This window comes from Delphinapterus leucas, chromosome 2, assembly GCF_059928025.1.
Source record: "Delphinapterus leucas isolate spDelLeu-1000000601 "Yukka" chromosome 2, BTC_Dleu_Yukka2, whole genome shotgun sequence".
Taxonomy (NCBI): Eukaryota; Metazoa; Chordata; class Mammalia; order Artiodactyla; family Monodontidae; genus Delphinapterus; species Delphinapterus leucas.
Window position 1 is genome coordinate 133,966,660 of NC_143130.1, and position 123,176 is coordinate 134,089,835.

At 37.3% G+C, this 123,176-nt stretch overlaps 3 protein-coding genes across 12 annotated transcripts; 2 read left to right on the top strand and 1 right to left on the bottom strand.

The window, feature by feature from the left end:
- The first annotated feature begins 286 nt into the window (after nt 1-286).
- Nucleotides 287-21,717, top strand: PSMC6 (proteasome 26S subunit, ATPase 6). Of its 2 annotated transcripts, XR_016392174.1 has the most exons (16): nt 287-928; nt 2,916-3,296; nt 4,306-4,385; nt 4,479-4,518; nt 4,764-4,816; nt 7,591-7,658; nt 8,264-8,378; nt 10,184-10,271; nt 11,954-12,015; nt 12,103-12,226; nt 12,594-12,655; nt 14,212-14,332; nt 14,476-14,556; nt 18,304-18,375; nt 19,260-19,425; nt 21,210-21,318. XR_016392174.1 is itself a non-coding variant. In XM_022570556.3 (14 exons), exons 1-14 carry the CDS (start codon nt 3,170-3,172, stop codon nt 21,326-21,328), a joined length of 1,212 nt encoding a protein of 403 aa, XP_022426264.1. In that variant the 5' UTR covers nt 2,916-3,169; the 3' UTR covers nt 21,329-21,717. The 2 variants fall into 2 exon arrangements, 1 of the variants encoding a protein (XP_022426264.1); XM_022570556.3 differs by lacking the exons at nt 287-928; nt 19,260-19,425 and having other exon boundaries at nt 21,210-21,717.
- A 1,890-nt stretch (nt 21,718-23,607) lies between these two features.
- Nucleotides 23,608-65,867, top strand: STYX (serine/threonine/tyrosine interacting protein). Of its 6 annotated transcripts, none has more exons than XR_016392175.1 (13): nt 23,610-23,999; nt 29,399-29,431; nt 31,030-31,083; nt 34,390-34,487; nt 37,527-37,587; nt 37,993-38,029; nt 38,459-38,498; nt 38,591-38,641; nt 40,983-41,055; nt 49,018-49,111; nt 51,592-51,743; nt 62,179-62,341; nt 63,294-65,867. XR_016392175.1 is itself a non-coding variant. In XM_022570550.3 (11 exons), exons 1-11 carry the CDS (start codon nt 23,943-23,945, stop codon nt 51,663-51,665), a joined length of 672 nt encoding a protein of 223 aa, XP_022426258.1. In that variant the 5' UTR covers nt 23,611-23,942; the 3' UTR covers nt 51,666-57,611. The 6 variants fall into 6 exon arrangements, 3 of the variants coding, with proteins under 3 accessions (XP_022426259.1, XP_089763842.1, XP_022426258.1); XR_002644121.3 differs by having other exon boundaries at nt 63,584-65,864; XR_002644120.3 differs by lacking the exons at nt 62,179-62,341; nt 63,294-65,867 and adding an exon at nt 59,064-62,168.
- Nucleotides 56,576-71,261, bottom strand: GNPNAT1 (glucosamine-phosphate N-acetyltransferase 1). Of its 4 annotated transcripts, none has more exons than XM_022570554.3 (6): nt 71,076-71,261; nt 63,279-63,446; nt 62,202-62,264; nt 60,564-60,691; nt 59,576-59,637; nt 56,576-58,085 (listed from the first exon to the last, which is right to left on the bottom strand). In XM_022570554.3, the coding sequence occupies exons 2-6, from the start codon at nt 63,430-63,432 to the stop codon at nt 57,938-57,940; spliced, it is 555 nt and encodes a 184-aa protein (XP_022426262.1). In that variant the 5' UTR covers nt 63,433-63,446; nt 71,076-71,261; the 3' UTR covers nt 56,576-57,937. The 4 variants fall into 4 exon arrangements, with proteins under 4 accessions (XP_022426262.1, XP_022426261.1, XP_089763843.1 ...); XM_022570553.3 differs by having other exon boundaries at nt 71,066-71,261; XM_089907717.1 differs by lacking the exon at nt 71,076-71,261 and adding an exon at nt 63,554-70,992.
- Nucleotides 71,262-123,176: the final 51,915 nt, after the last annotated feature.

The window sequence follows — 123,176 nt, forward strand, 5'->3', positions numbered from 1 at the left end:
CTACTGAGCCTGCGCTCTAGAGCCCGCGAGCCACAACTACTGAGCCTGTGTGCCGCAATTACTGAAGCCCACATGCCTAGAGCCCGTGCACCGCAACAAGAGAAGCCACTGCAGTGAGAAGCCCGCGCACCGCAATGAAGAGTAGCCCCTGCTCACCACAACTAGAGAGAGCACGCACACAGCAACAAAGACCCAACGCAGCCAAAAATAAAAATTAAAAAAAAATTAATAAAAAAAATAATTGGATAGTGGGGCTCAGGGATAGAATAGGGTGGGGCAGTAGACTCCTCTTTTTCAATCTAAGACTTGTAGTACTAAAAAACAAATTTATGTATTACTTTGATTAAAGAAGAGTATTTCCCAGAAGCTAGGAATTCTAACTTCTATTCCTACATCAACATTTTGCTTCTCGGCCATAGACACATTCAATTAAGTGCATTCTGGTAAGTATTTGGGGGTAGATATTTGGACTGACAAATTTCTAAAAACTCGAGTGTTATAGCTGATGTGTGAGCAAAAGTAGTTGCTACTTGCCTATCTGGTACTGTTTCTCAATTCTCTCTAGAAAAATATCAGTTCCTGTTGTATTAGTTATCCGTCATCATGTAACAAATGACCACAAACTTAGTGGCTTAAAACAACAAACATTTATTATCTCAAGTTTTTGTGGGCCAGCAGTTCAGGAACAGCTGAACTGGGTTGCGTGACTCAGTCTCTCATGATGTTGCAATTAAGACTAGAGCTTCTGTCATCTGAAGGCTTGCCTAGGGTTGGAGGCTCTGCTTCGAAAATGGCTCACTCACATGGCTGTTGGCAGGAGGCCTCAGTTCCTTGCTGGCTGTTCCTTTCCGTGTGGGTCTCTCCACAGACCTGCTGATGTGTCCTCTTGGCATGACAGCTGGCTTCCCCCAGAGGGAGTGATCCAAGGGTGAGTAAGGAGGAAACCCCAACGCCTTTCATGACCTAGGCTCAATGGTTGTCTATTGTCACTTCCACTTTATTCTATTTGTCCAGAACAAGTCACTAGATCCAGGGGAGGGAAATTAGGCTCCACTTCTTGAAATGGGAAGTATCAAAGAATTTGTGTACATATTTTAAAACCACAACACCCATCAATGCTACATTATACGTTAGTAGGTTAGGAGACTATCCTTAAAAATGATTTTTTGAAGATCTAAAAAAATTTCATCACTGTTTGTTATGACATCACTTTTAATGACCCCTCCTTCCAAAACTAATATATACCCTAGCTTGTCACCTCACTTCTTCTCTATTCTACAATATTTTAAGTTCCTTGAGAACTGATGACATTTCTTAGTCTTTTTGTATCTCTGCTTACCTATCATAGTGTCTAACATATTCACAAATTCATTCAATAGTATATATATATATCTTCTGGGGATACAGTAATGAGCAAGAAATAGTCATAGTCCTTGTTTTCCTGGAGCTTATAGTCTACTGGGGGAAAATACACATTTAATTGCATCTTTAAGAACACTTATGAATGTATAATTACAAATTAAGCTATATTTTCTGATGGACAGGGATACAGTCTTAGAGGTGCATATAAAAAGGAACAGGCCTGTTCTGTTGCAGGCATACCGAAGACAGACAGGAGGTTCAACTGAAGTTGGGATTTTGCCAGATGGGTGAGAGAAAAAGAATAAGAGTCAAGGGAGTTTAAAATATTGGTGTGTTATGTTGAAATAACACACTAGTATGTGCTTATAAATATTTATTGAATTGAATCAAACTGAGCTATATATATATTTTTTTTCTTTGCCCCATCCTCTCTTCTTGATGTCAGAGGTGATATACTTTTGGTATAGTTTGACCAGAATAGTTGCAGCTGAGTGGGAGAAGGGACTAACCCTGCTCAATCCACCTTCCTTGTTTATTGTCTAACTGCAATTACCAGTTATATTTAGAATAAACAGAATAGAATATTCACACAATATCCATAAGATTTTTTCCTAATAAATTTGAAGGCATCTTTTAATTTCCTAATAATTTGTTTGTAATTTAATTCACTTAAATTTGCAATTTATATGTATATATAAGATATACCTATTTAAACTCAAACATCCAGGGCCACTGGATAAGATGAGATCAAATGGAGTCTGGGGAATGTGACTGATTCTTTTGGAACAGCAATAAATTCTCCCTAGGAGTAATGCTGGGAAGAGGTACAGCAATGTGGACCTGTCCCGCAAAAACTGAGGTCATTACTACCCTTAAAATAAACAATTTAAAATAACACTACTGAATACTTACTATGTGCCAGATGTTGTGTTGATAGCTTACAGGCACACTATGTTGTTTAATACTCATGACATCCCTATGAGATAGGTACAAATATTATGCTCATTCTACAGAGATTTTGAGAGATTAATTTGTCCAAAAGCACAGAAAGAAGGCATCTTTATCTTGTGCCCCTCATCTCTACAACCTGCCCCCTTCCAGGCTCATTGGCCTTCTTTCTGTTCCAAGAAATGAGCCAACCCCCTTTTCACCTTAAGATCTTTGCATTTGCTGTTTCCTCTGTTTGGAAGGTTTTTCCCCAGTTTGTTGCACATCTAGCTCGTTATCTCAGATATCTGTCCTAAATTAGTTCTCCTCACCTTACTCTATAACACCACCATGTTTTATTTTCATTATAGTATAGTATTTATTACACTTTGAAGATTATTTTTTTATCTTCCCACCAGATCGAACCCTTAGTACCTCACTCACTGAGTGAATAAATGAATAAATAGCCTACTCCTTCTGTACCTGGAGATCCTGGATAGTATTGGGTTATACCAGTAGGCTATCTGTGTTATACCGATAAGCCATCAGAGCTCTTTAGAGAGATATGTATATATTCCCTATTTCATTCTCATCTTGCTTTATTACAAAGTCTTTTGTGGTTCCAGACCAGCAGTGACTTAAAAATACCAAGGCCTCTCAGGGGACAGCGCCCTTGCTCTACCCAGGCTGACCTGCAGGGGATGGTATATCTGGAGGTCTCCTTCGGTGCACGCCGGCACCCTAGTGCATAGAGACGCGGACGTTGGAGAAGTGGCGTGCAGAGGCGGGGCAAACCGGAAGGGGCAGTGTCTTCCGCGAAACCCGCCCCTCCAGGGAGGCTCTCCTGTCTCGCCCCGCCCCTTCCCCCGCCCGGGCGGCCATGGCCATTCCCGGCATCCCCTATGAGCGGCGGCTTCTCATCATGGCGGACCCTAGAGATAAGGCGCTTCAGGACTACCGCAAGAAGCTGCTGGAGCACAAGGAGATCGACGGCCGTCTCAAGGAGTGTGAGTGCACCTTTCTTTCCACATAATCTCGTGCCCGGACCCGCTCCCGTCTCTGACAAAGCGGAGGCCTTTGGCCGAGCTCGGCAACCGAGCCCCGAGGAGAGAAGGCCTCAGTCTGGAGACAAGGCGCTTTGTCATCCCCGCCTATAGCTTCGGAAGCCGAGCCTCTTCGGGCGTGAAAATGGCCCAGTCTGGTCCAGGTGACAGAGAGAACATCCCCAGTTCTGAGATGGAATTGGAAGATGACCAGAGGGGAGTGGGGAAGAAGTGGGTCACAGGGATGTTTCCAGGTTAAGGTGCAAGGAGTGCGGCGTTGGTGGAGTCCCGGGACCCGGAGGCGGAAAGAGACTTGAGTCAAAGAAGCTCAAGCAAGAGACGAGACTCGGGTAGTTGGCTTGTTAGTGGAATGGAAAGCCGAACGCGGAGTTTAAGAGAGAAGGGGTCCATCGGTCAATCATAGTCCTCTTCTTTTTTCCTCGTGTTTTGAATTGTACTCTGTCAGGCACACAATTTTCCCTTACTCCTGAACCAAAAGAGTACTTCTAATTTTTCTTAGTGCACCGTCACTGACAAACCTGAATGGTTTAAATAATGAAGGAAGACCTTAACTGTATAATTCTGTGGCGCTTTATTTAGGTTAGAAAGCCAAAGAGTAACAGTTCATGTGGGTAGATGAAGTGAGGAAGGGTCTAACTCTTTTATCATTCGGGTTTGTAATCTCAAATCCGGAAGTGTCAGAATGTCAATATCTGTTATGAATGTAACCTAATATGTGCTCAAACAAGTAAGTATTCCTGATAAAGAAAATAAAAACATGGTGCTTTCTCTGTAACATTTCGTTTTGAAACATGTCATCTACAAATGGCATGATGTTTTTTGTGGTTTGATATAGTGGATATAAAATACACGTAAAGTGAAATAGACTTAAATAAACTTAAATAAAGTGAGACTTAGTGACTTAAACTCGCTAAGATTATTTAATTTAAAATGTTCAAATTATATTTTTCAGTAAGGGAACAATTAAAAGAGCTTACCAAGCAGTATGAAAAGTCTGAAAATGATCTGAAGGCCCTACAAAGTGTTGGGCAGGTAGGTAATGGAGTTTGGGGTGTAGAGGGTGATGGTGATTTGTTTTTTTAGCTCTTGGCAAAAAGTAATGCTTTTTTTTTCTTTCTTTCTTAGATTGTTGGTGAAGTACTTAAGCAATTAACTGAAGAAAAATGTAAGTGTATTAGATTGTTAGTAAAGAAAAAAAGAGCAGACTCCCCTCCCTCCCACCACCAACTTTTGAAATGCTTATTTTTTTAATGACTGTAATGAAGGTAGATGATATTCTTGCATAGACTAAGTTGTCTTTCAATTCTTGTCTTTTGGAGAACAGAAATAAAACTCAATCTGCCATCAATGTGGATATATTTATTTTCTACTTTCTATTTTTCAATTTGTTTTTTCATTTTCTTCCTCTAGTCATTGTTAAAGCTACAAATGGGCCAAGATATGTTGTGGGTTGTCGTCGACAGGTAACATTTTACATTTCTATAGTGCTTTATAATTGACAAAAGCGCTTTCATGTAAGGTATTTAATTCTCAAGGTAAGCAGGTCAGGCATTATGCCCATAACTCCCAAAGGTGACTTGTTCAGATATAGCTAATTATTAGCAAAGCCTGAACTCAGACCATGGGTTTGACTCCCAGTAGTCTCTACTTTTCTGCTCTGTTGCATTGCCTCAGTCAGCTCTACACACTGAGAAATCAAAGAATTTTAGAAGTGAAAGAATCTCAGATTATTTTATTTTAGTGTCTTTTTTTGAAGAGGTCTTAAAAGTATTAGACCTTATAAATTACATTTTATATTTAAACATTCAAAAATATTACTTATAGTCTTTACTAGAGGCTAAATTGATTTTGTATGAGTTCATTTAAATTAGAATCGGCAAATTGAAATAACTCCAGATTTTATCTTGCAGTCATCAAAAATCACCAACAAATGGCTTTGGATCATTTAGTAGCCTCTGAAGCCAATTTATGTACTACCCTATTCTTTAGAAAGCGTCTTTAGCGAATTCTTATAAACTCATTGGAAGAGCTTTCTAAACTGAGTATTTGTTATGTCAGGTTCAGGTTTTAAAACATTGATATGACATGGCTACAGAATTGAATTTTTCCTAGGGACTAAATTCAGTCTTAAGATTTTGCCTAGCATGTAAGTGGGATGACATTTTCTAAATCAAAATTTCAGTTGCCTAATCTGACAGAGGATATTTATGTCCCTTTCAGGGCCCTCTGGATGCCAAAAGTTGGCATTTCTAAGATATTTTGTGGTTGTATGAGGGGCAAGAGAGTATTTGAAAACTGGAAAATATTAGAAAAGCCAGAGTATATATTCCCTATAGATGTAAATGTTGAAATAGCTTCATATTCATCTCTATTTAAGCTCATTTTCAAGTACAGTGGTCCCTTGTTATCCGTGGGGTGTATGTTCCAAGACCCCCAATGGATGCCTGAAACCTGGGCATATACCAAACCTTATATATGCTATGTTTTTTCCTCTACATACATACCTATGATAAAGTTTAATTTAAAAATTATGCACAGAAAGAGATTAACAAAAATAATAATAAAATGGAGCAATTATTAAAAAAATATGCTGTTACAAAAGTCATGTGAATGTGGTCTCTCTCAAAATATCTTGTACAAATTTAATGCCTTTTCCATCTTAACTCAGCACTTGTCATGCCCTGTCGCCATAACTTTTGCAGTTTGAGGCGTGACAGCAAAACTAGCACAGGTTTCTTTTTTCTTCTTCACAATTGCATGGATAGAAGATTTGTTCTTACTCTAGATTATAGCAACCTCAGCATATGATTTTTATTTCCTTATTAAGTCGAGAACTTTCCCCGTTTCATTAGGAAGCGGTCTGTGGCTTCTCTTTGCCATATCTGAATGGCCAGCATCACTACCATTGTGCTTTGGGGCCATTATTAAGTAAAATAAGGATTATTTGACCACAAGTACTTCAATCAGCAGGACAGTGGATCTGATAACCGAGAGGGCTACTACGAGGGCTACTACGCTGGACAAAGGGATGATTCATGTCCCAAGGACAGAGCTTTCATCACGCTACTCAGAACAGCATGAAATTTAAAACTTAGGATTAGTTTATTTCTGGAATTTTTCATTTAATATTTTCAGGTAACTGAAAATGTGGATAAGGGGAAGACTACTGTACCTGACAATTATTCTTAGTTTAATCCATTATATTAAACCTAGTATTTAGCATATCTTCACTTCATTTTAATTGGCACTAAATCCTAAACTGAGCGCTGTTTGCAAAATCCTGTGAAAAGTGGTCAGTAATTTGTATGATTCTGAAGTTGTATTGGCAAGCAGTTTATTATTTTTTTTGTTGCACTTTTCGAAAAAACTAAAAAATTATAGTTTTTTCGAAAAATAACTTTATTTTTGACAAGTAACAGCCTGAGTGTGATTTGAATCTATTTGGATAGATTCTCTCCACTTCTATCCAAATAAATTAAATATGCCAATAAATTGTTTAGTATGATTCAACTTAATATGTACAGTAATATATTTACCATAGTGTCTGGCATGTAGCAAAAGCATGAATGAAGGTTGCTGGGGTTTTTTTGTTTGTTCTTTAGAATTTTAATAAAAAATCTCTTAAGGGGAAATAGAGTGCATATCCCCCTTATCTCCTATGATCACATAACACATACTTCGCAAAACTATAGTTTTTAAAATAAATCTAATGGACATACCTTTAAGATGCTTTCCTTTCCTTCCCCTCCAAATGTTCATTAAGGGATTTCTGTATAAATGCTTTGGTACCAATTGCCAAAGTCACTGTACTACAGTGCCTAAGTCAAAATAATGAGCAAAACTATATTAAATAGTGAGCCTTTGAAAGTAAAATACTGCAGTCAGTTCCTTCTTCAAAAACAAGGTTGTTGCCACCTCAGACTTTATATATTACTGATTTCTCATTTCACACTGAGATTGCACAAAAGGGCACTCTTTTAAGGAGCAGAAGGAAATAACTTTGAATTACTACTTTTTATAAACCCTTTTATAAACCCTTCCCTTATAAAGTTACTACTATAAAAGTAGTAACTTTGAATTACTACTTTTTATAAACCCTTGGGCATGGTGTTTATAATCTAATCTTAGTGTTCTCTCCGGAGGGTAAAAATGGTTATTTGGCTTCTAACTATGCTCTTGTTAGAGTGTTATTCCCCTTTTCAAGTGTTTGTGTAACCCTTTTGTTTTACACAATTAGCTTGACAAAAGTAAGCTGAAGCCAGGAACAAGAGTTGCTTTGGATATGACTACACTAACTATAATGAGGTAGGTTTCTTGTACTATTTAGTTTACGTCTCATTTTCACGGAGGGAAGATTTTATCCAAAATATATGCTTCTTGAGATCACTGAATATTTTGCCACTTTTCCGCTTTTCCTAATTTCAAATTAATTTAAACATTTTTTTAAAAAAAAATAATAAATTTATTTATTTGGCTGCATTGGGTCTTCATTGCTATGCATGGGCTTTGTCTAGTTGCAGCGAGCGGGGGCTACTCTTTGTTGCGGTGCATGAGCTTCTCACTGCGGTGGCTTCTCTTGTTGTGGAGCACAGGCTCTAGGCACATGGGCTTCAGTAGTTGTGGCACGCGGGCTCCGTAGTTGTGGCTTGCAGTCTCTAGAGCGCAGGCTCAGTAGTTGTGGTGCACGGGCTTAGCTGCTCCATGGCATGTGGGATCTTCCGGACCAGGGCTTGAACCCGTGTCCCCTGCATTGGCAGGCGGATTCTTAACCACTGCGCCACCAGGGAAGTCCCAGCATGATTTTCCAAGATCACCTACAGGTGCTTGCATAAGCAAGTCATTTATACTCTATTTGTAGGCTGAGAGAAAATACATCTTTTAAAAGAAAAATACACACCTTATCATTACAGGTATTTGCCAAGAGAGGTGGACCCACTGGTTTACAACATGTCACATGAGGACCCCGGGAATGTTTCTTATTCTGAGATCGGAGGTTTGTCAGAACAGATTCGGGAGTTACGAGAGGTTGGTAGTGTGTGCTTTATTCTCTGAACTTACTAAGAAGTAGTACGGGTTTTAAAATGCCTGAAGGGAGAAAGAGGATGTAAAATCACTTTGTCCAAATAGTGTTTACTGAATATTATATATATAATATTTTTGCCAAGTGAAGAAAAGCACTGAATCTCTAGCTATGAAAATTATGGGTTTTTGTTAAATTTGGAGATAATTTGGTGTTTGAAAAATCCTGCTCTTTTTATGACCAAGAAGGAAAAAAAGCTAAGAATAATGGATGTAATCCACTGCCCATACCATCTGGTATTTTGTTTATCTTAGTAGTTTAGTTGGGTCAGAGCACATTTGGATAGTGTGTGTAATGTAGTTTTTCCCATAACCTCATTGATTTCCTATTGCCCTTAAATAGAGTAAGTTATCTGTGCCTTAAATATTTTATTTTGATAAAGCTGTTTGCTGTCATTTAAGAAAAATATTGGCTTTAGCGTGGCTTAAACTTTAAGTTCTTACATGAAGAATCAAATCAGGGTTGCCTTGCTTTACAACACAGATAGCTTCTTAACAATTCTCTTTTAAGCAAATTACATTGTTGTATTGATTTCATCTTAATTTAGGATGGAAATACTCAGGAATGAATTTGATTAATTAGAATGGCTTACATTATCTGATTTAAGCCCTAAACCAGTAGTTTTCAAACTCCAGCACTTTAAATTTTCTGGAACTCTTATTAAAGATACAGATTCCTAGGCCCTCTGCATGGTTTTGATGCAGTGGCTTGGGGGTGGGGCACAGGAATTAGCGTTTAAACAAGCATTCCAGGTGATTATGAAACCAAGTTGTTTTTTTTTTTCAACCATACTTGCGGAAGCATTGGCCTAAGCATAAATAAAAGCCTATTCTTTTCACATTATAGTTAATGAAAAGAGGAAGAACAAGTGCTTCATGAAACAGTGAAATATTTTACAGTGATTTGCTGCATCAGCCATAGGAGCAGAATGAATCTCTCTCACACACACACAGACACACGCACACACACCAAGGACATGCAGTATACATCTGCAGACAATTGCTAATATTAATTTCTCACAATTTTGGCGTGTCTTAATCATACCTTATGGACAGAGTTATTCAGTTGAGGTTTATCTCTCAAGTAAAGAGTTTAAACTGGGCAGTCAAATCCTCACTTTTGCTGTTCTCCACTTTTCTTTCTTTGAATCAGTCTTAGAACATTGAGAGCAGAATTTATGTTTTTTTTTAAGACTACTATGACAAAATGCCAACATAAGAACATTTTATGTACCATTTCTCTTAGTGGCAGTTATATCTTACCAAAGTTCCCCATTTTATAATTATTTTTTGTTGTATTCAGATGCACACCAGTGCAATCTTTTTGGTTTTTTGCTTAATTGATTTTTTGTAGTGTTGTTTCATTGAGGCATAATTTACCTTCAGTAAAATTCACGTTTTTTAAGTGTACAGTTCAAATGTGTTTGACAGATTATATGCCCGTGCAAACATCACTCTAGTCAAGTGTGTGGTTATTTTAGCAAGTGTGTTAAATAATAAATAAATAGTTCAAATTACCACATGCTTTTTAATTAATTTAAAAAATATTTTAAGATTTTTAGATTTAAGAGATATCTTACATCTATCTGAAGAAAAACCTCTAATATAAATGGTTTTACATAGCACTGAATTCTAGATCTATTACGAATTATGATGTATGTACGTAAATCTGCTGATAGCTTACTTAAAATATTTGAAAGTACATCAAAATCTTTACTAACATTTTAAGAAACATGCAACTTCTTTTCTAGGTAATAGAATTACCTCTTACAAACCCAGAATTATTCCAACGTGTAGGAATAATACCTCCAAAAGGCTGTTTGTTATATGGACCACCAGGTTGGTATTAAATCATGTCTGCCCCACTATGAGCGAATGAATGAATGAAGGAGTAAAAAAATGAGATGGAGATAATTAATGTGACAATTCCAGCCTCCATTCTGTTCAGAGTAAGGAAGGGATTGGGGATGTGTGTCTACTGTTTTCTTAGTCTTGCTTAGTCCTCTTGTGCTTCATAGGGTGTATATATCTAAACATGCCATGTGATTCTAAGCAATGGTCTTGTGTGGTTCACAGACCTCTGGGTGTCCCAGAGACACTTTCAGGGATTCTGCAAGGTCAGAATTACTCTTGTAATACTAAGATGTCAACACAGTGAAAAAGAAAAAAGCAACTAACATCTTTGCTGATGGTGCAAAGCAATGAGGGTAAAGCTACTCATGCCATAGTATGAATCAATTAAGTCAGTGGCACAAAATGGTATAGTAGTCACTGTGTTCGGGGCCACTCACATTTGCAGTATTTTTTAAAAAAGATGTCAGTTTCACTTTAAAATGTCCTTGCTAAAGCATTAAAAATATTAACTTTTGATCCTTGAATATGTGTTGTATTCTGTGATGAAATGGAAAATACATATAAAGTACTTCTGTTGCATACTGAATAAGATATCTCCAGGAAAAGCATTTGTGTGATTATTTGAGTTGCCTGCTGTATTAGCTGCTTTTCACGGAATGCCATTTTTACTTGAAAGGATAATTTACAGTTATCAGACTGGTTATTGGTTACCTTGCACACATTTTTTTTTTTAATTTATTATTTATTTATTTATTTATGGCTGTGTTGGATCTTCATTGCTGTGCGTGGGCGTTCTCTAGTTGCGGCGAGCAGGGGCTACACTTCGTTGCTGTGTGCGGGCTTCTCATTGCGGTGGCTTCTCTTTTTGCAGAGCAGGGGCTCTGGAGCCCAGGCTCAGTAGTTGTGGCGCACGGTTTAGTTGCTCCATGGCATGTGGGATCTTCCTGGACCAGGGATCAAACCCATGTCCCCTGCATTGGCAGGCGAATTCTTAAGCACTGTGCCACCAGGGAAGTCCCTGCACACATTTTTTTAAAAAAATGAATGATGTTAGCCAATCATGTTGAAGTAAACAACTGACACCATCTGTAGCCAGTGATGAAATTTGAGCTTTTAAACGAAAATTGAGTTTTTGAAAACTTTACCTCTGGTACTATGAGCTTGACAACTTTCCAATGTGTTTGTTAATATAAGACAGGATGAGATCGGAGATGGTATTAACAAATGTGACTTTTTAATATTATATAATGGAAAATGCCAGTATTTGGAAGATTTTCATAACCCACTGAATCAGTAGTTTCCAAATAACAAATACTTGACATTACAATATCATATGTAGGCAAAGGTCCACTCAGTGTTCAGTATAGCGCAATGTATTTGAATGTACAAGTTTCCATCACAGTCTCTTTGTAAGTTGGCTTTGATATATTTCTAAAGTTATGTATTCAGTTTGCTTAAAATAAAATTAGAAGGGATATTTTGAATAAAATTTTAAATTTTAATATTGAGAGTGGAAATGCTTTGGGATTTCAAATGATTTTAAATGCTTTTATTTAAGACTTAGCTTCCATTTTGCAAAATTTACTATTCAAAGGATTACATTCTTAAAGGCTTTTGAAAATTTGTTTTACTTTCCATTTAATTAGGACTTCATTTATCATTCCTAGGTACAGGAAAAACACTCTTGGCACGAGCTGTTGCTAGCCAGTTGGATTGCAATTTCTTAAAGGTAAAGGGAATATTCTTTTTGTAGCTATTGAAAATAAATTTTATTTGAATTTTCCTATGTTTACCATAATGTTTTTCCTTTAATCAGGTTGTATCTAGTTCTATTGTAGACAAGTACATTGGTGAAAGTGCTCGTTTGATCCGAGAAATGTTTAATTATGCCAGGGACCATCAGCCATGCATCATTTTTATGGATGAAATAGATGCTATTGGTAAGAATAACGCTTCTTAAAATTTATTTTAAACTTTTCTTGAACTGTTAGGAATATTCTTTTAATCTAAAAGAACTTTTTCCCTCTCTTTTCACCTCTAACTGCAATTTGTGTGAAGTAGCAAAATGAATTGAATGTTATTTTAAAAAAATTGTTAAGAAAGTTTAACCACTCTCAATAAATAACCTTTAACATTGAGAAAATGATAAACATACCAAAATCAATTCTAATTTTGTCAGTGTAATTCTTGTTAATTTATTTTCATCTTAATGTTTTAAACCCCAGACACTATCATTTTCATATTTTCTTAAATGATGCTTAAAGAGGAAAGGAGTAATGCATATGAGTTTCCACATCATTATTTTAGGTGGTCGTCGGTTTTCTGAGGGTACTTCAGCTGATAGAGAGATTCAGAGAACTTTAATGGAGGTAATATTTGGTAAAGCCTGTTTGTAAAGAAATCAATGTTTATAAAGTGAAGAAGTGAACATTGGATATTTGAAGGTCAAAATATGGATAATGGTTTAAATGAAGAATGCACTTAAGTATGAAATTTGAAAGTACAGTATTGACAGGAATGAACACTTTTCTTTACCACAATCTCTAGTAAGAAAGTGAGTACTAGAAAATAATAGGGATATCTACAAAATTTCATGTGAGTTACAGCTGTACCGTTCTACATTTTTTGAGCAGACTGGCCATTTAAAAAATTATATATTGTACTTACATTGTGAATGTGATTTTGTGTTAGTTTTATTCAGATATTTTATGAGTGACAAATATATTTAAACTAGTGGCAATAAATGAATTGTAACTATGTATGAGGCTGCTCTAAAAATTACTAATACTTTCCTCTCTTTATTGCTGAGAATGAAAGGAAACTAAAATAGTTTTGATTATTGAAGATGGGTGATGGGATATTGAAATGTATATTAAAGTCTTTTCCCACTCCACATTCTGTGAAAGTGATGGCAAGATTCCAAACACATTTTCCAACTCCTATGAATAGATAGGTAGCATAGGCAATGCATTGTCAACTACTGTCTCAGTAGGGGTGTTTGAAAATTGTTTTTTATAAATTGTCTGCTCAGAAAAGACAGTATTTTAAAATTAGTTGTAGAGTCTATTACAAGCCTTAAATTGAGGTATTTTTTTAAAACGCAGATACTAGTTTTATTCATGTAGCTGATATGTTGTTAGCTAACACTTAGGGTATGTTAGACATATTGGCATGAAGAAATAGACATATTGTCAGGCTAGCTTTGTTTTAAAGTGTTTGTTGAATGCAGTTAGATTTTTCAACATTTATTCAAGAAAACTTTAGGAATTGAAGGAAAAGTGTTAGGTATCTCAGTATTTCTGTGTAAGTAGAATTATTTGAAAAGATATTTAATGGATTTATTATCAAGTTTGTAGAAAATCATTGTTTCCAGTTATCCTGATGTAAATTTTATGTCTGGCATGCCATAAGCTCTTGAAACATTATTTTAAAAGTAATTGTAACAAAAAAATTCGAACGTTGGAAATCAGATCCACATAACTTAGTTTCATAATTCGTGACTGGATGGATGCCTTCAGATTTATTAAAACTATCTGATAGCTATACAAAGGTACATAGTTGAATAATCTATCTTGGAGACTTCCCTGGCAGTCGATTGGTTAAGACTCTGTTCTTCCCCGGCAGGGGACATGGGTTCGATCCCTGGTCGTGGAACTAAGATCCTGCGTACTGCAAGGCACGGCCAAAAAAAAAACATTAAATAATCTATCTTGGAACTTTTAGAATGGAATATATATCCCTTTATGTAAGAGAGAGAAAAATATGATTCCATCAAACGATAATTCTGCACATCACATATGTATCTGTAAGCAATACATTTCATGGTCTTAGTCATTTTATAAAAGGTGTGTGCTATGTGTTTTTTTAATGGTTGGGATGCTTTATAAAATGTGCCTTTGATTTATATTCACAAATATATTCTTAGCTACTGAATCAAATGGATGGATTTGATACTCTACATAGAGTTAAAATGATCATGGCTACAAACAGACCAGATACACTGGATCCTGCTTTGCTTCGTCCAGGCAGATTAGATAGAAAAATACGTAAGTTAAGCTTTTGTGCCTGCTGTCCATTTCCCTTTGTCTATGTCCATTTCTCTTCCCATACCTCCTCCTCACCCCCTTCTTTATTTAAAAAACAAAAAACCTGACTGCAAAAGAATTTCTTATAATTTTCTTATTTTCAGATATTGATTTACCAAACGAACAAGCAAGGTTAGATATATTGAAAATCCATGCAGGTCCCATTACAAAGCATGGTGAAATAGGTAAGTAAATAACCTATTTTATATATATTTACATTTGGTAAATGAAGTAAAATGCTATTGGATATCACTGATAGTCTACCAAATCTAGTTTTAAATTCAGGAAACATGTGGTCTTGAATTTAGCTAATAGTTATTGAGCATGTGCTGTATGCTAAGAATTGTTCTAAGTGCTGAGGATATAGCAATGAACAAAACAGATAAATTCCTGCCTTTATATAACTTACATTTTTGTCAGGAAAGGCAGGTGAAGAAAGTAAAATATTCACTTGATCCTTGAGCAAAATGGGTTTGAACTGTGTGGGTCTACTTATACGTGGATTTTTTTTTTAACTAGTAAATGCTATAGTACTACCTGGTTGGGGTTGGTTGAATCCACAGATGCAGAACCATGAACATGGAGGGCCGCTATGAGTTATGTGCAGATTTTCGACTGTGCCACCAGGGAAGCCCGAATGTATACATTTTGAATAGAGGTGGGGAGGAGGAGGCACAGGGAACGCCTTACCAAGGTGATTTTTAAGCAGTGACCTAAAAGATGAAGGAGCTAAGTATGGATATTTGGGGGAAAATCATGCAGAGGGAACAGCAAGTAAGAAGGCCTTGAAGTAGGTGCGTGCATGGAACATTCCAGGAGCAGTATAGAGGTCAGGGTGTCTGTGGCAGAGTTATTGCGACGGTAGCAAGTGAAATAAATCATAGAAGTAATGGGAATCAGATTGTATAGAGCCTTACTGAGGCCGTTGTGTAGGAACTTTGGCTTTTGTTTTTAGTGAAATGGATTCCATTGGAGGATTGTGAGCAGAGGAATGATATGACCTTACTTTTTATTGTTTTTAACTTTGTATTACAGAAAATTAGAAATACATAAAAGTAGAGATGAGTATGATCTTATCAGGAATTCATCCCCCAGCTTCAGTAATTAACCCTTGGCCAATCTTGTTTCATCTGTAATCTCTCCCACCTCTTACCTTCCTTCTGGATTTTTAAAAAGCAAATTCCAGGGCTTCCCTGGTGGCGCAGTGGTTGGGAGTTCGCCTGCCGATGCAGGGGACACGGGTTCGTGCCCCGGCCTGGGAGGATCCCACGTGCCGCGGAGCGGCTGGGCCTGTGAGCAATGGCCGCTGAGCCTGTGCGTCCGGAGCCTGTGCTCCGCAACGGGAGGGGCCACAGCAGTGAGAGGCCCGCGTACCAAAAAAAAAAAAAAAGCAAATTCCAGTCATTATCATTTCATCTGTAAATATTTCAGAATTCACTTATGTTAAATAGATCATCTGGCTGCAGCTAGAGGGACAAGGATAGAGACAAGAGGATCTATTAGGAGGTTATTTCAGTAATGCAGGCAAAAGATGATGGTGGCTTGGTCCAAGGTGGTAGCAAAATCTTTTAAAATAATGAGATTCTGGACATATTTTGAAAATAGAGGTGACAGGGCTTGCTAATTAATCAGATGTAGGGTGTGAGCTAAAGAGAAGAACCGGGGAAGACTTAGGTTTTTTACTCATGCAACTGAACAAATGGAATTGCCATCAATTAAAGTGAGGGAAGACTGGAAAGATTCGGTTTTAAAGGGAGAATGAGGAATTTGATTCTGGCAATATTTAATTTGAGATGCCAATTAGATAGCCAAGTAAAGATGTTGATTAGTAATTCTGTGTACATCAATAGTTCGTTGGGGTGGTCTGTGCTAGAGTCATAAATGTGGCTAATAGCAGCATAAAAATGGTTCCAAGGAAGAGAACGTTGATAGAGAAGGGATTCAAAACTGAGCTAATTCCAGCATTAAGAAGTTGAGAGGAAATAAAAAAAGTTGAGAGGAAGAACCATCAAAGGAGACTGAGGAAGGTTAGTCACAGAGATAGGAGTTAACCAGGACCTGATGGTGTCCTGGAGAATAAATGAAGAAATACTATAGGGAGGGACTAATTTCCTGTCAAATGCTGACAATGGGTCTGATAAGAAGAGTTCTGAGATTGGATTTACTATGTGAAGATCATTGGTGACCTTATCAAAAGAAATTTCTTTGGAGTGGTAGGAGTGAGAGCCTTGTTCAAATGGATATCAGAGAGATGGGGACAAGAGGCATTGAGTTTAGACACCTCTTTCAAGGAGTTCTCTAGCGAAGGGGAGAAGAGAAGAAATGGAGCTGCAGCAGAAATGGAGATGAGGACTTGGGGTTTTCTTTAAGATGCATGTACTTACAACACTTTTTTTTTATGTTGATGGGAATGATCTAGGAGAGAGATACAAGTTGATAATGTGCTTTTTTTTGAAGAGAGGTTGGCTTTGTCTATGAGCATAGACTTCTCAGGAGAATAGGAGGAAAGGCAGCATATATTAGATGCTGATGATAACAGGTTCTTAAATATGGCAGGTACTTAGAGGATTTTTCTTCTGAATGCATTTATTCTCTCAGTGAAATAGAAAGCAAGTTAAGAGTGAAAATGGGAAAGTACTGTTAGAGATTTGAGGACAGAGGAAAAATTACAAAATAGTTATCTATAGAAGTGAGAGACCGGACTAGTGTAAAGGCCAGCAAGCCATGTATTCTATTGTGGGCTAAATTCTGTATGCTTTCTGTTTTTGTAAATAAAGTTTTGTTGTAGCACAACCACTCCCATTCATTTACATATTGTCTATGACTACTTTCCCACTACAGTGGCAGAAATGAGTAGTTTTGACAGAGACCATATGACCTACAAAGTCTGAAGTATTTACTGTCTTGCCCATTACAGAAAGTTTGCTGACCCCTGGACTAGAGGCATCTAGTATAATTGCCAAGCAACTTTAAAAACTTTTTACAAGTTAGTGGTCCAAAATAATTACAAATAGTTGACCATTGCCTTTCTCATTACTCATGTGAAAGTTTTGAGTTGGAAAGACTGAGCTGAATTTACCAACTTCTTCCAATACTGAGCTCTTGCTAGGTGCCAGATGCTGTGCTAACCTTAGGAATTTCTGCTCTCCAGAAGCTTACATGAACTTGAACCTGAATGAAGACTAATTAATGAATTATCTGTGTGATTTCAAATAGAGATTGACATACTCCAGATTGCCTGACAAGGGTGTCTTATCACAGTTTTTCACATTGTAGTAGCTTATGTGTCTCTTCTCGCTATTCTACATCAAGTCCGTAACTGCTACCTTAAACCAGCAGCAGCTCTTCATTTCGTCTGTCACGTGGATAGAAAGGTCACTTAACTATTACTGTTATCATAGATCTGATACCTCAACACTTGGAGCTTTCACAGAAACGAGAAAAGCTAGTCAGTGTTTACTCTAGCATTTAAAAATTCTGTATGATAAAATGATGTCTGAAGACTATTTTTGGTATATTTTATATTTGCCTTATGTGATTAAATTCCATTGTGGTTACAGTTGGTTTTGAATATTCTAGATTTATTCAAATTAGATACTTGGTTACAGTTTTAATAAGAGTCATAGCTTGACATATCTAAAGTTCACATGCGCTTAACAGTTTCTCTGTGTAGAAACAGGTTAAGATGCTTTCAGATCTTGCTATTTCTTGGTTTTAGAGTTTTAGAAGTATGTTTATTTCTGCTTGGTGCTGGCTTACTTAACAGAAGTATTGATTTTAGTTGTTAATGTTGTGTAATGTTAACAGAGATGATGCTTAGGTGACTAAATTCGAAGCAAGCTCTTAAGTTAAATTTTCTATATGGGAATAAATCCAAAAAAGGTCTCCTATTATTATTTTTTTAACTGATTTCCAGTATTTTTCCTAAACAGATTATGAAGCAATTGTGAAGCTTTCAGACGGCTTTAATGGAGCAGACCTGAGAAATGTTTGTACTGAAGCAGGTAAGGGTTTAAAGTACAGTTTTTACTATTGATTTTGATTTGTTTAATTTGCTAAAAATGTGTTTGGGTTTGTCCAAAAGCAGAGCCTGAGCTTTGCAAGGATTTGAGTGCTTGTTATTTTCTGGGAAATTGATTCCAAGAAGTAGAGAATAGGGCAAGTGAAATGGGAAGAGGGAAAGCTGTTATAAGGGTGCATCATTGAAATAACTGTTGTAAGCAAGAGGGGTTTGATTCTGATGAGACCTCAGAGAAACATACAGAATTCTTTCCAGGATTATCTGGCTGAAATATGGGAGACTAGACATTTATTTACCAGCTGTCATCCTCCATTCCTCCGTGGGATGAGATTTGCCCTTGGGGATGTTAACTTCTTTGCACTTATGGATGCCTTAGGGTAGAATGTGGAAAGACATGCATAGTGATAGCATGCTGTCCCCCTGGAGTAAGTCTGAGACTGTACAGAGCTATCTGCCACACCTGTGGCTGAAATCCGACTGGGCCAGCACTGGGGGTATCTGCTACAAAATGGATGACATGCCTTCTGATACTAGCCTGTCAGTAGTTACCTTTGAAAGATTGATTTATGAATTTTGTGTTCATTCAACTTGTGGAAATGTAGTAGTTTTTTAGTATAATTTTCTCTGTGGATTGTGTGATTTTATTTTTATTTCTGGTACCAAGTGGCTTTAAAACCATACATACGGTCATTTAGTTTTTGTCCTCCACACAGAATCTTAAAATTAAAAAAATATCTACAGTAGATTTTATAGTCACTGACTTTCATAGGTTGCATATGAACACTTTTTAAGTATTACAATATGTGATTTCTTCTTGTTTTCATATCACCATTAGCCTTATTTTAACATTTCTTGTAAATTCAACAGACAGTGTTTAAAGAGGCTGCTCAGACATGGCTTCTCCATAGGAGTATCTTCATGGGTATACTGTGACTCAGTATCTGGATCAAAGATCTGCAGGTCCAGAAACTCTCAGTACAAATCACATAAATCATGCTCACAAAGACTTACTAGTAAACAAAAATATTAAAAGGTAAGCAGTCAGTAGCCTGAACTACTAGGGGTAACTTATGACATTCTCCTTTCAAAATCTACACTAGACCAAATTATTATTAGAAGCTTGCTTTGGTGAAGATGGAATCCAAACAAAAGCAGTATCTAAATCTTAAAGGCTGATACCATTAAATTATATTCTCTCTTTTTCCACATATTTTTTAAAAGTTTATTTTTAGCTATTTCCAATAAAGAACTATAACTTCTGTGTGGATTAAAATTTAAGCTTTTTAAACTTCTCATCTAGAGACATACTGAAATTCTTGAGTTTTCTTTTTATTAGTCTTCAAACCTTTTTTGTTAACATATCTTTCTGTGAGTTAAAATATACTTGATTCAATTATAGTTGTCTTTTTCCATTCGAATCCTGAGATTGTCATCCTTTTTGGATTAGAATGTATCTCACATTCACTCATTCACTAAATAATGATTTGGAAACAGTAATATGCACAAGGTTTGGAAAAATAACTTGCCTAATTTAGTTACAGCCTTCTAAACAGGTTTTAAAACTTCACTATTAAAAAAACCAGTCATTTCCATTCACCTGATTTCTGAGGACAGCATAGAATGACTATTGCCAAGATTCCTTATGTAGAAATCTTGAAAGGAAAGGGAAGACAGGAAGTAACCCTTGCAATTTTCTATTGCAACCCACTCATTTTATGTTAGTGAAAATTCAGTATAAGCAGATCCTCAATGAAAATAGTAGTAGGATTCACTTAATTAGTAGATAGTGATAACTTACCAGCTTTAGCTTATCATGCAATTAGGATTGTCTCAAAATCTGGGACCCATATCTATGACACAACTAATGTTTAAAAAAACCCCACAAACCTTTTACCTCCTTGCCAAGTAGTATTTGACAAGTAACTTGTCAAAAACTTGAAAGCAAAAACTGAATGGTGATATTTGAATATGAAAGTCTTATAAAATACCAATTTGTACATAAAAAAGGTAAATTTTCTCACATGAATAATGACACTGATTTTTGTTGACTTTCTTTAATTCCTATTCTCTATGCTTTTGATTATTAACAGGGAAAAGCTATGAAAATTACTGAGGTGTTTTGTGTTTTCCCAAACCATACATGTGCCCCCTGCTTCCAGGGGATTGCTGCCTGTAGAGTTAGGAAACTTCTGCCTAAAATGTGTATGTGTTATTGATAGTTGGGTTTTGTTTTGTTTTTTTCAAAATGACATTGGATACAGGGACTGTGTGAGGTGGAATTTAAGTATACAGATAATTGTCTCACTGTTTTCTAGCTTTTGGTTTGGAAAATAGTGCTCACTATAGTTATGGAAATTAATTGAACAATAATAGTGGTTTTTAGGAAATTAGAACTGTTGGCTGAGAAGTAATACATCTAAGCTCCTTCACATTTATTCCATAGAATAATATTACATTATTTAGTTTTCTTTAAAGTTTTTTGAGATATAATTGACATATTAGTTTCATGTATACAACATAATGATTCAGTATTTGTATATATTATGAAATGATCACCATAATGAGTCTAGTTAACATTACATCATCACACATAGAAAAGTATTCTTTTCTTGTGATCTACTCAGCATCTTTCAAATACACAGTGCAGTATTAATAAGTATAGTCACCATGCTGTACATTACATCCCCAGGACTTATTTTCTTAAGTGGGAGTTTGTACCTTTTGACCACCTTTACCCATTTCACCTACCCTCTCCCTTAGTTTTCTTATAATAAATAATTCACAAATATAGCAGTCATGTTGTTTTATTCTTCACAGGTATGTTTGCAATTCGTGCTGATCATGATTTTGTAGTACAGGAAGACTTCATGAAAGCAGTCAGAAAAGTGGCTGATTCTAAGAAGCTAGAGTCTAAATTGGACTACAAACCTGTGTAATTTACTGTAAGATTTTTGATGGCTGCATGACAGATATTGGCTTAATGTAAAAATAAAGTTAAGGAAAATTATGTATTGGCAAAAATGATCTTATTAAAAGAGTATGAATAAAAATGTATATGAATAACATTGTAAAAATTAGTAATTCAGTAATTCTACTTTTAAGAAGTATGGAAGAAATTTGTATGTTTGTTAATGTTGCATTTATTGCAGCAGAAGTTATAAAAGAAGAGTATGTTGAAGCTTTTTGTATTTGCTGTGTATTTTGTAAAACCTTGAAAATGGTTTGAGACAGTAGTACCAGATAGCATTTCTTATGACTTATTTTATATCATTTGTTTTCCTCATCCTAAAAAGTTTAATAAAATCTGTTTGATTCAGTTCTCCTACATATATTCTTGTCTTTTATGAGACTACATTTACTATGGTCTAAACTATTTAATAACCAAGATGAAGTTGGGTTTAGATCGTAGACTTTTGAATTTTATTTTAAAACAGTACCTATACTCTGTGTTCATGAGAGCATCTTGTTATATGTAACATAGATGTGTGTCTGTATATATTCCTCCTTCAAGAAAGCCTTTATTTATTCTCCACCTACTATGATTAATCCGTGTGATAGTTAATTGAAATAGTACATGCACATCCATAACCATTTTTTAGATTATGATTAAAAGTAACATTTGCTATTTAAATGTGACTTGGTTTTCTTGATTTATGTGAAATGATAGTTCCCTTTTGAGGAGGTTTGTACACTCTTCTCAGAAAGATTCACACATACATACACACAATTTTGCATATATTAAAACTTAGATTTATTATTTCCCAAGCTCACCCATGGACACTAGGTATCTATGGCTAAGACACTAGATAGCAGGGACACTAGATACCAGGCTAAGGATCTGATGTAGGGGATGTTGATGTCAGAAATGTTCAGAACAAAAGTTCCATTACCTATACACGATTCTTTCTCATATTATGTGGTAATTAAAGCTTTAACAAATTACAATAGGAAATCATCATTGGGCATCAATTAAGATTATGTTATTATTAAAGGTGCTGTTAAACAAAAGAAACTTCAGTTTCATAAACACTGAAGAATGAATGATATATGACTCAGGTAATAATACAATCATTCTTCAAATTAAAAACTTGCTAGCAGAGTAATGTGTGCCTTTTTATAACTAAAAGGGAGAGAACTGTTTACATAGAGGTAGAGAAAATGGAGCCCTCAAACTAGCCATCTAATACTCAAATTATTGAACAGTTCTATTTCTATATATGTTTAGTAGTGTATTTCATAAATATGACTATAAAAAGTAATAGTATGTCAGGTCTAGGTCAGATATCCATGTGGTCCTTTTTATTTTATCCAATGTAATCTGCAATTCAGTTAATGAAAGACTATCTCACTTTTTTACTTTGGTGGTGGTGGTAGTGTTTTTTTTTAAAGAATCAGGTTGGTGTACAAATCTTGAGAGTTTATGTGTGGGTTCTTCCACTTCTAAGCTTGATTTTCCTCATCTGTTTAAAAACAAAAAAGATAACATTATCTCCCTAAACCCAGAGAAAGTATTATATACCTGAACTTTATTAACAATATAGTATTAACTGACGCAAACTCCTTTTAAAGATATTGAAAGCCATATAGTTTAATAATACGTTGAAATGTTAATAAGCTTAGAATTAAAGGAAGAGACCTTCGGTATTATGTACAAATTAGTGGGCTATCAATTGTTTCTATTAGGAATTTTTCTGTTTGCCATTTTTTCTTGATATTTTCTAGTTGTTATATTCCCAAGTATTCTTAAAAGTACACCGTTTCGATTTGCTTAAAAGTGATGGTGTTTCATTCTGTGGCATAACGTAATTTTCAGGTGAACTCTTCATTACTCTGGGTTATAACCTCACCAGATTGCGCAGGATTCTGAGAGGGGAGAAAACTATAGTTTCCTTTCGTATGCCAGTTTATGGTGGCTAGGATGTCTTCCCCGTTCTTACACCAAAGAAGGGATTTGCGTCCAATCCGGAAAGGGCAGAGCTGAGTCGTATTATCCCGCTCCTCTTCCCAGGACCGTCCTTCGTGCTTTCCCTCCTACCGCAGTCTCACCTCCTCCACACCCGGTGAGCTCCCGCCGCGGCGCCTCCAGGGCCCCGCCCCCCCGCGTCTGCGCTCTCGCGAAGGGGTGGGGCGGCGGCGCTCTGACACCTGGCGGCCGCGGGGGGCGGGCCGAAGGCGAGCGTGGGCTGGGATTGGCTGGGGTGGCGCGGGGAGGGCGGGGTGGAAAGAGGGGAGACGGTTGTAGGGCTCGTGTTGGTGCGGGAGCCTGGGCGGCCTGAGGGGCGCGGAGACTCGGCGGGGGAGGGAGGCGGCAGCAGCATGGCGGCCGGGCACGAGCCGCCCAGCCCTCCTCTTCCCGGCTGTCGTCGCCGCCACCGCCGCCGCCGGAGTCGCTGCGACCCTTTAGTCTGCGTGTGTTAGTTGTAAGCCCGCTGCCTCCCCGTCAGTCCTCCGGTCTACCCTCCCTCCCTTTCACCGCCACTGCCAGCCGGAGTGTCGGGCCGGCGGGCAACTCCCACTCCCACCCCACCCACAAGCCCGCGGGCCGGGACCATGGAGGACGTGAAGCTGGAGTTCCCCTCGCTCCCACAGTGCAAAGAAGACGCCGAGGTGAGTCTGTCAGTGACTGCCACGCACAGGCCTCCCCCTGTGGCTCCTCAGCCGAGGGGCGACCCCAGGCCCCAACCGTCGAAGCCTCCGGCTCCCCGGAGTCCTGTTGCCTCTTGAGGGCGTCCCGGGACCCAGGGGCGGAGCCTCGCACTCCGGGGCTGTCAGCCCAGACCCCGGTCACTGAGTTTCTCTTCTCCTGAGTCTCCGGCGCCGGAGCCGGGTCTGGTCAACTGAATTCAATGAGATGAGCAAAAACAGCCCTTTCCCCCCAGGTTTGGCGTCGAGGCCTTACTTGGAGTAAGGTTCCCCTTTTATTGCCAAAGCAATGCGAGGGTAATGTTTTTAATCTTTTGAGGGGTAATCTTTGGTGTCGTCGATTCACTTGTGGGACACACGGCCCCACGTGTGGAATAGACGTGGGCCCTGAACTTGCTAAGTGTGCCTTCAAAAAGTTTCCCCGAAGTAGTTGGTTTGTTTTGGTTTGGTTTGGTTTTTGGTATTTTTGAGGCAAGCCGTGACCAGCAGAATAAATGTCACAAAGCTAGCTCGTTCGAATCTGAAAACTTCAATCCAAAACCTTGCCCTTTGGAGGGAAGTTAATATGGGGCATAAAATTCTTTATAACTTGTTCTCCTGATTTCTAATTTGGGGTTCTTTTTACCCCACCTTACTTCTTCCTTCCCTAACGTTTGTACTGAGTTTTTTCCCATCTATTCCTAGTTTAGAATACTTTATGGTATTGCAGAATACTAAATTAGAATTTTTCTGAAGACTCAATTATAACAGAACAATGATATTCAGATATGCTTTAGTAGGATCGAGAAAGAAAGAAATCTAAAATCTCTATTTTTAAGAGATCATTCAGTTTATACCAAATATTCATTCTATTGAATGTCTTCATTTGTGGTTCACGTTTTTTATTGGGGGTGGATCTTTTGCTTGTGATAATAATCCTTGAGAATTTCATGTTTTAAGAGTAGACTCTTAAATAGGAAAAAAAAGTAGAATTTAGGTTAGGTTAAAAATGAATTTACACTTTTTTCTTTGTTTCATATGGAATAATGTGAATGAGGAGTATGCTTTTATATCCTCAAAATGATTCAGAAATTTCATCACTGGAAGCCACCTTAGAAATAATGTAGAGCATTCCTACTTTTAAAGTGAAGAAATTGTAGCTTACTAAGAATAAATGATATGCCTAGCATAAGACACAAGTGAGGACCTTGGTCTCCTCATTCTTAATTCATTGTCCTTTTTACTACACCTCAATCCTTCCCTGTTCTGATCTTAATAGTTCTAGTTTAAAATGTTTACAGACTTTGTATTTAATCTTTTATTGTGTAAATAATATATCTTATCTTTGCAAAGATTATAAAATCTTACGAGGAATATAGCTTCTTTTCTGTGTCGGACAGAAGTAATGCTTAAACCTAGTACATAATGATATTATCTACTGAAAGCCAGTTCATTCCTTATTTCATAGCACTGGATGTTTGTTATCTCTCGGTTACAAGTGACAAAAACCAGAGGAGCTTAAGCAAAAAAGAAAAGAAGTAACTAAATCCAGAAAGTTTGGAGTGCAGCTGGTCTCAGGGACTTGACTAGATGGTATTATAATGCATCAGAGCTGCCTCTGCCTTTCATTAGTGCTTGTCTCTACTTTCTGTCAGTGTCTGTTCTTTTTCTTGGGCTTCTGCACAGGTATGGAGTTTGGCCATCAGTTGCTCGGGGGTCATATGCTTACAGCATACACACTGAGGAACAAAAGTGCCTTTCTCTAAGCTTCAGTGTTTAAAATCTAGAAGACTGGCCCAATTTAGGTCATGTGCCCATCCTTTGGATCAGTCAAGAGAGCCAGGAAGGGGTGAATACAGTGAGGGGTCCAGTCTAGGTCAGTTACTCACTTTCTGCGCTAGGGGAGTGAAGCTTATCATTAGTAGCCCTCCCACCAAAACCATAGGAGCATTTCATGAAAGATGGAGGATGCTTTCTGGACAGACAAAACTGTAAATAACCATTAAATAGGGCATATAGTTACTCATGAAAAACTGACTAATAAAACAATGTAATTTTCTAATTTCCAGTGAGATACATAAAATGGCAAACAGTTTTTCATGGTTATGGTGACCAGCCAGCATAGTTCCTCCACATAGAAAGCACTACCAATCACAATCCAAATCTTGCTTAAGTAAAAAAAAATTCAAGTACAGAGATTTCAGTGAAGGCTCTTAATGATTGTTGTGATCAGGCTATGGTAGCTTGATGATCCTGTCACTTCTATAAAAATATTACTTCCAGGTTTCGTGAAATACTGGTTAGAGCACTCTTTACAGGATAGTTGTTAGCAGAAATTTAGCTGTGTTTAGATGGGTTTCCAAAAAGATCATCATTCTTTTAAAACTGTTGTGATTTCCCATTGTTTTTTTTTTTAAACATCTTTATTGGAGTATAATTGCTTTACAATGGTGTGTTAGTTTCTGCTTTATAACAAAGTGAATCAGCTATACATATACATATATCCGCATATCTCCTCCCTATCCCACTCCTCTAGGTGGTCACAAAGTACCGAGCTGATCTCCCTGTGCTGTGCAGCTGCTTCCCACTAGCTAGCTATTTTGTAATTAATATCTGCCATCTTTGTGGCTGTGATTCAGTTGTATCGCTTTTCATGGTTATTCATTTCCTCTTTTTTTTTTAAATGAATTTTATATTGCGAGTTCATTGGAACCTATCTGTTTGAATTATTTCTGATCTAGGTTTAAGGTATGTTCCTCCAGAGAGAAAATGCATTTGCTTCTCCCAGGAACCCATGGACACTTTTTACCCAAGACCACTTGACATTAAATTTTCACTTGCCCTCACAAAGATAATTGCATTCTAATGCCAAACCTTAGTGAAGACCAGATTGGTTAGGAAGACCCCACCCCACTACTACCACCACCACCACCTACTCAGAACCAAAGCTAGGAAAGGCAAGAGTACTCATTTTTATGGGGATGAAGTGAGGCCCCACTCCCACCACTTTTATCTTTCACTGAGGGTGTTGCCCTTTGGGGGTCCCAGCTTTTTGGTCATGATCTGACTTTGAGCAGGTCCTAGGCTTTGTCTCATGTGCCATGCCATTTAAAATTAAGTCCATCATGAGGATGTGGAACAACTAGAACTCCCATACATTCCTGGTGGGAGTGTAAATTGCTCTTCTAAAACTTTTGACAGTGTCTAGTAAAGCCAAATATAGGCCTACTCTGTGATTTAGTCATTCCATTGCCACTTATATATCCAAGAGCAATAAATGCATATGTTCACCAAAGAGCATATAAAAGAGTTTTCATTGCACCTTTATTCATAATTGCCAAAACCTGGAAGCTACTTAAATCTCCACCAACAGGAGAATGAGTAAATTGTGGAATATTTATACAGTAGTATACTGCACAGCAGTGAAAAGGAACAAACTACTGACATACACAACAACATGGATAAATCTCACGGACGTTAAGTTGAGTGAGATAAACCAGACATAAAATAGTACTGCTGTATGATTCCATTTACATGAAGTTCCAGACAGACAAAACTAAAATCTATAGTGATGGAAGTCAGTGGTCACCTCTGAAAACAGGAGATATTGACTGAGAAGAAGAATGAGGGAACTTTCTGGGATGATGGAAATCTTCATCTGAGTGGTGATCATATGGGTATGTATGTTTGTAAAAATTGATTGAGCTCTACATTCAGATTTGGGCATTTTAGCACCTCATTATAAGTTCTTTTATACCTACATTTTAAAAGAACAGAAAGAAATATAAGGCCATGAAAAGACTAGCAGATCTTCTCAGTATGCTCTGTTTCAGTGCTTACTACCCTTGCTGGTTTTGTGCTTTCTTGTGTTTATGAGTGTGTGTCTCTCTGGGGATTTCCCTCACTTCTTAGTTCAGCTATGCATTTAAAGATACCTTTAAAAATATATTTTAACAGGGCTTCCCTGGTGGCTCAGTGGTTGAGAGTCTGCCTGCCGATGCAGGGGACACGGGTTCGTGCCCTGGTCCAGGAGGATCCCACATGCCGCGGAGCGGCTGGGCCCGTGAGCCATGGCCACTGAGCCTGCGCGTCCGGAGCCTGTGCTCCGCAGCGGGAGAGGCTGCAACAGTGAGAGGCCCGCGTACCACAAAAAAAAAAAAAAAAATATATATATATATATACACACACATATATATATATATATATATACACACACACACACACATATATATATATATATTTTTAACAGTCATTTCATAGATGGTTTCTCAGGCTTTATAGTCTGCTTCTACTACATTGCTGAGACCAGTTTTCAAGATTAAAAATGAAAAATGTATTTTGTTTCTCTATTTTAAAAAAAATGCTTACTGTCTTTGTAGGAGTACTATTCTCTCTTTCCATTACAGAGATACATTTCTACCTTAGATGTTAAAGATACTTTTCTGACTTGGGGAATCTGGATGGAGGGTAAAGGGAATTCCTTGTACTATTTTTTCAACTTTTCTGTAATTCTAAAATTATTTCAAAATACAAAGTTTTTTTTTTTAACTTTTTGCAGTTTTAACTTTAGAAACCTAATTACTGTTTATAATTCTGAGTTTTAAGAAACCAAGCTAGAAACTTTTGGAATGTAGTCCATTTACAAATGAGGACTATCTGTACTATATTTGATTCTTCATTTCAATTCACTGTATTGCTTTTTTCTTTTTCTTTTAAAATATTTTCTGTCTTTTGCCATTTTGCATTATTTTCCAACTTCTTTATCTTGGTCTGCATTCCAAGAATGAACTCTGTACTTTGGTGAAGTGTATCTGTAAAGGAACTTGAACTAGACAGAATCTTAAGCCCAAGTGAGATATGGGAAAGGCTGTTTGATAAGCATCTGGCAGTTTAGATCAGGAATGGCAAATAAATACTTATCATATTCTGTTCTTCTTTCATCATTGCAGATGTTGCTCAATGACCACAGCACTCTTTCCTTCCTTGAGTCTTTCTCCACAGGGTTTTAGCTATCTACTGCCAGTTGATTAGAGTTGGCACGAATGACAAAAAGTGTATTTGACATCTCTGATTTAGAGGATCATTTTTGAGAGAAACTTCTGGAATACCTATCCTTATAATTATTGAACTATTCCATCCATTATAAAGTATCATAATTTTGGAAGCCCAGTTATTTAAAGAATTACCTTAATCGTTGTTTCTTGTCACTTAAATTTTTAGGTGTTTGTGAAGCCAATTGAATCAGCTGTTTTTATAGAACATTCTATAAGTATAATGTATTTTTTAAAAATCCATACACTTGTATATCACATCTTTAACCTTTAATTGGGTGACATTTTTCATAATGTTATTTACTTTTCTTATGTTTTCCTTCCATTTTTAAGGAGTGGACCTACCCTATGAGACGAGAGATGCAGGTATGACAACCTTCTCATTTATTCCAGCCAGTCCGTGTTACTGTTACTATCATTGTTAAATAATTTAACCTAATTTCACAAAGGATTTGAGTCCTGTTGACTCATGATCTGTAGGTTCATCACTGAGTATTTTAAATATTAACATATTTAAAGTTGATCGTGGCTCTTAAAAAGATGGGAGATGAAATTTCTTTCTTAGATTAGAACCATGGACATAGTAATATATGTTTGTGCTTAATGAGTCACTTTGTCTTTCTTCATCTGAAAAATTGGGTACAATATTTGTATCATTTCTGAAAGCAGTTTACTTTCTGTGTTTGTCTAGCTTAGATAAACTCAGGAGAGTTGACTGTAAAGCACATCCCCCTTTTAACTAATTGCTCATCTTTGTGTCTGATTCCCAGTCAACTTTCATAGTGAAGTTCTCCAGAAGATTGAGTTGAATACTCACAGTATGGAATGAATGAATTAGTGATAGCTAACCCACATAGCAGTACTTTTTTTGTTTTGCATTTCAACTTTGCTACTCCCAAGATCAAGCAATGTCTCCCCTTCTCAGGAATCCCTTGACTTCTAAAAATCTGTTTCCTTTCTCTTTTTGTGAAAATTCACTTTTTAAAAATATGTGATTACCCATGGGGCATTTTACTTGGTGCTATGGGGAATGCAAATATGAGTAAAATTTAGTTTCTGTCCACAAGAAGCTATTAGAAGAAATCACACCTATACACAAATAATTCTGATGTCCCATAGAACTGAACTACAAAATTATATTAGTATATAGAGTATGATATATACTCTATATACTAAAAACTTTCTATATTGAATTCACATAGAATTCACACTGAAAGCTTTCTATATTGAATTCACATAGAATAAATTTTAATTCACCATTCAGAAGTTACTTATTTAAATTGCTGAAACTCTGTCAATAGTCTTTTTTTTTAAGCTTTGCAAAAATACTTTACGTGGGTAAAAGTTGTAATTGTTTTATCTTGTACTACTTTTGATTTGACTGAATAATTTTGTGTAATTCCAAAGGGATGATTTTCTTTATACCTATTTTATTTCTAAACTATAATAGAGAATAGAAATAAAATTACGGGTGTTTTAGTAATCTAAAAGACAACAATACAATATAGTAATTCTACTCAAACTGCTTATAAAAAGCACAATGGAGGGCTTCCCTGGTGGCGCAGTGGTTGAGAGTCCGCCTGCTGATGCAAGGGACAGGGGTTCGTGCCCCGGTCCAGGAAGATCCCACATGCCATGGAGCGGCTGGGCCCGTGAGCCATGGCCGCTGAGCCTGCGCGTCCGGAGCCTGTGCTCCGCAACAAGAAAAGCTCTATGGAAGTTCAAATATCTGACTTTTCAGAACTACATTTCAACTTTAAATATGTCATTTGATTATATAAAGCACATCTGCATTTCTCTTCCCAGTCATTTGCTTAGTGTGGCTAGAAAATACTCCCTAAATAACAAGCTTTTTAGCAAATTATTATAACAGCTATGAAAACACTCAGCTAATCCACTTATATGGTACATATTTTGTATAGATTTAAATTGCTGATGGTAAATAGCTCAATTTTTTTTCCTAGGAAATTTTGCCTGGATTGTTTTTAGGCCCATATTCTTCTGCCATGAAAAGCAAGGTAAGAACTTTAGATTAGATTCATCAAGAGACCTTATTAACCAGCTATTTGGAGTAAAATTTTTTAGTAGAAAGAGTTTTAGAGGAAGGGTGCACCGATATTGCATATCAACAGTAGTTGTCACTCTGGAGCACCTAGTTCTTTCCAAATTTTACTGGACCAGTGATTCTCATGTTTAACCACAAATCACAAATGAGTTTTTGTATTTTTTTCCTCATGAAATCCATGTATTTAAAAGACTTACTGAAAACTGACCTTTAATAATTTATTTACCCTCTAAGATACTAGACATCTGTAATTGCTAATCATAGTTTCTGAAAAATATGAGATACAATTAAATCACAAAATAAGGTTATTTAACATTTTAGTTAAAGGGTAAGAGAGTGTGCGTGCACAAGTGTATACGAATGCACTCATACACACCCACACATTTTAATTGAAGTGACTCAAATCTTCTGTTCTTCCAGACTTTAGAGGTCTGGATGTTCCAGGTTGTAAAGTATTGTACTATATATCTAGATGTCCTATATAGTTAACCTGAAATGTATTTCTTCAGTTACACAGTTAAAAGGGTAGATCTCATTCAAATATATGTAACAGTGTTATTGTCACTTCTAGAGGATTCAGCCCTATGAATTATGACAGTGCTAATTCTCTTTGAATTATAATGTGAAACATTGTGTCACAAATGTTTTCCCTAATAACCTGCCTATTTAGAAGTCAGTGTTCTTGTGTATGATACTTACCTGCAGTAGGTTTTATAAAAACTGTAGAATTTAAAGCTTTTATGAAATAATTTGATGTATTTACGAATTTTAGGTGATTGGGAGTTTTTTAAAGTTAATGTCATTCCTTTTGGTACTGCAAGGCTTTTTGACTGTTGAGGACTATCTAAGAGTAACCCTAGTCATTTTGATGGCCTGCAGCTAAGTTGGAAAGGTGGGACGCTGACAAAAAATAAACTATGTAAATAAATACTAAGGAAAGAATATGGTAGATAACTATAGAATTAACTGTGACTTACTTTGTAAAAACAAAGTTATGCCCAAATAATGTAATATTCACAAATACTGGCCTTCAGGATGATTTTAGACTATTTGCTTTTTGTATTCTCACTGCACTTTATAAATATACCTGTTATACTCTTTCTCACATTAATTTATAAGTGTTTGTTTACAGATCTATCGTCTCAAAATCTCTCCCCCCTAATTTCACCATAAGTTGCATTGGACTGAAGAAAAGCTTCTATGGCAAAATTTGATTATTTCCCACTATGAGTCATTATAGTACAGCCCATATTTCTTTTCATTTCATCATCCAAAAAAGTAACAAAAGAATAACGGAGATAAAGAAACCTTAGGGAATAAACTCCTGTTCTAATAAACTCGCTTAGTTTAGCCTATCTTTTATTACATTCAAATACAGTTTTAATAAAAGGGACATATTTAGGCTCCTTGTAAGTAGTGAACCATTTCTTTTTCTAAAATTTTTCTGTTGTTTCTAGGTATGAGATAAGGTCATAATTTGCTTTGTATAAATGAAATTCTGTTGAAAAGTAAAAACTATTTTGTGTGCTATTACTTTTGGGTTCTATCTTAAGGTTTGTTTTTCACTTAGTAATCTAATGTGCCTTCCAGGCTTGTTAAAACATGTTTTTATCCCTAATTTTATATATGTCTTCTTGTAGTTTCCCACATTAATAGAGTAGATATGAAAACTTCACATATCATAGATCAATCATAAACAAAGGAATGAATATTGAATTTACTTTGGAGTTTCCGTAAATGTGAATACGGAACATTGATTTTTTTTTTTTAATGTGGGCCATTTTTTTTTTAAGTTTTTATTGAATTTGTTACAGTATTGCTTCTTTTTTAATGTTTTTTGGTTTTTTGGCCACGAGGCATGTGGGATCTTAGCTCCCCGACCAAGGATCGAACCTGCACCCCCTGCATCGGAAGGTGAAGTCTTAACCATTGGACCACCAGGGAAGTCACCATTGATTCATTGTTAATCCTACCAAATGCTTACCTCCTTTCCCCTGTCTCAGGATATACTCAGAAAATACAAAGATAATTTAACTCTAATCTATGCCAGACATAGGAAAGCTAGCTGCAAAAATTAACATTTAAAAACCACATTTTCAGGCTTCCCTGGTGGCGCAGTGGCTGAGAGTCCGCCTGCCGATACAGGGGACATGGGTTCATGCCCCGGTCCGGGAAGATCCCACATGCCGCGGAGCGGCTAGGCCCATGAGCCATGGCCGCTGAGCCTGCAAGTCCAGAGCCTTTGCTCCGCAACGGGAGAGGCCACAACAGTGAGAGGCCCGCATACAGAAAAAAAAAAAAAAAAAAAAAAAAGTCACCTGTAAATTTCACTGAAACCTATAGTCACTTGCAAATAAAAAGTATTTGATAGTTCTTAGAGTTGTCATGTTAAATTGTTTTAAATGTAGAGCCCAAAGGCACCACAGAATATAATATACTTTGGAGTTGCCAGTTTTAACTTTAGAAGAATTTTTAAACCCTAAAAGGTTAATTAGATTTTGTGAATTTTATAACTTAATTCTGGCTTATAGTAGAAAAAGTGTACTGGGAGAGGCAGGGAGTAGTCTAGAGATCAGTGATGTTGAACAACTACTTATGTCATAGTAGTCCTCTCTAAAAAATAAAAATTGTAGTCAATATATGTAACTGCCATTTACTGAAAACCCTTGCTGTGTGTCCCAGGCAGTATGCCAAACATATTTCCTTATATAATTCTCACAACCACTCAAGTGAATAGGTAGGGTTTTCCTTATTTTCGTGTGAGAAAATTGAGCCACAGTGCTCAGATCATTAGCAGAGCTAGGATCTAGAGCTTGGGCTCTCATGACTCCAAAGCCCATGCTTTTAACCACTATATAGTATTATAAATAAATAATAAAGAGTATATAAATGTAAATTATAAATAAGTAATAAAGTATATTACACATGATACAAAGGTCAAAGTGTACAATAAGGTATATAATGAAGGTATAGTATTGTTTCCCAAATAAATTATCTTTAAGGTCATATCAAGCTCTGAAATTATAGATATAAAATAATCCTGTTAGCCTTTTGAGGACATGTAGTCCTTGAATCATTGAAATATTTTGCTGATCACTTCAGGTATGTTATTATGAAATTAGCTTTGATCCCCTGTACTTAAAGCTCAGATGTGGCTACATTAGTTCTAAAGTTGAGTCCTGTGTATTTTCAAATATCTGTTTTACAATAAGATGATGTTTTGTATTTTAAACTATTTCTCTCCCTTTTTTTTTTATAGCTACCTATACTACAGAAACATGGAATAACTCATATAATATGTATAAGACAAAATATTGAAGCAAACTTTATTAAACCCAACTTTCAACAATTATTTAGGTAAGAATTGTTGCTATAATTTATAAAAATGTTAAGGGTAGCAAACATGTAATGTTTTTATTTCAAGTTGATTTTATTATATCGGATTTTTCTCCTGTATATATATGTTTTATAAAGATGGGTCATACAGTACATCATTTAAAGAATAAACTTCCTTTAAAATATTTTTAAAAAGTAATTCATGCACAGAATGTGGAATTCTAAATGTTCAAAAACATGTATACTGAAAAGTAGGTTTCCCTATTCCTGTCCCCTAGATACTCAATTCTCCTCCCTGCAGGTATCCGTTGTTTTTGAGTACGTTTCCAGAGGTATGTTACATATATAAACATATTCTTACAGATCAAGTTAGCCTTTTTTAAAAATTATGTATTTTGGAGATGGCTTCATATTATTTCTTAGCTGCATTCTTCTTTTTTTTTCCCCCCACACTGCACAGCTTGCGGGATCTCAGTTCCCCGACCAGTGAAAGCCCAGAATCCTAACCACAAGGCTACCAGGGAACTCCCGCATTATTCTTTTTAAGTTGCACAGTAATCCATTGTATTACTGTACTAAAATTTATTCAACCCATCTCCTCTTGTTGGACATTTAGATTGTTTCCAGACTTTTGCTAATGTAGTGAGTATCCCTGTATATATCATTTAATTCATATGTGAATACATCAATAGGATAAATTTGTAGAGGTGGAATTGCTGGATTAAAGAACGTGAGCATTTAAATTTTAATAGATGTTACAAATTGCCCTCCAGTGAGTTGTATCAGTTTACATTCCCACTGTGAAGTAAATGAGAGGTACTCTTTCCTTGGTATCTCTCTACAACAAAATTATAAAACATTTTAAATTTTTCCCAATCTCCTAGAGTAAAAAAGGTGTCTTGTTGTAGTTTTAATTTGCCTTTCTCATTTATCTTAAAATGATGAGGTTGAGCATCTGATGGTTTTTAATGTTCTTTGTTTTAGCTTCATTTAAAAAAATAAAGCATATATTACACATGATACAAAGGCCAAAGGGTCAAAAAGGTATATAAGGAAAATGTCTCTTTCCTCCCCTAAACCCAGCTACCTAGTCTATCTCTAGCTAGGAGGCAGCTACTATTAACTCTTTTTTTTTGATATCATTCTAGAAATATTTGTATAAAAGCGTATATGTTAAAACTGTTTTAATGTTCTGCTTTATTGTTTGTAAAAATGAAAGCAACCTGAATGTCCATCAGTATAAGAGACTATAAAATATACTGTGTGAATACACAGTAGAATACTGTAACCATGAAAAAGAGTGAAGTATTTCTATGTGTGCTGATATGGACTAATCTTCAAGATTTATTAAATGAAAACAGCAAGATGCAGAGCCATGTGTTTAAAAATATATGCAGTACATTAGGCATATATTCTTGTATATGCATAGAAAATTTCTGGACTGACAGACTAGAAACTTGATAGTAGTTACTTCTGAGAAGGGAAATTTAGGGTCTGGGATGGTAGAGAGACATTAGGTTTCATTGCAGATGTCTTTATACCGTTAGAATTTTTTATTGTGTGTACACATTTTTCAGTTAATAAAAACTAGTTTTAGGGACTTCCCTGGTGGCGCAGTGGTTGAGAGTCCACCTGCCGATGCAGGGGACATGGGTTCGTGCCCTGGTCCGGGAGGATCCCACATGCTGCGGAGCGGCTGGGCCCGTGAGCCATGGCTGCTGAGCCTGCACGTCCGGAGCCTGTGCTCCACAACGGGAGAGGCCACAACAGTGAGAGACCCGCGTACCGCAAAAAAAAAAACAAAAAACAAAAAACTAGTTTTAAAAAGGGAATATCTGTAATCTAAAATAAAATCTAACTTTTTCTAATTGCAGAAGAAATACTTGTTCTTTATAGATATGTTGGAAAATACAGAATGACACCAAGAAAAATATTTTAAAAGTTATCCATAAATACACAACCCAGAGGAGCATAACTTTAACATTTTGGTATATTTCCTTCTAAACTTTTTCTGCTGTATATGTGTATTATGTATACACACATACAGACTTGTGTATATTAAAGAAAATGAAAATGTTATATTTTAAAATGCCATACTACATAGCTTTCTAATTTGTATAGAATTTTTGTTTTTAGTGCCAAAATGTCCTGGATACAGCTTCTGTGTGATAAGCTCTGAATTTATTGAAGTTGCTGCCACCAAAATGATCATTAAAGCAATATTGACTTTAAATTTTATAACTTAATTACTTAACTAAGTTGTGTTAATAAACAGGTGGTGTTGGATAGGTTAGAAATGGAAGCTTTTATTTTTGGCCGTACCACGCGGCTTGCGGGATCTTAGTTTCCTAACCAGGGTTCGAACCCAGGGTCCCAGCAGTGAAAGCACCAAGTCCTAACCACTGAACCGCCAGGGAATTTCCAGAAATAGAAGGTTTTCACAAATTAAGGCTAGTATATTAAAATGACTTATTTTAAATGTTTTTGAAGGTGTAAAATTCCAGGACAGGTGGTCTTTTGTTGCTTGTTGCTCTACTGAAGGTTAGTTCAAACAATGAATGTTTGACCCACGGCTCTGTCAGACTGCTGCCTTCTGTTTTGGTTAGTTTCTTCTCTCTCAGACTTTGGGCTTCCTCTGAATTGTCCTCTCTAGGGTTGTGAGGAAAGGTGGCAGGGCCATCCAGAGAAAAGTCTTTCAGTCCTAGGGAAGTTGGTAGAAATAGAAGAATAACAATAAGGAAAACAGGCAATTCTTGTCTTTATTTTCCAGGTCCACTCTGATCTAGAGGAAGGTTTCTTCCTACTTGTGATTTTTCTATTTTAAGCAGATAGATTTTTTTAAATAATAAGATATCAGAGAAATGTTAACATGTTATTTAAGGCTTTAAATGCTATCTATGCCTTCAAGCAGTATAAAATCTATGGCTCGGTTCTTGGGAATATGATATTTTGAAAGTTGTTTTGCATTATTTTCATGGTTGCCAAGAAATTTTCATATTTTTTATATATGAAGAGAGTTTTATCTGAAAATGTGCTTATCACAAAATACTCTATTTTCAGATATTTAGTCTTGGATATTGCAGATAATCCAGTTGAAAATATAATACGTTTTTTCCCCATGGTAGGTATCAATATTTTAATATCATTTAAAATTTATGATTTGACCTGCTTAATTGTGGTTCTAAAACTTAATGAAACATGATTTTCTCCTATACTACTTTTACTCTGTTATGTTTGAAAATTGTGGGATTATATTTTTTAAAATATTATTTTTAAAACCTTTTTATGATCTCCAAATATTTGAGAAATCACACTTCAAATTTCTTAAATTCAAACTAATATTTAAACTTGTAATAGTTGTATTTGCAGCATTTTGGAGATTTTTGACATACAGTAATTTTTATTCATATAAATAATCAGGAAATTACTTTCAGTATATTTTGTTTCACTGTATGTATGTATGTATGTATTTTATGCTTATGTTACTCCACATGTTTTATTATAACACATTGTCTTTTGCCTTCAGACTAAAGAATTTATTGATGGGAGCTTACAGAGTGGAGGTAAATAATATTCCTTTACTTAGCTTACATTTATTTTTAGGAGATTATTTATGATAGTTAATTTTTTAGTTAGTATTTGTCTTAATTACAACTTTCATATTCTGCATTTATGTATAATAGACTTCCCAAATTTGTATTTTCCTAACTTCTTGTTTCATTTGGATAGGCTTTCTTAAATATCTCTATAGAACTATTTTTCATGTTCTGGGTCAGCTTTAAATCTCTTTAACCTAAAAGTCTACTGTAATCTCCACACAGTTAATATAAATAAATTCAAGGATTTGAAAATTAATAAGTATCCAAGTTGTATGTATAAAATACATAAAATGTTTAAGAAAAGATTTATTGTAGTATGATACATAGTTTCAATATATTTTAGCTGCTGAATCAGGTATCTTTCTATCAGAATAACTATTTCTTGTTTTTCAGGAAAAGTTCTTGTCCATGGGAATGCAGGGATCTCCAGGAGGTATGAAGTTAGAGATAATCTTTCTTTCTCTTGCATTTAATTAATGAGTTGTATTTTCTGTTTTTTTCTAAAAATTTTTTCCCCCTCTTCAGTGCTGCCTTTGTTATTGCATACATTATGGAAACATTTGGAATGAAGTACAGGTAAGAAAGTACTCTGAAACTCAGCCACAATTTAGATTCTCATTAAAATAAAGCTTAATGGAGACGGTTTGGGAGATTTAAGTTAATAATCTCCTGATTTTGTCATCTAGTCATGTTTGATTAGGCAGGCCCTTTTATCCCATGGTTAAGTCTCTTAATCCTTGTAGCTTGTCTACCTTGTATAGATCCACTTAGGCTAATGTTTGTTATTTTATGGAGCTAGTGCTAACTCTTGGTATTTTAACCAAAGATAATTATAGTTGGAATAACCCATGGAAAACTGCTTGCTTACTACTAGGGAATTGGTTAATCTGAGTTTAAAAACTCTTAGACAAAGATGTAATTGCTTCTTTGTTTAAGATTAATTTATTATGTTTTCCTTTAACAGTAGTTGGATGAAAAATTACCTAAGAATTGTTTTAGTGTCTGTTCACAACTCATTGTTTGTCTCATCCAAAATCATCTGTTCCAAGCATATTGCATAGACAAAAGAGAGAGAGAGAGAGAGAGAGAGACAGGCTGATGAACTTTTCACCCTAAAACAAACCAAGAAAACTGGCCAATGTACAGTATTTTCTTTCTTAGTGTGTCTTGTACAAGTTAGAAATCTGTTGTAATCATTGATACCTCCTTCTCTTTCACTCCCCATGTCCGAAACTGATCCTTTACCAAATCCTGTCTGTTTTTTGTCCTAAAATATTCCTTGAATCTGGCTCTTTCTCTTTATCATTATTTAATTTCCCTAATCCAAGCTCTAGTCATGTTTTCTTTGGACTCTTCCAGTAGTCACCTTCTTAGTGGTCTCATGTTTTCTTTCCTTCTCTAGTCTGTTCTGTTCTCCACACCACAGTGAGAATGATTTTCTCAAAAGATAAATCTGATCATATGTTACCTTACCCTAAAAAGCTTTCAAAGGTTTCTGATCCTTAATAATTCTTAACATGGCCAATGAAACTTCACATGACATGCCCCTATCAATCTCTCCATTCTAATGCTGTGTTCCCCATTAACCCTCTCCATTTGAGCTACGTTCACCATTGGATCCACATGTCTCACATACAGTAGACATTCAGATGCTTTAGTGGTTTTTTTTTTGCCAAGTTATCTTTAATTAATTAATTAATTTATTTATTTTTGGCTGCGTTGGGTCTTCTTTGCTGCACGTGGGCTTTCTCTAGTTGGGGCGAGCGGGGGCTACTCTTCGTTGCAGTGCGTGGGCTTCTCATTGCGGTGGCTTCTCTTGTTGCGGAGCACGGACTCTAGGTGCGTGGGCTTCAGTAGTTGTGGCTTGCGGGCTCTAGAGTGCAGGCTCAGTAGTTGTGGTGCATGAACTTAGTTGTTCCACAGCATGTGGGATCTTCCCGGACCAGGGATGGAACCCGTGTCCCCTGCATTGGCAGACAGATTTTTTTTTTTTTTTTTTTTTGCGGTACGCGGGCCTCTCACTGTTGTGGCCTCTCCCGTTGCGGAGCACAGGCTCCGGACGCGCAGACTCAGCGGCCATGGCTCACGGGCCTAGCCGCTCCGCGGCATGTGGGATCTTCCCAGACCGGGACACAAACCCGTGTCCCCTGCATCGGCAGGCGGACTCTCAACCACTGTGCCACCAGGGAAGCCCTACAGGCAGATTCTTAACCACTGTGCCACCAGGGAAGTCCCAAATGCTTTAGTTTATTTGGTATTTTTTATCTAAAAATAATAATGGAAAAGTTTGCTTAAAAGTGTTAATTCTTAAATATTATTTGAATACAAGTGCTTTTATTTAACTGAAAATGATTAATGCCTGGTAGATTTTGTTTTATATATTCTCTTTATTATTTGGTGATGTATCAGTAATAATATTAATAGTGAAAATAACTTCCATTTATTGGGTTTCTGCCATGTGCCAGATACTATTCTAGGCACTTTTATCTCAACAACACATGGAAGTCCCTATACTTCTCATTTATTAACCAGTAATAATATCTGAGCATGAACTGTGTGACAGATGCTGTACACGATGTGTTATACTTATTATCTTCCATCTTTACAGTAGTGCTCCAAGATAGGAATTATTATAATGCCTAATTTACAGTTGAGAAAAATAAAGCTTAGAGAAGCTGAGAAGTGTCCCCTTCTAGGACACACAGCTGGGAAGCAAACGAATTGTGATACGTAGTCTGACCATGCTTTTGGTTTTTCCACTACAATTCACTACTTCTCTGTAGTACAAGCTGTATGATTATGATTTTCTGTTTTAGGTAAATTGTTAGGTAAGTTCATATTTTAGATAAATTCTGGAAAAATTGAGATTAATTCATGAAATAATATTATCGCTTTAGTTTTCTTTTTTTGTTTTCAGAGATGCATTTGCTTACGTTCAAGAAAGAAGATTTTGTATTAATCCTAATGCTGGATTTGTCCATCAGCTTCAGGTAACGTCTCTCTTCTTCCTCTTTAAGGCAGTCAGAAAGTAGGATAATTAAAATCTTATGTTCATGTAATTTAGTTGTAGTATTTACTTTGTAAATACTTAAAAATTGCCATAACCTGATTAATTCGATTCTTTGTTCAAGTTTACATCTGTATTTAAAATTATCAATATTTTCTTAAAAGCTACCGTTAACAAGAAAAAAAGAGTTAAAGGCACATTTTTCAACCTAAAGTAAAATAATTGATGTTAGAAATGTCTTCAATTACTTCTTTATTTTAATCACACAGAGCATAAGAGTTTTGATTCTAAATGTATTATGTATAGCAGCTTTTTCTGTTTTATATGCTTTATCTTTTCCATATTTCACATCTTGATGATGCCTAGAAGATGCACTAAAAAGACAGTAAAGTAAACTTGTGAATTTATCTGATTAATTTATTTGATTTTTTTCCAAGAAGGAAAATCATAGGTTGAAGAATGTGCTCTGGCTGATTCTATCCAGTTATGCAGGAATAAATCTTACATTGAGACATCAAGAGCACTACAAAATGGGTTGTCTCAGTTACCAAACTTTAAATTTTACTTCCTTTTTATTTTTAATTCACTTTTAGTTTTTACTTCATTTAAAAGAGAAAAAAATACAGTTAAAAAAATAAAAATTCAATAATGCCTAAGAAGAATACTTGAAAAGTAAGTCTCCTTAATAGTATATCTTGAAGATCACATATAGCTCTACCTGCATAATATTTTTATGTGTATATGTACATAGATGTATGTATGTATTGCAGTTTTATATGATCAGTTGCTTATACATGGACCTTTAGATTGTTTCCAGCCTTTCATGATTTTAAACAACATTGGAAAGAATATCCTGGTAGGTACATCTTTGTTTACATGTGTGAATGCACCTGTATGATAACTGATCAGAGTAGAATTGCTGGGTCAGAGGGCATTTGAAATTTGATGTTGCCAAATTGCCTCTAAAAAGGCTTCAGGAAACAAGGGGTACCTGTTTACCCATACCTAATCAATACCAATAGTGAAAGTGTTTTATGAAACTTCTTGATCATTGTTATCATGGTGGTAAAAGTGGCAACTCCTTATGATTTGCCTATTTTTCTATCAGGTTGTTGGTCTTTTTCTCATTGGCTTGTAAGGACTCTGTATATTAAGAAAATCTGTCTTTATCAAACTGATTTGAAATGCCATTTTTATTATATACCAAATTCTGATCTATACTTGAGTCTGTTTCTGACCTTGTATTTTGTTCCATTGATCTGCTTATTGCCGCACTTGTATCAAACAATTTTAAATACTATAATATTATGTAAGTAATTTATATAACTTATATCAAGTAATTTAATCAAGATCCCCTCATTAATGTTTTTTCTGGAATTTTCCTGGTATGTTCTTAACACTTATTTTTTGGTGTGAACTTTACTGGAAAGAGTCCTGTAGTTGTTTTTAATAACATTATCTCTACATTCACAGTTCAGAAGGAATTGACACCTTTAAATTTTTCTCAGTATGTTCCTCTCTAAGAGTATGTTCCATTTATTCAAGTCAATTTCTATGTCTTTTAGTGTTTTAAAGTTTTCTTTATATAGAATATATGCATTTCTTATGAAATTTATTCCTATTTTCTTTTATTCCCATTATAAATAAAATGTTTTTTCCTTCAGTATGTTTTCTAATTACTTACTTATATATAGGAAAGCTGTTGATTTTTATTGTTTTCAGTTGGCATTAAACTCTAAACAATTCTGAAAAATTTTCTAATTGTCTTAGATTTTCATCTCCAAATCATAATAATTTTGCAACTTTTCTAATTTTTTTTTCTTTCTCATTGGATGGTCATTGTATCAGAACCATGATAAGTAATAGTGGTATAGTACTTGTACTTTATTCTTGATTTCAATGTCAGTGCTTCTAGTATTGCACTGTGTGTGTGAGTGTGTGTGTGTGTGTGTGTGTGTGTATGTATTCATCTGTGCCTATGTAAAGAGTTTTTACCAGGAATAGATGTTGAGTTTTAGCTTAAAAAAATTTTTTTTAATGGAATGACTGTAGTTTTACTCCTTTAAGCCATTAATATGGTGAGTTGAATTATTGGATCACATTATGCTAGATTTCTTAATTTTGAATCATCATTTTGGTTCACAAATGGATCTCACTTGGTTATGGTACACTATGTTCCATGAATGTGTTGCCAGATTCTATTTGTCAGTATTTTTTTTAAGATTTTGGAATTAGTTGAATAAGTGATATTGGTTTGTAATTTTCTTCTATACTACCCTCTTCTGGTTTGGGTGTTTATCACGTGATTCTCATTTTTAAAATGGAAACTTGCTTTCTCTTTATGTGCTCTAGAACAATGTAAATTAGATTGGAGTTATGGGCTTCTTGGTGTTCTGATATATGGTACTTGTGAAATCATTGGACCTTGATTTTTTAATTTAATTCAGTTATTCATTATTTCATTCATTTGTGTATTTTGAGGGTGGACCAATTCTTGGACAGCTTTTCTTCATTTGGTAGGTTAAGTCTGATTTTCATATACTCCTCAGGTCACTTTGGATGGTTTCATAATCTCCTATATAATCATTCATTTCATAGGATTTGAGATAAAATTGAGGAAAATATTTTTCCATTCTTTTTTCAATTTTGTGTATCTGTGCTTTCTTTTTTCCTTGATCTGGTTAGTTTATATAACTTCTTTGTATTTGAATTTCTCCTTGCTTTCTGCTTTCCTTAGGTTTTTGTTGTTCGTGCTGCTGCTGCTGTTATTCCTTAGTGAATTTCCTGAGTTGAAAGCTTAGTTTTTCATTCTTTCAAGAATTCAAGACTATGAATTATCTTCTTAGAATTGCTTTAGCCATATTCTACATATCGTACATAGATTCTGCTATGCAATATTTTTATTATTGTTTTAGCTTGATATTCTGTGATTTCACTTTTGATTTTATTTTTTACTTAACATTTGTTTGAGAGGTTTTTTTTAAAAAAAAACTATATAGGTGACAAGGTTTATTTTCTATTTTTGTTCATTTCTAATACTATTTACTTCTTGAATTTTTTAATGTTTTCTTCATGGCCTAATATACAGTTGTTATTACGACTGTCTCCTGGGCACTTGAAAAGAAGATGTATTCTCTGTTTTCAGGGCATAAAGCTCAATATACAGTCGTCCCTCAGTATCGTGGGAGATTGGTTTCAGGACACCCACCCCCCACCCCCACTGCCCCGTGAATTCCAAATCTTATATAAAATGGCACAGTACAGTCAGTCCTCTGTATCTGTGGGTTCTGCATCCGTGCATAGAGGGCTGATAGTATTTGTTTGATTCGTCTGTCTTGGGCTGAGAGGTGAATTGAAACTCCTTTACTTTATTATATTTCTGTTTATTTTTTCTTTAGTTCTTCTAGTGTCTTTGCCAATTTTGGTACTGTGTTATTTGGTAGATAAAATTCAAGTTAGATCTTCATTGTAGTTATATATTCATTATTCCTCCATTCAATTATTTTACTTTGAAATTAACCTTGTGTAATATTGTTTGCATTTGCCTTGTGAGTTTCTGCATTACTTTTCTTTCCACCTTTCTAAATCACTTTGTTTTAGATGCATTTCCTATATATGGTCTATGGCTGGATTTTGCTATTTGATTTGTTATCAGTATTTTTCTTTAATAGGTGAATTTATCCCACTTTCTTGCACTAAAAATGATATATACTTTTGTCTGTCATTTTATTTCATGTCACGCTTTCTCTTTTAAATGCATCTTTTTAAAACTTTTCACTATAGTTTATGAATTTTTTGTATGTTTGTATTCTTTTGATAATTTTTAAGTTTATTGTTTTTAGTTCTAATGGGCACAATTGTAACTGTATAGTATATACATATGTTTCTTGAGTTATCACTTTTAAATAACTATCAGTTGATTTCCACTATAAAAGATAAAAATTTATATACCTCTACTTCTTTCCTCCTTCCCCTCCACTACCTGTTTTGTTATTAGTCATAGTTCTTCTAGGAGTTACCTCTTATACCTTTAAAAATATTTAAATATTATACCTCTTGTTACTTAGCAATATAAGATCATCTACTTAAACTACCTCCTGTTATATGTCCTGCCACCTCCTTTTTTTAAAAAAAAGATTATACTTTTTCTACATTGTTACAGATTATAATATTTATATTCTATCCTATAACCACATTTTCTAGTTGTTCATCCTTAGTTCTACATTTAAATAGGATTCTACCTTCTTTATTCAACTACTGGAGTTTGTCTTTGAGCATTATTTTCAAGAAGAGTTCTTGGAAACTATATTCCCTAAGTCCTGGCATTTTGGAAAACATTTTTCTGTTGCTCTTATGTTTGAATGACAATTGGCTAGATAAAAATTTTTTGTTTAATACTTTTTCCCTTATGGGTTTGTACACAGACCTGACATTGAATATTGCTCCAGAGAAGGCTGAGGGGAGCCTAATTTAAAATTTTTCCCCCTTAAAAGACTTGATTGGGAGGAGGAGGTGGTGTCTGGATGAACATAGGATGCTTTGTCAAGGTATATCTTGTTGATTGTTCTATATTAACTTCTCAGTCTTAGTATGCCCTTAGCATTTACAGATTCACACCTTCCCTTATTTCAGAAAGCTTTCTTCTACTATGTATTTGGCTTCTGTTTTTGTTGTTCTGTTTCATTTGCCTGGTTTTTTCTCCCAGAGACATATTTTATGTTGGTTCCCTTTTTCTTCCATATCTTCCATTTTCTCTGTAATTATTTTCAACTTTGTTCTTTTCTCTTGGCTTGATTTTTCTCAAGCTTTTCCTCCCTTTCCCATATGTCATTGTTTCATCAGATGTTTATTTGGCATTGTTCTAGGCAATGGCAGTAAAGCAGAGAAAAAAATAGAAATCTCTGACCTCATGAAACCTATTCTAATGAGAGAATTAAACAGTAAACAAAGTAAAATGAAGAAGGTCAGATAGTAATGGGTCACAGAGAAAAATAAGGGAGGAAGAAATAAGGCCATATAAGGAGATGCGACATGAATTGCATTTTTAAACGGTGATCAGAAAAGGCCTTATTGCAAAAATGATATTTGAGCAGAGACCTGGAGAAATTAGGAGAACAAGCTGTGCTGATATTGGGGGGAAGGCATTCTAGGTAGCAGGAATATACGAGCAAGTGCCTTGAAATGGGAGTAAGCATAGTATTTTCGAGAAGTGCAAGAAGGTCAGTGTGGCTGCAACAGAGTAAGCAAATAATGGTAGGAGATTAAAGCTGGGAGGTAAGGGGCCACATGACAGGTGTTTGTAGGCCATTATAAGTAAGGCCTTTGGCTTTTATTTTAAGTGAAGGAACAACTTCAGATTGCCTGCTGCTGTGTTGAATATAGTATACTGTGTATATACTGTAGGGGTTTGTTGGGGTTTGGGCAGAAGCAGGTGCTTGAGTTAAGAGGCTGTTGCAGTGATGGAGTCAAGAGAGTGTTGGTTTGAATCAAAGTGGTTGCAGGGGGAAAGGTGAGAAGAGATCAGATGCTGGATTTATTTGACAGTAGAGCTGACGGAATTTGCTGATGGATTGGATGTGAAGAGAGATTGGGATGAATTTAAGCCTTGTAGCCTGAACACTGGAAGAGGAACTGCTACTTGCTTGTATGGGAGAAACTGCATGAAATTTGAAGGGATTAAAATCAAGAGTCGGTTTTGGTCATGTTAAGGTTGAGAGAGCTATTAGATAGTGGGCAGGTATACATATAAGCCTGGATTTCATGAGAAAGAACTGTATTTCTAGGGGTTATCAATATATAGATGCTATTGAAAGCTTTGAAACTGGATGAGATCACTAGAGAAATGAGTGTGGATAGAGAAGGATTTCAAAAACAGAACCTTAATGTATTCCCAGCATGTAGAGATTGTGGAGATGGGGAATCGGCAGAGGAGGCTGAAAAGAGTGGCCAGTGAATTAGGAAGAAAATCAGGATGGTCTGGTGTTTGGGAAGTCAAGTCAAGAAGGTGCTAGAAGAGTGGGGAATGACCCTCTGTTTCAAAGGTTGATAACAGGTTAAATAAGATAAGGGCTGAGAATTGACATTAGGTTAGGAACATAATTGCTCAGAGTTGAAAGGAAAATGGGAAGAGAGGAATGTGAACAGCAAGAATAGATAATTCCAGGAATTAGGCTTAGAAGGGGAAAACAGAAAGGAAACAGTAGTTGGAGGGGAAACTAGGATTAAGAGGGGCATTCTGTTTGTTTTCTGAAATGGTAGGAAATGGCATAGTCATCTCTTTTATTGTCCTATTTCTTCCATGAATCCTTTTATCTCTTCTTTGAACTCATTTCAGAAATGCCGTATTCTCATTGATTTCATGGAGAATTGTAATTTTGACCTGCTCCATGGTGTAGTTTTCATGCAGTGTTCTTTATATATAGACTTTTGGTTATAATGTTGCTTTTCTTTCCCTTGCAAACATCTTTACATAAGACATACATTGGTTCCTTTTTGATATTGGTCATCTTTGAACTGGAGACATTCTTCTTAGATAAGCTATTTGCCCAACAATAAGGTTGTGGGAAAGGGACCAGGGGAGTGGTGGGGAAAGGTAGGCAGTTTAAATTTTCCCAATTGTCTTGGAAGACTTTCTCACCAACACTTTTCTCCAGTGGTATGACTCTACTTAGTGAGTGGGAAAAAAAGAGCACCTTTTGTCACAGGTTCTTCTTGTTTAGATTGATAAATAGTGCATGCACATTAGAATCACCTGTGGAATGTTACCCATACCAGTTAAATGAGAATCTCTGGGGGGAGAGGAGAGGAGTTGACTATATACCTACAGGTTTTAAGGCTCCTCAGGTGATTCTCAGGTATAGCCAGGTTTGAGAATCAATAGTTTAGCCTTTACTTTAAGCTGACCAAGATCAGCAGATGCTTGGCAACATGCAACCCAGTTTCTCCTCCACGTCGCTTGCGTCTTGCAGAAATGCCAGGTGTGGGTGTTCATATTTTCCTTAATATGCCCTTCCTCCTCCCACAGCCCATGCACACTTCCTGGCTGTATCATACTAGGCAAGGGCTTGTTAGTTTGTCAGCTGTACCCACTCTGTCTGATATCCGCAGTCAGGCGTCTTTTGTGCATAGCTTAGTCTGGTTCCATTTTTTTTTAATGTTATTGTGAAATATAATACACATATATAAAAATGCATAAAGTGCGAATAAACATCCATGTAACTGCCATCCAGGTAAAGAAATTGAACATTTGCCAGAATCCCAAAAGCCCTCTTGAGGCCTCTTTCTAATCATAATTCTCTTTCTGCCATCATAAAGGTAGCCAGTATCCTGACTTATTTGATAATTAATTCCTTACTTTTCTCTTCATTCTTCTCATATTCAGGGTTATGGATGTTTCCTAGCTTCTTCGAATAAGGAGTTCTCTATTTCTTGTTTTCAGAAAGGGAAGAGGGATAGGAATGCCTTTATTACTCCATCTTTAACTGGAAGTAGAGGACTATTGATTTTAAGGAATTAGAACCAAATATATACTTGAATCAATTAAATGCCATATATTAATCTGATTTTTAAAAATATTTTATTTCTTTTTATTCTTATAATCATTCTATGAGATTGCCAGTTTGGGTTTTGGGGGTATGTATGTGTTTTAACAGATGAAGTCAGAGATCATATAGCTTATGCCTGGTGGCAGAGAATACATACTGACTGGCAGTTCAATGTACAGTGCCTTAGTGCAAGCTATTTGCTTGACTTGATTTATAGTCTCATCAATAAACGTGAAATTATAGGAATTTTAAGCCTTTCTCTTACAGCAATATGGCACCAGAGTTTTCAGTATAAACTAAGAATACCAATAATGTATGTATTAAACACTTTAAAATTTTTGTTTTGTTTTGGGTATCTAAGAATTTAAATGTATATTCAAGTTAATTAAAATCTTTTCTAGGAATATGAAGCCATCTACCTAGCGAAATTAACAATACAGATGATGTCGCCACTTCAGATAGAAAGGTCGTTATCTGTTCATTCTGGCACCACAGGTAAGGATTTTTTCATTTTGGAGAAATTTGGGAAGAAAGATGATGGTAGTGAAGAATAGAAGAGAAGAAGCATCTTTTGCTCATTAGCAAGTTACACTGAACAATTTAAATTGTTTAGAAAATTTTTGGATGGACTATTGAATTAAAATAAGATAATTTCAAATTTTAAATTTATAATTAAATATGTATTATATTGAGCTTCTGTGTGTACACTACTAGTTAATTAGAACGTGTTGGTTGGAAGATCAGATTTCTACTTTGTTGAGTTTTAAATCTTTAAGCAGTATAACTGTGTTGCAAAGATTAAAATAATAAGAGGGGTCTGGAGATGAGGCCCTAAATACATTTAGGTGATCTTATTAAAAATGAAAGGTGGTTAGTAAGTAAAAGCAGGGTGACTAAATGTAAGCTACCTCAGTTTTTCTCTTGCCGTAAGTATTTGAATCCTTTCTCCTTTCCCTATTGCAGTGTCCCCTCCCCCATTTTAAAAGTTAGTGATCCAGGCATGCTCTCAGAATCCTAACTTTTGCCATCCTCTCCAAGACCTTGGTACCCTTTTTTGTCTCCTTTCTTTTTATTAGAGCATTCGTGGAATTTTTTAATGGTTTTTCTCTCCCAGAGTTCCTTTCAGTCTTATTTGAACCTACAACCTTGTAAGTTAGGAGAAACAGGTTACATACCTGGTTAGTGTTGGACCTGGAAATTTAACACTGGCTGCTCCACAAGTCCAGCACTATATTGCACTTCCTTAGTGATAATACTATATACCCATCCTTCAGGCTCAACTTCCCAGTTGTCATTGACTCTTTGCAACTTCTATCTAATCATTTTCCAAAATGGGATGGTCTGTTTCCTCAGTACCTAGAATTCCCTCCCTTTTTTATAGTACCCTTAATTTCAGTCAAGTTCAGGTCCATATTGGCCTCCTATTCCAACTCTTGTTATTTAGTCTGTTCTGTACATTGTGGCCAGACTTATTTTCATGAAAGATAGTTCTAATAGTGATATTCTTCCTGTATAAAAGTCTTCATTGGCATAATTTTTTTTCATATTTATTTGGTTGCCCCAGGTTGTAGTTGCAGCAGGTGGGCTCCTTAGTTGCGGCTCGCGGGCTCCTTAGTTGTGGCGTGCGAGCTCTTAGTTACGGCATGCATGTGGGATCTAGTTCCCTGACCAGGGATCGAACCCGGGCCCCCTGCATTGGGAGTGCGGAGTCTTAACCACTGGACCACCAGGGAAGTCCCCACTGGCATAATTTCTACTGAAGAAAACACATCATAGGTAGTAATTAAAGGCCCTTTTGATCTTTATTTGTATCTCTCACTGTACCTCTATATATGTACTCCAGAAAATGGGACTACTAATGGTTTCCTGTGCGTGTCTTCTGTTCTCCACCTAGAAAGCATCACCTTCAGTCTCTCTCCATAAAAACTTGGTTCAGATGTCATCACCTCAAGAAAACATGATGATCAACTTACTGTTCCTCTAATCTCTAGTTATTCAAAACTGCCATAGAGCTTTATCTGTACCTCCTCACTTTCTGCCTTGTATTAGTTACCTATGTCTCTTACCTCCCTTCGTAGAATGCAGGTGCAGCACTGCATCTGAAACTGTTAAAACCACTGTATTTAGACTTATGGCTAGCATATTTTCTTCTCTATTCTATCAATACTATATTTCTATCCTTAATTTTAATCTTACAGTGAAACATTAGTTTTCTGTTGGAATCCACCCTCTGTATTAACATTATTACCATGATTTAGCACAACCTTTAGGGCATAAGTTTAAGGTCATGCGATTGTTAGGCAGATAACACAGCAAACCCTCTACCAGTTCAGTTGTTCCCTAAAGTTTTCCTCCATTGAGACTCAAATTTCTTGATTATAACTGTTGGGCATATGGGGATAGCTCTGATTCTGTGTGGGAACTTTCTGTACTAGCAGACTCTGATGTGAAGAGTAGATAAAAGAAAATCTCTTATCTGCTACATGCTTCCTTTCTCCCAACTCTAGACTTGTTGGTAATAAAATCATAGTTTCAGTGGAAAAAATATTTTTGGCAGCATCTGTGGAAGCAAAAGGATAATTACATCTACAAAATAAAATTGTACAAATGTACAGTGTCCTAAGTCACATGTTTATGGAGCCTAAAAAACAAATTCAGTAACCAAACAATTGTGAACCGTTATCCCTTTAAAATTTCTATTTTCAAACTATTTTAAAAATTAATGTTCATTATATAAAATACCTTAATACTTAATTCTTAAGAGGGAAAATGTCATGAAGATATAAAGTTCTTTGGGTTGTTTACAACAAAAGAATTTACAACAGTTTACTAAAAATTCAGTCATAGAATTTTCATAGTCATATATATGGTAACACTTCATGAAAAATGAAGCTTTTGCTAGTTGTAACATTCTAATGAATGAATTTATTTATTTAAGTTCCCATTATATGTTATGTTCATACAATAACTTTTAGGCAGTTTGAAGAGAACACATGAAGAAGAAGATGATTTTGGAAACATGCAAGTGGCGACTGCACAGAATGGCTGATTGAAGAGCAACAGTATAGAGGATGTGAATTTCTATTTGGGAAGGAGAAAATACTACAGACAGTAATAATGTAAAATGGTAAAAACACAAGTAGTTTCTTTTCACTTATATGTTGCTTCCAGACGTGTTTCTCTGCAACTTGTTGAGCAACATTTTAAGATGTCGGACTTCTGCAATAGATGGCACTGATGGTTTTATTCCTTTTTTTTTTTTTTTTTAATTCTTTACAGTTTTATTATAAACAAAGAATTTTGGACTTGCAAAGAGGTATTATTGCAATAATGCACTTTTCATACTTGAAATTTATTTGTATGATATAAAGTTGTTACTTTAAACAAAATGCAAGTTAGGGGGGACTTGTTTATAAAATCTGGGTAATTTATAACAAAAGAATTTCCTAAAGTTTGCTAAAAATTCATTTTGTTTTACATATTACATTTTAAAAATAATTTTACAGTTCAATTTTATGATGGAGCCTCTTACAGAAACATTAACAAATGCAGGAATCTGCCACATTTCTTTTTAATATAATTCAATAGCTTAATTATCTTTTAGTTTTTTTAAACTTCTTGATCCCATCTTAATAATCTTTAAATCATGACATTAGCCATCTGTCCTTACTTTAACATGATCCAAGTATTGCTTCTTTTCCTACTACCTTCCTAATTTTATCCTATAGAAAAAAAAGTTTAATGAACAAAGGAAAATGTTTCGCTTTATAATACCAGATGCTCAAAAACAAGGAGAGTTTTAAACTCAAGTGACTTTCCTTTAGCATTCTTAAAAGCCAAATGTTGTGTTTGTTCTTTTGAGTTGTGTAGCCTGTTTTTTCTTTGTCCAAAATGGTTCTAAATAGAATATAATAAACCAGTGTAGCACTATTTTTTTCCTAAACAAAGCCCAAAAAAGAAAAGTGCCTTGCCTCATTAGAAAATATAAAAAATAAATCCTCACGTCCTCTAAATTAGTATGTAGAACAGTGAAAAGTTTTGAACGTTTTTCTGTAATTTTTTTTAAACCATAAATTAGTTCAAACTGAAAGTCTTAAGGCTTGAAGAAACCTTAGTAAATTATTTGGAATATGGAGCATTTACTCCATTTTTATGTTGTCTTAATGATTCTGTGAGATTGTTCTGGCTCAGAGAAATGCTTTTCTTTGAGGATGCATTTATTGGGGAAAAGTGATTGTGGGAGACTTCAGTGTATTATACATTAGCGTTGTAATCAGTTCTTGGCATTGCATTAATCCAAATTTCCCCCATAATTTGCATTAGCAAAGTCACTTTAGGGATCCTAGGTTCTCCATGTTTTTATTTATACATATAAAAATTGTTCTAAGAAAAACATTTTTGCTATTTTAAGTATGATGTTGGGGAGGAGAGGAGTGTTTTTAACTTTTTATAGTTGGTGATTTAGGGTAGCACAAACAAAAGTCCTTTGTATCTCACTTTCCTCAGTCCTCTCTTGAGGTGCTTTACTGATGGGACTTGTAACGTAGCAAGTTACCTACTTCGCTTTCCTCCCTAACGTGTAATAATACAGTAAAAGCTTTTTTATCCAGCAGAGCAGGAGAGTGGCAGTGAATCAAAACTGCTTTGTTAATTAAGCGTTAATTCTGCTGCCCCAGGTGGTATTCCTCTTATTTCCCTTCCCTTCCTTATTTTACCACCCTAAAATAACAGCATTATTGTCAATCCCATTGTAGTCTTGTATTCTGTTGTGTGATTAGGTCATTGGGTGTGGTGGTCTAGTATAGTCAAGATTTGCATTGAGTGTTCAGAAATTCCAGCTGGTGAAGTGCCAGATAATACAACTTTCCTGTATATAGATCATTATTGGTTAGGTCAGCAAAGATCTCTTTTGCAAACTAATAATCTGTGATGCTTCATTCCACAAAAACGGCTTAAAAGAATCTTCGTAATAGTCCATTTAGGTTTTAAAAATGAGGCAGTTAAGATTTTCTAAATTAATTTCTTAAATACACATATCCTCTCTAGTAGTCTGGCCAAGAGTACAGGTTTGGTTATTAATTTACAGTTGGTAATTTTCCACTTTTTCTAACCACTGAAATTTTTATGTTGGCACTAAAGTGCCTGCCCAGCACTGTATATTAAAGACTCCCACAAACACTAGAAAAAAGGACTGTCATCTTCTTGAGTACAAATTAATATGGACAAAAAGTTTATTCTTTCTATAAGAATACTGCAAGTTTGTTTTATCTTGGTTTCATTCTTCCACCCAGTGTTCAACTAGTTCTTCTGGTAGCTCTTCCTATTCTTCTGTTTGGTTCCATTTCTATAATTCCTCTGTTTCCACTGATGTTTTGTGATAGCTAACTACAGTACATTTAACCAATCATGATTTATTTTCTAGAATATTTGAGTAATGTATGAGTGACCCAGCACCCAATTTTAAACATTAAATATTAACCTGGGCACAGAATTTAAAATGATATTGCATCAAAACATAGGAGAACTGCTTTATTTTCCATTTTGAAAGTATGAAACTTCAATATTGAAAATATTCAAACTGGAATGGCAGTATTCTTACCTTGTAATTTCAGTCCATTGGTTCCTGTTAATTTCTTATCAGATGTTTAAACAGCAGTTACCTTTGTTTATTTGTATCTACTCTGTGGTGGAAGTATTAAACCATGATACCCTTTGCTACCAACTCTCAACCACCTAACTTTCAGAGCAGACTATTTGTTTTGGGAGGATTTTGTGCTTCATCTGAGTTTAGAAGTAATGTCAGAAAATGTTAAGCATGTCCTTTTAAAGAAAATATAAGGTTTATAATTGTCTTATTACCATGGTAATTTAAATGAATTAGAAGTATTTAACTGCAATCTTGAATTATAAAGTTGGGATGCATATATAGAGATATATATCAAAATCTCAACTTGATGTAAAGTAAATGAGCAGTTACCTGGCAGACTTTTTTTTTCAGATAACTGTTTAATCCATAATTCCATAACAAACTTAGCTTCACTTCAATATTTATTTGTCCATTCATCAGTGCTCCAATAGGTAAATGATAGGAAATAGCTGAAAATTACTAAAAGATTTTTTTTTTTTTATTGATTAGAAAAATAAGTTTCTAGGGTCTTTGAATGCTGGATTTTTTTTTTTTTGTCTTATCCATCCATGGCAGCTAAAAAAAAAAAAAAATCACTCAAAATATTCAGGTTTACATGCTAGCTCTCTCTCATAGGGAGTTGCCATACCTCACAGTTCAAAGTGTATTTTGTAGATCAGTAACATTATACTGACATGTAATTGCAATTTACTATGCAGCAAAAATAATTCACAAAGAAAAATAACCTACAGTGTCTATTTACCTTTGTATAGACAATTGCTTAAGTTACTCTGCTTTTAACATCTGTACTTGGATCAAATGCTTATGTATGTATAGGAATGTCACAGTGCAAGATGCTGCTAGCTCAGGCACAAAGTATTAAAATTATTTTGTGAAGATTGATGGTTGTATTAAAACTGGTGTGCCATTATACCTCAAAAAGATTGAAAAGCTCATTTATACTGCTTATGCCTCAGAACCTCTTTACTTAGATTGTTGTCTTCTAGGTAAAAGTAACCCAATTTTAGTCCCACACAGATTAAGAAGGATGAATGAACAATGGATATTGAGAAGCACTTAAGAGTATTTTCTAAAACATTGTGATCACACATAAAAATTATGGTCAGTACACGGAAGGCCCAAGTTTCAGCTCAAGTATATATTTTTTTGGGGGGGTGGTACGCGGGCCTCTCACTGTTGTGGCCTCTCCCGTTGCGGAGCACAGGCTCCGGACGCGCAAGCTTCGCGCCCATGGCTCACGGGCCTAGCCGCTCCGTGGCATGTGGGATCTTCCCGGACCGGGGCACGAACCCGTGTCCCCTGCATCGGCAGGCGGACTCTCAACCACTGTGCCACCAGGGAAGCCCCAGCTCAAGTATATTTTAAACAATTAGTTGAACAAGTTTGGAGTTGAAAGTGAGGAAATTTGTGAATGAAGGAAAGGGTAAGGCCACATCCATAGAACAGCTTCCAGCTCATTAAAAAAAATACTTTTTGCTTTCAGTTTTCCCCTTGTTAGCCTACCTACATAATATTCTTCATCAAATCTAAGACATCATCATTAGCATCTCTACACCACCTTTTTGATCCTACTAAAAGGCAAAAATTGCTGAATAAACTAAGACAAGCCACCGATCATAAAATGCATCCACATTTCCAAATGTTACATGTAAAAAAGAAAAAAAAGTGCTTGAGAGTCAGTGAAATACAAATATATAAAATACATGGAGCAAAATAAAAATCACAATTGCCACTTCGTTATACCTTTTCAAAAGTAAACAATGCTCAAAAGTGTATATATTGAAATGTTCTATGCAGTTTTTTTCATACTCAATTTTACCCACAAAATGGCTTAGAAAAATCAAATTTCTCTGGTTAACTAAAGCTAAATACAGATCATCAGTTTCCTCAATTTTTATGTATTACACCTTACCTACAACTCTATTTCCTGTAGGGGGGGATTTAAGATAAGACCTTAAGAACACTATTTAAAGGGATTTATTGAAATAGCCACCTTATAGTTTTACTTCAAATTGTTCAGTGGTAAGAAATGAAATAAAGCATTTAATTTTGCCTTTTATTAGGGTTTTTTTTGGTGTTTTTTTCCTGGCCATGCAGCACAGCATGCGGGATCTTAGTTCCCCAAACCAGGGATCGAACTCGTGCCCCCTGCAGTGGGAGCACAGAATCTTAACCACTGGACCACCAGGGAAGTCCCTATTAGGTTTATTTGTTAACAGAGGTTTTAAATTACCAGACTGTACCTAGTAAAGCTGGTGTTATCAAGGTTATAGGACTCCTAAAAAAGCAAAACTTAGCTTTGTTGCTTTCACTAGGGACAGATCAATTCATCTGCCTATATCATTAGCAGGTGAGTAGTACACCCTCTGTTGGTGAAGAATTTCTGTTGTTTTAGAAAGCCGACTTTAGCTTTACTGCATGGAGGGAAATCTGAAATCTAGTTGAGGTAGGTGAGAATCAAAGGGATGAGAAACAGGTGATCTTTACTTTCTAAGCTCCTTTTACAAAAGGTACACAAAACTAAGATTTTATGAACCATGACTTGACCTAATAATTCAATAGACAACTCAAGAAAAGCACAGAAAACATTTAGATTCTAACAAAAGACTATTCATATGAACAGGTTTAATGTAACATGAAATGTAAAAGATTCGAACCAGTAGTGAAGTATCTAATTCTTATTTCAACTTAAAAAAAATAATTAAAATAAATAAAATCAAAATAGGATAGTGACCAGAATAGTACCATTATAATCACATTAAATAGAAAAGCTTCCATCAACATTTGAAGAATGTAATAAATGCAGTATGATACATTTTAAAATACTCCACTCAATTTTGTAATCCATTTTCATAAAAATGTTACTCAGAAGAGAGGCTCAGACACCCATGGAAAAATGAGAAATCAGCTTAGAAATACATAATATGCCAGGATTTACTAATTCACTGTTAAAAAGTACCTTATATTTCTCTTAGATATTTTAAACAAATGAATAATTATTACATTTAACATATAAGACAGGTGGTACTTCAGCTACATTAGAATTATATCAACTTTTAGATGTACATTTAAATTGTCACATTTTATAAGAAGTTAATTTTCATTTCTCCTTATTTTAAAGGCTCACCAGGTTTGCCAGTACAGTATTAGGATCAGCAAATGTTGGACTGAACTACATTTAGTTATAATATGTCTAACATCCAATTTCACGTAATATATGTGAAATGATACACCCCTATGTGGTATTTAGATATATTTCTTTGAAAAAAATATTAATTTTATGAATGTGATAAGAAACAGCCTTATTCACTGTATGCTTTTTTTTTTTTAATGAGCAGTACAGATAGCAGACATATAACTTCTTACTACCTATACTGACTACTAAGAAATAAAGCCGAACTTTAGAAAAATACAATGCAAGAAAAGATTCAAGTTAAAAATATACTCCTTTGGTTAAAAATCATCCCCTTAACAATTTCATCTGTAATCTAAACTCAGCATGTCTCACCAGCCCAAAGTAATCTTCTAAATGTCATTATACTTGTATTACAGTGTTTTTTTCAATCCAGTATTTATGGAGGTCACTGGGTTGCGGCAACAAAATACTTTAACTCTAGGAAGAGAGTGTAGCCTTGTTGCATCAGCTCCTTTGACAGATGTCTTTCTTAAAGGTTTTACTTTAGAAACCTCTGACACATGTAGTTTTCTTCAGATACTGTATATCCAAACTTTTTATAGAAACCAGCGTTTTGTGGTAGACATTCAAGGGTAATCTTATAACAGTTCAGTTTCTTGCTTAGCAAAGTAAGGGTTGATAATAACCTGAAATTAAAGAAAAAAAAGGTAGGCAAGGCATAGAGCATTTGTTAATAAAAATGGATTTTAGTAACAATGTGAGTGACTATCACATAAAACTTCAAGTTTTTGTTACAAATAGGTTTATTAGATCATGGCCCTTCCCACTATATTCATTTAAACATTCAAATTGTAAGTGGTTAAACATTTAAATCACCCAAAGCATTTGATTTTGTTTCAAATATACTTTAGTAATCTCCAGCCCATTAATAAATAGAACAAATATTATCCTAAACCCTGAACTCACCCTAAACCCTCTTTAATAGGTTTTAACATTAATATTAACACCAAAGACTAGAAACCTTTTTAAAAATATGGCCAAAATTAATCTTTTTCTCTAGATCTATTCAAACTATTTAGGAATAGCCAACATAAAATGGGTAAATAATTGCTTTGTTCTTTATCATTTTTAAAGTTACTTAAATATTTGTGAAAGAATGTATTAGGTTAACTCTGGATTGGTTGTAACAAGTGTAAACAAGTGTAACAAGTGTAAACAAAGCAAAAATGTATACATCTTTATAAAAACTAGGAAAGATCTACAAAAATTTACCTGAAGGGTTTTCTCATGTTGTATAGATTGAAAAATCTTATTCTGAAGACAGAACCTCTTGATTGAAGTTACACAATTATAAAAGGCATGACTAAGTTACATGGACTAGAAATACTGGAAATTGGTCTCTTTCATTCACTGATGTATACCAAATACCTTGAATAGTATCTGGCATATAGCAGGTGCTTAATATTTACTGAGTGAATTCCTTAAAACTCAGAAGGGATAATATTAAAAAGCAAGTTCTATTTTATAAATAAGCAATAAACCTATGAAACTTACTTTAAAAGATTTAGATAAATGTATAGAGGATTACACTGTGAAGGCTGTTTCAGTACATGCTTCTAAAACTTCGTAACTGAGAACATTTCCTTTGTTTTTAAATATGACAGAGAAACGGACAAATTACTTGGCTCACCAAAAGTTTGTTTCCTACTACTATAAGAGTACTATTGGGGCTTCCCTGGTGGCGCAGTGGTTGAGAGTCCGCCTGCCAATGCAGGGGACACGGGTTCGTGCCCCAGTCCGGGAAGATCCCACATGCCACGGAGCGGCTGGAGCCTGTGCTTCCGCAACGGGAGAGGCCACAACAGTGAGAGGCCCGTGTACCGCACAAAAAAAAAAAAAAAAAAAGGTACTACTATTAAAAGTTAATAACTAAGGTGTTGCTGTTTTAACAGTACACTTCCAATTTCCAAACTTTATGGTAAAAATTATATTAAAATACCTTATTTCTTCATTAAATTCAGTCTAAGCTATGGAGTGAGAATGAGTTCATAATTAATGATGCTTAAAAAACTTCAAACAGTAAAACACTTTTAAAAAAGTATCTTGCAAGAAACTATAAACTGAAACACAAAGAGTATCTAATTTATCCAGGGTTACCTTGTTTCTGCCTACTTACAATTTGCCAAGCTGCTTTCCTCTGCATTCATCACTAACAACAACATCTTCTACTCTTCCTCTCTGAAAATATTTACAATGTTTAAAGGACTAAGCATGTAGTTTTGTTTTAGTTAAATCAACAAGTGACGGTAAGAATTAATTGATAAATGTTTTGTAAGCCTGAACTTTGCAAAATGCAAAGTTTTTTAACTTACTGTTATAGAGGAGATAATACAATCAATCAATTTGTGGCCTAATTTTGCTTTGTCTGTATCTTAAACCTTCCCACCCCATTATTTTAAAGCAAGTCTCAAAATCCACATCACCAAAATGTAATCTTGTCATGAATGTACTACATCCATCATCCTACTCCTTGCTTAATTGCAATTTATTTCAGACATCCAAATACAGTTTATTAATTTCTAGTACAGAAACCACACCAAAATTCATACTTCACAGAATAATTCCAGGTGTTTTCTATCATATTCTCATTGGATTACCTAGGTTTTTTCTTTACTATTTCATGTGAGTCATGAGGAGTGAAGGAAATCTACAGGCATTAGAAGTGTCACAATTAGAACAGAATATATTATTCTGAACCCTTTACCACTGGGAAACTGATGGGAATTTGTGTTAATGTAGTATATTCAAAGTATTGTTTTTGAATAAAAATTAGCATTAGAGATTCCAAACATTACTGCCAAATTCCACGATGCTGACTCGATTTCTCTTTGTCTATACCAATTCTAACACCTTACAGAACAATTTTTAGCAAACAATTCATATATTAACACATTTTCTTCCTCATAACTCTTAGAAGACAATGGGAAATTGACTGTTACTAAGTGATTTCTAAGAAGCAAAACTTTTATTCTAGCCAATATTTGGCTCTCTCATTTTACAATAAAAAGCAGTGGGAAAACAGACTTGTCTAATGGTAACTCAAAGTCGATTTTGCTAGAAAACACATATCCATTTTACTCATAAGCATTAATATGAACTCATACCTTAGCACAGGAATGGATGAATTTATGTTCTATTATCAGAGTTGCTGTAGCAACTATCTGTCCTAAAGTTACATCTTCCACGACTGTAACATAATAATCCCCAGATTTCTTCATGTGCTCAAAAGATTCTGTGGAAATTGGAAAATAGTGTTATGTGGCAGACATTAAACTTTATTAGGTGCCAGAAAAATACTAGAATTAGCTTACTTCAATAAATATTATTGAATATTTATAGCTATTTTACCACAGTAATTTTAAAGAAAATATCAATTATTAAAAATGACCAAGTAGTTGAAATATCAGCAATCAATATCAACTGGGACATAGTCCATACGTTTAAAAAAATCTTCTAGCAAAATAAAGTAAGACTAAGATAGCTATTTTAGATGAACAGCACTTAAAATACAAATAAATTGTACATGTTGCCATTACTGTGATTAGTGTATGAAAACTTTTATATCTTCATTACTAGTTAACTTTAAATTAATTAACGTTTTCACTTAACAGATATTCACGCAGAACAAAACTCTTTGCAAATTTTAATAAGAGAATGTTTATGTGTCTCCATTCTTTAATTTTTAGTCTTTTGATTTTAAAATAACTTGACAAAGTAGTTTTCAATTTTCCCTTTGTGCTCTCAAGTGTTCCATGATTACATGACCTGTTTTAGAAATAGAATCATCATTTTTGTTTGCTTTGAAAGCACCTTGTGAAGTAGATAAAAAAATAAGTCTTCATTTCCCAGCTTTTCCCAAAGCCACATAGCAAACAGGAGCAAAAGTGGAATAAATATCTTCCCCTCAAATTGACTTTTAGTACTTATATTGATGAAATAACATGATTTTTCATCTAATCTGATATGCCTGCAAAGAAGAATTCAAGAATAAAAACTGAGCCTAACAGTCTCAACATACTGTTTATTTCCACAGTCTTGTTCTAGTAATGGGTCTGGAGTGGGAAGAAATAAATTCAATGAAGGAAAAGAAACAATGAGAATCAGGAAATAATAATCTTCATCTCAGGAAGGTCATATAGAGTACAAAATAAAATTACCTATTGAAGGAAATGAAGAAAATAGGAAGACACTGTTAAGAGCATTGGATGGAGTCAGGAAGGTGGTAGTTCTTTTCTTACCAATAACTTCCTGTGATCTTGGGAAGTCATTTGGCCTGTCTTTTAATTTCCATCCTCTCATATGTATTAAAAAGGGGGAGGGATGAACTAAAAGATACCTGCCAACCTTAAAATTCAATATAAATGAACCAAAAAATAAATTTAGAACATATTTTCTTACATTTTTGATTGGGTGATGAAATTTCTGTGAAATGACCTAACCACATGAAAGGTAAACACTACAATAAAAAACACTCTCTAAGGTTGCCACACAGGCTCTGTGCTACAGTAATTACCTAAAAGTAGCCAGGTATTTTGTAAAACATGGTAGTTGCTACATTTGGATTCTAAAACAGTTCAGCTACATTAAACAGTTAAATAAGAAAATAGCTAATTTGTTATTTGAATAATTTCGAGCTATTTGAACAAAACCACAAGTAGACACTGAACAGAGCTCTAAACAAAAATAAAATCTTGTTTCCCTTTATTTCTTTTCCTTCAGGAAAAAGAGACTGTAGGACTTACTCATAAATTGTTCCGGGTTGACAACTCCAGTCTCTGTCAGCTGACCTAGTACCTTAAAAAAACCTAGTTTTGAAAAACAGATTTCAAGTCATGAGAACAGCAAATGAAATATATATCAAAAGAAGTAATGTGTCAAGCTGGTGAGCAATTATTTTTTCAAAACTTTATGTAATGAACTATTTTAAAAGATTAAACTGAAACCCATTATTCTTTCTATTATCACTACGTAAAACAAATAGTAGTAGGTTTTACCAATGTTTTTGCCTGCATAACATTTTTGGAATAGTGCTGACCTTAATACTCAGTATTTACAGAACCAGCATGTACAGTTTTCAATGTAATTTGCATTACATTCAACACAAGGGATGCCGAATTTTCCCAAATATGTGCTTTGGTTTTACTTAAAAATGCAAGATTCTCATTATGACCAAATATGATACTATTTGTAAAATAAAATATAAATAACATTGTTGAGACTACAGTTTTTAAAGATTCCTGATTAATTTCATTAATTTCAACTTTAAATTAATGTGAATAGCATAGAATGTTGAGAATCTTAACTTCTATACACCCAATAATTAATATGACCAAAATATAATAGTTTCTTAAGATTTCCTACCAAGAAGAAAACTGTAAAAAGTTAATTTTTGATTACTGAAATTTAAGGAAGTCATTTTGGAGAATTTAGATGTTAAAAAAAGGAATACATGTAGACAAAACCTTTTGCAACTTATCCAAGGCAAATTATCTTTATCCTCATTCTCCATCCAGCTTCTTAGAGAAGATTCTTCCTTACGTGTCATTATACAAGATAATTTCCCCTTTTTGGCTGCTTAATTAGGAAGGAACACTGTTGTATTTAAGTCATTTGAAATACTGTAATACAGTACTGTAATACAGTAACATCTGGTCTGTACACATTGGAATTGAGTTCTCAGTCACTTTAAAATTTAAGCACAAAGAATAATATAAAAGTCCAATAGTATTTTTAAAAATTATAGGCATCATCATCATGTTTGTGGAGAACACAGAATGCTAACTATAAGTCTAACCAGAATTTGTAAACTGAGTCCATACCTCTATTTAAATCAGCAGTACAAAGAGGCCTCAAAACCAAACCTTCTCCAGGATGTGTTGGGGAAATGGCTGGAGAAAATGTAGCTGTATTCTGACTCCAGTCCACTTCTTTGAGTAGACTTGGGTCAAACATAGGCGTTTCATCAGGTTTCATCTTTGCAGTAAGGTCTAAAATAAAATTTTAAATGTTAAGCCATTTTGTTTAATAGAAGATTGTTGATTGTCAAGAATGTCAATTTTTTTTTTTTTTTTTTTGCGGTACGTGGGCCTCTCACCCCTGTGGCCTCTCCCGTTGCGGAGCACAGGCTCCGGACGCGCAGACCCAGCGGCCATGGCTCACGGGCCCAGCTGCTCCGCGGCACGTGGGATCCTCCCGGACCGCAGCACGAACCCGTGTCCCCTGCATCGGCAGGCGGACTCTCAACCACTGCGCCACCAGGGAAGCCCAAGAATGTCAATTTCTTAATAAAAATTAATGCGTTAGAAAAATTCTTTAACAGGTATGCAAGATATTTTATTTTAGCCTATCCTGACTCTAACATCAAATGCCACAGCTAGAGCTCTATAGAAAACTCACAGATTCTATCAGACAGTAAACAAGTGACTAAATTTAGAAGTTTTACACTTGAAAACTCCATTTTCTAATAGGACCTTTAAAGCATTTTTTCCTCTGGGTCAGTGCTACTAGTGTAGCACTGTGAATAGCTGACTTTTCAGGAGCTTTTTTTTTTTTTTTACATTATTTAATTTTATTATTGGGCTAAGGAGTAACTCATCAGTTTTACCTGACACTAAAGAAGACTTACTGGGTGTGTAACTTTTTTAAAAATTATTAACCATGAACAGAAAATTCTCTGCATTCACTGGAATATTTGGTCTCAGCTATGATAGATTCACACCAAGACTATCTACTGGATTTTGTTTTCACAGCAGTCTTTCTAAAAATCTATAAGTTTCTCAGCTACATCTAAGCAGCTTAAGAATAGCCAGTGTCACAAAAACAGAAATATAGATCAATGGAACAGGATAGAAAGCCCAGAGATAAATCCACGCACATATGGTCACCTTATCTTTGATAAAGGAGGCAAGAATATACAATGGAGAAAAGATAGCCTCTTCAGTAAGTGGTGCTGGGAAAACTGGACAGCTACATGTAAAAGAATGAAATTAGAACACTCCCTAACACCATACACAAAAATAAACTCAAAATGGATTAAAGACCTAAATGTAAGGCCAGATGCTATCAAACTCTTAAAGGAAAACACAGGCAGAACACTCTATGACATAAATCACAGCAAGATCCTTTTTGACCCACCTCCTAGAGAAATGGAAATAAAAACAAAAATAAACAAATGGGACCTAATGAAACTTAAAACCTTTTGCACAGCAAAGGAAACCAGAAACAAGATGAAAAGACAACCCTCATAATGGGAGAAAATACTTGCAAATGAAGCAACTGACAAAGGATTAATCTCCAAAATTTACAAGCAGCTCATGCAGCTCAATATCAAAAAAATAACCCAATCCAAAAAAGGGTAGAAGCCCTAAATAGACATACAGATTGCCAACAAACACATGAAAGAATGCTCAACATCATTAATCATTAGAGAAATGCAAATCAAAACTACAATGAGATATCTCACACTGGTCAGAATGGCCATCATCAAAAAATCTAGAAACGATAAATGCTGGAGAGGGTGTGGAGAAAAGGGAACACTCTTGCACTGCTGGTGGGAATGTGAATTGATACAGCCACTATGGAGAACAGTATGGAGGTTCCTTAAAAAACTAAAAATAGAACTACCATACGACCCAGCAATCCCACTACTGGGCATGTACCCTGAGAAAACCATAATTGAGAAAGAGTCATGTACCACAATGTTCACTGCAGCTCTATTTACAATAGCCAGTACATGGAAGCAAACTAAGTGCCCATCAACAGATAAATGGATAAAGAAGATGTGGCACATGCATACAATGGAATATTACTCAGCCATAAAAAGAAACGAAATTGAGTTATTTGTAGTGAGGTGGATGGACCTAGAGTCTGTCATACAGAGTGAAGTAAGTCAGAAAGAAAAATACTGTATGCTAACATATATATGGAATCTAAAAAACAAAACAAAAAAAGGTCATGAACCTAGGGACAAGATGGGAATAAAGATGCAGACCTACTAGAGAATGGACTTGAGGATACGGGGAGGGGGAAGGGTAAACTGGGACAAAGTGAGAGAGTGGCATGGACATATATACACTACCAAATGTAAAATAGCTAGTGGGAAGCAGGTGCATAGCACAGGGAGATCAGCTCGGTGTTTTGTGACCACCTATAGCGGTGGGATAGGGAGGGTGGGAGGAAGGGAGATGCAAGAGGGAAGAGATGGGGATATATGTATATGTATAACTGATTCCCTTTGTTATAACGCAGAAACTAACACACCATTGTAAAGCAATTATACTCCAATAAAGATGTCAAAAAAAAAAAAGCCAGTGTTTTTCATGCTATTGAAAAATGATCAATTACGGTATTTTCCTCTCTTTTGAACATTCAGAAATGGTCAGGTTCTTATTAGGTGTGGTCTAATAAAACTGAGAAATAAGATATAATGATAGAAAGAATGAAAAACATATGAAGCATAAAAATGGCTGGGGGGGGGGGCGGTGCTTCCCTGGTGGCGCAGTGGTTAAGAATCTGCCTGCCAATGCAGGGGACACAGGTTCAAGCCCTGGTCCGGGAAGATTCCACATGCCACGAAGCAACTAAGCCCATGTGCCACAACTACTGAGTCTGCGCTCTAGAGCACGCGAGCCACACCTACTGAAGCCCGTGCGCCTAGAGCCCGTGCTCCGCAACAAGAGAAGCCACTGCAGTGAGAAGCCTGCACACCACAACGAAGAGTAGCCCCCGCTCGCCGCAACTAGAGAAAGACCGCACACAGCAATGAAGACCCAACGCAGCCAAAAAGAGAAAAAAAAGGCTGGTGGGGCACACTTCTGTGGAACAGAGCTGCTGGAGGAAAGTCTTTCTAACAATTATTAGGAGATTGTAAGGCAACCCTGAACTTTGATTTGTAAGCCCATGCCCAGCTAAAGAAACCACAGTTGACCCTTGAACAACATGGGTTTAGGGTGCCAATCCTCCACACAGTCAAAAATGCGCAGTTGAAAAATCATGTATAACTTATGGTCGGCCCTCTGTATCTGCAGTTTCATATCCGTGGATTTAACCAACCTTGGAATGTGCAGTACTGTAATATTTACTGTTGAAAAAAATCTGTATATAAGTGGATCCTTGCAGTTCAAACCCGTGTTGTTAAGGGTCAACTGTATTCTATTTGATACCTGCCTGTACTTCTTTGAAACAAAGAATTTAAAGATATATATCCATAACATACTACCATAAAACAAGAAAGCAATGCCAGAAAAATTAAAGTCCACTTAGTAACAGAACAATTTCCCCAATAACCCAACTCCCAGATGTTCCCTATTTCATAAGTCACAATATGCTTAAGGGCAACTATTCTTAAGTTTTCCTTAAAGGTCGACTGAACTGTATAACCCTATGTAACTATTATATATAGTTTATATATATATATATATATAATATATATATATATATACTCTGCTGCAGTATAGCAGAGGCTTTGGGAAGGTACTGTGATGTAATAATAGAAGTTAACATTGGTTCAGCACTTATGTGCCAGCATTGTTCAAAGAACTTTACACATTACTAATTCACTTACTATAACAATCCTACAGGGTAGGGATGATTATTATCTCCATTTCAACAGATGAGGAAATGCAGGTGTAGACAAGTAACTTGCCCAAGGTCACAGAATTAGCAAAGCTGAAATTGAAACCTAGACATGGAAAGAGCATGAGCTCTGGAGTCAGACCTGGTGTTCAAACATCAACTGTGTGATGATGGCTAAGGAAGTTAAACTGAGAATGTTTCCTCATTTGTAAAATGGAGATGAAACTGTTAGAAGAAATGAATTACTGTATACAAGTACCTAACAGTGCCTGGCACAGGGCAAGTGTTCAACAAGATACACTGATACTTCAGTTAGCAACTAATTTAAAATTTATTTTTATACGTCCTTGTTAACTTTGTTCACCTTTAAATTAATTCATGAGTCAGGCACTGTGCTGGGTACAGGAGCTACAAAAAGATGATCTATTATGTTTATGTTAAACTGAAAGCATTCGTGGAAAGGAAAGAAAGAACTTTAAAAATAATAGATACAAAAATAAATAAATAATAGTTACTATGTAGAATACTGAGAGGTTTGTTTTCTTTCCCTCAAAAAGGACTCAGATCATGTTATGCTGTAAAAACTATGCCTGGATCTAAGAATAGTAATGTAAGGAAATTGTGATGATTAAAACAATCATTCATAAAATTTAACAAGCTTATGGTCCACTTGAAACAGATTTTTTTGTAGATTAATTTTAGTGCATGCAGTTTAGTATTTGTCCCTGATAATTGGACCCCTGAGGCTTTTGAGAGTACTCTAATCTGAAAGATGGATAACAAAATTGTTTTTCAGGTATACAGATAAACAGGCTAAATATTTATCAATAAAGTAAAATGTGTACACTAAGTGCAGAAGTCAGAAAGTATTACAAATTTAAGTTCTTCAAGACAACATACCATTTAAACATTTTGATGTTCATGCTATTTAACATACAGTTGTAAGCATGAAGTTTAAAGAAAGCTCAAAAGGAAATGTGGATGGACATTAAGATAATTTAAAGTTAACTAGATTTCTTCTTCCTATAAAGTTGCCTGAGTTTACAATGAAATGTGCCTAGAAAACTCGCAAAATAGGGTTAATAATTTCTGAGAGAGAGGGGAGGTACACAGGAGAAGAATTAGGATTATGAAGCCTTTAAAGGATTTTAAACAGTAAATACTAATATTTTCCTGTGCTTTTCTTTAATCGATGGTCTTATTCCATGAATGATAAAAATAAATGATGCTGGCTAATATTTATTGAGTACTTTATATACAAATGAAAATACAATGAAAGATCTGACTAGAAAGCAGGCACAGTAACTAGCTCAAGATAACAGAGCAAATAAGGAACAGTGAGGATTCGCAACCAGGGCCAGCTTCAAGGACACAGGGCCCCGCACTTAATTCTCTGCTGCCACTGTCGAAATTGTTAATGTTGCCACAAATTATGCAACCATTCCTGCGTGACTCCAGACTCTATACTCTGTAGTACTGAAGAGGCACTAGTGAAGGTGAATTCTCTACTTTATTGTGCAAGAGTTTAAAATTTAGTCAAAGCAGCACTTATATTTGGAAAGTAAGAATTTCAGGCTAGTTAAAGTACTTAATGCATTCTGGATAGAAATAAGAATCCATATTCTTATGGCAATCAAAAATTAATATCAAGGGACTTCCCTGGCAGTCCAGCGGTTAAGACTTAGCCTCCCATCGCAGGGGGTGCAGGTTTGATCCCTGGTTGGGGAGCTAAGATCCCACATGCCTCGTGGCCAAAAAACCAGAACATAGAACAGAAGCAATATTGTAACAAATTCAATAAAGACTTTAAAAATGGTCCACATCAAAAAAATCTTTAAAAAAATTAATATCAAAATGTTTACATGAGCTATTTTACAAAACAGAGCCATACTTAAGGTTACCTTCTTTTATCTTATTCTGTCCCCATACAGTAAATTCTGCTGGTGCCCAATTAATATGCTGGGCAAGTTAAAGTAAGATGTGATTTGATACTAAATTTCAAAAGCATTTATAAAAGAGAAAAACAGGTAAATTTATTTGGTTTACAAAAGAAATAATTTTCAGCATCTTAAAGTGCCCGCAGGTACCACAATATAGGAAATTTCAGTAAACAGAAATGCACAGTTGTTTGAAGCTGAATTTCACCATTATCATTGGGGTCTTATTTTGTTTTGTTTCTTTTGGTTTTGGTTTTTTTGGCCACGCTGCTTGTGGGATCTTAGTTCCCCAACCAGGGATCTAACCTGGGCCTACAGCAGTGAAAGTGCCGAGTCTTAACCACTGGACCGCCAGGGAATTCCCTCATTGGGGTCTTATTTTGAAGATTTTAGATTAATTTTAAAAAGTAAACCCTAACCCTTCTTAAGTATTTCTCAAGTACCTTTTCTGTTTAACTACTAAGTTAACAAGCATTTAAAGGCCCATATATGCCTAACCTTAGCCCAATAAATGCCTAGTGAATGAATAATGAATGGTATAAGACTTATCTGGAGATCACATTTCAGAATATCTAGAAGAAAAAAAGATTACCAAACTGCTACAAGTGATATCACAAAAACCATACACCAAATTCATTTTTACTAAGATCACATCAGGTTTTCAGTCGGTTGACCATTCTTTGGACACAGTTTCAACAGTTTTCTCAGCATCTATAGTGCACTAGAATATACGTGGGGAGGAGCTGCTGCTAGAATCAAGCAACTGAGAGCAACAAGTAATAAGATACTGGGAATGAAGATTTCAAAAGTTGATATAAAAATTAAAAAAAACAATCTAAGGTCAAATCTAAATGGACTTTACATATCTCAAGAGCTTTCGGGGCATTACTGTATGACTTCAGTACATGGTTAAAGCAGGAAGGGGGCCCGTGTGCTGTTTGAGACTTTGGGGTTCGTCTACATACATTTTATAACTATTTCAATAGTAATTTGACTGAATTGTGAATCTAAAGAACACTTCATTCGGTGATGATTTTAATAGGCCTAGCTATATTTATTAAATTATGCAATTACACTTCAGTTGAGAATTTTAAAATTTCCTGATAGTTTATTTGATCCCTGTGACTTAGGCATTATTCCCAGTCTACCCATGAGCAAGCTGGAGCACGTGGAGCTTTCAGTACGTGACCCCAAGGTAACACAGCCAATGAGTGAATTGGGACTAAATCCTCCGATGTTGTTCTCCCGTCTTGAGCTCTACAGTACCATACTCAATAGAAGCCAATATTTACATCATCGTGCCAGACAGGGAGGCGTCTCCCCTATTCTAAAGAATGTCAGTGAATCCTGCCTAATGAAACTGACCTAAATGATTTCTTGAGGTCCATTCTAGGATTTATTCACGAGTGTATATCCTAACAAAACTATAGTCGCCCTTCAATTTTGTATGAAATTTTAAGAGTTCGATTTACATAAACAGCTCCTATAAGAGAAATCACAGTACTCAGTGTTTCTAGGGGTAGAAGCCCCCGGAAGAGACAAAGGATGTCCGTCTTTCCTGCGGTGAAAACCCCGATTTAGTCAGTGCAGGTGATCTTCGGAGCAGAATCATGTCCTCAAGTGGCTCCTGACCGCCGTGGGGTGCTACGCGGAAAGGAACGGTGTTAAACAGGGCCAGAGGCGTTCGTGCCCATTTCAAAACCGATGGCGGCAGAGACTGTGAACAACTGTCTCAATCCCCCACGCTAAAGCCTGACGAACGAAAAATTAGTTTCGACCTCAGTCTCTGTTCCTGCCTGCTAGGGCCACCTCCTGCACGGCTGGACCACTGGCCATCATCCCTAACCTCTGCTCCACACGTGTGTCCGCTCAACTTGCTCCAAACTGCCCTCTACGCCCTCATACGCACCCAGCTGGCGAAGATAAATGCCCGGCTCCCCGAACGGAACCTCCCCCCGCCCCGGACCGGGCCTAGGCCGCCTCGCCCGGGGGTAGCAGTCACACCTGTTTGATAAACCTGAAGGGCAGGCCCAAGCCGGCACCCAGGGCATCCGGCCGGGCCCCGCTCTCTCTCCCCGACCCCCGGTCCCCCTCACCCATAGAGACCTGCAGTCGGCGCTCCTCTCCAGGCCCGTCGGATTCTCACCCACCCGGGTACACAGCACTAGATCCACATCCGGCTTCAGCGGCAGCCCCACCTCCTCCACCTCCGGCTCTACAGTCTCCCGCAAGGCCGCCGCTCCGCGAGCCGCCGCCAGGACGTGGCAGCACCGACACCTCCAGCCCGCCCCTGCCCGCTTACGTACGGCCGCTTGCAGGCGGAGGAGGCAACTGCGGGCGGAGGCGGGGTCGAGAGCCTGGGGGCCGGGAGGGGCGGGGCCTGCGGTCGGCGTCAGCACGTGAGGCGGCGGCGGAGACGTCGTGGGGACTCCACCAGGCAGGCGTGCCGGCAACGAGTCTTGGCACCGCGCGGCACCTGCTCCTCGCTCACTAAGGCTTCCCCCACGGCCTCAGCGTCTCGGTTTAACTGGACATAATTCTGCCTCGGAGTCAGCTAAGCACTGTAAGTGGTGACTAGTGTGTGCATCTTTGGTTCCCAGAGACCAGAGTCTCGGCCTCTTCCCTCTTCGTTTGCCCCTCGTTGCACCTTCCCTTCGTAGTCAGTTCTTTCATTGATTAGGACTTCGGCTACTCGCTGGAGGCTCGAATCTCCTCATCCCCAGTTTTCTGAGTCACACATCCTGCCTCTGTGAGGTGGGACCCCTGCATTCTACTCTGAGACTACGTTTTATTTCTCGCTCAGATCCTTTTTGGATGAACACGGGGGTTAGGACAATGATTCTCAGCTGCGGCGATTTTGCCTCCCAGGAGGCAGTTGGCAATGTGTGGTCATTTTCAACCTCAAGTCTGGGTGAGAGGTGTTACTGGCATCTCTCCAGATGATAGAGGGTAGATATGGGTAGAGATCAGGCATGCTGCGACATGTTTTACAATACAGAGGACAGCTCCCCACAATAAAGAATTACCTGGCCTGAAATGTCAGTATTGCTGAAGTTGAGAAACTCTGGGTTAGGAGAAGAAAACTGACTTTTCTCTGTACTCCCACTTACAAAGCGTCTTACCTAACTAGCACGTGCCCTCATTTTACAGATTGGGAAAGAGTTTCAGAGATGTTAAGTAATTTGCCGAAGTTACGTAGCTAGTAGCTCCCATTCCTTGCCTTGTACCATAAATTTCAACTGATTGAAATTGTTCTTAATACGGTTCAAAGAATTAACACCATATATAGTCTGCCAGAAATAATATTTTCTGCTTATTTGTGAGACTTAAATTTCAGATAACTCTTTTGCTGATTGATGTATTCTCATAACTTCAAATATCTCTGTATCTATCCTTGTTTTTACCCTTAAACATACAAAAGAATTAAGACATAAACAAAAATAAACACCACTAATCTTAAACATATAGCCTTGTTTTCTTTCAGACTTCTGGCCCTATGTTTACAATGAGCTCCTCCTGAGCAAAAGAACCCTGTAAATTTTATCATTTATCAGAGTGAAACAATTAATTATAAAATGTATCAGAGACCACAGGAGTTCTAAGAGGTACCCCCAAAGATCTGCATTTGAGACATACTACTCCTTACCCTCATTGTGCCATAGGAACCCAATTCCTCTTCAACAAAGTCAGTCACTCTGACCAGACAGTGACCCTTTTTCTTTGACTGTTGCAAAGAGCAGCCCAAGGTAGCCAGGTGACAACGTCACCTTCTAGTTTAATAGAACCGTTGGTGTGTCCTCTGGTGATTTTTATTTATTTTATGGATTCTTTTTTTAATAGAGATATAATTGGCATATAACATTATATTAGGTTTAGGTGTACAACATAATGATTTGATATATGTATATATTGGGAAATGATCACCACAGTCAGTTTAGCTAACATCTATCACCACATATAGTTACAGATTTTTTTCTTGTGATGAGAACTTTTAGGATTTATTCTCTTAGCAACTTTCAGATATATAGTACAATACTGTTAACTATAGTCACCATATATCACATTATATCCCTGGGCCTTATTTATCTTATAAGTGGAAGTTTGTATCTTTTGACCACCTTCCTCTCATTTCACCCCCCATCCCCCTACTCTGGCAACCACCAGTTTGTTCTCTGTATGTATGAATTAGTCTTTTGTTTAGATTCTACATATAAATGAAATTATATAGTATTTGTCTTGCTCTGTCTGACTTTTTTCACTTAGCATAATGCTTTCAGGGTCCATCCATGTTTTCACAAATGGCAAGATTTTCTTCTTTTTTATTGCTGAGTAATATTCCACCACGTGCATGCATGCCTAAACTTCTTTATCTACTCACCTGTCAGTGGATGCACAGGTTGTTTCTATGTCTTGGCTATTGTCAGTAACGCTGCTATGAACATGAGGGTGCATATATCTTTTGATGTATAAGATAGAGATTTTGTTTCCTTCGGATAAATACCCACAGTGGGATTGCTGGATCATATGGTAGTTCTATTTTTAATATTTTGAGGAACCTCCATACTGTTTTCCATAGTGGCTGCACCAATTTACATTCTCACCTGTAGAACACAAGGGTTCCCCTTTCTCCAAACCCTTGCCAATGCTTGTTATTTGTCTTTTTGATGATGCCATTCTAACAGGTGTGAGGTGATAGCTCGTTATGGTTTTGATTTGCATTTCCCTAACAATTAGTGACAATTGAACACCTTTTCATACACCTGTTGGCCTTACATATGTCTGCACTGGAAGCTGTCTATTCAGCTCCTCTGCCCATTTTTTAATCAAATTGAGGTTTTGTTTTTTTGGGGGGGTTTGTTTGTTTTGTTTTGGGGGGAGATTGCTATTGAGTTGTATGAGTTCTTTATATATTTTGGATATTAACCTCTTGTCAGATATATAGTTTGCAAATGTTTTCTGCCATTTGGTAGGTTGCCTTTTCATTTTGTTTATGGTTTCCTTTGCTGTACAGAAGCTTCTTAGTTTGATGTAGTCCCACTTGTTTATTTTTGCTTTTGGTATCAAATCTAAAAAATCACTGCCAAGACTGATGTCAGGGAGCTTACCCCATGTTTGCGTCTAGGAGTTTTCTGGTTTCAGGTCTTATGTTTGAGTATTTAATCCAGTTTGAGTTGATATTTGTGTAGGATGTAAGATAGGGGTCCAGTTTCGTTCTTCTGCATGTAGTTGTTGCTTTTTCTAACACTGTTTATTGAAGAGACTATCCTTTACCCATTGCATATTCTTGTTTGTTTGTTGTAAATTAATTTATCATACATGTATGCGTTTATTTCTGGGTACTTTGCTTTGTTCCATTGATCTATGTGTCTGTTTTAAATGCCAATACCGTATTGTTTTTTTAATAAATTTATTTATTTATTTGTGGTGGCCTTGGGTCTTCGTTGCTGCCTGCGGGCTTTCTCTAGTTGCAGTGAGTGGAGGCTACTCTTTTTTTTTTTTTTTTGCCGTACGTGGGCCTCTTACTGTTATGGCCTCTCCCGCTGCGGAGCACAGGCTCCGGATGCACAGGCTCAGCGGCCATGGCTCACGGGCCCAGCTGCTCCACGGCATGTGGGATCTTCCCGGACCGGGGCACAAACCCGTGTCCCCTACATCGGCAGGCGGACTCTCAACCACTGCGCCACCAGGGAAGCCCCGGGGGCTACTCTTCGTTGCAGTGTGTGGGCTTCTCATTGCGGTGACTTCTTTTGTTGTGGAACACATGCTCTAGGCATGCGGGCTTCAGTAGTTGCAGCATGCGGGCTCAGTAGTTGTTGCACATGGGCCCTAGAGCATGTGGGATTCAGTAGTTGTGGCACACAGGCTCAGTAGTTGTGGCTCGTGGGTTCTAGAGCACAGGCTCAGTAGTTGTGGCACATGGGCTTAGTCGCTCCACAGCATGTGGGATCTTCCCAGACCAGGGATCAAACTCTTGTCTCCTGAGTTGGCAGGCAGATTCCTAACCACTGTGCCACCAGGGAAGTCACTACCATATTGTTTTGATACTACTGCTTTTTAATATATTTTGAAATCAGGAAGTGTGATGCCTGAAACTTTGTTCTTCTTTCTCAGGATTGCTTTGTCTATTCAGGGTCAGATTTTAGAATTATTTGTTCTATGTCTGTGAAAAATGCCATTGGAATTTTGATAGGGATTGCATTTAATCTGTAGATTGCTTGGTTAGTATGAACATTTTAGCAATATTAATTCTTCTGATCCATGAACACAGAATATCTTTCTATTTATTTGTGACTTCTTCAGTTTCTTTCATCAGTGTCTTGTAGTATTCAGTGTACAGGTCTTTCACATCCTTGGAGATATATATATATATATATATATATTTGTAGGCATTTTGTTCTTTTGATGCAATTGTAAATAAGACTGTTTTTTAAATTTCTCTTTCTGGTAGTTTGTTGTTAGTGTAGAAAAACACAACTGATTCTTGTACATTGATTTTGTATCCTGAACTTTACTGAATTTATTGGTTCTAACAGTTTTTTTTTGTGAAGTCTTTAAACTTTAGGATTTCCTATGTATAATACCATGTCATTTGAAAATAAAGACAGTTTTACTCCTCCTTTCTGATTTGGGTACCCTTTATTTTTCTTGCCTAATTGCTCTGGCTAGGACTCCCAGGACTATGTTAAATAAAAATGGCAAGAGTGGGCATCCTTGTCTTGTTCCTGATCTTAGAGGAAAAGCTTTCAGTTTTTCACCATTGACAATGAAGTTTGCTGTGGGCTTGTCATATACGGCCTTTCTTATGTTGAGGTATGTTCCCTCTATACCCACTTTGTAGAGCGTTTTTATCAAGAATGGATGTTGAATTGTGTCAAATGCTTTTTCTGCATCTTAGATGATCATATGATTCTTATCCTTAATTTTGTTAATGTTGTGTATCAAGTTGATTGACTTGTAGATTTTGAACCATTCTTGCATCCTGAAATAAATCCTACTGGATCATGGTGTATGATCCTTTTAATGTATTGTTGAATTCAGTTTGTTAATGTTTTGTTGAGGATTTTTGTGTCTATATATATCAAGGATATTGGCCTATAATTTTCTTTTTTTGTGGTGCCCTTTGTGTGGTTTTGGTATCATGGTAATGCTGGCCTTGTAAAATTTGTTTGGAAGCATTCCATCTTCTTCAATTTTTTGGAAGCATTTGAGAAGTATAGGTATTAAATTGTTGAATTTGGAAAAATTCACCAGTGAAGCCATCTTGGTCCTGGACTTTCATTGTTGGGAGGTTTTTGATTACTGATTCAATCTCCTTACTAGTAATTGGTCTAGTCAGGTTTTCTGTTTCTTCATGATTCAACCTTGATAGATTGTATGTTTCTAGGAATTTGTCCATTTCTTCTAGGTTGTCCAATTTGTTGGCATATAATTGTTCATCATATTCTCCTATAAACCTTTGTATTTCTGTGGTATCAGTTATAATTTCTCCTCTTTCATTTCTGACCTTATTTGAGCCCTCTCCCCTTTTTTTCTTGGTTAGTCTAGCCAAAGCTGTTGATTTAGTTTATCCTCTCAAAGAACCAGCTTAGTTTCATCAATCTTTTCTGTTGTCTTTTTAGTCTCTATTTCATTCATTTCCACTCTGATCTTTATTATTTCCTTCCTTCTACTAACTAAGGGCTTAGTTTGTTCTTCTTTATGTAGTTCCTTAAGATGTAAAGTTAGGTTGTTTATTTGAGATCATTCTTTTTTCTTGACGTAGGCATTTATCACTATGAACGTCCCTCTTAGAACTGCTTTTGCTATAGCCCATAAATTTTTGTATGTTGTATATCCATTTTCATTTGTCTCAAGATATTTTTTGAGTTCTCTTTTTATTTCTTCTTTGGCACATTGATTGTTTGGTAGCATGTTGTTTAATCTGCATGTATTTGTGGATTTTCCAGTTTTCTTCTTGTAATTGACTTCTAGTTTCATACCATGGTTGAGAAAAATGCTCGGTATGATTTCAGTCTTCTTAGATCTATTGAGACTTGTTTTGTGACCTAACATATGATCTATCCTGGAGAATGTTTTAGGTATGCTTGAGAAAAATATGTATTCGGCTACTTTTGGATGGAATATTCTGTAAATGTGTGTTAAGTTCATCTGGTCTAATGTGTTGTTGAAGTCCATTGTTTCCGTATTGATTTTCTGTCTAGTTGATCTATCCATGGATGAAAGTGAGTATTGAAGTGCCCTACTATTATTGTATTGCTATCTGTTTCTCCCTTTAAGTCTATTAATATTTGCTTTATATATTTAGGTGTTCTTATGTTGGGTGCATGTAAATCTACAAATGCTATATCTTCTTGTTGGATTGACCCCTTTATCATTATATAAAGACCTTCTTCATCTCCTATTACAGGTTTGTATTTAAGTCTGTTTTGTCTGATCTAAGTATAGCTACCACAGCTTTCTCTTGGTTTCTGTTTGCATAGACTATTTTTTCCCATATCTTCACATTCTGTCTGTGTGTGTCCTTAAAGCTGATGGGAGTCTCTTGTAGGCAGCATATATTTGGGTCTTATTTGTTGTTGTTGTTGTTTTTAATCCATCAGCCATTCTATATCTTTCAATTGGAGAATTTTCTGAAGTCCATTTACATATAAAGTAATTATCAATAGGTATGAACTTCTTACCATTTTGTTGATTGTTTTCTGGATGTTTTTTAATTCCTTTGTTCCTTTCTTCTTCTCTTGCTCTCTTCTGTGTGATTGGATGACTTTCTATAGTGGTAACCTTAAATGTCTTTATCTTTTGTGTATTTACTATAGGTTTTTGTTTTGTGATTATCATGAGGCTTACATGAAATATCTTTTAAGTCTATTTTAAGTTGATAATAACTTAAGTTTGAACACATTGTAAAGCTCTACATTTTTACCCCCCACCCACATTTTATATTTTTGATTTCACAATTTACATCTTTTTATCTTGTGTACACATTAACAAATTATAGTAGCTGTAGTTATTCTCTAGGTTTATAAGTGACTAACCTACCACCATTACAGCATTAGATTATTCTGAATTTAACTGCATTTCATTAAGGTCTTTTTCTGGGAGTTTATCTTGTTCCTTCGTTTGGAACATATTTCTCTGTGTCTTCCATTTTCTTTGACTCTCTGTGTTGGCTCTAATGCCACCTCTCTCAGTCTTGAAGGAGTGGTCTCATTTAGGAGATGCACCTTATCATTCAGCCCTGCCCTAGCTCATGGTTTTCTCTTAAACCTTTGTGGTTATCCAGGCAGCCTTCCGTGTTCTTATAGGCTCCCGGTAGCTGAGGGTGTGCCAAGCTCTGTCAGCGTCCCAAAGGGGAGGATCTCAGTCAGCACCTGGACGCAGACTGAATGGAAGCCAGACCCTGAGGCAGTACCTTTTAAAGGTGTAAATATACCTCTTGGGGGAAAGTCTAGGAGATGTATCTGTCTGCGCCCTCTGCGCTGAGCCCTGGGAGGGATATCCCGTTTAAAACTGTTTCTTTATTTGCTATCATCCCATTGAACCCATGAACACAAGGCCCGCTGGTCACCAGTGCCAGGCTAGCAGGAGGTGTGTCCTCTCCGCGGCAGTCCCAGAACCCCGGGTGGCAGAAGTGTGCATAAGCTCCTTTCTCACAGGCACCAGCAGTCTGGAGCGGGGCAGAGAGAGCATGAAGGTGGCCCCCATGGGCCTCCCTGGTCTCTGAAGAGGAGTGCAGCCAGCTCCTCAGGCCGCACCTATTAACAAGTTGATATTCCTCTCTCCTGGAGAGACTGGATTAACAAGTTGATATTCCTCTCTCCTGGAGAGACTGGATTAACAAGTTGATATTCCTCTCTCCTGGAGAGACTGGGCGTTTCAGCCTGCTGCCTCTGCACTGGGCCCAAGGAGGGCTAACTGGTGAAGAACTGTTGCTCTATTTGTTACAGTCCTGTGGTACCCTTGAACAGAAGCCTCAGTGGCCACCAGAGCCAGGAGATCAAGTGGCATCTTCTGGGTAGCAGCCACTAAAATCGGGGCATCAGCAGTGTACATGAGCTCCTTTCTGGGAGATACTGGTGACCTGGAACGAGGCAGAGGGAGAGCGGAAAGATGCACCCACCAGCCTCTGTGGTTTCCGGAGAGCGTTACAGTCGGCCCCTAGAAGTGTTTTAAATTAGAAGGCTGTCCCTCAGGCTTTTAAGGTAAGCGACTAGCCTCTTTCATGGAAAGACTGGGTGCATTTCAGTCTGCTGCCTCTGCACTGGGCCCTGGAGGATTAGCCACCGAGAATCCACGCACTCTAAGAACTGTCTATTCGATTAGTTCACTATAGCCTTGTGGGTCTCATGAATGCAAGCTCTGTTGGCTTTCAGAGCTAGATGTTTTGGGGTCCATTTCTGAGGTGGAAGTCTTAAAAGTTGTAGCACCAGTTGTGGGGTCCAAACCCTTCGCTCCTCAGGGAGAAGCTAAGAGTTTTGAGTTCTCTCCCGGTTTTATGTCACTGCATGGGGGTGAGGTTTATGGTGAGATGGCGTCTCACCTACCCATTTTGATGTGGGTTTTTTGGTTCCTCTAATGTGTAAGAGCTGTTCAGCTAGTTTCTGGATATCTTTCAAAGGAAATTGTTCTGTGTGTAAGTGTAGATTCAGTGTGTCTGTGAGAGGTGAGTTCAGGATTCTCCTGTGTTGCCATTTTGAACCAGAAAAACATTGTACAGATTCTTACAAGAAATGCTGCATCGCCAACATTCTTGATGGAATAGGTCATTCTTGATGGAATAGGTATTGATATTATGTGGGAAAACATGAATATCAGTGATTGAATTGAGAAATGATTCAGGAATGTTGGACTCAATGAGAAGTTTTAAGACTACCTTAACCAATTTATTTCATTCATATTTTTCGCTCAGTGTGTGCGCAAGAACTAAATATTACAACCTGTGTCTAGTTAAGTATAAAGGGCTCTTTTACTAAGTGGTAATGTTCAAGTGATAAGGAAGTATGTGTTACAGTTTTTAATTGGCCATGTTTTTCTTTCTTAGTGGTATATAATAAACTAACAGTGTATCTTACAATAGGTGTATCTTAAGATTTAATGAAATGTGGTTCATATCTTAAAATAATAATTCTCTAAAAATGATCATAAATTGTTTCATTTGATCCTCATATGAATACCGTGAGATAAGACAAATGAAACTCAGGTAATTTTCATTTTCTTATAGGTGAGGTGGTGTTTTATTTTGTACTTTTGAACCTAACCTAAAAAAACAGTTCAGTGATTTGTTTTCTGTAACATTCAACCACAGATTTAAAGCATTTTTACTGTTGAGTAGGTCATGATCCATAATGACACCTTTTTGAAACTGGGATATTATAAATGGAAGATGAAAGATGGGAGTTAAGCATAGGTGTTTTATGTGTGGAGTCAGGGAATACTCAGATACGACAGAAATTCCTGGACAGGAAGCAAAAGATCAAGCCTGGGAGAAATGTGGTGATACGAAAGTATCTCAAATCTGGTCAAAGTGCTTTTATGGCATTTATTATCATATTATAGATTTCTGTCTTGTTCTTGAATCCTTCAAAGGTGGCTCATTTCTCCTAATACTGTGCCTTCAGATTTTATAGCTGTCAGTAGCTACTGCCTGGTTGGTAGTCAGGTTCTTGCCTCCATGCAAAAGAAACCAGTTCTGGAAGAGTTGTTAGTTTACAGAATAGGTGCGAAGGCTGGCGTAAACCAGGCTCAGACAATGATAGAGGCCAAGAGAGTCCAGGTACCCAAGAACCCGGTTAGCTGCCCAGAGTGTGGGAGGACCAGTATTTTGGCCTTTCAGCTTCCTCCTGTCAAAAATTGTATGTTGTTCAATTCTCCAAATGGGAATTCAGAGCCTGGGCAGCCAGCAAAACTACATGTATACTGGATTATTGTATATTATGCCATATATATTTTGTTTAAATATGGCTGAATAGAACATGTAAAATACACACTTCATAAAGCCATGTTTAACTATAAGGAATTATTTTTTTATTATTGCTCTTCTTTTAAAGAGTGCTCTTAAGTACAGTTAGCCCTCCGTATCTACAGGTTCTGCATCCATGGATTCAACCAACTGTGGATCAAAAACTTAAAAAAAAAAAATTCCAGAAAGTTCCAAAAAAGCCAAACTTGAATTTGCCATGCATCGGCAACGGTTTACATAGCATTTGCATTGTATTACTTATTATAAGTAATCTAGAGATCATTTAAAGTATACGGGGAGGATGTGCATAGGTTATATGCAAATAATATACCATTTTATATAAGGGACTTGGGCATCTGCAGGTTTTGGTGTCCATAAGGGATGCTCGAACCAATCCCCTGCAGGTACTGAGGGACAGACAGCAATACAGGAAAAACCACACAACGTCCCCAAAACTACAACATTCATCCTGCTATGGGCATGGCCATTTTATTAATTCCTTCCTTCCTAAAAGTTAAAATATATAGGGGTATTTCTCTCCTGCAAAACGAATCCAATTTTATTGTGAAATATTATATGATTCACTTTATTTGCTGAAATTCACCTATAAAACCAGGTATGCCTGTAGATGGTAGAGGGCCATTTTTAGACACTTCTTAATTATGCCAAGCTCCAGTGGTCACTTGACTTCCATCTCTGAATTCATAGTCTTGAAGTATCTAAACATAATTTATCTATTTGTTTATTGCCTACTGCAAAGGTAATGAATGATTAAAAATTTGCAACATTGCAGAAATGAAGAACAAAGAGTGATAAGTCCCCATAACCCTGCCGTCAGAGATAACTACTGGGTTTCTTTTGTTTATTTGTTTTTTATTGACGTGTAGTTGATTTACAGTGTCGTGCTAACCCCTGCTGTACAGCAGAGTGGCTCAGTTATACACATACACACATTCTTTTTTTCATATTCTTTTCCATTATGGTTTTTCCCAGGATCTTGAATATACTTCCCTGTGCTATAGAGTAGGACCTTGTTGTTTATCTATCCTGGATATAATAGTTTGCATCTGCTAATCTCAAACTCCTAGTCCATCCCACCCGCTGCCCCCTCCCTCTTGGCAACCACAAGTCTGTTCTGTATGTCTGTGAGTCTGTTTCTGTTTTGTAAGAGATAGCTACTGTTAACAGCTTGGTAGCTCTTACTCCAAACTGCCTGGGTTCCATTTCCAGCTTTTCCATTTAGCTGGCAGCCTTGGACCAGTTAGTTGTCCTCATGCTGCCTCAATTTCCTCATTGTAATAGTACTGGCTTACAGGTCTTTGTGAGGGGGTTGTGAGGGTTTAATAAGATGATATGTAAGATAATGGTTCCTGCTTAACTATTCATTAAGTGCTCAATGAATACAATTTTTTGTACATGTGTTCATCCCGATAGGCTAGATTATGTTGCAATAACAAACAACCCCCAAAGTCTCAGTGATTTAACACAACAAAAGTTTATTTCCTGCCAATGCTGCATGTCTTACACAGATTGGCAGGGTGGTTTCTCCATGCAGTCACTCAGGGACCCAGGGTAGGGAGATTCCGTCATGTTGTGGTCACACGCTGGAATACAAGGCCCCTTGAGTCACCATAGCAGTAAAAATAGACTGTAAAATCTCACATGGACTTTTTACTGCCTCAGCCCATAATTCTCCACACCCAATTACAATTTATTGGTCATAGCTGCAAGTAAACTGGGAAGTGTGGAGTGTGGAGTGAAGAATATCTGGTGAATGCTACTACCTCTGTCACAATCTACTTCTTTCCCTTCAGCATGGTATAATATTATTCAAACTGTGTTGCAGTTTTTCAGTTTCTTTAAACTTATCATGGACATCTCTCCATATCAATACATATTCATTCATTATTAAGCCCTTCCACGTGTCAGACATTGTTCTAGGTACGGGATATACCAATGAAGAAAACATTTGATAATCCCTACTTTCATATAGTTTACTGCATTGCAAACAGATAGGAAATATAATATTTTTAAAGTACAATATGTTAGAAAGTAATAAATATTATGGTGTGAAATAGGGGAAATGTAGAGGGTGTTCTGAGGATACACTTTTAAATAGAATGATCATGGAAGGCCTCTTTGAGGTGATTTGATTTAAATTCTGAAAGGTATGAAGAAGTCAGCCTTGTGATTATTTCTAGAGGATGAGTGTTTCAAGAAAATAAAATGATTAGTGTGGTTTGGTGATGTGTACATGAAAATGCATTTTTCTGTTTTCGTATGTGCTTAAAATTTTCCATGAATAAAAGTTAACAATGAAAAAGTAGCCCTGGTTGTAAAACCCACATCCAAATTTTATACCTGTATTTTGGAAAAACAAAATCATGACAGAAAATTTAATAGACCTTCTCAATTAAAAAAGGAAGATTTTATCAAGTTACTTCCTCAGAAACAATGTTTTACCTTGTTTATTTCTCTGCATCCTCACTGAATCTGGGTACTAAACAATCTAGCATTTGATTACATATTGCTGTTTACCCCTGCATACTTGTGTATGTTAGTCTTATTTTTCTTATTATTTGTTAAACTCTTAATCATTACCTTTTTATCTCCCTTTCTGTCATTCCTTTAGTGTGATTAGACATACATTCTCTATGAAAATTATAGATTGAGAAATAAAACTTAGTGATGACCTTGTTAAATACAACATCAGTCCCTAATTCTTACAGCATGTTGCTGTGTTGAGAACATAAAAGAAAGAAAAAAGTAAGCTACACAAAATAGTACATCCACAGGCAATTTAAAAGTTTTGAGGATTAGAGAGCTGGCTCAAAAATACTTGAGGTACTTTTTTCGAGTAATTGGCCGATGTGAGGTAGAGTTTGAATAGAGACTTTTCTTAGTCACATCCTTAACATGATTCTTCCACTAAAAATTTTGTTCTTCCAGTGATTTACTTTCCGTTGCCATGGAACTAGGCTACATCGCACAAACATTTTGAGTAAATTCTGTCAGTTTTTCCTTAAAATGACCAAGTGTCTCAACAATTAGATGATAATGATTGACGCAAAAAAATGAAATCAGCCCAAAGAGTTTACTGGACTCTCTCAAACTTACTTGGCTAGATTGTGAGGCCACACCCAGACCCCAAGGAGGAGTGTCTGAGAGATCACTGAACACCCCTGCATTTAAGGGAATTGATGACAGGCTTGGTCAAGCAGTGAGGAAGACTCTCGTCAGGGCAGATTTGGTCAGTGTTAGTCATACAACCAGAACATCATGTTTAAAGGAAAATGCATGACGCTGCTAGGAAGCTATTTTGGAAGAGCTGGGCCAAAGAAAAGAGAATTACAAATTTAGAGAGAATTGCACTTCGGTGACACAGATAACTTGGAAGTCTGATGCATAAAAAGTTTTGTTTTCATAATTCAGTTCACCCTAGTCATGATGTATTTTATGAGGCAAGATCTCTGTTTTGAGAACAATGTTGTTACCTCAGGAAGGAAGGATTACTGCATTATACTGACATTCAGTTGGAAACATTTTTAGGATTTGGAATGATTAATTTTTCAGTATCAGACTGTCTACTCACAGGGCTTATTTAATCATAAAAACAGTTTTAGAATAGTGGCCATACCTCAATGTCAAACGCAGAAAACATATAGCATCGTCTTAGTTCAAAGGTCACAAAATTTCTTTGAGACCATGAACAGTAATTTTGATCTCTGAACTTAATTGCCTCATCTGAAAACTAGGGATACAGATTACCTTCCTTCTGCATTTTACTGGTATGGTTTGAGTATACCAAAATCCTGAGCCTGGTTGTTCCAGGCAGAAACCCGAACAAAGGGAAAAATAAAGAATCATAAAAGAACCATTCCTGTGGCCCTTCAAACGATTGTTCCCTATGTTAATTACTAATCCTTCTCTGAAGGGAGAATTTCCTTAGATTTCTACCTGAGGACTAGAGCTTTGCTTTATACTCCTTCACCGTATCACAAATTCTCTATTCAATGATATTCATTCTTTCTTTCTTTTCGTGTTTTGATCATTTGCTAAATATTAAGATCCTACCATGTGCCAAGTAATGCTAAGGACTGGTGATCCAAAGAGGAATGAGATAGACAAGGTCCAGCCCTCATGGAACTGTTAAGAGAGCAAGGGACACCAACATTATACAAGTATCTATAAGTGCACTGAGATTGTGCAGTAGCAGAAAGCTCCCTGTGGGAGCTTTCAACAGGGGATTATGTAACCTATTTGGGAGGTCAGAATGGATTTTAGAGATATCAAAGCTAAAACAAGAAAAAATGAGGAGTGGGCTGGGCGAAGAATAGAGGGGAAAGTGGTTTAGGCAGAGGAAACAGCACTGAACTGATTTTGAAGTACTGAAAGGAAAGCCAGCAGGGCTGCAGTGAGAGAGACAGGAGCCAGATCTCTGAGGCCTTATTGTAGGTTTGGTCTCTATTCTGAGAGTAATAGGAGGGAAGCCACTGAAGTTTTCTGTTTGTTTATTTTTTTGTTTTATATGTTTAAGCAGGGAAGTGACATAGTCACTTGCATTTTTAAAAGATCATTCTAGGTACTATGTACAGAATGGAGGAGAGGATGCTGTACAAATATATGTGGAGAAACCAGTTAGGAGGCAGTTAGAGGAAATGAGTTAGGAAGTTGGAAGAGAAGAGGAGGAAAAAGTGGACTGATTCAAGAGATACTTAAGAGACAGAATCAATAGGCTTTGATTGCGAGGAAAAGATGAATCAAGGCTACTTCCAGACTTCTGGGTTAACCAAACTGGGGGATGTCATTTATTTAAATAAGGAATACTGGAAGAAGAGAAGGTTTGGAAAGGAGAGTCGTGAATCATAGTTGACCAGCACGTAGCATATACAATAAGCCATTTCGAATACAAAAATCTCAGGTGCAGATTACATATAGATATGCAAATACAGATTCTCATCAAAATTATGCTTATTACTTGATCTCCAAGTCTTGCTTTATAAGTTTTGGATATTTATATCCTTTTAGTGGTCTTTTACAGTCCTGTTCATGGGCATTTCAGATCCTTTTAGTCCAGGCATTGGGTGTTGTACTGGCTTTAGCTTGAAATTGCACTATGTAAAGCCTACCCTTTCTTACAGATTCTAAAACCATAATTTCTTGTTTTCTCTTATCCTTAATTCTCTCATGTAATGTCTGATTTCATCTGAAGATCACTCCCACAGTTTGAATTTTCTTCATTTATTATACTTTTTGTTCTCCGTGGCATTCTAATACACTCAGTCACTTTCTACCCTCCAGCTGCTCATCTTCCCTATGTTTTACCAATTTCCAAAACTGAACAAAAAATGAGAAAACTATTATGAAGGAAGAAGCATATCTTTATGACAAACTATTATTGCCAAATGTTGCTGGGGGACGCCTGTTTCACAGCAATGAAACAGGATTGAACTGAATGTCTACAAATCTTCACAAAAGCTATAGCTGAAAGTAAGAATATGGAAAGGTTGAAAACAAAAGCATGGAAAAGATATATCAGGCAAATAGAAAAGCTAGTATAAATCTATTAATATCAGAAAAAAGTAAGAATTTAAAGCAAAGAGCATTACTAAAAATAAAGAGGTTGCTAGATATGATAAAAGAATCACCAGGAACAATAAGGAATTGGAGACAAATCCCACAATCATAATGAAGGATTTTAACACCCATTTCTTAATGAAAGATCAAGCAGACAAAAAAAAAATCAACAAGAATATAGAAAATTTGAACAAAACAATGAATATACTTGATTCAATGGACACATATAGAACATTCCACCCCAAAATTGCAGAATACACGTTTTTCAAGCGGAATATTTGTGACCATATATTGGAAGTCTGCACAAATTTCCAGAGAATGGTGTCATATATATTGCTTTCTTTGAGCACATCGGGATTAAAAAAGAAATATGCACTGAAAAAATATAAAAAGTTCATGTTTGGAGACTAAGAAACATACTTATGAACCACTAAGAAAATAATGGTAATTTGGAAATCTTTAAACTGAATGATAAAAATATTGCATATTAAAAAATGATGGGGATTGCTGCTTCTAGACCTGCTAGAGTAACTAATATTGGGCTTAGCTTTGTGCCACAAACAACTATGAAAGTAGCAAAATATACAAAGCAAGTGTTCTCAGGCAGTGGACAGCAGCACAGGGCAATGATCCTTAACATAAGGGAAACATGTGAGGTGACCTGCATGTTTGCCTTGCCTTTCTGAACAGGAGCGCTTTTTTTTTTTTTTTTGCTGTACGCTGGCCTCTCACTGTTGTGGCCTCTCCTGCTGCGGAGCACAGGCTCCGGACGCGCAGGCTCAGTGGCCATGGCTCACGGGCCCAGCCGCTCCGCGGCATGTGGGATCTTCCCGGACCTGGACACGAACCTGTGTCCCCTGCATCGGCAGGCAGACTCTCAACCACTGTGCCACCAGGGAAGCCCTGGAAGCGCTTTTTGATGTGTGGTACAGGGAGGTGGGCCCAAGTGCAGAGCAGCAGCCTTGCTGAGTAGAAGAGGCAGAAGTCAGATTTGGGCTGCTGAGGTGGCTGTAATTTGTGGGTCAATATACCCAAAATGACAGAGCTGTGAAGAGGGTAATCTCACAGGAGGTCATCTTCAGGACTATGGCTATGTGGTGGGCTGCCCATATGCAAGTCAAGACCATGAGAGGCCTGCCAGTAGTGACTGTTAGGGGACTAAGAACATTAACAGAAATACCACTGCTGAAAGAGTGTGGAATCCAATCCATTCAGACTGGAGGGATCTTACTGAGTACCTTGAACATTCAACTGAAACTCCAGTAAGGTCCATGCCCTACATTAAGGACAAAACCGGTGTAGGGTCAAGGTGAATCAGTGTAATCAACAACCTGCCAGAAAAAAACTCAACACACTTTAAAGAAAGACAGTATCATACAGTTCCTCACAGTGTGGCAGCCAAAATTGTTCCACATACAGGAAGAAACTCTTAGAAAAGTAACTCAAGAAGCAGGGGAATGTGACCCTTAATCAAGAGACAAGATAGTCAATAGAAACATAAGTGACTCTGGATGATGGAATAAGTAGACATGGACTTTAAAGCGGCTGTTATAAATATGTTCAAGGGTTAAAAGCAAAAGATGAAGTTTTCCTTGAAAAGTGTGAGTGAACAGGTGGGGAATCTCAGTAGAGAAATGGAAACTAGAAAAACAGAACTAAGTGGAAATTCTGTAAGTGAAAAATGACAGCTAAACAGAGCTTCAGGGGAAATTTATTGTCTTAACTCCTTCTGTTCGAGTTGAAGAAAGGCTGGAAATTAATGCTCAAAGCATAAAACTTAGGAAGTTAGAAAAGAAACAGCAGAATAAACAAAATGTATGGAAGGAGACAGTAATATAATAAGAGGAAAGTAATAACATAGTAAACAAATTTATACAAGGCCAATGTAAGAGTCATAACAACAGCAAACTTCTAGCAAGATTCATCAAGAAAAAAAGGGAATGCACAAATAAACAATAATAGGAATGAAAAAGGAGGCTTAGAAATGCTTCCAACATTAAAAAGATAAGATATTAACAAGTTTATGCTAACAACTTTGAAAATTAGATGAAAATTGATGGTCTTAGAAAATATAACTTCCTCCAGCTATCTCAAGAAGAAAGTGAATCTCTGAAAAGTAGTTCTATAGCCATGAAATACATTGTCAGTCAATCAAAATCTTCCTGCAGAGCAAACTTCAGACCCAGAGTTCTACCAGTCAAGTAACAAACAGTTCCAATATTATATAAACTATATTGGAGAATAGAAAAAGAGGTGAACTCCCCAATTCTGTTTATAAAATTGGTATAACTTTGATATCAATATGTCAGTGTAACCTAAGACAGTAAAGGACCTGTCCTGACCAGAGTGAAAATCTTAATAGTGAAAGTCTTAAATAAGTTCAGTTAGGAAATGGAATCTGACGTATGTAAAAGTGATAACACATCATTACCAGGATGGGTATATTTCACAAATCCAGGATTAGTTTAATATTAGAAGCAAAGCATGTATGATAAAATTCAGCGCACGATTTTTAAAAAATTCTTCTTAACAAACAAGGAATAAAAAGGACCTTTCTAACCAGATAAAAGTTACCTACCAAATACAGCAGCTAACATTATTCTTAATTGGTTATGTTGAAAGCAGTCTCTTTAAGTTCAGGAACAAGGCAGGTAGCATAAAGGAAGAGAAGATCTAAATGGATCTCAGGATGAGAGATACCCCTGGAACTTTACCACACTGTGTAAGGAAGTAAAGAGATGTATCATGTTTATTGAGTATAAGACTCAATATTATTTTTAAAATAACTTCTTCCCAAATTGATCTATAGATTCAGTGCAATTTCAGTCAAAATCCAAATGAAGTTTGTGTGTGTGTATGTATGTGTGTAACTTGTCAAGCTGTATCCATAACTGATACGTAAGAGCCAAAAATACACTTGTGAAGAAGAACAAGATGGGGAGAATTGCCCTACAGATTAACTTATTAAAATATGTAGTAATTAAGGAAAGGTGCTGCTGGTTCAGGGGTAGAAAAAATGACCAACGGAACAGAATAGAGCACTCAACCAGAACCCTGCCTAAAAAAAAACTGATTTGTAACAGGCTTGCTTTGCACATCAGTTGAAGAAAGAATGGACTTAAAAAAAAAAGTGTTAATACAATTTAAATGCATGACGCTAGACCCCCTACCTCCCACCATGTGCTAAAGTAAATTCCGAATAGATCGAAGGTCTAACTGAAAAGGGCAAATAATAAAACTTTTAGAAAAACACATAGAAAAATATTTTATGGCTTTGGAGTCCAAAAGGATTTCTTAAAGAAGAGCCAAAAATTATAAATCAAAAGGTAAAGATGACAGCTAAGACAATCTTGAAAAAGAAGACCAAAATTGGAGAACTTACACTTCCCAACTTCAAACTTTACTACAAAACTGCAGTAATCAAGGCAGTGTGGTATTGGCATAGGATAAACATGTAGATTAATGGAAGAAAATGGAGAATCCAGAAATAAACCCTTACATTTGTGGTCAACTGATTTTCTGCAAGGCTGCCAAGACAACTCAGTGGGGAAAAAATAGTCTTTTCAACAAATGGGGCTGGGACAATTGGATATCCACATGAAAGAATAAAACTGGACCCCCTACTTCAACTATACACAAAATTAACCAAAAATGATCTAGATCTAAGTGTAAAGAAACTACAAAACTACTAGAAGAGACACTGAGTAAATTTTAGTGACCTTGAGTTAGGCAATGATTTCTTAGATACCAAAAACACCAAAAGGACAAGTGATAAAAAAATAAATTTGAGGGACTTCCCTGGCTGTCCAGTGGTTAAGACTCCGTGCTTCCAATGGAAGGAGCGCAGGTTTGATAGCTGGGTGGGGAACTAAGATCCCCCATGCCGTGCTGTGCAGCCAAAAAAAAAAAATTGATAAATTGGACTTCATCAAAATTTAAGCCTTTATAAACTATACCATCAAGAAATTTAAAGACATCCCACAGAATGGCAGAAAATATTTGTTGAGGGTGGCAAAGAAAGCCCTCTAGCAGTGCAGGAGATGCAAATACTGGCAGTCAGGAAAGCAAGCCCTATTAATGTTGAGGCCTGAAGGCATATGGGCAGGGCACCAACAGTACCTGCAGCACAGTCCCAGACTCTTCAATAGTATTAGGCAGGCCCCAGTCTTAGCTTGGGTTTCCCCAGCAAGTATACATAGCCTGAGGCAAAAGGCTTATGTGCTATCACTTTATTAGGGCAAGCCGGTCCAAGAAACAGGAATAACAAAAAGAGTGAAGCAAGGAAGGAGGGAGAACCAATATGAAATTGCGTTATGGAGTTGGCCATTATTAAATGCCATTGCTTGCTTGATCTCTTGGAATAGTCCTTAAAAAGCCTTAAAAAGCCCTTGGACTTTATATCCAAAGACCCAAAAAGCACCTGAATACAATTTTTAAAAGAGCGATCAGTTTTCTCCCAAAGGTAGTTAATTGATACCTGTAAACTAAGACTCTCTTAGACCTCCTTCATACCTCAGGTTCCCTTTAATCAACATCCAACACATAATTGGTAGAAATGAATAGCGGGGATAATTGAAATCCACAGAATAATAGCTACCATTTAGTAAGCACAAGGCAGTTTTATATAATGGCTAATCCTCACAAAGTAGCTTTTGTTATACTGATTTTATTAATGCACAAACTGAGATTCAGCTAACTTAAGGAACTTGGCCAAGATCACAAAACTAGTAAGTAGCAGACCAGGTTTGGGAACCAGATCTGTTTTTTTTTTTTAAACTCCCAAAACAACGCTCTTTCTATTATACCATGAAACCTCTTAGAAGAAAGGATTGAGATTCCTAAATCTCCTCTTTGCCAATTTTCTTAAAAAAGGTTATTTGTTTTTTAAAAATAGGTCATACAAACACATGGTTCAAAATTCAAGAAATAACAAAAGGGTATCCAGTGAAAACTCTCCTTTTAACCCTGTCCACCCGTCACTCAATTCCGCTTTTAAGGAGCAACTGATGTTACCAGTTTCTTGTGTATCTTTACCAAAGCATTTATACATAAATATAAATAGTCTTTTTCACCCTTTTAACAGAAATGACATAAATACACACTATTCTCACCTTGGGTTTTGTTTTTTGTTTTTTACTTAATATGTCTTGGAATTCACATCCATATCCGTACGCAAAGCTTAGCTAACACTTTGAAATGTTCTCGTCACTATACCTTTTATTATTAAAGAGTACAAGATACAGTATAGTAAAGTTTATTTGCTATTTCCCCTGTCCTACTTATCCACCACTGAAAAAATAAACAAGAAGCAAAATGGTTAAGGATCGGGCAACAAGAAAGGAAAGGAGAAACATGAAATACACATAAGCTCAACGGCTCTTAAAAGACTTTCTTGTCTTCTCTCAGGTTGCTTTGGCTCTAATGCATCTGTAATTTTCAGGTGTGTTTCATAAAGTACTCTTCCCTTCTGTTGTTTATATGTATGAGTGGAATGTGGCTATATGTTTGTCCTTTTGGCAGCTCAGACCATCTGGCCCCAATGTTCCAAGATGAGAAGATAACGTTGTGAAAGTGAACGGGTAGCCTAGCTCTTGGTTCTCCAAATTTCATAGTTCTGAAGTCTCCATCACACAATATAGCACTTGATTGCATTTAGTCTAATGCTTTTCACGGGTTGTTTCTTTTACCTAGACTATTACAGCCTTCAGGGCTGAGACCATACCTCACAGCATGGTGAAAGCTGTAGTTGGTGCATATTAGTAAGTACAGGAAGGTAGAAGACAGATTTGGTGGTCCTGATACTTCCTCCTGCATTGAGAAGAGGCTAAGAGAGCTGGTGGGGGATGTGGAGAGAGTCGAGGATGGAAGTAGATTGGAATCACAAGGAAGATTCCTCAGGATATATGTGCTAGTCCAACCACACTCCTACATCAACATCTCAGTTGGGGAAGGGAGAGGGAAGGGGGATACATATTTTGAGAAGACTTCTTAGATGATTCTCATATTCCTCCTTCCTCATACCCCTAATTCATAATTGTGGCTAAAAGAAAGGAGAGGCACAAAGAGCAAATACCAAATACCCGCTTAAGCTGAAAATTATTAAACAATTTATTTTAAAGGGAAGAAGACAGGGCTTTCTTTTTCTCTCGTAATTTTCTTCTTGTCGTCATGGTAACACACAGAAAGGGCAAACGGTAGTAGTGAAAGCTGCCCATACACATAATCTAAGAGGCTCGGATGGCCTGTTTTTTTTTCCAGGTTATCTAATTTGTTTGGTTAAAGTTGTTCTATCTTCTTTGTCTTATTTTTCCAAAAGATTCACTCAGAAACATCCTGAATCCATGATGTTAATGTCCACTAACATATACACTAATGTTTTCTAATTTTCTAATTCAGTGGTTCTTAAACTTGAATTAGCATCAGAATCACCTGGAGGGTTTGTTAAAGCACAGATTTCTGGAATCCATTCTCAGATTTTCTGATTCAGTACGTGTAAGGTGGAGTCCAAAAATCTTCATTCCCACCAAATTCCCATTTGATGCTGCTGCTGCTGTTTGGGGATCACACTGTGAGAACTAGTGTTCTGGGTATTATTAATTTCATTCTTTCTGCTGTAGAGGGGTAGGGAATCCTAGGAAGTAGGAGGAGTGATTGGGAATGGCAATCCCAATAAATGTGAATAGGAGAAGATGTTATAATGCACGTTTATGAAGAAGAAATGCTCTTTTGGCATAGTAAAATCCAGAAGTTTCTCTAGCATTTGGATGAGTCTTCTACATAGTCCTAGTGAGAGCTTTTGACCTAAAGTCCATCCTCCCAATGTGAGAATTCTCATTTTAAAGAAAAAGGTGGAAGGAGAAGGTTACAATCCATCTTGATGTTTCTTTTTTCCAATCCAGCATGAAGTATGTTTTGGGTACACCTACTTTTCTCCATTTTTATTGCCGTGATCCAGTTCCTAATCACTGTCGTCTCTCACCTGGATACTGCAGGGTCTCCCAGTTACTTAACTTACTACTTAAAGTGTGGCTCATAGACCAACAGCAACAGCCTCAGAGCTAGGAGCTTTATGGAAATGCAGGATCTCAGACGCCCTCCCCCTCCCCCCATGCCAGAAACAGCACTTTAACAAGATCTCCAGGTGATTTGTATGCACATTAATGTTAAAAGGCAATAAATGTGCCTAGCTGTTCTATCAGATATCATTTTTGCCCCCTTCAAATCTGTTCTCCACAGCTACAAGAGTGATCCTCTCAAAACAAATTAGATCAGGCAGTTCCCCTCCAACAAAACCCCTCTGACATGTCCCATGGCTCTTGAAAGTCAGACTTGGTATCTTGGCCCATAAGGCCTGAGGTGAGCTGGTCCCTTCCTGTCTAATCCACCCTCATCCTGCGCCTTGTTCCTCTCTCTCACTGTGCTACAGCCAAACCTTACTTCTCAGTTTGTCTCACAGGTGAAGATCTTTCTTGCCTTCAAACAAGTCGTTCCTTCTGCCCGGAACATTCTCCTCCAGCATCCATTGCAAAATCTAGCTCCTTCTCATCTTTCAGCTCCCAGCCCCCTCAGAGAAATTTACCTTGGCCACCCAATTGGTACCCCACTTCCCATTATTATTTATTTCCTTCATGGTACTAATTTATAATTGTTTAATTAGTCGACTTTGTGGGTCAAACACCACCCTTATAAAGGGAGTAAGCCTCTCTTGGTCACAGTGTCGGGTACCCAGTATGCACTCGGGAAATATCTACTGAAGGAATGACCCCTTGTGTCTTTACTGAGCAAGGGAAAATTGGATTGGAGGAGGGGAATAGTCTAGGATTTTAAAGGTCACAGAGGAGATAGGGCCTGTATATTTTGAGGTAAAGGAAGGAAGCGGGGAGTTCAAGAAAAAAATAAGAACAAAAAACAAGGTGGAGGGAGGCAAAGGGAAAATTTTTGTTGGTTGAGGCATTATCCACATGGGGACACTCCAAAGGGACAGCTGAGCCCACTTCTCCTGTGTGGTAGCGGGGCCAGGTTGGTGAGTGAGTTAGCTAGCTCCTTCGTTTGGTGCAACACCTGGCTTGTGCTGCACTCACCACCTACTCCCAGCCCCTTGTCAGCTGAATGGTTTGAATTCAGTGGTTTGAATTTGAAATCGTTGGCTACCAAGGATAGAGAAGGAGGGAAATATGCTTCCACTTCAACAGTGGCCACCTAAGATGCCCTCAGTGCAGGTAACAGGGATGCTCAGAGTCCCACCCTGTGTGGAGCTTGCACTCAAATGGTTAAAATTATATTTGTAACTAATGCTTCGCTCTCTCTCCAAAGGATATCTCCAGTCTTTCCCCACTCGCCCAGATTTTCTTTTAATGCACTGATATAATTCTCATTTGCACTACTGCATCCTATTTTGTGGTTGATAGGGTTAATTTAGAGTAGAATGCTGATAATCAGATTTCTTAAACATGTCTACTTCCTTCTGTTCCTAAACATCTCGAATTTCTAAATTAAGAAGTATTAACCTATAAGACATACTTCATTCACGTGTCAATTTTGTTAATGCTGACTTCGAATGTACTCCAAAGGTGGCTGTGAGTAGTACACCGTAAATAAGGTAGTGACAATGAGGTTAGTGTGGGTTTTATTCTGCACTGATCACTTAGATTTTTATAGAGAAAAACTGACGTGGTTATAAATACCTCAGCCAATTATTCAGAACAGCGTTTTTCAAACTTGAGAAAAGAACAGCCCTCCCATAAATACTCCTTGTAAATCTCTAAGAATATGTCAGCAGAGAAATATTGACTTAATAAGCTAAAAAGGCTTTTTGTATAAAAATACCTTTGAATTGTGAATTCTGATGAAAAATAATTTATAAGTGGTAAACGACTGTTTTAAAAACAATCGGGAATTTGGGGACCCTAGTTTAAGAAATCTTGAACTATGTACCAGTTGAGAGAGTGAAGCTGGCATAGTTACTCCTCACCACGGATGAAAGAACAGTTCCATAGGCTTCTTTGTCTCCTTGACTAAAATAAATAATCATTAGAACAATGTGGAAAGTTCACTAGAAGAGGTGGGAATAGGAGACACTTAACTCTGAAGATGACAGAAATCTTCCTGGAGGATGTGACATTTGAACTGAGTTTGGAGTTTATGCAGGACTTTGAAAAGCAGATGGAAGAATGAAAAAAATCCATCCCAGGCAGCAAAACAAACAAACAAAACCATTATATGCAAAGATGGGGGTGAAAAAGACCATGACTCATTTCGTAACTGCAAATTGTGCAGGATATTTGAAGGGCAAGACACATGTGGGGGAGTGGTGGGCAATGAAGCTGTAAAGATTGTTAGAAGTTAGATATTTCATCCAGAGGAGCTTAGACTTGATGCCATAAGTGATGGGGAACCACTGGAGGAGCTTAAGCAGAGGCACCATGATCAGATTTGCACTGTTAGAAAGTGTACATTGCCAGCAATGTGGAGAATGAATTGGAGGGGGTCAAAACAAGAAGCTTGGAGACAAATTAAGAAGTTACTGTTATAGCTCTATATGAAGGTAAGGAGTATCTGAACTAAATAATTCAAAGAGGAATGCACAAGACATATTGAACAATATTTAGACATATTAATGGAATAGAATTGCTAGGACGTAGTAAAAATTGGATATGGGTATGAACATGAGCAAAGAGTCATAGGTGAATCCCAAGAGTCTGGCTTGGATAACTGAGTGGTTTACGGTGTGATTAAACAATACGAGGAAATAATGAGGAACTGGTTTGGGAAATGAGCTAATAGTTTAGTGTTGGGCATGTTGTCTTAGTTGCTGCGAGATGTCTGTAGATAGATAGGTGGAACAAGGGTTCAGAGAGGAGGTCAGGGCTAGAGAAAAAAGACTGAAAATTCTTGGTGATCCCTACCAGTGTAAGGTTGCTGTCCGTGCGCTTTAACCTTATCACTGGGCCTGGTCGTTCAAGTCCAGATGGCAGGTATAGATGAGGTTGTCCAGTGAGAGTTACAAAAGGTGAGAAGAGAGCCAAAAACGAGACCCTAGGAAACACTAATGTTTAAGAGATAGATGAAGGAAAAGAACTTGCAGAAGAAACTGGGAAGTAGCGAGGAAGAACAGGTGAACTCAGCTGCCTTGGGGCTGGGAGAGGGTGGTGCAAAGACAAGAAATATAAATGAGTGAACTGGAAGGTTTTAGGTGTCAGAAATTAATAGGGAGTGATGGGTACTTTGGAAATTATGTCTCCTCCAAAGTGGGTAGCTGCGCCTTGTCACAGGAAAGTAGCCCTGATGTTTTCAGATATTTTGATTTTTCAAAAGGCAGTGGAAGTTTCGACTTTTATGCCAAGTCTCTTCTTATACAAATGTTGATTCAAATTATAAAGACAACAAAAACTGCGTATGACCATGCTTGGTAGGATCTTTGAGATAAGAAAACCAGAGAATGGCACCATCATTGGATATACATTATTAGAGAATATCACATATCTGTACAAAGCTGCTTAGGTAAACCAAAAATGAAAGAGTTATATTTGATGATGGTATTTCCTGGGATTAGTCTACCAAATGTATACTACTGTTAGACATCTGAGACTATTAAAAAGAATGGCTATAGATTTTAGGTATTTTGTATATCAGAATGTGTAAAAAGAACTTTTCCAAGATGGCAGCTTTTTTTTTTTTTTTTTTTTTTTTGGGGTACGCGGGCCTCTCACTGTTGTGGCCTCTCCCGTTGCTGAGCACAGGCTCCGGACGCGCAGGCTCAGCGGCCATGGCTCACGGGCCCAGCCTCTCCGCGGCATGTGGGATCTTCCCTGACCGGGGCACGAACCCGTGTCCCCTGCATCGGCAGGTGGACTCTCAGCCACTGCGCCACTCAGGGAAGCCCCAAGATGGCAGCTTTTGATGAATTCTGTTCAAACTATAATTTATTATTATTTACCATATCCGACTATTACCTCTGCTCCTTACAGCTTTTGTTTACCCTCTCTTTTCTGGTAAAGAGCCAGATAGTAAATATTTTAGGCTTTGTGGTCTCTGTCGTGACTACTCAACTCTGCTGTTGTAGCACAAAAGTAGCCATTGACAGTATGTAAGCAAATGGGTATGGCTGGGTTCCAATAAAACTTTATTTACAGAAACAGGCGATTGGCCAGATTTGACCTGGAGGCCATAGTTTGCTCACTCTCTAGGGGATACAGTACTTTTTTTTGCACGGCTTGCGGCCACAGCAGTGAAAGCCTGGAATCCAACCACTATGCCACCATGGAACTCCCTAGGGGATACTTCTTAAACTGAAAAACACACAGTAGTGTACCAGCAGATCAGCATGATGAACTAAAGCCTTGATTTGTACGGTTTGTCAATTTGGGGAGTTTAAACGCTGCCAATGAAATAGCTGATTTCAAGCTTCCAACAGTTTAGCAATTGGATTGCGAAATTCCTGAATATTTAACAGTTGGCTCTCAGGAGCTGGTGAGAGCCAGTTCCAACACACCACTAGATGCATACCCCTGGGATAAGGACAATGTACTGGGAATAGGTAAAGCCAAAGAAAACATAGGGAGAAAAAAGTTTTTCTTTTTTTTTTTTAACTAGTCTTAAAGGACTTAACACACATAAATAAGCAAAATTAGTTGATTGTCCTTTTCCATACTCACTAATATTTATGTTGTTTTTGTTTGATTGTAAACATGGAGGGAACTAAATTTTATGTACATGAAATGATCACTTTCGCATTATCAGGAAATCTGATGGTATTAGCACTGAAGTTAAGTCAAAGTGAAAAGGGCTGGAACAAAAAATGTGTTTGTGTGTGTATGCAATACATGCATGTATATATTATGTGTATATGAAAATTACATATATAATATTTTATATATATTATTTTCAGGTCTTTTTCTGGTTCAGAACTTGTTGCTTTTTTCTATGTCTAGTGATTTTCTGTTTGATGTCATAGATTATAAATGTTATGCTGTTGAATGCTGTTGAGTGTTTGCCTTTTGTTGTCTTTTTTCAAAGAGTTTTGAAGTTTGTTTTGGCGCACAGGCTAATCTTTAGGTTAGCTGTGGATCAACCTGATAATATTTTAAGCTTTGTTGGAGTGTGCCTAGAATAGCCTTTATTCAAGGGCTAGTTTAGCTTTAATACTAAGCCGTGACCCCCTCCAGGGTTTCTGTTGATTGCCCTCTGGCTCAGTGAGGTCTCTCTACACTGGTTGGCTAGAATTTGAACATCATCTAATCTCCTGTGTGCTGAGAAATGTTCAGTTTATAGCCTCTGGTAGTAGTTCTTTGCCCAGCCTTGTGGAGTTTCATTCTGTGCTTGTGCAGATTGGTATTCAGCCAAAGACTCAAGAAGACCCCTGTGCAGATTTTGGAAGCTCTTTCTCTGTATAGCTCCCTCCTCTCTGATACTTTGTCCCACAAATTCCAGCTCCCTCCCCTCCCAAAAATCCAGTCTCTATCTTCTCAGTTTAGTGAGACCACTGTGCTTTGAGTTTTTCTTTGCTGTGCTGTAGGTAGGAAGCTGTAGCATTTTATTTTCCTTCTCTCAGATATCAGTCTTTCCCTGTCATTTGCAAACAGTTGTCTCATATCTTTTGTCCAGGTTTCTGGTTGTTTACTGTGGAAGAGCAAGTTCTGTGCCACTTACTTTGTGATCAGTAGTGGAGCTTAGCATCTTTATGATGCTAAATCTTCCGATTCCTGTATATTTATTCAGGTCTTCTTGAGATTTTAAATAAACTTTTAAAATTTTCTCCATAAATTCTCTGCATAGAATCTAATATTTAGAGTTTGATATATTCTCTAGCCTTCATACTTTTATGCTATTGCAAATGGTATTTTTTTTTTAACCTACGAGTTGGAAGTATAAAGGAAAAAAATAAATTTTGCATATTGATTTTTCTACCCAGTAACTTTGTATATTGATTTTCGTATACAATAATTAATTGAAGTATTATTTTGAATTACTTAGATGTCATTTTCAAGTAATGAATAATGATAGTTTTGGTTTTTTAATTCTAATCCTCATATATATTTTTTTCTTGCTATACTTCACTGTTTAAGAGCTGCAATGCAGTGTCAAATAGTTGTTCCTTTCTATTTCTACTTAGCTAAGATTTTTAAAAGTCACAAATGTTGAATTTATTAAATGCTTTTTTCTGCATCTATTGAGATATTTGTATGATTTTTCACTTTAATCTGTTAACGTAGTAAATTACATTATTTGTTTGTTTCATTGTTTGGTTTTTATTCTAATGTGAAACCAACTTTGTACTTCTGAAATAAAACCAACTTGGTCATGTTAGATTTTCCTTTTTATACTTTGCTTGATTTGCTTTGCTATTATTTTGCTAAAGATTTTTGCATTTGTGTTTGTGAATGAGATTGTCCTATAATTGTCCTGTCTCTTACTGTTTCTATAGGTTCTCACTTATATGTTACACTAGCCCTGAAACATTTTGTAGTTACTTATTTCTTTAATATTTAATAGAACTTGTCCAGTAAGCCATCTCAGACTGGAGTTTTGTGAAAATTTTAACCTCTTTATCTCTATTAAGGCTTCTTGCCTTAAAGTTTATTTTGTCTCATATTAATATGCCATACTAGCTATCTTTTGGTTGGTATTTGCACAATGTATATATTTTAACATCTTTTTACTTTTCTATCTGCCTTATGTTTTGGATGACTTTCTTTTACAGAGTGTATCATTGGGTTTTTTATTTTACTTAGTCTGATGATCTAACCTTTTCACTGGAGCATTTAGTCCATTATCATTAAGTATCATTTCTCATATATTTAGGTTTAAATCTGTCATTTCATTTTGTGATTTCTATTTGTACAATTTATTTATTTTTCTCTTCTTTATTGAATTCTTTTGGGTTGATTGAATCCCTCCATGTTTTTCCCTTTATTTGGAAGGTATACTATACTGTTTCTCTTCTTCAGTGGTGACTAGAAATTTCAACATGCGTATTAACTTACCAAAGTCCTAAAAAGCAATACTTCTGCCTTTGGTATAACATAAGAACTTTAGAACACTTTTAACTTCATTTATTGTCCTCCTTATTTATGTTATTGTGAATGTGTATTTTAATTCTCTCTTTCTTTACTCCATAACCCATTATTATTATTTTATATCTGTACAGTATTTACCAAGAAATTTGCCACTTCTTTTTGCATCCCAGACCATATAGACAACTCCTTTGGTTAATAACAATCTTCATGAGTTCTCTTCTGCTATCTGTTGTTTCTTACTCATGAGTCTTCGTTTCCTGTGTGCTTGGTTATTTTTCTTACTGTAAGCTGCTCATTTCCCTGAGAATTATTTGTGGTGATTCTGTGAGGCCTTGGATGAGGGTGAATTCCCTCAAAGAGTGTCGTACCCACTTCTACCAGGTTCTTAGAGTTCTCCCAATCCAGGACCACTTTAAAACTGTAGCTTGAGGTGTCAGGAATCATCAGGTGGTGTTTTAAAGAGTATTTTAAATGTTTATTAAGCATTTTTATTTATCTGTGGGAGGGACTGTCTGTATAAATGAGTATGCCATATTGAAATGGAAGACATTGTCTACATTTTTTTCTGAGTTTTTAAAATTGTGGTAAAATATACATAACATAAATTTTACCATTTTCACCATTTTTACATGCATGGTTCAGTGGCTTTACGTACCTTCACATTGGTGTGCAACCATCACCACCATCTATCTCCAGAATTTTTATCATCTTGCAGAATTGCAACTCTGTACCCATTGAAGTAACTGCCCTTTCCTCTCCACCAGCTCCTATTACGTCTACTTCCTGTCTCTGTGAATTTGACTACTCTAGGTACCTCATATGAGTGGAATAATATGGCATTTTTCCTTTGGGATTGGCTTATTTCAGATATTTTCAAATTTCATCTGTGTTGTAGCAGTTATCCTTCTAAGAGTCTTAAAATGATTTCTTTCATAGTTAGGTCCTTAATTAACCTAGGATTAATTTTTGTTGAGCTGTGAGGTGCAGATCTAAATTTATTCCAATATTGATATCCTGTTGTCTCAATACCATTCGTTGATTATTGCATCCTTTTCACATTGATTTGTAATGTCACTTCTGTCATATATCAAATATTCATATAAATATAAGCCTATTTCTGAGATATATGTTTTGCTCAGTTGGTCTATTTATCTATTCTTATACCAGAAAACAGTATAAGTTATTAAGGCTTGAAAATAATTCTTAATATATGGTAAGGCATATCCTTCCATCTAGTAGGTCTGGGGTTACCAAGCCTCAGCTCAGCTCATAGGGAGCTGCCCACAGACCTATAGTTGAGGGTTGAGAGAAGAGCAGGAATGTGGTACTGTGTGTGGGCCGAGTGTAAACCACCTGCATTGTCACTCTGCTTGTGCATTCAGGTCCTGTTGGGTTCAGTTCAGATATATTGTATCGACCTGACTTCTAGAAATGGCTCAGGTTATAGCTAAGTGGAGCAGAAAACACCCACCTCATGGCACTGCTTAGACTCAGTGGTCTACCAGGGTCCACTGTCCTTTCAGAGCCTAATAGATGCCTCAGGAGTTAAAACATTCAACATATCCATTGAGTAAATATTTATTGAATGCCTACCATATGCTAGCACTGTGGGTGTAGCAACAATCCAAGCAAATGAAGTCTCTGTTCTCATGACATTTATGTAAACTATTCCAGTTTATTAAAATGGAAGTAGTTATTTTTTTTGTTGGGTTCAGTGCTTTACTAAAAAGTGCTAAGGGTCTTCTACGTGATTATTAATGAAATTTGGGCGTACTGGTCTTTGTTCTCTATATTTCACATATTTCTGAGGATATGAAGACATGTTGATTTGAAAACTGCTTGATTGCTGGTGATGAAATCTTCAACAAAGATCAGTGTTTTAAAGAGCATAGCATTCACTGGGCAAAAATTTACATACGTTTGCATAATTGAGGCCAAATTTATGACAGCAAAAAAACAAAACCCCTTGCAGGAGTGGGCAAGGCTGCCACCAAAACCTCGGCACACTCTGAACACACCTACCCACCTGCATCCTTCCTGAAGATACCTTACCCCAGAGAATGTGCCTTTTTACTTTCTCAGTCTGTGAAGTGGGGTGGTTTAAAAACAAAAGTAAATTTTGCATACACTTTTACTAATACTAGCCTTTTAATGCAAACTAGTCAGTCACACAAAGGAATAACTGAAAAATTGCTCTTTTGGATAGATATATGCTGGCTCAGGGGAAAGTACTGGCAGGAATTTCTTTGAACAGGTTTAAGTTATTTCCCTTCATAGAGAACCAAAAAGATATCACAACAAACTGTTAAAATCTAAATAAGATGAATGGGGACTTCCCTGGTGGCTCAGTAGTTAAGAATCTGCCTGCCAATGTAGGGGATATGGGTTCGAGCCCTGGTCCAGGAAGATCCGACATGGCACAGAGCAGCTAAGCCTGTGAGCCACAACTCCTTATCCCACGTGCCACAACTACTGAAGCCCGTGCTCCTAGAGCCCGTGCTCCACAGCAAGAGAAGCCACCGCAATGAGAAGCCCGCGCACCACAATGAAGATTAGCCCCCGCTCGCTGCAACCTGAGGAAGCCCGCGTGCAGCAACGAAGACCCAATGCAGCCAAAAATAAATAAATAAATAAATTTAAAGTAAATAAATAAGATGAATGACTCCATCATTCATCTAACAAAGTTGGCTTTATTTAGTAGATTCAGCTAACAACTGGAAGGCAGAATTATACATTTCTGTACAAGATTGCTGTAATTAACATTTATCATGGAAACTATGAGTTATTTCAGATTCTTCACTCACATGTCATAGAAATTATAGTATTCATGGTAAAAATCATCATCTTTAGTCATCTTTCTTTTCTAAACAGTTCTCTGACAGATACGTCTCTTAGATTCTAAAAGAGACTGACAAAGTATCAGAGAATATTTTAGCCCAATAAATGACATAAATGTCTTACCTTCTTGCCAGGTAATACTTATCAAAATGTTACCAAAATTAGGCTGCAGTGTTGCATTCTATCACCTCTTTTGCGATGGTCTGTGTATATCTTGTCAGGGATTAGCCTGCCATAACTCACAAAGATTAAAAATTGTTTGCTATTTATACCTCTATGTGAATCTAGGTTCTCAAAATCCTGTGACTCAAAAAAAAAGAAATTGCCTGAATGCTAAACTTATATTTGCTATTGGCTTCCTTTTAATTAGTGTCCAAATTTGATATACCCTATAGCCTGACAAAACAAATGGGAAACTCTTTTCCTCCTTGATGCTAAATTAAAAACCATTTTTAATATCAAAACAAAAGATACGGATCTATTGAATAGATGCAAAATTGGCATGAATTGTAATTGTTATCCTGTGGCAGGTCGCTTGAGGCAGCTAATGGTGGACTGCTCAAATATTTCCACCAAAGTGCCTGGAAAAGCAGGGGAGTGTGGATGAAGGGCTGCCTCTACCTCGGTGTATTGTCACAACAGTTTAGGTACTTTACCATCACACTTTCATTATAGTTTTTCCGTCAGAATGGACAAGTACACCATGTCTCATTTATTCCACAGCTGTATATTAGTACCTGGTATGTTCGAGGCTCTGTGCGAAATTCTCTGGATATAATGGTGAATAAGTAAAATACATCAGAATATTCAGAGGTAAGGACTTTATCACCATGTGACATAACAAAAAACTATCTCAAATTTTCTTGTGAGGGCTTCCCTGGTGGCGCAGTGGTTGAGAGTCCGCCTGACGATGCAGGGGACACGGGTTCGTGCCCCGGTCTGGGAAGATCCCACATGCCGCGGAGCAGCTGGGTCCGTGAGCCATGGCCGCTGAGCCTGCGCGTCCGGAGCCTGTGCTCAGCAACGGGAGAGGCCACAACAGTGAGAGGCCCGCGTACCGCAAAAAAAAAAAAAAAATTTCTTGTGAAAATTAAATAGGAAGATCTGTGTAACCTGGGACAGAGTAAGCACCCAATAAATGAATGCTTCAAAAACAACATAAACTACATGTAATTTGTAGTCCTTGATTGTTTTTTTAAACAGCGATAAAGGACGTCCTTGGGACAATTACGGACATTTGGATTTCAACTGGATATTAGATATTAGGGCATTCTTGTCGATTTTCTTGAGTGTGACAGTGACACTGGGGTTATGAAGGAGAATATCCTTGTTGTTAAATGATGCTTGAAGTATTTGGGGGTGAAGTGTCATGATATCTGTAACTCAGTTTCAAAGTTTCAGAAATAAATATAGTTACATAAAGAAGAATGTTAACAGTGGTTAAAGGTAGTTGGTAGGTGTATGGGTGCTTATCATACTATTCTTGCAACTTTTCTGGATGTTTGAAAACTTTCAGAATAAAAAGTTGGGAAAAGCGTTTAGTCTCTTTTTCTCTTCCCTGTTAAGAACAATGCATGATTATGCATTTCCCCAAAGGGAATCTATTCCCCGAAATATGAGTTAGAAATTGGAGATCATACAAATTTAAGGCAGTTTCAGAAAGGATTTTGTTGTTTTTCTTTTAAGTCTAAGTTACATCAGTCAAGGGTAAACTCAGGTCTTAGGCAACACTCTGAACGTTGTCACAACAGTTACTTAACCTTTATTTGCCCAAGCTCCCTTTTACCTTGTACATTCACATTTGCCAGAGGAATTGTGTCTGCATAGCCACTAGCAAGGTACTTGTCACTTATTCCACAGAAACGTTCCCATTATGTTAGGCCTGGAAGGTGGGGGGCTTGGCCCCAAGGCCATCAGAAGATGCAACTTCACATGGCGAGCTTACAGTTTAGTTGGAAGGTTAAGCATGATGAAGCTGAAGAACACACTCAGAACAATTTAGAAAATATAAATGAAAACAGTGCAGTTCCAGAGGGGGTTACAGAAGCTGTTCTTAATATCAGCGTGGAAGCAAAGTGTTGTAATATTCTAGATGTTAACAGTGATTGGGCATCCATAGACTTATCTTTCCACAGATTAAAATTTTCCTCAAGTCCAAGTAGATTCAGGGCACCCCCACTGGAATTTTTTGATGCTACCTGCGTTTTCAACCCAGGCATTATTTTCTCTGAAGTTGAAGCCAGGGAGTGACATTGTGTTTTAATCATGGAGAAATTGTGTTTTTATTCATTCATTCATTTGGCTGCATCAGGTCTTAGTTGTGGCATGCAGGATCTTCCTTGCAGCATGTGGGATCTTTTGTTGCGGCACGCGGGCTCTTTGTTGTGGCATGCGGGCTTCTCTGTAGTTGTGGTGTGCAGGCTCCAGAGCATGTAGGCTCAGTAGTTGCGGCACGCAGGCTCTCTAGTTGTGGCACGCGGTCTCAGTAGTTGTGGCGCACGGGCTTAGTTGGCCCATGGCATGTGGGATCTTAGTTCCCCTACCAGGGATGGAACCTGCGTCACCTGCATTGGAAGGCGGATTCTTAACCACTGGACCACCAAAGAAGTCCTGAGAAATTGTTTTTTGACCATGGTTTTCATCAAGTCCACAAAGCTTCAAAGGGTAAAGAACACCTCCAGTATACCAAATATCTATTGTACACTACGATGCATCGCATTAACTTATCGTGACATCTGTGGTCCTTAGAGTCAGACTTCAGATAGCGTCATGGATTTTCTCAAGCAATGCCAATTTTCTCAAGGTTGATCCCCTAAAAAAGTGACGGTAGGAGGGCTTCCCTGGTGGTGCAGTGGTTAAGCATCCGCCTGCCAATGCAGGGGACACAGGTTCGAGCTCTGGTGGGAAGATCCTACATGCCACGAAGCAGCTAAGCCCGTGCACCACAACTACTGAACCTGTGCTCTAGAGCCCACGAGCCACAACTACTGAAGCCTGCGTGCCTGCCCGTGCTCCTCAACGAGAGAAGCCACCACAATGAGAAGCCGACGCACCACAATGAGAAGCCGACGCACCGCAACGAAGAGTAGCCCCCACTCGCCACAGCTAGAGAAAGCCCGTGCGCAGCCACAAAGACCGAACACGGCCAAAAATAAAATAAAATAAAATAAGTGATGGTAGGGAAAAATGAGCTAGATTTACACAGGAGCTAAGAACTCTTGCAGATGCTGTGACAGGTTCATTTAAAAAGTTTGATCCTGTATTATAGAGACTATTAAAATTCTAATACATTTACTCAGGCAACTTTTGCTAATATAAAATTTATCAACTTGATATTTTGCTGAAGACTAAAAGATTGCTTGTTAACCTAGGGAAAATGTATAAAAGTATTTATTTTTACCTCTAGGTGGTGCTGTGTATTGTTTTATGTTAGGCACAAGACTGCCTACTTTTGAAATGGAAAGATTCTCAAAGATTATGCATCTTGTTTTACAGATGAACACATGAGACTCATTGAAATTTGGCCTGTTTAAGATAAAAATTCTGGTTTGAGGCAGAGCCAGGACTAAAGCCTCTTCTTTTGCAAAATGTTTAACATATGATTTATTTGAGGAAAAATTAGTCATTCCATAATTATTTCATACAGTATTATGTATACTGTTGTGACAGGTTTAAGAGTTTATTTCACTTTATTGATTCATGAAGCTTTCTTTAGGAAGTTCTAAAAGAAAATAAGTTGCCCAATTAATGTGAAAATAGATTGTAAGGAAAGATAATGAGATATCATTTTATATATATATATATATATATATATATGTCTAAATTACTTTACCAAAGAAGAACTCTCAATGGTTGAAGGACCCAAAGGGGAATATAGATTGCTAGTAATTATGTGAAAATATATTACAACTCACTAACAATCAAATCAAAACTGAAGAGCAGTGTAGTGCCTCAAATGTTTGTAACGCTCATCCTCAGAGACACGAAGGCAGTGGTAAGACAGGCACCTCATCGCTGGCAGAGGGAGTGTAAATCGGCACAACTTTTCTGGAAGTCAATTTGACAAATGTTAAAAAGAAACTTAAATTGTTCAAACTGACCTAGTAGTTCAGATTCTAGGCTCCTCTCTGTAGGAATAATCAGGAATGTGGACAAGGATTTACATACAAAGATATTGATAACAGCATTATTTGTAGTATTTATAAATAAGAAAATCATTGTATAAGTTAGGGTGGGCCTATGATATAAGGCAGCCATTAACAAACTACTTGCAAAATAATTTTAAATGACAAAAGAAAATGTTCATAGTACTTTAATGAATTAAAGAGGTTAAAAATCTATAAACATGGGTTATCTCATATAAAATATTACTGCATTTGGAGAAAAATAATGAAAAACATAGGCAAGCATTAATAGAGGTTACCTGGATGTGCCTGGAGAAGAATGAGTGCTTTGCTTCTTTTTCTTTTCTCTCTGTTTTGCAAGTTTTCTACAAAGTATACTTTCTACAGAAGTATAAGAAGTGTGCTTATAGACAGAAAAAATGTTATTTTTTCAAAGAAAGAAGTAGCATTTAAAATGATTTTGAAACCTGTCACTCTGTGGATCGTCTGAGGCCGGCAGCTTTTCTGCCTTCCTATTTTGTCCCCTTGTACTTATTGTCAGGGGGAGGAAACCCTACTGCATTATTTCCCAGAGCCAGAATTACTGCGTCTGACTCGCTTTCCCTTTTATCTCTTTGATTAAGAGTGACAGAATTCTAAACCCCAAAGTCTGAAGTTCATTTTGGACAGTGGTAAACAATCACCACGTCTAAACAAACCTCCCTCAATATATGGTGTCCACTTTTCTTCTTCAAGATTTTCCTTCTCCCTTCTTCATTTTATTCTGTGGTTTTTACTGACTCAATTTTGGGGATCTATTTTTGTGCCTTAAAGTGCATATTAGGGGCTTCCCTGGTGGCGCAGTGGTTGGGAGTCCGCCTGCCGACGCAGGGGACACAGGTTCATGCCCTGGCCCGGGAAGATCCCACATGCCGCGGAGCGGCTGGGCCCGTGAGTCACGGCCGCTGGGCCTGCGCGTCCGGGGCCTGCGCTCCGCAACGGGAGAGGCCACAACAGTGAGAGGCCCGCGTACTGCAAAAAAAAAAAAAAAAAAGCATGTTAAGTTTTCTAACTAATATAAAGTTCACACATTTAGGTATTTTGCTAGCTGTTCTAAGGAACCAGTTCATACTTGAACTGACTGAAAGGTTCTCAGTTTAATTGAAACTTAAGCTTGGTAAATTCCCAATCCCCAACTTAAAACCCTTCATTCTTGTCATAGGAGGAAATGTTGGCTCATCTGAACTTTCCTTTTTAAATTCAGATTGTCTCGTAATGATGCAACTCATAAAAAACATATTCAGTGTTATACAGTGAAGAAAGGCTAGAACTAAATTGCAAGAGACCTTGACTTTTGTCCTGGGGATTGCTTAGAAGGACAGTGAGGAATGAACTGTCGAGCATTTCCATCAGGCACTAATTACTTGTGTGCTCTTTGGCAAATTATTTATCCTCAGTTTCTTTGCCTATAAAATTAAGGTGGTGGCCCAGATGACCTATGACTCATGATCTGACAGAGGAGCAGAATATTTGAAATTGTGCTTGCAGTGAAAAATCTGGGTCACAAGTCTCCCATAGGTTTAAGATTCCTTCTGATTCTGAAATGCTTTTCTGGTCACAGTGTCCCTTTGAAACCACACAACTCAGATTGGGACTCGAACCCACTGATTGGGACTCAAACCCAGCCAAAACTCAGACAGACTTGAACCCACTGTCTTTTAATTGATTGCACACCTGGCCTCAGGACTTGCTGAAGTCTCAGCGCAGAAGGAATTCAGCGAGAGGCATGGTGATAGGTAAGAAGTAAATTTATTGAGGGAGAGACACACTCCATAGACAAAGTGTGGGCCATCTCAGAAGGCAAAAGGCCCTGAAATACGGGGTGGTTAGTTTTTATGGGCTGGGTAATTTCATAGGCTAATGAGTGGGAAGATTATTCCAGCTATTTGGGGGGAAGGGAGGGGGATTTCCAGGAATTGGGCCACTGCCCACTTTTTGGCCTTTTATGGTCAGCCTCTTGGAACTGTCATGGCACCTGTGGATGTGTCATTTAGCATATGCTAATGTATTACAATGTGCGTATAATGAGGCTCAAGGTCTACTGCAAGTCGAATCTTCCACCGTCTTGGACCTAATTGGTTCTAACCAGTTTATGTTGTATTCTCAACAGCTATTTCATTCTTTTAAAGGTTGTGCCCTGCCCTCTTCCCTCCTGTTTCACCTTCATAACAGTATCTACAGCAGGAGCCTCCTGGGTCCTTGTCTTTCAAGTTTGCTTCCAGATCCCATAGTTTAAAGGCCACTGCTTCTATTTTCTTAGTTATTCAGAGAAGGAAGTACTTCAGCATTGGAGCTGGTGGCATAGGAGCTGCTACTGAACTCCTAAAGTAATGTAAAAGCTGCAGCCATGAATACATCTGGAAGGGTACAGCAGCATATGCACGAATGTTCCTTTATTTTTACAGGGATGTGTTAGCAGAAACTGTTAACGTGTAACAATTCCCTAATTCTCTCTATCCAGGGCCTGCCTTAAAGTGGACAGAATACATAGCTGGCATGATTTGAGGGGACACCAGACAGGGTGCTTCATTCAGAAATACTCTACTGCCTGTTAGTCCAACATTATTAAATAGCTTAACTTTGGCTCTTGAAAGCTACCACAAATGCTTTAAAAACACATCTTTCAAAAAATGGAAAGAAATCTAATCTTCGAAGAACAGGAACATTCATAGAATACAGTAGGTCAAGTTCAAACTAAAACTTTGGTGAGGCTTCAGTGAGACATTAAGAAAGATATTTCGGTGTATATATCCTCTGACAGGAGGCCAAGGGCATCTACTTCTAACCCCACAAACAAGTACATCAGCATCTTCACATTTCACATTTCTCGCTGTTCGTCCCTCGGTTATCAAGTGTACCATGCTTTAATGCTAAGTCACAAAGTCTTCTCTCAGGTTGCCTGTTTGTGTGTGAGTTGCTGTTGAAAAATAGATTTCAGGTTAAGACTTACTTTGTGCCTGTTTTTAGAAGTATTTATTTGATCTGAGTCATATTCCATTTTTGGCCATCAATGTGTTTATAGGCAAACTTCTTACACTTATTTCTGGGTGCTTTGTTTTAACTACCTTTAAAGGCATTGATAATGAAATAAACGTTTAAACAAGAGATTGCAAAAATGTATTAAATATAGGGGAAATTTTTATGCCTTGGAAAGTTCTTAGAGTTATTTATAGTTTATAAACATAGTGATGTTATATAAGCTTATAACATAAATTTATACTTTTAAACTTAGCTTATATTAATTAGTGATGAAGACAAAAGTAGATTCTGAGAAAACAGAATTGTGAGCATCCCAGATGAATAGTATAGTGTGACCTTGTTTGGCCAGAGCTTGCCTGTGAGATTTATGATGCGCTTGACCCATTTTGTTGATTTTTCTGTGATTCTTCTTCCTCCTGTACATTAAAAATATTCTCTGAAGCTTTAGACACCTATCCATTGGTTCAACAAATTATCTCTTATTCACCCACTGTGTTCTGGGCACTATGCTTGTGCCTGAAGCTACAAAGATAAGACCGTGTCCCTGTCAGTATGAGTGGGTGACAAAGACAATGACAACGTGACGATACACAAACAGAAATAGGTTTGAAGTTCCAAGAGGTCTCCTGGGAAGGAGCTCCTGGTCCCGCTGGGAATGTCAGGGGAGACCTACCTGAGGGAACAGCTACCTGAGGAACACACACCCGCCATCATGAGCTAGAGCAGGAGGAGGCAGGTGTATGGGGTGCGCGTTTGGCTGAGGGAGCCCTGGGGGGCTTGCCGCGTGCACCTCGCCCCGCCTGAGAGGTTCTGGGGAGGTGCTTGGAGAAGGACCCTCTAAGGGTTGGAGGAAAAATATGGAATAGGGGAGTCTTCCAGTAAGGCAGAGCGGAGGGCCAGGGCATGAAGGTGTTTGCTAACTTATTCAAACAGCTCAGAAAGGCTGGGAGACAGGATTTGTGAGGGGAGTTGATGAGGGAGTGGGTAGTGGCATATAGACCTGGGAAAGATAGCGGTAGTTAGTACTTACTGAGTTCTTACCATGTGCCATGCACCATTCTAAACCCTGACATGTCTTAGCTCATTTAATCCTCATGTAACTCAGTGAAGTTACTATTATTATCTCCATTTTGCAGAAGAGGACATTGTGGTGGTATTAAAATATGTCCACAAATTCTTTGATAGGCTTCCCTGTAAGTATACCCTAATTCTTCTCCCCTTGGGTGTGGGCTGGCTAATGACCTGCTTCCAACTAATAAAATATAGCAGAAGTGATGATTGGTGGCTTCTGAAACTAGGTCATAAAAGGCATTATGGCCTCCTTCTTGCTTTCTCATTCACTCTGGAGGAAGCCAGCTGCCATATGATGAGGCCACTTAAGCAGCCTTACAGAGAGGCCCACATGGCAAGAAACAGAGCCCTCCGGCCAAGAGCCTCCTGCCATCTGCCATGTGAGGGAGCTGTTTTGAAAAGAAGATCTAGCCTCAGTCAAGTCTTCAAATGACTGCAGCCCCAGCCTTGACCACAACCTTATGAGAAAGCCTGAGCCAGAGCTACCTAGCTCAGCTGTTCCCAAACTCCTGACCCCGCCCCCCTGCAAAGCCTCTGGGATAATAAGTGTTTGTTGTTTTAAGCTACTAAGTCTTGAGGTAATTTGTTACGCAGCACTAGATAACTAATACAGACACTGAGGCATCACATATGAAGTAACTTTTCCAAGGTCACATAACTCATAAATTATGAATTTGAAATTTGAACTCAGGCATTCAAACTCCAGACTCTATTCACCTCAGCTGTACTATTCTACTATTCTGCCTTGAAAAGCAGGTGGGGCCCGTCTCTGGAGAGCCAGTGCTTGTATTACACTGACACACACAGACATACACATACACCCTCCCTCTCTCCCTCCCTCTCTATTTTTTTAGGACTTAATCTTGACAGTTATAGGGAACCACTGAAAGCAGTTACATGTTGGAAAGATCCTTTGGCTTAGAGGCTTGATTGTAAGGGGCTCTAACTAGAATTAGGAAGAACAGTGTCAGGTAATGGAAGTAATCCAGACAGGGAATGTGAGGTCCTGAACTAAGGCATGGGACAGAAAGGATTAGACAGGTTCAAGAAGTATTTAGTGGGTAGACTTGAAGGACCCTTACATGGCTGACTAGGTATTTGTAGTGCTGGGCTGTGAGAGGGCGAGAAGAGTCACTGGGTAGATCTGGTGCCATGGTAGGTGGGTGGGTGGGTGGGTGGGTGGGAAGGGGATGTTGGCAGCTGGTAGAAGAGTAGGGGAGGGTTGTGATGAGTTCTGCCTTGGCCATGGTGCATTTGAGACATTTAAGAGATACCTGAGGGACTTCCCTGGTGGTCCAGTGGTTAAGACTGCACTCCCAGTGCGGGGGGTACAGGTACAATCCCTGGTTGGGGAACTAAAATCTCCGCATGCCGCACGGTGTGACCAAAAATTAAATAAATTTCAAAAACAGTGGCTATGTAAATCAACCATACTTCAATAAAATTAAAACAAAAAGAGAGAGAGAGAAATACCTGAGAGGTGGGATCCCAGCACCACTGGACTGGAGTTGCTGAGCAGAGGTCTGAGCTGAGGTGGGGACTTGGAAGTCATCAGCCCACCTCTAGAGGATGCTGCAGTGATGGCGCGGGTGACTGCACCCTGGGAGAATGTGTGGAATGAGAGGAGGAGAGTCTCTACAAGGAGGCCTGGCCTAACCCTGACAGGGGGTGGGCAGAGAGAGGAGCCAGAGAAAAGAGAACCAGGGAAAATGGCATCAGAAAACTTAGGGAGAGAGAATTTTGGAAAAGAGAGTATTTTACAGTGGCAAATGTAGCCTCAGTATCTGACAGGTGCCACTTTCTGAGTCTGTGAAACCTGGCCACTGTGACTTCTAGGCCAACCCCTTGGAAGAGCACCCCGCCATGGGCATCTTTCCACTCCACCCTCTGAGGCATCCCTGAAGGTTCCCGCGGAGCTTCCTATGCTCACCTGGTCTCAGCGGATCTACTTAACTCATTTCAGTTCAACAAACATTTATGTAAACTTTAGTACCTAGTAGGCACGTAATAAATGATTATTGGATGACTAAATACTTATTAATAATATGTGCAAGGCACTGGGTAGGGCAAGGCTTGACTCTCTTTGCACATGCAAAAGTAATATAAGAAGACTTCTCCATGAGTCCATTGACTTATTAAGTAGCTGCAGATTTTAATGAGGGTTTTTTTTTTTTTACATCTTTATTGGAGTATAATTGCTTTACAATGGTGTGTTAGTTTCTGCTTTATAACAAAGTGAATCAGTTATACATATACATATGTTCCCATATCTCTTCCCTCTTGCGTCTCCCTCCCTCCCACCCTCCCTATCCCACCCCTCTAGGTGGTCACAAAGCACCAAGCTGATCTTCCTGTGATATGCGGCTGCTTCCCACTAGCTATCTATTTTACGTTTGTTAGTGTATATATGTCCATGCCACTCTCTTGCTTTGTCACAGCTTACCCTTCCCCCTCCGCATATCCTCAAGTCCATTCTCCAGTAGGTCTGTGTCTTTATTCCTATCTTACCCCTAGGGTCTTCATGACATTTTTTTTTCTTAAATTCCATATATATGTGTTAGCATACGGTATTTGTCTTTCTCTTTCTGACTTACTTCACTCTGTATGACAGACTCTAGGTCCATCCACCTCATTACAAATAGCTCAATTTCGTTTCTTTTTATGGCTGAGTAAAATATTCAATATTCCATTGTATATATGTGCCACATCTTCTTTATCCATTCATCCGATGATGGACACTTAGGTTGTTTCCATCTCCAGGCTATTGTAAATAGAGCTGCGATGAACATTTTGGTACATGAGTCTTTTTGAATTATGGTTTTCTCAGGGTATATGCCCAGTAGTGGGATTGCTGGGTCATATGGTAGTTCTATTTGTAGTTTTTTAAGGAACCTCCATACTGTTCTCCATACTGGCTGTACCAATTCACATTGCCACCAGCAGTGCAAGAGTGTTCCCTTTTCTCCACACCCTCTCCAGCATTTATCGTTTCTAGATTTTTTGATGATGGCCATCCTGACTGGTGTGAGATGATATCTCATTGTAGTTTTGATTTGCATTTCTCTACTGATTAATGATGTTGAGCATTCTTTCATGTGTTTGTTGGCAGTCTGTATATCTTCTTTGGAGAAATGTCTATTTAGGTCTTCTGCCCATTTTTGGATTGGGTTGTTTGTCTTTTTTTTATTGAGCTGCATGAGCTGCTTGTAAATTTTGGAGATTAATCCTTTGTCAGTTGCTCCATTTGCAAATATTTTCTCCCATTGTGAGGGTTGTCTTTTGGTCTTGTTTATGGTTTCCTTTGCTGTGCAAAAGCTTTGAAGTTTCATTAGGTCCCATTTGTTTATTTTTGTTTTTATTTCCATTTCTCTAGGAGGTGGGTCAAAAAGGATCTTGCTGTGATTTATGTCATAGAGTGTTCTGCCTGTGTTTTCCTCTAAGAGTTTGATAGCATCTGGCCTTACATTTAGGTCTTTAATCCATTTTGATCTTACTTTTGTTTATGGTGTTAGGGAGTGATCTAATCTCATACTTTTACATGTAGCTGTCCAGTTTTCCCAGCACCACTTATTGAAGAGGCTGTCCTTTCTCCACTGTACATTCCTGCCTCCTTTATCAAAGATAAAGTGACCATATGTGCGTGGGTTTATCTCTGGGCTTTCTATCCTGTTCCATTGATCTATCTTTCTGTTTTTGTGCCAGTACCATACTGTCTTGATTACTGTAGCTTTGTAGTATAATCTGAAGTCAGGGAGCCTGATTCCTCCAGCTCCGTTTTTTGTTCTCAAGATTGCTCTGGCTATTCTGGGTCTTTTGTGTTTCCATGCAAATTGTGAAATTTTTTGTTCTAGTTCTGTGAAAAATGCCAGTGGTAGTTTGATAGGGATTGCATTGAATCTGTAGATTGCTTTGGGTTATAGAGTCATTTTCACAATGTTGATTCTTCCTATCCAAGAATGCAGTATATCTCTCCATCTATTTGTATCATCTTTAATTTCTTTCATCAGTGTCTTATAATTTTCTGCATACAGGTCTTTTGTCTCCTTAGGTAGGTTTATTCCTAGATATTTTATTCTTTTTGTTGCAGTGGTAAAGGGGAGTGTTTTCTTGATTTCACTTTCAGATTTTTCATCATTAGTGTATAGGAATGCCAGAGATTTCTGTGCATTAATTTTGTATCCTGCTACTTTACCAAATTCATTGATTAGCTCTAGTAGTTTTCTGGTAGCATCTTTAGGATTCTCTATGTATAGTATCATGTCATCTGCAAACAGTGACAGCTTTACTTCTTCTTTTCCGATTTGGATTCCTTTTATTTCCTTTTCTTCTCTGATTGCTGTGGCTAAAACTTCCAAAACTATGTTGAATAAGAGTGGTGAGAGTGGGCAACCTTGTCTTGTTCCTGATCTTAGTGGAAATGCTTTCAGTTTTTCACCATTGAGGACGATGTTGGCTGTGGGTTTGTCATATATGGTCTTTATTATGTTGAGGAAAGTTCCCTCTATGCCTACTTTCTGCAGGGTTTTTATTATAAATGGGTGTTGAATTTTGTCGAAAGCTTTCTCTGCATCGATTGAGATGATCATATGGTTTTTCTCCTTCAATTTGTTAATATGGTGTATCATGTTGATTGATTTGCGTATATTGAAGAATCCTTGCATTCCTGGAATAAACCCCACTTGATCATGGTGTATGATCCCTTTAATGTGCTGTTGGATTCTGTTTGCTAGTATTTTGTTGAGGATTTTTGCATCTATGTTCATCAGTGATATTGGCCTGTAGTTTTCTTTCTTTGTGACACCCTTGTCTGGTTTTGGTATCAGGGTGGTGGTGGCCTCATAGAATGAGTTGGAGGGTGTTCCTCCCTCTGCTATATTTTGGAAGAGTTTGAGAAGGATAGGTGTTAGCTCTTCTCTAAATGTTTGATAGAATTCACCTGTGAAGCCATCTGGTCCTGGGCTTTTGTTTGTTGGAAGATTTTTAATCACAGTTTCAATTTCAGTGCTTGTGATTGGTCTGTTCATATTTTCTGTTTCTTCCTGATTCAGTCTTGGCAGGTTGTGCATTTCTAAGAATTTTAATGAGGGTTTGATGTCTCCTATAGAGTCAGAAAATTTTGTTTCTGTTGTGGAAGAGCTATTTGTGTTAATAACAACAGAAAAAGGAGTCAAAGGCCACTCTGAAATTTTTCCTGATATTTAACGACTGCGTTTACGAAGGTATTCTGGAAAGTTAACATGGCTTATTAAGCTGAAATTTTAAAAAGGGTTTCTTTAATGACATAAGCTTCTTTCAACTCCAGCTGTTCTAAATGGCAGCTTCCTGTCCAAGAGTCATTATTTTTAAAAGTCGTATTTAAGGTAACTGAAAAAAAACTCTTTTAGTAATTATAGTGATTAGATTCTCTTTTAAAATTATGCTTGGATTTTCTATTAGGAAAACCATGGCAAAGTCATAAAATCATAGATCCATAATAAAGTTTCAAAGGTCTGAAAACTTTTATGGACTAAAAAATACTGCATTTTCAAAATTGAATTCTGTGGCTTTCATATTAAAGGCAAGCAGAAGTTTCCCACATCTTTAAATAATTAAGACAATTAGAAAACTGTAAACCAAACTTTGAATTCTGTAGCCCTTCAGAGTATGAAAGCTCTGTTGTAAATCTGCTGGATTTATTAACTGGGGGTGTTCATTGAGTAGGGCATAAGCCATATCACATAATGCTACCTACTGAAGGCTTGTTTTGTTCCTTTGTTGAAACACTTCCCCAAAGTAAAAAGACTGGGAAGAGAAAAGAGTTAACTGAGTTCATCTGAAAGAACCTCCCTTCCCATCCCCAATCAAAAACTTCTCACCCTTAAATCCGGCCTCCTTTGACTCTGAGCCCTGCCCCTTTCCAGGCCCTTCTCACCTGCTTTGAATCCCTGTGCTCTGTACCTTGGCATGGAGCCTTTCATTCTATCATTTTAAAATTATTCTACAGTGATTTCTGGGGTACTTAGTACAGGTTTGTCCCTACAGTTTACTCTTCTTGAAGACAGGGTCCACTCTATGCTTTGTCTCCATTTTCCCACAGGAGTTTAACCTATGCTGATCACTGAACTCTCTGTTTCCAGAACTGTGATGGTTAATTTCATGTCAACTTGGCTAGGCTGTGGTGGCCAGTTGTTTGGTCAAACACTGGTCAAGATGTTTCTGTGAAGAAATTTTTTTTAGACGTGATTAACTCTTAAATCGGTGGACATTGAGTAAAGCAGATTGCTCTCCACAATGTGAATGGGCCTCATCTAATTAGTTGAAGGCCTTAAGGGCAAAGACTGAAGCTCCCTGAAATAGAGCACATTCTCCTCAAGACTGCAGCGTAGAAACCCTGCCTGAATTTCCAGCCCACTGCCCTATGGATCACACTCCAGATGCGATATCCGCTCTCCCCTGAATTTCGACTTCAGACTTGCCAGCCCCTGCAGCCACATGAGCCAATTCCTTAAAATCTCATTCTCTCCTAGTGGTTCCGCTTCTCTGGAGAGCCCAAGAATTAAAAACCTACATTAAACAATAGATACAATTATAAGAGATTTCAGTGGGCTGTATCATTTTTATAGTAATTCTCTGAAGAAAGTACCTTCTGGCTCTCAGTTTACAAAAGTGATACGTCTTGAAGGAGCCTTAAAAACTTAGCCACTCAACATTGTCCCTGTCCCCAAATCATGCTACCCTCATGCCTCATTGATGTTTTTTAACTTTTTATTTGGAAATAATTTCAAATTTACAGAAGTGTTGCAAGAGTAGGAATAGTGCAAAGAAAACTCACATATACTCTCCCCGACTTCATCTAGTTTACCCATTTACTTTATCACCGTGCATACACTGTCTTTCCCCGTATGCGCGTGCGCGCACACACATTTGAGTGTAAGTTATATATAACATAACTCTTTACTTCTAAATGCTTCAGTGTGTGTTTCCTAAGAAGAGGGACACTCTTACTAACCCAGTACAGTTATCAACTACGAGAAATTTATTACTGATATAATACTTATATCTATTCCATTATCTGTATTCCAGTTGTATCCATTGGTCTGACATTGTCCTTTAAAGCATTTTAAAATTCTTTCCCATTATAGAGTATTACAAGATATTGAATATAATTCCCTGTGCTATACAGTAGGATCTTGTTGTTTATCTATTTTATATAGAGTAGCTTGCGTCTGCCAATCCCAAACTCCTCATTTATCCCTCCTCTCCCCCAACGTTCTGCTTTGGTATCCATAAGTTTGCTTTCTATGTCCATGAGTCTGCTTTCATGTTGTAAATAGGTTCATTTGTGTCATATTTGAGATTCCACATATAAGTGATATCGTGTGATAGTTGTCTTCCTCTGTCTGACTTAACTTCACCTAGTGTGATAATCTCTAGGTCCGTCCATGTTGCTGCAAATGGCATTATTTCATTCTTTTTTATGGCTGAGTAATATTCCATCACACACACACACACACACACACACACACACACACACACACACACACACACACACACACACACACACCCTGCATCTTCTTTATCCATTCATCCGTCAAAGGACACTTAGGTTGCTTCCATGTCTTGGCTATTGTAAATAGCACTGCTGTGAACATTGAGGTGCACGTATCTTTTCAAATAAGAGTTTCGGCCAGATATATGCCCAGAAGTGGGATTGCTAGATCATATCGTAACTCTAGTTTTTTAAGGAACCTCCATACTGTTTTCCATAGTGGCTGCACCAATTTACATTCCCACTAACAGTGTAAGAAGGTTCCTTTTTCTCCACACCCTCTGCAGCATTTATTGTTTGTAGATTTTTTGATGATGGCCATTCTGACCAGTGTGAGGTGATACCTCATTGTAGTTTTGATTTGCATTTCTCTAATAATTAGCTAAGTTGAGCATCTTTTCATGTGCTTATTGGCCCTCTGTATGTCTTCTTTGGAGAATGTCTATTTAGTTCTTCTGCCCATTTTTGATAGGGTTGTTTTTTTGTTTGTTTGATATTGAGTTGTATGAGCTGTTTATATATTTTGGAAATTAAGCCCTTGCCAGTTGCATTGTTTGCAAATATTTTCTCCCATTCTGTGGGTTGTCTTTTTGTTTTGTTTATGGTTTCCTTTGCTGTGCAAAAGCTTAAAGCATTTTTTTCCTTTACTGTAGGATCAAGTCTCTCTAATCTGGAACATTTCCACAGCCTTTCTTTCTCGTATGACATAGGAGCCATCAATTTTGATGCAAAATTTCCAAGGAAATTGATTGTTTAGCCAATGCTAGTTTTAGCAAAACTCAGAGTCAGAGATAAATGAATTTAAGATGTAATTTTCCTCTTAGGAGTTCATAAGGATCACACAGAATTCTGGATATGAAACACATACCCTAGTAATGCCTGACTAAATCACTTGATGTCCCATTGCTCTCTATTACACTTTCCTAACCTAGGTTTTCCTCTGCCCTGGGCGCAGTCAGTAGGTAAGGCAGACTTTGTGCCTGAAGTCCTATGACTAAAAGCTTATTGTCAATTAGATCTGGGTTTGGAAATTAGAACCAGATCTGGTTTTCAGTTAATTAATTCATAAGAGAAAACTAAGGGCTTGAGATTAAAAAAAAAATTAATGAGAAAACATTGAAGTCACCAGGAATAGGCTTTTCCAAAATATACTCCCTTCAGCTTTATTTAATATATTTTATAAACAAACTAATATAATTAAGCTAGCTTTAGCCCATAACAAGCTCTGGCTTCTTTCTTTCTTTCTTTTTAAACAGAGGGGAACATTTGATTAAATTACAATTCATCTGAAAATATTATTCGATGGGAAAAAACCCATTAGATGTATAAAGACAGATAACATTAAACAGTTAATTGTGAATAAAGAATCACGTGATTTAACATAGATGACTGAGAAAAAAAGAGTTCTTGGTTTTGAAATACATTTTTATGCAATGTCATATAGTTAAAATCACTGTCATGCTACCTTCTGCTCCAAAACTGGAAGTCATACAGTACATCATGTAACATCCTCACTCTGGCTGACTCGCTATCTTGGCATGGTTTTTGCTGCAGATGGGTTTAGAGACGGTTCTTGTCATACTTTAGAAAAACGTCATTGTTCAGTAGAGTAGAAACACAAGTGAGTAAACTTCCGAATTATTAGATATTTTAAAATAGAGAATTTAAAGATATATTCTTATGACCAGTGAAAACTATTGTTTTTAAACAGGAAAAATATTAAATTAGAATTTGATGGGGGGAGTGGGGCAGAGTGGAGAGGGTCGTGCATGTTTTAGGTGGTTAACAGCTAGCTGACTATCAGTCAGAAATCCCCCTCAGAGTAGATATTACTTTTGTGAAGAAAGCTTTTTTGTTTGTTTTATTTATAGAACTTGATAAATAAGATGATGGCCATTAAAAAAAAAACCGAATACCATTCTCATTTAGAGACCAGCTAATTGTGGGACCTATAACCAAGGTCAGGAAGTTAGTAATAAAGTTTAAGACAGATGGCTCAGTTACCTAATTTAGTCAACACCCCTTGCTCTGGAAACCAGAATGGCCTTGGGCCTAAGGAAGATCTTCCCATACTAAGTATAAGGCATCTCTGATGAAGCAAAGGTTTCCAGACGCATTTCTACAACATTTTCCATTATTTACCACACGGGAGGTTAGGTGTGATGCAAATGAAAGGTAGTTATTTTCTGTTTGTGAGAGCCACCTACACTCCCCTGGGACACCTTGACAAAGGACAAAGACACTGCTTTCTCATCATGTAAAGGGAATAAATTGTTTTGCTCTGAATGGGTCTGTACCCATTTGGCTCAATGCAGAAGCAGTCCTGTGCCCAGGGATGAGTTCTGGCCTTTGCCTCCCAGCTTCTTCAAGTGGTTTTCCACCCCTTAATGTACCTAAATGGAATACAGGGAGGCTGCTCCCTACTCCCTCCCAGAGAGACAGCTCCTCCAGTGAGTCATGCAGACAGACACGCTCCAGCGTCCTGGGCGTTTTCTCTCTAAGCAGACTGGCTTGCGTCGCACCAGCATCCCGCGTTGCCTACAGCGTCAGCTGTTTCCCAGACGACACTGCCAACTCTGCCTAATGCCACCGCCCTGAGAAACCAAGGCCTGGGTCTAAGGATCCTACGGAGTGGGAGGGAAAGGGGGTAACTGATGCCCATTTCACAGGAGCAGCAAGGGCTGAGGTGGACTGGTGGACATAGTAAATGGGTCCAGACTTTGGAGTGCCTGCAACTGTATTTCAAGCCCTAGGCACTGCTTTTTAAATCACCATGAATAATTTTTTTTCCATTCTCCCAAGAGAGCTCAGATGTGAGCATTAAATTTTCCTCGCTTTTAGAAGATTATGAACCTCTGGGCTCAACCACTGTTGTGTTTTATTTACCAGAACACAATTAGATGATTGAATAAATTATTGGTTACTTTGCCAGTAACTGTGACCCCCATGGGATTATTGCTTTTGAAATGCTAAAATGTTTTTAAACTTCCAAGATTCCTGCTGATATGTGTTAAAGAAAAAATTATTCTGATACTTGTTAAATCAGTAAGGAAAACTTTTCCAGGACTCTTGTAAGTCAGAGCATTGCAGTAGGGGAGAGAGAAGAGGCTCAACTCCAAACACAATAGACAGCCGGGGATTACCGCCAAACAGCAGAGGGAGCGGGGTCAGTGGATGGAAAACTACTAAGAGGATCAAGCGTAGGGAGATTTGCTAAACCTACCTAACAGGATTCTTGCCGAAGGCAGGTCAAGGACACATACGTCAAATGTGAGGGATGAGGAACTTGATCCCAGCAAGGATGAGGGCCGAGGTCGAGGCCTGGTAGACCGGGGTCTGACTCAAGTTTGGTCAAGGAGAGTATCTTTGTGATGTGTACTGAATCAGGGTTTCTACTGCAGAGAGGGGAGGAGGGGCTCTGGTGCAGTTGACCTGAGAGGGGAAAGGCCCTTCTCAGACTTGTGCTTGGCAGGTAATACACACAGGGTTGCTCTGCCCAGGACTTCCCTTCCAGGCCAGCAGGGTCACCAGTTGGGCTGATGGTTCTCAGGGCCAGACAGAGCTTCCAGGCTGCTGCCCCCTATGCCCCATCCCCACCCAGTCCAGCCAAGCAATCTACTGTTAAACTGGGTCCAGGGAGACTGGGAAGTTTTTACTGTGCTATGTTCCAGAGTCAAAATGGAAGAATCAGATCACCTTTTATTAGTTTTATGTATTAAAAATATTGGAAACACAATTTTATTTATTTATTTTAATTTATTTATTTATTTATTTTTATTTTTGGCTGCGTTGGGTCTTCATTGCTGCGCGCGGGCTTTCTCTAGTTGTGGCGAGCGGGGCTACTCTTCGTGGAGGTGCATGGGCTTCTCATTGCAGTGGCTTCTCTTGTTGTGGAGCATGGGTTCTAGGCATGTGGGCTTCAGTAATTGTGGCACACGGTCTTAGTAGTTGTGGCTCGTGGGCTCTAGAGCGCAGGCCCAGTAGTTGTGGCTCGCGGGCTTAGCTGCTCTACAGCATGTGGGATCTTCCCAGACCAGGGCTCGAACCCATGTCCCCTGCATTGGCAGGCGGATTCTT

Bases quoted from the DNA above. Each gene is read 5' to 3' on its own strand.
- PSMC6 (XM_022570556.3), top strand. From the start codon at position 3,170: ATGGCCATTCCCGGCATCCCCTATGAGCGGCGGCTTCTCATCATGGCG. The intron at 4,519-4,763 runs GTAAGTGTATTA...TTCTTCCTCTAG, and splicing joins GCAATTAACTGAAGAAAAAT to TCATTGTTAAAGCTACAAAT. The intron at 18,376-21,209 runs GTAAGGGTTTAA...TATTCTTCACAG, and splicing joins AAATGTTTGTACTGAAGCAG to GTATGTTTGCAATTCGTGCT.
- STYX (XM_022570550.3), top strand. From the start codon at position 23,943: ATGGAGGACGTGAAGCTGGAGTTCCCCTCGCTCCCACAGTGCAAAGAA. The intron at 37,588-37,992 runs GTAGGTATCAAT...TTTTGCCTTCAG, and splicing joins TAATACGTTTTTTCCCCATG to ACTAAAGAATTTATTGATGG. The intron at 38,642-40,982 runs GTAAGAAAGTAC...TTTTGTTTTCAG, and splicing joins ACATTTGGAATGAAGTACAG to AGATGCATTTGCTTACGTTC.
- GNPNAT1 (XM_089907717.1), bottom strand. From the start codon at position 63,611: ATGGCCGCTGGGTCTGCGCGTCCGGAGCCTGTGCTCCGCAACGGGAGA. The intron at 63,447-63,553 runs GTGAGAGGCCCA...ATTTTATTTTAG, and splicing joins CAACGGGAGAGGCCACAGGG to ACCTTACTGCAAAGATGAAA. The intron at 59,638-60,563 runs GTATGAGTTCAT...AAATATTTTCAG, and splicing joins TCATCCATTCCTGTGCTAAG to AGAGGAAGAGTAGAAGATGT.